General features: G+C 37.7%; 3 protein-coding genes across 5 annotated transcripts in view; 1 reads left to right on the forward strand and 2 right to left on the reverse strand.

The window, feature by feature from the left end:
• Nucleotides 1–1,591: 1,591 nt before the first annotated feature.
• Nucleotides 1,592–84,410, reverse strand: cpne5a (copine Va). 2 transcript variants are annotated; one of them, XM_079827321.1, is made up of 21 exons: nucleotides 83,928–84,378; nucleotides 67,200–67,240; nucleotides 65,605–65,651; nucleotides 59,921–60,024; nucleotides 58,771–58,810; nucleotides 57,772–57,786; nucleotides 57,539–57,615; nucleotides 40,834–40,897; nucleotides 34,620–34,723; nucleotides 34,253–34,357; nucleotides 28,900–28,941; nucleotides 28,540–28,615; nucleotides 27,264–27,317; nucleotides 24,379–24,440; nucleotides 18,409–18,455; nucleotides 18,111–18,292; nucleotides 17,076–17,203; nucleotides 14,167–14,269; nucleotides 5,899–5,956; nucleotides 5,294–5,367; nucleotides 1,592–4,523 (listed from the first exon to the last, which is right to left on the reverse strand). In XM_079827321.1, exons 1-21 carry the CDS (start codon nucleotides 84,035–84,037, stop codon nucleotides 4,335–4,337), a joined length of 1,722 nt encoding a protein of 573 aa, XP_079683447.1. In that variant the 5' UTR covers nucleotides 84,038–84,378; the 3' UTR covers nucleotides 1,592–4,334. The 2 variants fall into 2 exon arrangements, with proteins under 2 accessions (XP_079683447.1, XP_079683448.1); XM_079827322.1 differs by lacking the exon at nucleotides 57,772–57,786 and having other exon boundaries at nucleotides 83,928–84,410.
• A 33,339-nt stretch (nucleotides 84,411–117,749) lies between these two features.
• Nucleotides 117,750–118,786, forward strand: lhfpl5b (LHFPL tetraspan subfamily member 5b; the record flags this gene model as incomplete). Its single annotated transcript, XM_079826338.1, has 2 exons — nucleotides 117,750–118,167; nucleotides 118,539–118,786. The coding sequence occupies 2 exons, from the start codon at nucleotides 117,750–117,752 to the stop codon at nucleotides 118,784–118,786; spliced, it is 666 nt and encodes a 221-aa protein (XP_079682464.1).
• Nucleotides 118,787–120,752: 1,966 nt separating this feature from the next.
• Nucleotides 120,753–144,179, reverse strand: part of srpk1a (SRSF protein kinase 1a) — a 33,198-nt gene continuing 9,771 nt past the window's right edge. Inside the window, exons 4-16 of one of the 2 annotated variants that reach the window (XM_079827235.1) lie at nucleotides 137,794–137,902; nucleotides 137,609–137,696; nucleotides 137,360–137,447; nucleotides 136,985–137,091; nucleotides 132,064–132,229; nucleotides 131,823–131,848; nucleotides 130,118–130,340; nucleotides 129,606–129,953; nucleotides 129,214–129,314; nucleotides 127,651–127,758; nucleotides 127,459–127,528; nucleotides 124,378–124,470; nucleotides 120,753–122,541 (exon numbers count right to left, since the gene is read on the reverse strand). In XM_079827235.1, coding sequence (XP_079683361.1) covers nucleotides 122,357–122,541; nucleotides 124,378–124,470; nucleotides 127,459–127,528; nucleotides 127,651–127,758; nucleotides 129,214–129,314; nucleotides 129,606–129,953; nucleotides 130,118–130,340; nucleotides 131,823–131,848; nucleotides 132,064–132,229; nucleotides 136,985–137,091; nucleotides 137,360–137,447; nucleotides 137,609–137,696; nucleotides 137,794–137,902 — 1,712 coding nt within the window. In that variant the 3' untranslated portion in view covers nucleotides 120,753–122,356. Of the gene's footprint in view, nucleotides 122,542–124,377; nucleotides 124,471–124,990; nucleotides 125,084–127,458; nucleotides 127,529–127,650; nucleotides 127,759–129,213; nucleotides 129,315–129,605; nucleotides 129,954–130,117; nucleotides 130,341–131,822; nucleotides 131,849–132,063; nucleotides 132,230–136,984; nucleotides 137,092–137,359; nucleotides 137,448–137,608; nucleotides 137,697–137,793; nucleotides 137,903–144,179 lie in introns of both variants that reach the window. The other variant, XM_079827236.1, reaches the window with a different exon arrangement.

Consider the following 144,179-nt stretch of genomic DNA (forward strand, 5'->3'; position numbering starts at 1 on the left):
ATAGGAAAAGACATTGGCTACATTTAACCCAAAATCAAACCGTCCCAAAATGTGTATGTATTCCTGTGGTGTATGTATGCCCTATGTTATACATTTGCTATGGGAATGCTATTACAATTATTTAGTAATGTTAGGATCATTTCAAGTGCTTGTATCCAGACTTTCGTGTTACCCCAACCCAGGCATGCATTGTAATAAAATGATCCTCTGCTCATGCCTTAATTAATGGTGTCCAGTACATTGCCATAATTTACATTATCTTTTTTACCATACGTTGGTTTGATTCTGCAAAGAAGAACATGCTAATAAGAACTTTCTCCCCCTCAAAATTCACACCATCGTATCGGCTACTGGCTTATGATTAATTATATATATTTCCCTTTTGAGCTAATTTGCTACAAATGTTTGTGAAGGTTCCTGAGATTGATTATACTTGGGTGTTGGGTCCCCATATGAGCATATAAACGGCAGAATATGACTAGTTCATCTCTGCTCTGTCACTTTCATCATTGTGGATTGTTTTGTTTTAGAATGTCTCTCTCCCAGATGGTTTCGGATATACTTTGGATCTGTACTTCCAGAGAACATTGTCCAGATGTTTCTCTCTCTCTCTCTCTCTCTCTCTCTCTCTCACTGGCAAGTGTTTCCCAACAGAGAGAGAGAGAGAAAGCCATTGCTTTCGCTGGTTCTTCAGAGAAATTTGTGGGATTAATTTGGCATTAGAACTCAAAAGCGATACGGTGGTCTTTGAAGGGACCATCAATGGGTCTGTCAGAATTGTGAGTCTCCATCTCTCCTGGTAACATTGAAAAATAGCTTTTGATTTCAAAACGTTCCCCCTAATTACAGTACAGCTGAAAGACTCAAGAAGCAGGACGGCAATTTAGCGAATGCATTTTTGTTCGAGGGAGAAAACAAATAAACTCATAATCAGTGATACATCTCGTTCCTTCCTCCCTTCAATTCAGGTGATGCAGCTGATGTGTCAGAAGTGAATTTTATTAAATGCTGCAGGTGCTGTCGAGGAAGGGAAAACACCAGCCGGCCCCAGGGAGCCCACTGATAGGAAGGCGAGTTTTCTTCTTTGCTGCTGTTTGCAATGACAAAAAGACTGTGATTAACGGACAAGCCTGAATAATCTCCTGCGAGTTTACTTTTCTATTTGCATCAGGATGGCCCTTTGCAGTCAGTCAATCGCAGCCTAAACAGAATTGACCACACAAATGGCAATCATTAATCAAGTAAACACGAACAGAGGATAGCTTCTGCGGTATTAGCACAGCAAAACAAACAAACAGTATTTTTACCCTTTTAGGCGACAAAACTCTAAACACGTTGACCAGAGAGACTAGTGACTAATCGCTCAGAATGAATGTGACAAACCCAGAGGAACTAAAGCGAACAGACTTATGTAAATGCACACCTGTCTCTGGAGGGCCCAGTCGTGGCATCTAACATGAATTAATGAGAAAATCTCCCTGCTCTCCCATTAAAGGCTGCTTCGGTTTGTAATAGACTGTAACAGTTTGTAACACATGGATTATTCATGAAGAAGAAACTCATGCATACAAAAAAATCTCTCTCCGATCTTGAAAAATTGTTGTCATCGTTTTATTCTTTGTCATTTTTAAGGCAATCCATTACAAATTTCACACACCACGGGAATGACAACAGCAATGTTCTATGATCAGTTTGGAAATAGCTCACCATGCAAATCGACTGAGATAAAGAGAGGTAAAGAAGAAGAGAAAAAGAGAGAAGGAAAATGAATCCAGCAAGAACGAGATGCTTCATGCTCTGTATTCCGGTTATGAGACGAGCGGCAGAGCAACGGGCCAGTCCGTCACTGAACCCCGGCGGCCATTTTGGCACAATCATGCAAATCTCACAGAGGGAAAGTTAGCACTGGACAAGGGCCACATCTTTAGTACATTATTAACACTTTTTCATACTATTACCTCTTTGCGGTCATTTTTTGAGCTACTTCACTATGACTTACTGGCTTTATTATAGTGGGATAAAAAAAATAAAAAAAAATACAGTATTTGCTAAATTTACACCATGCCATAAAATTAACCCATTAACATTCTCTGGATAGTGTTTCAGGAAGCCTGTCATTTGTTTTTCAGATTTACAAGCCACCTAGCAGCAATGCATTCTTGAATATTAAATAGGATTTAAAAAAGGTTACATTTATGCTAGTATAAATTACAGGTTGACATCTGGAACACAGAATAAAAAAACACCAAATAAAAGAAAAACAATACACCTGTTAACACTCTCAAACAAACCCTTTCACCCAATGCTCCCTTTGTCAGACTTCATCTTCACCTCCTAATTGATTGATGGATCACTTCATTCTCAGTAACTAAAGGTGTGCTAATAACTCACGGTAAAAGAGAGGTGCATTTAAACACATTGTCTTATTGCCTGGGAGCAGATTTAGCAAAAGTAACAATCTCTGCAAAAGAACAATGCCATTATTGTTGTAAAAAGGATTTCTCATTTTGTAAACATCTACGCTCACTCACAAATTTGTAGTTTCAGGACCAATGGAAAAAAACTTCACAATCTACAATGCATGTACAATTGGAACGTATTAACAGATGCGTGCTCTAAAACCAAAACATTGTTACAACTTTGGACAAACAAGCAAAGATGTCAAGATTTACTGGACTAGAAGAAAACGTATGCAAAAGTGCGAGTAAGAGCAAGTATAAACAGCCCTGCTGTCCAAAAAAGAAAAGAAAAAATGTCTGTATTTACTGACACATTTGTCTGTGATGATGATTTTTTTTTAAGGTTACAAAATGACCCACTGACAAAAGAGGTTGTATGTTTTTTTTTTTTTTTCTAATGCTAAATAAGATCAAGTCTATATAGTTTATAGTAATACTTTCTGAGATTTAACTGAATGTTTTTTCAACATGAGCTTTCTTTGTAATAATCTACAAAAATAAAAAAAATCTGTTTATAATTTTTGCTTGCTAGCAACCATTAATGCAAACTTACTGTTTGTAAGGCAAGTTTATCAATTTAACTGTGTACGATGTTTATCTAATTATTACGCCGATGCTATAAATCATCCAAGGCTAGAACATGTAAACAAAGTGGCATTATGTTTGCACTGCGAGAAAAGCAACTTCAGCTTGCAATGTGTGTTTTTTTTTTAATCTATTGAAACCACTAAAATAATTCCGGTCATGGTGAAGAATTTAAAGGTTTTTTAAATTCCAGGGAGAATCCCAGAAATGAAAGGGCAAAGGTTTAGCGTGGCTGGATACGGGCAGCAGGTGAGTCAGTGCTATGAGAAAAACAGCAGATGTTGCCTCATCTCCAATCATCTTTAGCAGCGAGCGGCGAGGGATCTCTCATGTTTCCCCCCGATGGGTCGCATGCATCTGAAGAGCTGCTGTACAATATCAAGATATACCGGCTCCAGAGCATCAAGGAATTGGAGTGGCAAATTAAAAGGAATAGTAAATCTGGCGTTCTTGAGAGCTGAAATTTCAGTCTGTCTGTGACTTCTCTCTGATTCACATTTACAAATTTTACAGCATTAAGAAAATATTTGTGCTTTCTCTGACTTTTACACTGGATTTTTCCTAACTGACTATGTAAATACATTTAATACAGTGTCTTGATGCAATGTACAATTGTTTTTACCTGGATTTCATGCTTTAGAATAGAAAATTGTGTTTATCATATAGGTCTAAAAAGCTATAAATGGGAAATTGCTATGGGAAAGACTTTGCCCAAAACCCAGTGGAAAAATAAAATCACAATTACACAAACTATCAACAAATTCTACAAACAAATCAAACAATTCCACTACATAGATTGCCCATACAGGGTATACTATTTCAAACAATCACTTATAATTTCAATATATTTTTCTTCCTAGTGATGCTCTCCTCTGGTGGATATAAATTATATTTCCCTACTATAACACGCAGTCCTCACATGCTGACACACAAGCGTTTTTGTAGATGTTGAGAGGGTAAATAAGCAGAAAATTGTATTGCTTGCGCAGAGCATATATCTCCATGTATCCAGCACAGTCCGATCCAAACTATAAATCCATTCATAGCATTGACTAATTCGTGTAGAAATTATGGGGGAAACAAACTCGCAGACCAGTCAGAACCTGTTCAGTTCAAAGGCCAGAACACAGATATAGTTTTCAATTTCTCTAGTGTATGGGATCCAAAAACAGAGAATTGAAACCATCCGCTGTTCTAGACGCCTGAATTAGTCGTATTGGCTTTGAATGAGATCCAAATTGGAGGTGACATAACAAGCATGGCTGTTTTCTTTTGGCAGGCTGGGTAAACTCATATGGTGGGGGTTGGGCTGAGCCCAGGTGGGCTGTAGTCTGGTGGCGTCTGGTTGGGCTTGATGCCCCTTGACTTCATATATAAGATTAACTGCTCTGGAATCTCAGCCAGGACATCCTTGGCAAGTCGGGCCATACTCAAGACATGGTTTCCTGTCCGGTCCATATAGTCTCTGAATGGTACAAACTGCAGGCACAGACAAGATTAAAAAGAAGTTAGCTGTATGTGTTTATTTATTCCATGAATCATTTTTGTTTTGAAATTTCCATTAAAATGAAAACCTGGCTGTTTTACAAAACATACTCTGGAATCATTCATTATTTATAGGTTGTACACGGCTTGTTGTTTGTTATCTTGAGATATATATTTTTTTCATGTGTGTTGTCACAGTGTTCTCTAAATCTGAGATGGCTGTAAATGTAGGTCACCAAAAGTTATTCCATAAGAAACTTCCTCAAATAGTTATCGTATTACTTTGACACTGGTTAGGCTATATATACACACCACATACCATCCAGTAGTGATCCTGACTGAATAAATGTTTATGAATAAATCAGTTGAGTGAATGATTTAGTGGCTTAGTCATTGTTTTGTTCCTGAATTAATCAATGTTTTTGAACTGAATTAATGGTTTCAACAGCTATGGTTTCTGGACAGCAGCAGATCCTTTAAGTCCTATAAGTTGCGAGGTGGGTCCTCCGTGGATCGGACTTGTTTGTTCAGCATATCAATTTTTGTCCATTTTTCCTGCTTCTAACACATCAACTTTGAGGACAAAATGTTCATTTGCTGCCTAATATATCCCACCCACTAACAGGTGCCATGATGAAGAGATAATCAGTGTTATTCACTTTACCTGTCATAATGTTATGCCTGATCGGGGTACATATACACACACATATACATTTATATACAAACATAAATTCATAAATATACAAATACATAAAGATATGTACCTGTACAATATCCCTCTCTGCCAGTTTTCCTCTGGAGGATATTCTTACATCGTCGCCATCCAGTTCTACCATGGCTAAAAAGGGAGATCATCATGTTATCTTCCCTCCAGTCAGTAAAACTCAATCTTGAGCCTTTCGGCCCAGCATGACACCAGCATTTACCCCTTTGCTGGAACATTATGAAAGGCCATACACCAATACTTATAGCAGATGGTGGGACAGGCTAATTAAATTGAGCAGCTGTGAGATCTGTGAGTTGACATCTGCTTACCAGTCCGAAACCCTAAACCATCCCAATTAGGTGACTTTTCATCCAGAAACTCTACTTTATCTGAGAGCAAACTGTGAAGTTGCATTCATGTTTTAAACCTCCATGTGGGAATACAAATACTAGCTTTAATTTTGTGGAGTTAGGAAATGTTTAGAAAAATGCTGAGTACAAAACAAGCAATAAAGGGTTATGCAGTACATTTTCTTTTTATGTTTGCAGTACATACAAATATAATGAAAAATAAGAGTAAAGCAATATAGAGATAAAACTAAATATAAAACTAAAGATAAAGAATGAATCTTTCCAAAAGTGTGAGATTAGTTTAGTTTCTTACCATCAAACTCAGCCTGGCCAACTCCAACAATAATGATGGACATAGGAAGTTTTGCCGCCTGAGAAGAAGAGAAACAGAGAAGACAAATTCTACCTCATGATAAGCAGTTTACATGCTCTGATATGATGCTACAATACCTCTATGAAAAAATACTCAGATTAGCTGTAATAGTTGCAGAGTGTGTATGTGAAGTTTCAGCTCAAAATACCCGACAGATAGTTTTTTATAGCATGTTAAAATTGCCACTTTTTGGGGGTAAGGAAAACCCATTGACCGTAAAAAAAATATTATAGCTAACGCTCCAATCTCCTCCCGAAAATCCCACAAAAAGTCTGTTAGAGCATCAAATAACTTATTTAAATAAAACTTATTTAATAAACAAACACTTGAAATGAAATCATCTTGGTAAAAACTTCCTAAAATGACTGATGCCATCTTTGGGAAAAAATTATTTGAAGTGTAATTTGATTGTTTAATTTCTCTTGTCTTGCGTCCATTAGAAAACATGGAGGGGCGGGGTTTATGAGCTATACGGGGACCAACCACCTAGGGGCGATCGAGGCTCTTTGGATTCAGTTTTCAACACAAGTGTGACAGGCTTGGGAAAAACGTGCCGTTTTTGTGTCCCTTTAAATGCAAATGAGCTGGTGCTCCCAGCCCCCTTTCCAGAGGAGGGCGGAGCTTCAAGAGCTCATGCTCCAGTGTTCTCTCATGCACTGAAAATGTCAGAAACTGTCAATAAGCGGTGTCGGACAATAATGGAGAGACTCAAGAATAAGTGGCAACATGAAACAGGACATTTCTGAATGGTTAATTGATGAATCGATTAGCTTGTTCAGTCATGATAATCTATAAATCATCGCTCTAAAGTTTAGTTTAATTATGGTTATAACTTATGTTGTCATCTTGTTTTTATGACATGCTATTTAGCAATAAAGGTGAAAAGACGGATGCGACCTCCTGGACTCTGAGCCTGATTGTTTGAACGTGTATACTCTTCAGAAAGCATGTAACATTTTTTGAGCCGACTATGGTCTATGTGTCAGACTTTATCGATTTTCTACGGGATATTTCATTTGAAATTGAACTCAACCACGGTGTCCTCAGTGGCTCGGATGCCGGGAGTCTTTGGAGACCCTTATGTTCGTGGGTACATCCAACAACAGTTTTTTTTGGCTCTTCCTTACTGTAAAATAAGAGTAGGGGGAAATCTGAAACTGCGCGTTTGGAGAGATTGGTAATGATTTATGGGGATTATAAAAAAGTATTAGGTGTATTTTTACCATTATAGGCTGGTTGTTTACACTCACTGTGGACACACATCTATGTTAAAACCTTATAAAAGTGAATTTTGTAATAATTTGTTTATAATACAGCCATTCTAATATTTACAAAAAAACATTGACTTTAATATTTGTACTATTCTAATGAGAATCAGAAACTAGCAAAAAACATCATGGTTTCTGTCACGTGTATTTCTGTTTTGGTTTAGTTTTCTCTGTGTTCTGGGTCATTACCATATAACCAGCTTTAGCTTAACAACAATAAGGTTGAAACATTTTTTATACATTCAACACACAGCTTGTGGTAGCGATAACAAAAGATTAAATTTTTTTCAGTATATGTTGAGCCAGTCAGGTTTGAAAGGACGTTATGACTGTGTGATGGTTTGAAAACAATATTTCAAACCATTTTTTCTCATTCAGTGAGGTGAAAAGCTATGCATTATTCAGGCCCCCCTGGATCAACATTCCCTCTCCTGTGCTCGCTTTCCCTGTTCCTGATGATGCCTGACTGACAGGTCAAATCCCCTTTATCGGAGAGGTAAAGAGTGAGTCTATAGTGAGCAAGTTCAGAGGCAGCTTATGAGTGACAACGGATAACAAGAAAACCACAAGATATTCAGAGAAACAAAACTCACATTCTCCCTAAAGCGACTTCCCAGTGGTTTGAAATGAAAAGTAATTGCAGGTAATGCATTACACATGATCCCAGCAGAAACAGACTTAAAAAAAGAAAATACATCCAAGGTGGGAAACATGATTTCTATTAAATGAAATCTGAAGAGCTTATAATGAAATATACCTTTAATATACAGTATCAAATATATAACAAGAGAAATATGAAAGGCTCCTAAGGGTTTGGATTTTAAAAAGTACATTCCCAGGGGGCCCGTGAAAGCCTGTTGAGAGGAATGAATAATTTGTTGAATAAAGCTGGCTGGACACACAACCTCAGTCACACTGATAAGTTTGTTGGCTGTAATGGAGTTAGAATTGGAATTTCACCAGGGGCCACACACTAAAACACATCACACCAGATGAAAAAGAGCCACACACACAGAGCACAAATAAACCCCAACGGTGGGGCCTGGAGAGCTAGTCAAACTATTGAGTGATTTAGATCATTAATTACTACGATTCAGAGATCGATTTCTTCAGTAACCCTCAAGCTTCATGTGGGAAACCAAAAGATGGACTCAACAAATTGTGAGAATAATAAATACTAAAACAGAATCAGCTGATTGCTTATTTCAGAATTTCATACATAAATATAGAGGAAATAAATCAAACTAATAAATTATTTATGTTGATTTTCATGAAGCTGCCTTATATACACACATATTTTCCCGCTTGCTAATTGGAACATACCATTTTTGTAAAATTAACTCTTGTCTTACCATGATTAATACATAATACATATGATTATTAAGAACAAGAGTTCAAATAAATCGATAAATACAATAAATAGGACAGATAAAACCAACACATACATTTCCATAAATGGCTAAAATGAGCGCTCCCATTGGCGCTTCCTTTAAGGACATGCCCACTCAACTATAACAGGAAATTTAAAATAGCAAACCCCACGTGAATATTATAAAATGTGAATATTATAATATTATACAGTGGATTTCTGCCGCTTCAATAAAAACATATGAATATTATAAAAACAGTAAAGACGAAAAACAGAGATGGAAGACAAACTTTGGGTCTCTCCATCACATACACACACGCACACACACACACACACACACCAACAAATAAACTAATTGAAAAATATATAAACTGAATATATATTTATATATAACTCACTAGCCACTTTATTAGGTACACCTGTTCAACTTCTTGTTAGCACAAATATCTAATCAGCCAATCACACAGCAGCATCTCAATGCATTTAGGCATGTGGACAGTCAAGATGATCTGCTGAAGGTCAAACTGAGCATCAGAATTGGAAAGAAAGGTGATTTAAGTGACTTTGAACGTGGCGTGTATTTCTGAATCTACTAGGATTTTTACACACAACCATCTCTAATGCCGAGTTCAGACTGCACAATTTTCAAACTCGTCGGATCACTGCTCTTTTCACACTGCATGACTATCTGGGCCAGCATTCAGCTGCAGCCGTGTTCACACTGCATGCTAGATCGGCGACAGGGGGTTTCACACTGCATGACTGTACAAGAGGAAGAATCGCCGACAGCTCTGTCCCGTCCGCAAACTACATTTCACAAAAAAACACACGCAAGAATTGAGAAACACGTGCGTCAGACTGGAGTTCTCGCGCGAGACTGGAATTGTTATTCAAAAATAATAGACTGCAGTGCAGAAACTTGCGGTCCAAATTGTCTGTGCGCTGATTTGCAGAAAACAGGAGAAAAAGAAAAAAAAATTATGTAGGAGGAAATGGTTGGGGAGACAGGGAGAAATTATTGTGTTCTGCAAAGAGAGTTTGAGGTAAATAAATACATTTGCACCGTGCTGCTGTTATGGCTGGTCAAGCAAATGTTTGTGCTTTGTTTCTGTTTGATATAATTGTAGATACATCTATTATAATACTGATATTCTGGTCTTTAACTCCTCCCTGAACCTCCCGCTGCCCTGTATCTTGCTCTCTCATTGGCTGTCGGTCATCACAGATGTCATTTTCAGTCAGAACACATTTCACACAGCAGGAGTTTGAATCGCCGACGAGTCCAGATATTTAGCATGCCAAATATCTCATGGGCGTCGGCGACTCATCTGCGATTCTCTCTGATCGCATCTTTGATCATTCACACTGCGTGATTGTCACTCACGTACACAAGCACCGATTTGCCTATGATTTCGGGCATTTGTCAGTGATTTCGCAAAACCTGTCGGCGAGTCAAAAACGGGGCTAAAATCGGACAGTCTGAACTCGGCATAAGGTTTACAGAAAATGCTCTGAAAAAGAGAAAATATCCAGTTCTGTGGGCAAAAAATGCCTTGCTGATGCCAGAGTTCAGAGGAGAAGCTGATAGAAAGGCAAAAGTAAATCATTACAACCAAGGTCTAGAGAAGAGCATCTCTGAATGCACAACACGTTGAATCCTAAAGCAGATGGGCTACAGCAGAAGACACCCCGGGTGTCACTCCGGTCAGCAAAGAACAGGAAACGGAGGCACAGGCTCACCAAAATTGGACAATAGAAGATTGGAAAAATGTTGCCTGGTCTGATGACTCCTGATTTCTGCTGCGACGCTCAGATGGTGAGTCAGAAATTGAAAGCATGGATCCATCCAGCCTCATATCAACGGTTCAGGCTGCTGGTGTAATGGTGTGGGGGATATTTTCTTGCACACTTTGGACCCCTTAGTACCAACTGAGAATCGATAAAATGCCACAGCCAACCTGAGCATTGTTGCTGACCATGTCCATCCCTTTATGTGTACCCATCCTCTGATAGCTACTTCCAGCACGATAATATGTCATGTCGCAAAGCTCAAATACTGGTTTCTTGAACATGACAATGACTTCACTATATTCAAATATAGTGCCTCCACAGTCACCAGATCTCCATCCAATAGAGCGCCGTTGCTTTGAAATGTGGTGGAATGAGAGATTTGCATCATGGAATCTGCGCGATGCTGTCATGTCAATATAAACCAATATCTCTGAGGAATGTTTCCAGCACCTTGTTGAATCTATCCCATGAAGAATTAAGGAAGTTCTGAAGGCAAATTGGGTTCAACCCAGCACTAGCAAGGCGTACCTAATAAAGTGGCTGATGAGTGCATATACATACACACAAACAAACAACAAACATAAAAAATACAGGCAATAATTATTTTATCCACTTTGTGTTGTGATGGTATTGGTCCCAGGCTGTTTCTTGTCTACCAGTCCATCTCTGCCTGTATGCATTGTACAGACAGCAAACTGAGTGCTTGTTGCCAATGGGCAAGGATTATAAAAACATATTTATGGGGTTGGAAGTAGGTCAGTATTCCCGGAAATGCTCACGGGGGACAGAAGCGGTCATGTGTTGAAAGAAATAGAGCTGGGAAGATGAGTCTAAACAAACACATTTCACACACACTTCATGAATTCACTGCTCTATTTCCTGTAGGCCTTTCCTTTAAGCGCCTCTCTCGCAATCTCTCCTTTACTTGTTTCCGTTCCCTCTCCCACTGGTTTCTCCCCGTTTTCTTTGCTTTCTTTTACCAAATACCTCTCTCAGTCTTGAAATAAGAGCAGATTACTGTGAACTATGTGATGTGACACATTTACAGCTACCCTATAATAAACTCTGTGAATTGCAGTGTTTTCTTGTCTGCTGGGCCACATACCCTCTTGCCTGGCTTCAGTGTATTCTTAGATTTTCAGTGGCTGCTTGAACACGCTCACATCTGCTAGTATCAGTATCAGAGTCATTTAATAGATTAAATATTAATCTAAGATTTAATCTTTATTAAATATTAAATACAAAATTCTTACACATACACTGCAAACATGATTATTAAATATTGAAAAAATCCAGATATACAGTTTTTCTGAGATCATGTACTGTCTCCAAGTTTATTTTTCTTCTTTTTTCTTTATTTCAATTTCAGTTTCAAGCATACATTTAAAGGGGGGGGGGGGGGGGGGGACACTCAGTTTCAGTCAATCTCATGTCAATCTTGAGTGCCTATAGAGTAGTACTGCATCCTTCATATCTCCGAAAAGTCTTTAGTTTTATTATATTTATAAAAGAAAGATACGCTGTACAGAGTCTTTCCAGAAAAAGCAGAGCGGCTGGAGGCGTATCGTGTGGGGGCGGAGCTAAAGAATCACAAGTGTGCGCAGCTATTGCGTTGAGAGTTGAGAAGCTGTGACATCCTTAAATGTGGAAAAAACGTTATCCTAAATAAACCATGGAGATCAATCAGATTTAGCCATATATATGATCCAGAATAAGATCTAGAGGCTGAAATTGAACAGGAGAAGCAGCAACGACGACTACAGCAGGACGTCTCTATGGTATGTACTGTAAAACGTGTAACTTATAATGGTAACTTACCTGCTTATAGTGGCTTGTCGCGAGTTTTACAACATTTGCGTGTGTTTACTCATGGTTTATGAGGACATAATTTGATTTATGGACTATTGTATGCGATTTAATGTTAGCAGTAGCAAGCGGAACGGTTTTGCCAGTCAGACTAGTGCGTGTTTACATAGAAAAACAATGGCATAGTAGCGCATTTGAATGAACGAGTCAATAGCTAACAACACAAAGACATTTGAAGCAGTTTTACTCACGCCTGCTTCCAACCTTAATCGCTGGAACCGCTCCATCTTTCAGCGTTAGACGAGCTACAATTCCAGAGTTGAACTGGGCCTTGTTTATAAAACGATCGTCGCGGAAATGCGTTAATGATCCCATTAACGCTGGGTTCTTTGGGAAGCTGTACAGGGTTGTCTTGGGTTTCCCGGACAACCATCTTTGTTGACATTGTTGATTTTGTGACGTCCTATGACTGCCGCGCAGCCAGCTTCCCTAAAGCCGAGCACAGCGCTATAATGGGCGTGCATTTGCTCTCTCGCTCTAGTCTCGCACGAGACAAGGACATTCCGCCCCATCTGACGTCACATATACCCATACTCGAAAAAAACTTTCCGATACTTATGATAAACCGGAAGGAGTATTTTTGGCACAGAAATACTCCATCAAACGTCCAACTTTTTTTGGGGAAAATTTGCCCATGTTTAGCATGGGAATCCAAGTCTTTAACAGTGTAAAAATCTCAGTATGCATGAAACAGCATTTCACCCCCCCCCCCCCCCCTCTTTAACAAAGTTTAATTAAGTTCAACTTTTTTTAAAAACTATGCTAATTGGGACGAGAAAAATAAATATAATCAATATTTGAAAATGTGTTTTAATGTTTTAATGTAAAGTAAAATGTTTTATTTCATTTATATTGAATTTTTTTCTTTATTTTAAGGATGTTTAAAGATATTTACAGGAAACAAGGCAGAAATATTTATTAACAAAAACATTTTTACAGTGTGGCAGAGGGCATGTGTGTCTAAAATGGTTCATTCTTGTTAAAAAAAAAAGCTCCCATGATCTAAATCCTTGACCAAAGCAACCATTTAGTCTATGGGAATTAACCTACATCACTTTAGTTTCTCTCAGAAAATAGATATAAGAGACTAAAAAAATAGGCTATTCATTTAAATAATTTGATCTATGCTTCTCAAGTAAATGATGTATTTATTTATTTAAAGGATTGTTAGATATTTTTTACTTGAAAACAAGACCAATACTGATTACGAAAATGTTTTTACATGGTACCAGCGAGCATTTTGTTTCTATTCTTATAAATCATTGACAGAAAGTTACCATTCAGTTTACTGAATTAACCTACATTTCGCTTCAGCTACTCTCAGAATATATAAGAGGCCAAATTGCGTAAAGTGCAGAGAATCACAGAGTGAGAGAGTGCACATGAGAAACACTTCAAAGTGCTCATTTTTATCTAATCATTTGAAAAAAGGCCAACAGAAAAGAGCACACAAGTGGAATTCTCACAGCAGACTTCAATAAAAAAAATCACTTGAGGCATAGAAATGAATAACGCACGCTCGGTCATTCAGAGCGCATGAACCCATATCAGTCAGTGCAGAAATGTTACCGTGTAACCGAAGACAGATCCAAAGCATCAAGGGTAGAGGGTGAAGAAGAGACAGAGCAGCAGGCAAGATCTTAAAAGGAAGGTGTGGCTGTTCTAATAATGTGACTAAACAGTCGCAAATTCCCTTTAAATCCAGTCTGCTGGGTAACTATAGCAACGGTGACAGACGAATCCCATTAGGTGTGAAGACGACCTCTGGAAGACCCAAAACACACCTTACCTCTTCTTTGGCTTTGCCTGGGGGGGCTCTTGTGATGCAATGTTGCACCACAGTGTGATGATATAAACAGTTTTTGAAGAGAGAGAGAAAGAGAAAGAGAGAGAGTGAGGTCAAAGATAACTCACATTGACGATGGCTTCCTTAGTCTGAGCCATATCTGATATCACACCGTCTGTGATGATGAGAAGCACAAAGTACTGCGAGCCATCTTGAACAGCTGCGCCATACCTGTGTGCGCAGACACGCAGTCATATTTTCATATTAACAAATATATTAAAAATGCACAAAATGTTATTATCCAAATCACCCAAATGACCCATAAACCAAACATGAATATCTCTTCATGCTGGTTCAGTTGATTGACTGTGTTTTAACATTGCAGATGAATAATGAAAGAATGAGTATCCTTATTGAACACTTAGTATTCAGAGCTGAATCTCATGCATATATATATTTGCTCAGGGATGTCCCTGTGCTATTGACACAGCTCTTCTGCCTTCATCAAAATCCCATAATGCTCTTTGTGATGCAAAACACTTTAAAGAAGCTATGATAGGAGATCTGGCCTCTAGGAGTTCTGCACTTGGTCACAGCAAAACAAAGCAAACATTTGGGGGCTGTTAAATCATCTAGAAATATTGATTTAGATCAGGGATAGTCCTGTCCTAAAATTTAAATTTCGCTCAGAGTTGTGCGACGTCCTCTTGTCTCCTTCCCTGAGTACCGCTGCATTAGCAGGGATTATGCTTTTTTCGGCCAAGGTTGCAGGCTTGCTTTCAAGTGGCTTTGTCCTGAAAACATTGATTTGCTTGTTCAGGTGTGTTTGATTAGAGTTGAAGCTAAACTCTGCAGGACAGCGGCACTTCAAGACCGACATTTCCCATCCCTGATTTAGACAATAAGTATAATCATCTACAACAGTATTCAAGTATAGAAGCCTGTGTTTGTACAAAACAAAAAGCCATTCACAAAGACCACGTTTTTCCATTTCAATGCGCTACTTTTACATTGTTTATCTATGTAAACACGCACGAGATGGATGTGTATAACTGTCGCGCTCACATCTTTTGCAGTCCTGCACATGACAGTGTTCTAAAAACATTTAAAAAGGCGTTTTTTCCCCATTCCACTGCCCGTGTCTTTTGCGTTGAAAAACGCATTCTGTGTGAACGAGCCCTAAGGCCCTGTGTCCACCAAAAAGTTTCCACACGGCTGGCGTATTTTTCCAATTGTTTTCAATGGAAACCCAACTATCTGTGAAATGAGATACTAGTAACACTTCTGCGGATATTCCGTATCATATCAAGCAGAGTCCTGCACGGGTGCGGGTACCCGACGGGTGACCTGCAAATATTGCTGAAAGGGGTGAAAAACACCCTAACTGTGTCGGATACGGGTGCGGGTCGGGTCGGACAAGGGAGAAACACGGGTCTAAACACGGGTTTAAACACAGGTTTAAAACATCGCGCGCGCGATCTGCCTTAACTGCAGTCGTCGAGATGGATCCTGAGGAGTTGAAGAAAAGATAGCTGCAAATGTGGAACTTCATCGCTGAGGAAGCACGCAGATAACTGTGGTAACAAACCAAGCACAAGCAGTTTTTTAGAACAGTATTTTTCAAAAGGGGACAGAACTGAATGTGCCTCGTAGAGATGATAAGGACACATAACACAATGTTTGACAGCTTCGGCTGAAGTTGTCCTTGTGTTAATGGTCATGCAAGTTACTAACTTCTGTATGCTGGCAATAAACATTTTTGTAAGCGTGTCTATAATGTGATATGCTAAACTGATTTTATTTCGGGTGCGGGTCGGGTGTCGGTTCTATTTTAAGTGGGTCGGGTCCGGATTTTAATTAGTGCTGTTGTCGGAAAACGGGTCGGATGCGGTTTTAAGCACTGCGGGTACGGGCGGGTGCGGATTTACAAATTCGGACCCGTGCAGGACTCTGAAGCAAAGTGTCAACATCAACTGAAGAACAAAAAAAATACGCTGCACTGCCATAACGCTCGCAAGTGCTCACAGCTAGGTGTTTACAGCTGGTTAAAAATGCTTTGGTGGACACACTGCCTAAGTGTGACTTTTTTCTTGTAATTGCTACTTCTTGTAAGTTACTTTTTCCTCACAGTTGCAACTTTGTTTCTCATAATTGTGACTTTATATCTTACAATTCTGACTTTTTCCTCAGAGCTGTGAATTTTTTCTCAATTTGTGACTTTGTATTTCACAATTGTGACTGTTTCTCATAATTCTAACTTTATGTCGCCCATCTGTGACTTTTTCTCAATATTGCGATTTTATCACAGATGCAACTTTTTCTCAATTGCAACGATATCTCACATCTTCTGACTGTTTTCTCACAATTGTGAATATTTCTTTCGTATTTCTCACAATTGCGACTTTGTCACAATATGGTTTTATGGTTATTATGGTTCTTTTTTAAATGTTCATCTCACAATTATTTATTTATTTTTCTCCAAAAACTAGCTTTCATACATCAGCACCTGGGTCAGCCTGAAAATCAGTTAAGTGGGGTCCTGTTGTTCTGATATAAATGTCATAATTTCTGCCTATAAAGGTTTGGTTTGTCTGAAGCAAGGTGTCCTAGAACACCAGCTGAAGATTTGTTTTTCCAAAACTGAAGCATACACAAAATATAGTCGGTCACGATAAGGCTGTGTGTCCACCAAAGCGTTTTTAGCCAGCTGAAAACGCTAGGCACTCTGCTGAAAATGCCTTGCTATGGGCACTAGAGAGCATTTTTGTGACGCAGCGTTTTTTTTCAGTTGAGATGCTTTGCTTGCTACGGAATATCCCCGTAAGTGTTATTAGTACTTTCACAGTTTCTATATACAAATGTTGATACAATGTGAAGTATACGCTCCTGCTGTTTTAAAAACGCGGCGCTCCTATTGAAAACAATTGGAAAAATGCGCCAGCCGTGTGAAGAAAAACACTTTGGTGAACACACAGCCTAAATGACAACACAAAGACTTTGATATTAATAGCGTTGAGCGTTGTTGCATTTTTCTTACCTCGCTACATGGTTGATAATGGGAGCAAAATTGGTGGGGCCGTAAAGCTGGACAGTCTTCAGACTCTGGTGGTAAGCCTCCAGGATGCCCTCCATCCCATTGCAGTATGGGTTATCTACATTACCATTCTTCAAAGAGAGCATCAGAGATCAATCAACAACTATGCCTCTACTGTGATGGTCAAACCAGCAGATTAGAGTTATCATAACACTAACATTTCTCAAGATATTTGCAGTTATTCATTTGAATATGAATCTCTACAGTACAAAGTACTTGATGTTTATTAGGGTGTCTAGACACTATAATTTGCACTGCATCAGTGATTTCTCCTGCAAATGCACTGATTTCAATGGCAATGGTCCATCTCAAGGACAAGCAAGGGTTTGCAAAAGTATCATTCAACCAAAAACTGGTTATTTCACTTTCTGCATCCTCACATTCATATTCATCAAACACACCATCAAAACTTTCTCTAGTGTATCACCCTTAGGGATCTCAGAATCTCCTCAGTATTTTATGATTCATTAGATAATTATTCATGCTCTAAGGACGGTGATATTCATAGAATCAAGGAGTGAAGCAGCAAGAATAAAAATGAATAGTCATGATCCCAAGTTCCAGCACAAGGAAAGAGAGATGGGAAGGAGTAGCTGATGAAAAAAGAGAAAGAGTGAGCGAAAACTAATTAAGAGACTCAAAATACTCGATGAGATGAGGGTTTGGCACACACATCATGAATGCTTGGGTAACGTTAATGAGCAGGAGTGTCAAGAGAGCCTTATTTACACATTACACATAGATGTAACCAAGCATTACTAATTACAATATCATCAACATATGTGCAAACAACTAAATAAATGCTTAGACAACAACCCTAGACAAGTCGCACATCAAATTTCACAAACAGGATAAAGCAACGTTATTCAGAGTGTCTGAAAAACACAGCACGTATTTAGGATTCGAGCAGTGATGACTCTGGATATGTGCCAGCTAGCTGTGAAATACACATAATCTATCATATCTAGGAACAGGTACCAGGGGAAATTCATGGGAAACCCGGCCATCAGGAGGAAGTTTGGCTCCAAAGCCCAATGCAGGAAACATCTTATCGCTGTCATAGTCTTGAATGATCTCCCCCACAGCCTTCAAAGCCATGGCGTACGCGTTCATCTGATAGGGGTTCATGTAGTGCAGGGAGGTAGACTGTGAAGGGTTCCCTAGAGTTTAAAGAGATGGATCATAAATTAAGGTAAAATCTGATTCAGATATGCCAGCCAACAGAATGGAGAACAAACTCAAAACAGGAAACAATCAACACTGAAAAAAGTCTTACCATTGGAGGCAGTGAAATCAATGGCCACTGTGAAATGGATCTGAGTGCTAGAGAGAAAAAGAGAGAAAGAGAAACGGTAAGAATATCAAATGGAAGCATTTAAATCTGAGCCAACATTTTCACACAGAGAACCTGACGGTGAAGCTCAACAAAGGTGATGGATCCCAATTCCCCCCAAACCGTGGCACATAACATTTCCTGCTTCAAAACACTCCAATGTTTCCACTCCTACTGTTCGAGGGGCTGGTGCAATTACCATCTCCAGCCCTGCATTGTGCCGTCTCTCTCACCTGACAGGCAGACAGCCAACCTCCCGCTTACCAGACATTCCTCACAATCAACTCTGCCTGGTGGGCAGATCCAACATCTGTGTAATCCCACTTCTTTTCCCTCATTTTTCTAATTAGAGCAACAGTGAAACTGGTCTCAGAACAGCAGTCTACAAGCTTTCCACATACAAAACTAACAATCTCTCACAAATTCTGTTTCTATGTTGAAATCTGTATTGTCCCCTAGCAATTCTCTCTGCAGGACAAGCATCTGTAATCCAGAACTAAGCTGGAGTTCCCACTGATTTCAATACAGAAACAGACAGCTTGTCGATGTATATATTTATTATACATTTGTAGTTTTTCAGTTTCAGTTTTAGGGTGTGTGTTCACACTTGGCATGTTTGGTTCGATTAAAACGAACCATGGTGCGATTACTCTGCTAGTGTCATAAATCATACAGATCAAATGGCATGAAAGTAAAAAATAAAATGAACTCAAAAATATTTTACTGACAGTTTTAGTGTCAGTACTACATTAAACTACTATATATAATAATGCAATCTGGGAATATTTGTGGGTCCTCATAATGCAGAATGTCTTATGTTACCAGTAAAAATGAAATATTTTAAATATATCTAGTCAGTGACATAGTGCAAGCAAATAATTCTGTATTTTCAGCTTCAGAATTGTGAATATATTTATTGGTGTCACAATCGTCCTGTGTATTGAAGTCCAAGCCTATTAATTTCCACCCCAATGTAATACCAAATTTAGAATTTTAATCAACAGTACATTTTTTGTTAACCTTTTATCCAAATGCCTTGGAGTATCGTAATAATATAATATTGTGAGTTCAGTATTGTGATATGTATTGAATCGTGACATGAGGGTATCGTTACACCCCTAAATAATATTGTGATACAGTGCTATACAAATAAAAAGAAAAATCTATTATAGAACAAATTCTAACACTGGCATTTTTCTCTTTTGTTTCTTTCTTGTATTAGATCATTTTATTCCCTATAAACTAACAGAGCACTGAGCCCACAGAAAACAAATGGCAAATCTGAACACCTGCACAACAGAAACGATGATAGCAAGCAGCTTTTTCTGCTGCTGATGGGAGTACAACACTTGCACAGATAACCTCTGAAGCACCAAAAATATTATAATGAAATCTAATATCTGAATCTCATGGCACTCCTCATTCAGCATTAACTCTGCATGATTCTGCTGTGCTCTCAGTGCAAATGAAAAATGAGCTCTGGATGCGAATATAATGTTGGAAAACATGGAGTATGAGGTCAGTGAATATTTATGAAACATTTCCACACACACAAACAAATCATCCTCTGATGCAAGCTGGTAAAAGAAAGAAAAAATGTGGGGGTGGGGGGTTCATTTAAATGAATGTCCTGATCAGCAGGCGGCTGTTACAGCTGTCATTCATACACATGTCATTTCCTTAGAGCTGATTCATCAGTGATGGGTCATCTGAGAGTAATTATGTACTTTAAACATTCACTGTACGTCTGCAAACATGACCACACATCTGTTAATGAGTGATTCTGGCCAAACCACATTCATAGGTAACACAAGGGTATTGTGCTTATGCAAAGACATTGGGTAAGCATCAAAAAACTGCTTCCATTTTATCAGCCTTTGTTTTTTTTTTTCATTATTTAACTCAGCACAATATAAACAGGAATGCCGGGGGAGCAGCACAATGGTGATTAACAAGCACTGTTTATGCTCCTTTATCTTCATTTGTTGTTTTTTTTCCGTCCATCTCAGTTTTTTTTTTGTGTGTTTGTGTGTGTGTGTGTGTGTGTGTGTGTGATTATCACTGATGTCTCCAGGCACAAAGTCCCTTTGGTGGAGACGAAAAACCTTGCAGAGCTTTTGAAACAGAGCTTTCATATGAAGAACATTTATCTTAATGGTGGAATTCTGAATGTCATCTATAGGAATGAAAAAACAGCTAGAAAAGAATGATATAGAATGATGGGATTGTGCCTGTCACATTAGCAACAGAGAAGAGAGATGTATTTCACATTCATGATGAACTGACACTTTCAATCCAATAAATTCAAAAAAGGCTGACAATTATATATATATATATATATATATATATATATATATATATATATATATATATATATATATATATATATATATATATATATATATATATATATATATATATATATATATATATATATATATACATCTTGTTAATGTACAAAATGTGCAAGAACACAACACACAACTCTGCAATGCGGCAGTTTAATAATTCCTCGCTGTATGGTGAAGTTATGAATATCTTCTTGTGTCTTTAAAGCTGTATAATGCTCATGAGTTCTTTAATGACATTAGTGACACACAATGTCTCACTCTGGACCAGGATGAAGTGGAATCTGATGAGTTCAAGAGACCTCTAAACACATAATATCCTATAAAGAAAAGCACTTCACTCAGATTCACTAAACAAAATAAGAAATAAAAGCATCACATTTCCATGAAAAGGTACTTGCTATGGCTAGTTTCTTTCTACGGTATTTGCCATTGGACAACAAAGAAACTGAATAGAGAGCAAATGGAGACTTTAGCTTCTCAGGTTTTCCTCCATTCATGAAAATGGTATATTTAAATAATCTAAATGTGTTAATGTAAAGCAATGTTGTTATTTCATCACTTCGATCACATGGTAAAAGAGTGCATATGCACAGTGTGCGGAAGCTGTGCGCATACTTATGCCATAAATTGTTTATGAATTGTGTTGTAATCCAGATCATTTTTTCAATGGCATTGAAAAAGTAGTAGTACATAGTAGTAGGACCCCTTTGTCCAAACCACAAATTAAATATATGGTAAATTCGGCTTCTTTTCATGACCATAGCATGTTAAAAAAAATTACAAGAGTCTTTGTTTGCAGTTGAAGAAATATTTTTACCAATAAATACTGAGCTTAAGGCAATACATTACAGAGGTAACCATTGTTTTTTTCAGGTTCTGGTCAATTTTGAGATTTTGAAGCTATTTTATCTATTTATGTCTATAGATTTCAATTACAATACATATTTTTAAAGGATTTTTTCTCAGAAATCTCCACTTCAGTAGCACTTGAATGCCAAACTTTCCAGTGTATTCCTATATTTTTAAGGTTTTAGAGAAAGACAGTGAACGTGTATTTTTTTTCTTGCTGTTGACAATATTTTCTGATCTATGGTGTGATGAAAGGAGATATCCAAAACCCCCTCTGTAAAAACCTTTAACATAATATAACATTTAACAACCTATAACATTTCAGAAAACTTGTAATACAAAACAACTGTCTTAATGCACTGTTATAAATCAACTGGGGGAAGTATGGTGAGATCCTTTAATTGAAAGTTTTAACCTATTCCCTCTCGTCTTAAAATAAATTAGAATAATTAGTCTAGAAGAAAAAAAAACCTTCCTGCAGTCCTTTTCTTTAAAAAAAATATGATTAAACATTTAATAAGGTCCTTGGAAAGGGTTTTAAATTTTACATTAACTCTGAGAGCTACCTTTCTGACCTGCGCTAAATTAAAACCTCGCTCAAGACTCTTTCACTCATTCACAGAAGTTAAAAGAGAATCCATCGCAGTCTCTGAAGCAGGATATGTTGATTTAAGAACCAAAAGGGTTATATATATAGTCCTCCTAAAAAGGGGAAAGTGAATGAAACACGAAGCAATGGGAAATCCATACAAAGGTCTGCTTTCAGCATCAATATTAAAAGGTCAGAGTCTGATGGAGAAAAATAACAAAGGTGAAAACTTGACAGAAAGCAGTTTGAGTGTGGATAGAGTGATCTGACTCGGTCTGAACTGAACGTGGCACACAGGGTGATGTCAGAATGATATGGATTACTCTAGTGTGAAAGGTCAGCCACGTCTTTTGGATAGTCACAGATCATAGACAGTTTAAACACTCGCTTTCTTTCTGACTCCCTCACGCTTTGTTGTTTTTGATCTTAGAAACAAAGAAAAATATTTTATTTCCCCTTATTCCTTGTAAAAAAAAAATTAATGACTACTTCAGGGATGCCACAATTCTCAATATAATATTGAACCGTTCGGTACGGCATTCACGGTTTAATACGCGCTTGTGAATTGCGTTTTTTTTTTTCGGTTTTGTATTTAATTGATTATTTTTATTTCTCTCCGAATTGTCTCTGTTTGAGTGTGCCTGTGAGTCTACGCGCTGATATGAGCAAATTTCCAATCATATATATATATATATATATATATATATATATATATATATATATATATTATATATATATATTAGGGCTGTCAAAAGATTAATCGCGATTAATCTCATCCAAAATAAAAGTTTGTGTTTACATAATATATGTGTGTACTGTGTATAATTATTATTTATATATAAAAACACACACAAGCATGTATATATTTAAGAAAAATTTATTATATTTATATATAAAATTTTTATATATAAAATATTTATATTTATATATAATATAAATCATATAAATGTATATACAGTATATACATGCAAATATTTCTTAAATATATACATGAATGTGTTTGTATTTATATATACACATAATAATTATACAGAGTACACACAAATATATTATGTAAACACAAACTTTTATTTTGGATGTGATTAATCGCGATTAATCTTTTGACAGCCCTAATATATATATATATATATATATATATATATATATATATATATATATATATATATATATATATATATATATATATATATATATATATATATATATATATATATATATATACATAACGATATGAGCTCTCTTTCGCTGCTTATTGCGCTTCAATGTTTAAAATAATTTGTTTAAAAACACATGCAAACGATAAACTTTTGTGGCCACGCAGCAAAGCAACATCATGTGAGTGTAACCATGATATAGACAATAGTCCAAAATCTCTACTGGTAGACAAATGATTACTGGTTAATCATGTCTACCGGTATATCGGCCACGCCCCTATTAATATTAATTACGTTTTAATTTCTCTTAACCCCAATTTATTCAATTCATCACCAAACCGAACAGCCAGGATACATTATTAACTTTAAAAAACAACCAGATATATTAAAAAGCAGGATATATTAATATAAGTATATATGAAACCTTCGATTCGGACATGCCCTGATGCCTTCCTACCTCCAGATACTGCCTGTCAATGCAGCATTCTTCCAGTTTATGACGTGTCCTTTATGTCAGAGATAACAGACAAAGAGGGACAGCAGGTCATACTTCCTAATGCCAGAGATATCAATGGATCAGACCACAGTATAAGGTCAATGACCCTGAGATGTTTTCCGCAAAACTGGCATCCGAGCAGAAGGCCAGCCTTTCATCAGAGCAAACTGAAAAGGACCTGGCAACCCCTGAATACTGATTACAGTAACTACAACAATAGCCATGTTTGTTGTTCTAGTTTAGCATTTAAGGGGTTATTCGGGTCTTGTTTACTGGAACTCTTTCCCAAAGCTGTTTGACGCCATTACAATGATAACATCCTGGTGGCTTCAGCAAGACTTTGACCTTTACATCCACTGAGAATGTTTACAAAAATTACATGTTGTGATGCTGAGATTTCAGAAGCATTTTAGAACAGGCTAAATACAGTACATAAGCTTACATGAGGGTGAATGTGTGCATTTTCGCCCATACCCTGCTTTGATGTAGTCCAGGAACGTGTGCTCGGCCTCCACAGAGAATGAAAGCATTGTCACCTGGGTAATTGAGCAACAAAGAACAGACGGTTTACAACAGCATATGCGCACAAACCACATCTGCAACGAAACAATCCATCATAGCATTATGCAAAGACTCTCTTCTCTCAGCTGTCAGTGCCACACAGTCTTTTTCATTAGTAGTGTCATTAGACGACCAGAATCTTTCCATGTTGGGAGGAAGACAGGTGATGGACTATTCATTTAAGTTTTGATTATAATCTCAAAGACAATTCATGGCAGTCAATGCGGAGAGACTTTGTGGATCATCAATCACTGTTATACACCCGGACCGCTAATATTACTTCCTCACTGCTCTCCTTATCAAAGTTTGAAACAGAAAGCACTATCCAGTCAAGGGACTTGGATCTCAGATTGTCAAGTAATTCATCTGAATAATAACCAGACATACAGAGTCTTTGTGGAATACAGCTGAACAAATATATTCAGTGTTGTAAGAATGTAGTGAAATCAACGCAAAAAAAAGTGAAGTTGAAGTGCAAAAATGACTAAAATTGAAATGAAAATAATTTAAAGCTAAATGTAAATAATAAAAAATAAAATAAAAAGCAAATTTAAATTTTAGTTTAGGAAATATAAAAATAAACCTTAAAGGGGGGTCCTAATGCCGTTTCATGCATTCTGAATTATTTACACAGTTAAAGAGTTGGATGCTCATGCTAAACATGGCCAAAATATAAATAAATTAGTTAGACATATGACAGAGTATTTCTGTGACAAATACACACCTTCCGGATTCGAACAAGATTCGGAAAGTATGTATTACATAGGTATCGGCCATGTATTACATAAAAATGGGTGGAATTCATTGTATGGGTACTTCTCCTGGATGAGCGTGTGGAAAAGGGAGAGCGCGCCCATCGTTCGGGTTACAGGAGCCGTCGACAGCGTTTTGTTTTTAGACCACAAAATTACCAATGTCACTAAAAAGTGTGTTTCTGGTTGTGAGGGAACGATAACCTTGTTCAGCTTCCCAAATAGCCCATGGTTAAGGAAACACTGCATCAACTGCATCAAATGCCTGTGTTTTGTTGGCAATGGGCGCGTAAGTGCATATAATGTGATTCAATGTATAGTGAATAGAAAGTTATCCAGGGAGGGATAATGCCATGAATGTATTATGTGTGTTTGTCATAGGTGTGTGTGTGTGTCTCTTTAGCTCCGCCCACTGCACTCCTCCACAAGTTTGGCTGTTTTCGGAAAGAGATTCGGTACAGCTTATCTGTCTTTTATAAATCTAATAAAACTGAAAACTTGTTTGAGATATGAGGGATGCAATACTACTCTGTAGGACAGTACTCAAGATTAACATGAGATTGGCTGAAACTGTGTATGTGTTTGCACACTGAGGGCCCTATCTTGCACCCAGCGCAATTGACTTTGTACACCAACGCATGTGTCATTCCTATTTTGCACCCGCGCAAAGCGCGCTTTTCCCTCCACAGAAGCACGTCGCTAAACTAGTGAATGAACTTGCGCTACCTGGGCGGTTCAGCGCAAAAAAGGAGGCGTGTTCCGGCGCAAACAATCCCTGGTGCTATTTTGCTGTTCCATTAAACAATTGCGCCACTGACCAGAAAAAACCTAGTCTAAAGTCAGTGGCGCGTTGCGCATTGTTCATTATGCTATTTTAAGGGCGCATGCTTGACCATAATGTATAGCGTGCACAACGCGCATACACTTTGCTCATGTAATCTACACAGATGCAACAGTTTTTTTTTGCAAATCATAAATTGTTACACTAAAAAAATATTAACACATGAGATGACGGAAATCATTGTGGTGTGCCACGAAGATGTGAAAAAATAGGCATAAATCTAGCTTACAAATGATTCAGGCTAATTGTAATAATTAAGGATAAGACCTGTTTGCCCAATAGTGGCAAGACATATATGTATATAAGGGCATCTGACAAATTGGTTTGTCCGTCAAGAACCAGGAACAAAAATCGACTGAAAAACTGAAAAAACTGAAAGACTGAAAAAAAAGACTGTGAAATCACCTTTACCATAATGTAGCCTACAACATTACAACTTCACTTCTCTGTCTTTCACTGCTCTACAAGAACATCAGTCTCCTCGGCTGTGAACCGCTCCTGGCGTGCGCCTGGTAAATACGCCATAATAATAGCAATCCATAATGGAACTTGCGCACCTGCTTTTAAAGGGAATGTTGGATGACGCTCGGATTGGTTTATTCACGTTACGCCCAAACCACACCTATGAATAATGAAGCTACTTCAGACCAACCCATTTTAGATTTGCGCCGGGCGCAAGAGCCATTTATCCCGCCGGGAAAATAGCAACAGCGCCGAGACCCGCCCACAAAGTTACTTGCGCTTCGCGTTTTGACACTTGCGTTTCAGATCGTTAAAATAGGGCCCAGAACATGGGTTGCAGCTCTTAATTTTGAACTCTCAAAGTTCACCAGATTGATGAATTTAACTTCAAAATGTACAAAACGAAACACAGTAAAATAGCATATAAATAATACAAAAATAGCCCTGTTGCTAGAGACAGAAAATCATTTTCCTTAAAAATGAAAACGTATTTTCAGAGAACATATCTTGTTTTGTTTTGTTCTTGTTTTCCATCTGCAAACATTTGTTTTCTTGTTTTAGGCACAAACCTCACTAAACAATATCATAATTTAATTTAAGATATATTGAAAACAAATCGTATTATCTTATGCAGTATTGTTTTTAGGTAAATCTAACATGTTAAAATATTTGTAGCCTACTGAAAAACAAGATAAAAAAAAAAATGTTGAGCAGGATATTAGGATAGCAAATTCACTACTCACTGTGCCAGAGTTGATGTATCTTCTCTTTTTGAGTTTCTTTTTAGGATTCACCACCTGAAATGGAAAATTTAGAGATGACACATCATTTACAGGAAAAGTGTGAGCGTGACTGTGTGTGTGTGTGTGTGTGTGTGTGCCAGCCAGCTGTCCCTATGAGGCAAATGGATTAATAAACATACTAAATTATATATTTTTTAATGTAAAAATGCAGAAAGTGTTCTGTGATATGTAGGTTTAGTGTACGTTAGTGTTAGGGGATAGAATATACAGTTTGTACAATATAAAAACCATTACGCCTATGGAGAGTCCCCACAAAGATAGCCTAACCGTGTGTGTGTGTGTGTGTGTGTGTGTGTGTGTGTGTGTGTGTGTGTGTGTGTGTGTGTGTGTGTGTTTGAGTGAGAACGAGAGAGAGACAGAAAGACAGAGACAGAGAATGAGAAAATAAATGCAATTCTCATAAGACCTTTCTGTCCAAAAGGAAGAAAAGTTTGAGAGTACTGGTACTGAATAATTTTCAGGCTGCAAGTCATTTTTTGTTCCACTTACGTTCAAAGACACAACTGATATAAAATGGTTAGATGCTTTGACAAATCCAGTTCAGGTCAGTTACATGTACAACCTTGGCTAACAGTTTGGAAACCAGGACACAGTTGATGTGATTTGTATGGATTGGGGTTTAGCTGAACCGACACTGCAGCTTCTAGTGTTGTTTGTCCGACTCAATCCCCAGGAAACCTTCCAGATCCTTTCAGCACATCGCTGGGACTGTCACACTCCTGTAGAACATCTAACCACCCCCTCACCCCACCACTGGGCTAATGCTAGGGTGAATACATACACGCCACTTTAATACACACCCAACCCCCTCCTCCTCCTTTCTCACATACACAAATGCACGATAGCGTATATTGTTACAAAAGATTTCCATTTTATATAAATGCTATATAATATATCAGCATGTTAGAATGGTTTCTGAAGGATTATGTGACACTGAAGACCGGAGTAATATCCGATGAAAATTCAGCTTTGCATCACAAAATAAATTACATTAAAAGTATATATATATATAAAATATATATAACAAGGGGATGTTCCAACCAAGCGCAGTCTCCCCTATTTTGTTCAAAACTGATTCAGTGCAAAAAAGATACACACACACATTTTCTCTTCTTTTTCTGCCATCATCACTTGATGAATCTAGAATCCCCTCCTTTATTTCAACCCAATGGATCCTCTGTGGATTAATGGATCAGTCTCCAGTATCTAAACTCACCTCATACACGTTGAACTGACTCTGACCGCGAGAGAGGTCTCTGTAGCTGGTGGTGAACTCCCCGATAAAATCATGACTGAAGCACAAGGAAGAAAAAAGAGACTCTTACTGTCTGTGATGATGAAAATAGATGGATTTGAACTTATTTACGAGGGAGTGATCAGTATTTGTTACTGCCAGGCGTTTTAGAGCATGGTGACATGAATACTGCAGGAAGCTAGGAGGAAATTTTGTCCACTTTGTTCTCAAGGAAAAATCATAATAAAAAAAAAAGATGTGTCAGTGATGTGTCTTTGTGTGGGGCATAAGATCATATTACGTAAATGTGTAGTGTAAATAAACAAATATGTGCTTTTCTACCTGCCATCTCTGTCCCAGTCGTACACCTCCACTTTAATGGACCTGAAAGATTTAAAACAGAGCATTTAAAAACATGGTGTGGCGATTTGTCAGACACTGGAAAGAGAGCGGCAGCTGAAATAAAGGACGCTTTCTGATTAAACAGGGGCTGAGAGACTCAGTCTCACTGTCTTTTCATCTCCATGCTAAAACCAACCAATTACAGGCCATTATCCAGACAGTGCACTCGGAATTAAACAGCGGTCGGCAGGGAATGAACTCCCGGGTTGTGACACAGAGCAGCGCCTGGAGCATCACTTCACCTGACAGGACGCAGGCGAGTTTCATTCAAACATTAATTACATCTGAAGTTTTGAATAATTAGAACCTCATTCTGTTCAAAGCAAGTTAACGCGATCAATTACAGAGAGGCAGCGGAGATTTGTAGCCTCGTTAATAAAAATGGCTTTCGAGGGTAATAGCTCTAACAGCATTTGGCGCCGAAGCGTGGCACACACTTGTTATCATGAAACGCAGGGATGTGCTTGTATTTACTGTTGCAATGAAAATGAATGAACAAAAAACAGACACCGGTAAAGATTACACACAATTCAGCCAATCATTCTTCTCCCCCTGTTAAATAACCAGCATAATGTATGTAGTGTTATAAGGGATAGTTCAACCAAACATGAACATGTTGTCCATTTACTCACCCTCATATGACTTTTTCTTCTCTAGAAAACAAAAAAGATATTTTGAAGAATATTTCAGCTGTTTGTGTCCTTAAAATGACAGTCAGTTGGGTTCTTCTATATTTTGAAGAATGATATCATAAATGTTGACAGAATCTTCATTTGTGGGTGAACTAGCCCTTTAACTAGCTTAACCAGAAAGCCTCCCTTGGTCAAAAATCATCACGAGAAATACCATGCTGGTTGATGGAAATTCATTCCAGTCTATTCAGCAGACTTGTTTATTATTTTTTTCCCCCACATGATTATGCTACAAAAGGTTTTTTCATGATTATTTGTACTTGGTAAATCAGGAATTTTTCATAGTCGTAGGATGTAAAACGTGATTTTGTACGGTTGCTTGATTAGAATCATTGGCTGCTGTTTACTTTGCAAAGGTAGTAATGAATTCTCAGTGGCAAAAATGCATCATCTGAGTTGGAATGAGAGAATGGACCTAAACTCAGAGCACTGAGCCTCTATTGAGTATTTGCATGGATTACATGGGGAAACTCTCCATCTGTTGGTAAAGCAGACTGGTACAGCTCTGGAGTAGGAGAACAGATGTAGGCGATTCATCAGAGATCATATGGCACACATCCTGTCTATCAGTACTCAGATTCCCAGCAGACAGAAAACCAGATTCACAGACCTTCAACTAAACAGCAAAAGGTCTGGTTCAAATTGCAACTTATTCTAGACAAGGCTTTGATTTGCATATAAAGTGACCAACCACAATTTTGTTTTTATGCCTAATCTGAAATATAATTATTTTTCCCGACTCCAGTCTATTATTGTGGTATAATAATACAAATATATATTATATACAGTACTGATTTTTTTTCTTTTGAAAAATTATTATTTATTATTATTGTTATATTTCACAAAATAAGAAGCGACGAGAATATTTTTTGTGCGCAAAAAACCCTATATAACGACTTGTATAGTGATGACCGATTTCAAAACACCGCATCATGAAGCTTCGAAGCGTTATGAATCAGCGAGTCGAATCATGATTCGGATCGCGTGTCAAACCGCCAAACTGCTGAAATCACGTGACTTTGGCGATCCAAACCGCTGAATCGACTCACTGATTCATAACGCTTCGAAGCTTCATGATGCTGTGTTTTGAAATCGGTCATCACTATATAAGTCGTTATTTAGTTTTTTTTTGCACACAAAAACTATTCTCGTTGCTTCATACAGTTATTGTAGAACCACTGTAGTGAGACGGACTTTGTAACGATATCTTTAGTACTTTTTATGGTTCTTGAGAGTGTACAGTGCATTGTGCCAATGGAGGCCTTTCTGAGCCATCGGATTTCAACTAAAATATCTTCATTTGTGTTCCGAAGATGAACGGAGGTCTTACGGGTGTTGAACGACATGGGTAAGTAATTAATGACAGAATTTTCATGTTTGGGTGAACTAACCCTTTAAGCACCAAATCAGCATATTAGAATAATTTCTGTAGGATCATGTGACATTGACGACTGGAGTAATGCTGCTGAAAATTCAGCTTTGCCATCACAGGAATAAATTACATTTTTAAATGTATTCAAATAGAAAACAGTTATTTTAAATTGCAATAATATTTCACAATATCACTGCTATATTTAGCTGATCAAATAAATTCAGCCTTGGTGAACATAACAGACTTCTTTCAAAAACATATCTTACTGACCCCGAACTTTTGAACAGTAGTTTACAATATATTTTAATGTAATGGAAATATTCTTATAAATATTTTAAATACATTTGAAATATAGCAAGAATTTTTCTCTTATTGATTCAAACCAGAAAACACAAGAACAATATTGGAAAATGTAAACTAACCAGAATTTCTGCACACATTTATAGGACTTTCCACTATAAAACTACTTCGATAACTTTCTATCAGCCACTCAGAGGTGTCGAATATATACGGAAGCCCTGAGGTAATTTCCTCTGTAAAGTCTGAGATGTTTCCCTCAGGAGAGTGGCTGATTGACAGGGTTAAGTGCTGTTCCTGTCTCTCCCCAAGATCACAGACAGATGCAGATCAGTTATGACACTATGGGTAAATTATGGCTTCCCCTCATGTCAATCAAACCAAATTTCTCTCATTTGTTTAAGACCCCTGAAGGAGGCCCTGCCTTGCCCTGCTAACCTGATTTAATACAAGCATTTGTTTCAGAGAAAATAATAAGATATACATCCAGATGCACACTGATGGTCAGCATGACAGCATAGCTTTATGTGCTAAAAACAACTTCATATTAGCACAACCTGAGCTGATCATCAGTACAACAGCACTCTTTAACAATTAAATGAATCAAATGATGTAATAATTGCATACTTTCTGCCACATTATTGCTTAAAAGTCATTATTTTGCTATTCTGAAATATATTAGGATCTGCATAACATCTAAAAATTATTATGGACCTTTTTCTGTTGAAATATACCAACTGCAATATAAATACGCTCTCAACTGGCATCCTTACAACAGGTAATAATTAGCACAGTCCCACAACAGCTGGAGTTTCCCTTTCTTTTTTCTCTCTCTCTTTTGCTGTGTCTCTCTCACACACAAGGGATCAGAGGCCAGGTGGGGACTGGGCGGCAGGTGGTTCTGTTCCCTGTGTATTGACTATGACAGCTCTCAGACGACACACAGCTGCCAATGCGTCTACAAGCCTCACCTGGGCCATGAAAATGGACACACACTATAGGGATGGGCAACGACGGTCCTAAAGTGCCGGTGTTCCTGCAGACCCTGATTAAAAATAATAAAAACTCACCTGCCTGTAGCCTTAAGGCTGGGCCACACTAAAAGATTTTCAAAATGTGAGAGACCTCAAACATGATGATAAGAAATTATAGATTTAACCATTTTGTTCCTCTAGTGCCACAATGTGACCATGAAAAGCACACCACACACAAACAGATTCCATTTACAAACAACAAAGTCCACCCTGTGAGCCCAGGAAATCACACGAAATCTCTCGCATCAAACATGACTTTAAAGGGTTAGTTCATCCAAAAATGAAAATCATGATTTACTCACCCTCAAGCCATCCTAGGTGTATTTGACATTCTTCTTTCAGACGAACACAATCAGAGTTATATTAAAAAATATCCTGGCTCTTCCAAGCTTTATAATTGTAGTGAATGGCGGACCATTCATCCATAAGAAAAGTAATCCATACGGTTCCAGGGAGTTAATAAAGGCCTACTGAAGTGAAGCGAAAAATATCCATATTTAAAACTTTATAAACTAAAATAAATAGCTTCCAACTGATGGCCATACGCATCACTTTTTTGGGCTTCAAAATCAGGTCTGCCATTCACTCCCATAAAGCTTGGAAGAGCCTAGATATTTTTTAATATCACTCAGATTGTGTTCATCTGAAAGAAGAAGTCATAAACACCTAGGATGGCTTGAGGGTGAGTAAATCACGGGATAATTTTCATTTTTGGGTGAACGTGGGCTTTACATGTTACAGCGCGAACAGGAGGTGAGTCTTCCGTCAGCTCGCTTTTTGATTGGGTATTGTTTTGTTTCACGTGATAATCTCCAGAGCATGCATTTTGAATATTTACGATTCGAGACCGGGGCGACGCCCACGTTCTTCCGAGCCAATTCAGTCACTCTCAACACACATCACATCACATCACAGGAAAATCTGATAAGATAATCTGTAGAACCATCAAGATAGTCGGGACTTTACCTAGGATTGTAGGAAGGGGAGAAATTGGTCTTAAGGTGTGTTTGATTAGAGTGGGAGCTAAACTCTGCAAGACAATGGCACTCCAGGACTGACGTTGCCCATTCCTGGCCAACAAAATATCACTGAACACAACAAACTGTTTGACACACACTGGAAAGTACATAGGCCTATGTAGACCAACAAAGAAACAGTGTAGTGCAAACACACGAACAAATATCTGCTACACAGAAAGTGCAAAGCAAAAATAATGTGTCCTTGTAGAGCACATAAATCACAAAAGTGCAGCACCGTGAACAGGGCTGTCTGTGATCAAATAATGCTGATGCAATGAGTACCAGCAGTCTGGTCTATATGTGCGACTGAATCAAAGAGCACAGGGATGCGATCCCTCTCGACACGCACATAAACGGCGGCTTATTCAGTAACAACAGCTACATTTTCACAGGATTCACAACAATGTATGCACACAAATATTCTTATCCTCATTCTAATGTTAAACCCTCAATGCTAAAATGATTCTAAATAATGTAACTGCGTACCCACAGATAAATTATCATAATACACACAAACAGTTCTAAATCAGGCTCTTCCACATACTATACACCTTTACATAGTCTTAGGCTACACGTGATCGACTGCATATCAGAATGAACAATAACACAGTTTTGTTACTCTTAAAAAAAGACTTGCATAGTTACTTTTTATTCTTAGTTATTATATTACAAACATGCATAATATAATATAATTCATAATATAATACAATAATATTACAAAACAATTATCCTGCATTTTGAATTACTGTGTGAAAGCTTTTTCACACTGGTTTTACGTGCATGCACAGTTAGTAAATGAGACCTGTTAACACTGGTGACAGGTGCACAAGCATCCGTGCATATTGACATGCATGTCTGTTTGTGTATGTGTGAGCGCACCTGTCATAATCTCCATTGCAAAGCGCTCTGACAGGGATGGTGAACGGCTGCCAGACAGGGTTCAGTGTATTCTTTACCACTTCAGTTTTATGGCAAATAGTGAACCTAATTAACAAAACACAAAGATGTGAAATTCAAACAAAGCAGTATGCATTGTATGATTCTATTTTATTGCATATAGGCAGTTATATTATTGGCTAGAACCATTTTCAAAGACATTCCAAAGACCCAGACATATTTTCTTCACATGTCCGTTCACTTCATGAAAAGAAGACATGCACATTTCTCGTACACGCTTCCATGTCTGAGAGAGTGCTGCGAATCAATGAGAGAGAGAGAGAGAGAGAGAGAGAGACAGCTAACTCACGTTCCGTCCTCATTACTTCTGTAGAACACCATGAACGGGTCAGAGCGGCCAAAGAAGTCTTTCTTATCCAGCTTATTGGCACAGAACTGCATTGTTGCACAGTCCTGAGGAAAAGAAAGAAAGAATAAAAAATGAAAGAAAGAAAGAACATGAAGGGCAAAGAAGGAAAAATGGAAGGTAAAAGATTGAAAGAGTACAGGGAGCAGCTAAATGTAGTGAAATCAGAGGCTTTTTCTTGTGCAGCTTAGATGAATGACGTGGTTCTCTGGACCCTCAGGCGCAATTCCCCCCCACCATGTCTCTATAGGTCAGGAAGTATGTGTACATGCACATTTTATAAAGTCATGTGTTCCAGACACCTGTGTCTATCCTTCATTCACCTTATGTTTTTTGGTGGGAAAAGGTTTAAAGGTAAAATTACTTTTTTGCCTATTCTTTAAAATAATAAATAATTCACTAATGAACGATTCCTCCCATAAATACCACTGACTGAGGCTCAATATTTAGCACTCAGGAAATATTTCAAGCCATGTCAATACTGACATCCCCAATGACACCGTGATTGTAATTTTCTCAATTCAACAGACATCATTTTCTGTCTTTTTTCAATTTCTAGATCATAATGTTTTTGTTTACTGGAGTAGTTTTATGCTCATACCTCGATCACTCTACAATGATAATAATGCAAAGAAAAATATTATAATGAATATCAGCTATAATATGAAAATTGATGTCTCATAATTTTGGTCAGAACACAACTAAAACTATTAAACTATTGTTTTGAAATAAATCTGATATGAAATAAAATATAAATATATGAAAATCTTAAACTTAAACAAATTTGAAATTTGCCTGAGCAACTAACTGAAAGTGAGTTGAAAAACTAAAATAACAAAAAAATACATTAACGTTAGAATAAAAATATTTACAAAAAACTAAAATTTAAACAAAAATGTAAACTAAAAATTATAAAATAAAAGCTAATTTAAAATAATGATAAATATAACAATACTATATAAATAATACTAAAATAACACTTCACATGAATCAAGATATGAATTTAATTATTATTATTATGACGTAATGTTACAGTAATACATACAATTTCTTGGGATAAAAAAAGAAAAACTGGGCGAGGCCCTGAAATGGCTATTTTGTGCCCCAAATGGTTAATCTGTGCCTGCCATCAGCAAGCATCAATTCCATTTGAACCAATTAGCCGCTAAACACTATCTTGTGTTGAGAGTGCCATTCAGAGAATGATGAAATTGTAGACTGGAGTCAGTGAGGAGAGAGGAAGAGATTGAAGGAGAAGAACATTCAATCACATGACACTTCGTCCAGTGTGTAGTTGGTAAATTACACTCCAGTAACGACTGACATCATCATAAAGCTGCTTGGGCCAGAGGGCCGTCATTAGTCATAATGGTATGGTGTGAGGTCTAAATGATACAAAGTCATTAAATCTAATGGTAGTATGTACTGATTACTGAATAGCAAAGAGACTCTTCATGATCTTGTCGAGGGACTATTCACATCATATTTGATGGTAGAAAGAGCACTACCTTTTTATTAGTAGGCTACATTGCTCTAATTGTTTCTTGACTGAAACTAACCCACAGTGTGTGGAGGACTTTTCACATGATTAACGGGTCCATTTAAACCAAACATTCAAAATGATTATGATCCTATAAATAGGAACTTAGCAAGATCAATTCAAGCTGAAAACAATTCGAGAAGAGAAAAGCAAAATATCAACCTATGCTAGCTTTGAATCCAGCCTCTATGAATTGAGCAATCAAGCATGAGTGGCAGTTTTCTTTGAAATGCTTTCTTCAGCAACAGTAAACAACTTAAACGACAGCATAGTTAGTCAAATAAATGACAGACATTCAAAGCCCTTTACAACACAGCTAAAGCTGCCTGTCTTTAGCCACATTGTACTTCATAGATGTAACATTTCACTCATTATTTTGGGTTTGTAGGTTTTATCTAGTGTTTGAATGCGATTCTGCTATATGTAACTTCTTGGAAGGAGACAGACTTTTGAAGATATTTGCAAACCTCGTTCTCGCTATTAAGCAGAGGTTTTCTATCCACACGGTGCATTTCCTCATAGATGTTCTGTGCGTGTACCTGATCAAAACCCGGCCTTTCATAACATCCTGTAAAATCTTTTGATCTACCATGTGAAATATATATATAGATCAAGCAGATGTACCAATCTATTACCCTCACAGAGGGGAAAAGCTTTTTGAGCATTTCAAATGAGCTTGAGTGAGGCTGCGAGTGTGTGCAATAGATCGCTCAAATGAGCAGTCCTTTGTGTGTGTTTGAGCCTGTAGTCAACCCAACATAGCCATTTACAACCCGGAAAGGCTGTAATTTACTCTGTGCTATTTCAGCTATTTAATGAGTACTATCACCAGTGACAGAGTAAACTTTACTAGACAGAGAAACGAAACAGGAGCATTCCAGTGAGAAGACATGATAAAGAGATGGGAGGGATAGAGATAAAAAACCTTTCTGTCTTTTCCCTTACCTCCTGAATCTACAAAGCCATGGCATTGTTATATTTTACCTTAAGATGAAATAAAACTGTGGACTGCAAAATAATATCAATTCAATATTTTTTTCTATTGCATTATCTGTGCTGGCAATTCTAATGAATTCCGCAAACTCCTTCACTGTGAATCAAATTTGAATCCATCAAAAAGCAGATGCTGAATTAATATCCATCTTATTTGAAATAAAGCAATAATTCAAAATGTTCATGAAAATTAAATGGGTTTCGTGGAGGGGTGATTTGTCTAAGTCCCAACATCTAGCTACTGGTGTTCCTCAGGGCTCAATGCTTGGACCACTTCTCTTCTCCATCTACACTAGGATCTGTCATTCAGAAACATGGCTTTTCCTATCACTGCTATGCTGATGACACTCAACTCTACTTCTCATTTCAACCAGATGATCCTGTTCGTATTGCAGCCTGTCTGGCATTTCTGGCTGGATGAAAGACCACCACCTCAACTAAAAACTTGCTAGGACAGAACTGCTTTTGGTCTCAGCCAACCCATCACTTCATCACAACTTCTCCATTCAGCTGGGCTTGTCAACCATAACTCCTTCTAGGACAGCAGGAACCTTGGAGTTGTGATTGATAATCAGTTAAACTTCACTGATCATATTACTACAACGGCCCTGTCCTGCAAATTTGCATTATACAACAGATTAGACCCTTCCTATCAGAGCAGGCCACACAACTCTTGTTCTCTTCAGACTGGACTATAGTAATGCTCTCTTAGGCATGCACTATCAAACCTTTGCAACTGATCCAGAATGCAGCTGCGAGGGAGTTTTTCAACGAGCCCATATGTCAAACCTCTCTTCATCAGTTTGCACTGGCTGCCAATAGCCGCTCGCATTAAATTCTTGGCACTGGTGTTTGCCTACAAGACAACCACTGGCTGTGCTCCAATATACCTAAACTCGCTTCGTTCAGACTTATGCGCCCTTCAGAAGCTTGCGTTCTGCAAGTGAACGATGACTCGAGGTGCCATACCAAAGAGGCACAAAATCGCTCACAGACCTTATCCTGGTCTGTTCCCACCTGGTGGAACGACCTGCCAATCTCAATTCGAGCAGCTGAGTCTATAGCCATTTTCAAAAAACATCTAAAGAAACATATTTTCCAGCAGCACCTGACCAATTGACCTATCGGTAAGCCCCTCCCCTCATACGCAAATGAGCCAATAGCAGTTGAGTATCAGTTGCGCTGGGACCGGAACTCGGACATCTTTAGGTGTCAGCTCCATAGAGATGCATTGGAAAATCCGAAGCTCTCATCGGTTTGATGGTGTTTATGCTGCAAAAATGCTAAAACGTCGTGCCTGAGGTACTGTAATACTGATTCCAGGTATCCTGAGAGGATTTAGTGTTTGTCATACTCTCGTTAAGTTACGATTAAAGTCCCTGCTAACAAACAAATCGAAATTACTAACTGTTCTCACGTCATGTAACGTTAACACTGTAGGTCAAAAACACGAAGGTCTACATTTCAGTGCCTCTCCATATTAAACTGGTTATATGTAAATTAATTTAATTTTAGATGTTTAAGGTCTACATTATCTGTCCTACTAAGGAGGACTCCTATTTTGGTGGGTTTTATAGTCTCCGGGTAACGAAAGGAAGAGCTTGCACGCAGTTTATCGGAGTTGTTTTGCGGATACAAAGTTTACCAGTTATTAACTGCACCCTCGAAAAGGCATACGGTCTGTATATGTTTGTTTACTGTTAGTTGTTTGAGTGTTTTTGTGTAATTTGCTGTGTATGTTAATGATAATGCAACGGAGAGAGATAGTTTGTGAATGAGACATTAATGCGCACTTCTTATGCTTCGTTTGTTCAGCTCTTACGATGATTTTTTGGAGTGAATAACGATGCAATAAACTTGATAAACCATCAGTTAAGTTTGGCCATCATTCGGACGGGATATACGCAACAATCTGTGTCCAAAAACATCTTGGGATAAGGTTTTCACACTGACATTGTACATTGTAAGATATAGCAACTCCGTTTGTTTGTCCGAGTTAGCAACAGTAACTAAGGGGGGCGGGGCTTACCAATAGGTCAATTAAGACAAGCACTTACCTATTCTATTCGTTTTTCAAAAAAAGCCTCTTGTTGGTCTGATTTCTTAAATTGCTCTCTTCATTTGTAAGTCGCTTTGGATAAAAGTGTCTGCTAAATGATTAAATGTAAATGTAGTACAATTACTGGCTGGCCATTCATATGACAATGCACATCAAAAGAGCACTTTTTTTAAATTACTGATTTAAAATGTAATACATTTAATTAAAACATTAAAAGATTAATTAAATATTTTAGAAAATGTATCAAAATAAAATGTTATTACTAAAGAAAATATAAAAAAGATAAAAATTGTACAAATAATTTTACATAGTATTGTTTATTAGAATAAAATACAATTCTGCAGGAAAGTGTGATTACTAGTGAACCGGTCACTCACCGCACCCTTTTATTCGTCCATATGCATGTCTACAGAACCAGATTTCATCAAAAGCCTCTTAATTAGCATTTTATTGCTTATCATTTTTCCAAGCCATCACTCCCATTTATAAGAAGCCTCTTAACATACATCTAGTGCTTTTCACTGACACCATCTCGAACCCTTCAGTATCCAACAGCAATCAAGACTTGACGTCAGAACAAATTTAAAATGCATAAGCAGAATATTAGATTGGATGCATGATCGTCGAGTTCATTAGGCACAGACAATCAATGAAACAAGACATGCAGAGGAAGTGTCCAAAGTGCTTCAAAGAGCATTCCAAGAATCCATATGGATCCTTATTAAAGCATTCAAGCCTTTGAAGGGAACTTTAGAGACATTGTTGCTTTTTATTTAGACCAAGGAGGTCACAATATCCATATCTCACTTTGATTTAAGCAATCTTAAGAAACCCAGATTATTCACACTCAAGCTGTGACACCAGTTGCTGCAACATTCCAGTGTGTGTTCTTTCTTCCTTGAAAACCTTGATGCCAATTCCATGATCTTTTGGTTCAATAAAAGCTGATCTTAAAATACTAGCTGAAAGCATTCAGGAGAACAAGCGAAACAAGCACAGCCTTCACTGTGTACTAGATCAAATGCTCTTACAGTACCCATTGGGCAATGCTGCAATGGATCTTCGCTATACTGAATGCGCTGGAATTTTTCAACTGTTGTTCCATCAGCCTGTGTTCTGTTTTTTATTTAAGTAAATGGCCAATTTAAAAGGAGGTTAATAATTCATGTTAGAAATATTAAATAATGATGCTAACCTGTGACTACAAATACCATGGCTTGTGTTATTCCATTATTTATGCTTTTAAAGCATTTTGTCAGTATAATGGAAATAAAAGCATTAAAATATGTATTTGGTGCTCAATTGGTTTTTGAAGTTGCTTCCCTTTTGTCTGTGGAGATAACACATTGCAGTTCATTTCTCTGGAATAATGTATTTGTCTGCCAGGCAATGAACGGTCTGATCTGAAGAGTAAAACAGTCAGCTTTCTTATCAAACTGAATCATTTCAGTAAAGGTTTTCACTGCTGAAGAGTTACAATAATTTTGAAGAGAAAGGCAGTTAAAAAAAACAATTATTCAGAGCAAAACTATTCTGTGGAGGATAAAGTAAAACTGCTGACTTACCCGACAGTTTCCAAGTTCCTCTACAGTGAGAATAATGGTACCACAGTTCTTCCCAGGGATGCCACTGAAAGAATAACACATACAGTACTTAAGTGCAAACAGTTTTGTGTTATTGGGAATAGCAGGGCAGGAATCCTGCACTGTAAACATTTAATTACATGAATTGGTTTGAGTAGAGACAACTTAAATTAAACAAATTAGTCCAATCAAATTAACTTTTATGAGTATTTAGAATTTTCTTTTAATTTTGAGTTCACAAAACTGACTTATATTAAGTAATCTGAATTGTTTCATTGTTTTTAGTTTTATTAACTTTTTTTTTTCATTTAGACAAACTTATATTGAACTGAAACTGGGCTGGGATTTCTATTTCCCAGCATGCTTTGCCATGACACTCAAAAAGGAGAGTAAATGCTAACATATTTTTTTTGTGCAAGGTTAATGTAAAGTGGGAGATTTAGGGCCAGATTTACTAACAGCTTGTGCCAGCGCAAACCCACTTTTAGCTTAAAAAAACTACTATCACGATTTACTAAAGACACAGTCCAAAATGTGTGCCGAAAAGGAGTGGACAGGGTTATTTTTGCGGCTGACATTATTGCATATGCATTTGTAGGAGTTTCCCTTTCAGATGCAAAAATTATGGGAGGAGAGTATTTAAATAAATCCCACAAGGTGATTTACTAAGGTTTGAGCTTGTCATTTTACTTGTGTTTGCGTCATTATTTTCCGCCCAAAAAAGCACATCTTAAACCAGATGTTAACTGGTAGATTGTGTTGGTCATTATGGAAATGGTCCGGCTGCATCTGTGTTCTTAATTTACACGTCGTCAGTAGATCACGCGCATAACTTTACACTGCGCTTTTTTGGAATTGCGCTCTCATGGTAATTTGCCCTGTTTAGTAAATCTGGCCCTTAGTGTTTAATGTTTAGCCATGCATCTGTTTCTTTGTTTTTTCATGGTGACAGGTGGAGCATGAGCATGGTTTGAGAACAGATACTTATTCGGGTTTACAGTATGTAATAAAATACTGATAATATGACCTGATTCCCATCGGAGTTAAAGACATTTCAGGGCGGCACATGGCCACATGCCAGAACAGCAGCAGGAAATGTGATATTAGAGCTGAGAAGATATACTATGGAGCTGAAGATCATAGTTGTGTTGTGTGCCAAAAACTGGACATTTCAGTTCAGATTATTGTTTTGCCCTGAATGCGTCCTGCACAGTCAACAAACAGCAACCATCAAGTGTTCAAATAAATCTCTGCCCCAGGATATTTTTTTAGACGTTGTAAAGCTTAAATCTTTGGCTGATTCGCACCAGTTTATTTCTGTCAATCACTGAAGATTCTAATTTAGATGTCAACCGGTGCACAATCAAGTAAAACATTTTATGCTGCCCGCTATGTGTGCAAAGAAAATGCATCTTCTCCTGTCTACCTATAGGGTCACTGCAGACTAAATAAACAATGCATTAAAGTGCTCAGGTGCAGAAATGACCCTCAGTTCATTTGCAAATCTCCTTCATGCTTTGCATTACCATGCAAACTGTGTGAAACTTTTGTGAACTATGTGTAGGTTGTAATTAATAAACTTTAATTACGATTAATGATGTTTTGGAAAGAAGTCTCTTATGCTCACCAGACTCCATTTTTAAAATAAAAAATAAAGTAATATTGGGAATTATACTTACAATTTAAAATAATAGTTTCCTATTTTAACACATTTGAAAATGTAATTTATTCCTGTGATTCCAAAGTTGAATTTTCAGCATCATTACTCATTATGATATGCTGATTTGGTGATCAAGAAACATATTTTATTATAACAGCTGAAATTCTAATACATTGTTTAGGATTCTTTGATTAATAGAAGGTAAAAAGCATTTATTTGAAAGAAAAATATTTTGTAATATTATTTACTGTCACTCTTCAATGCATCCTTGCTGAACAAAAGTATTCATTTCAAAAAATCTTGCTGAGCACAAACTTTTGAACAGAAGTGTATTATATAATTACATAATATTATTAATTTTTCAACTAATGCATATTGTTGTTAAATAGTTTAAATGTATGGTAGAAAACAAATTCAGAATCTAAAGTTGAGAATTAAAAAGCAGGCCAGTTCAACTTGAGTCACTAAAAGGATGTCAAATAAGGAAACAATTTGTCCTCTGCTTTTACAGGAGACACTTCTTAAAAAAAAAAAAATTACACTGAATAATTCAAATACACAATGGATTTCAGGCCAGTTTTTCCATTAACCTTCTGAAGTTGCAGGATCACCAGAGTTGTTTTGAACTGCCTCAGTCTCACCTCCACATGTAGGTTGGGAAGGTCAGTGTTTGCTGCTGCTCATGTTTTTCCCTCAGGTATTAGAGATGACTTGTTAGATGAAGCCTATCGCCTGTTCAATTTGTTAAAAACTATTTCTTTGCTAAAGATAACACTGGTACGTTATTATGTGTTCTCCGGTGTCTTTTCTGTAATATCTAAACCAATTCTCCTTAAATCATTGACATTGTGGTAAGACATACAGCCAAACAGAATCTTTGATTCAATTATTGAACATGAACCAGAAACAAGTAGACAGGGTTAACTGATGGAGTTCAGCTCATTTTCTAAGGTCATACACCTATTAATGCTCTCAGAGTCAGGCTTCCAAACTTCCACAAAAAAAGACAGCTAACAACTGACAGCAATATTAAACTTGCTGCACTGTAGTTGCAAGATACATACATGAACAAATGTAACTGTAACAAGTGTAGCCATATTTTATAGCAACAAGCTGCTATATGTACAATGTTCAATGCGACAGGAGAGTAAAAATGATGAAACTGTTCGAAATATGGCATTGTTTCCTATCACAAACCCCACTGACTGGCTTTTAACACTGTGTGTTAGTTGTGCTCTGCAGAAGAGCAAAATCAATGGCACTCACGCCTCTCCCTGCTGCATTGCCAATTGATTAGCGTCTGATCATAGTCTGAACCCCTCGGTGCCTTTAGCCTGACATTGAACGCAGCACGCCGTTTTATTCGTATTAATGAAAACTCACCAGAGTTTAATTTTCCTTTCATCAAGTTTAAATTGAAAAAGTTATATACATTTTTTTTTTACTGCATACAGTATTGCCATTGAAGCAATGACCTGGAACAGATAATCCAAGCTGTTTAACACATGGGCATAAAATAAGATTTTTTACATTTCTCAGCCATTAAACTCAATGCAGAATCTAAAAATACAGACACTGTCAGTTCAGATCGACTTTTCTCACTACCATTCAAAAGTTTGGTAATATTGTGAAATATTATTACAATTTAAAATAACCATTTTCTATTTTCTAAATATGGTCTCTATATATTTTCAAATGTGATATATTCATGTGATGATCATTATTCCAGTCTTCATTGTCACATGATCCTTCAGAAATCATTCTAGTGTGCTGATTTGGTGCACAATAAACATTTCTTATTGTTATCCATGTTAAAAACAGTTGTTATGATGCTTAATATTTTTTTGTGTGAAAACAGTGATATATTTTTTCAAGGTTCTTTGATTAACAGAAAGATTATCTGAACAGCATTTATTGGAAATGGGAATCTTTTATAACATTAAGTTGTTGCTGTCACTTTTATTCAGCAAGGATGCTAAATACTTTGCAATAATATAATTCAGTATAAATTAAACACAAACTGCACACTGTAAACCCGAACGCTCAAAATAATTAATTGGTTTGAGTAGGGTAAACTTGAATTAAACAAATTAGTTCAATCAAATTAACTTTTGTGAGTGTATAGAACTTTATTTTTATTTTGAGTTCACAAAACTGACACATTTTAGTAATCTGAATTGTTTCATTGTTTTGAGCTGTATGAACTTGTTTCTTTGAATTTAGACAAACTTAAATGTAACTAACACTGGGCTGGAATTTCTATTTCCCAGCATGCTTTGCCACTTGAACATGACACTGAAAGGGAGAGTAAATGCTAAAATTAAGTGTTAGATGTTGCTGTTGTTAAGTGGGAGATTTAGTGTTTAATGTTTAGCTATACTAATTTAGAAGAGTTTCTGTTATGTTGGGTTTTTTGGGGGGGTTACCATCATGGTGACGAGTGGAGCATGAGCTTGGTATATTAAATGTTCTATATTGCTGTACACATTCAACAATTGCTATCCTATGCTAATACTATCAAAGTATTGTTTTAGCAATTAGCAAGTTAGCCATTATTGAATTAGCTAGTTAAATTTAACCAAGTTTCCACAACAAAAAATATGCAAGTTGATATTAGCCTACATGATCATTTTAAGTTAACCCTTAAAGACAGAGACAGCCGCCCTAAAAAAAAACTATCGTTCTAGAATATTTAATTACTTTTAACCCGCTAATCCAATCTGTATGCTGTAAAATGCACTGTAAAGAGGAGAATCTCAGCTTTTCAGATTAATTATTCAGAGGCTCCATGGTGAGCGTGGATGCGTCATCAAAATCTGCAGAATTGATTCGTCAAGGAAACGCATGTGGGTTGTTCCCCTGAGCCAATCACATGTTTCTCTGACACAACGTGAAAGTGGGTGTGTATTTGCGTGCATGAAAATAAACCAAAATAAACACACTCTCTCACATAGCACAGCACACAAAAGTCATTATATTTCTCTATTTGTATGTAGTTTGTGTTTTACACCGTTTCAGTGTTCTGCTGTTATATAACAATCCTTCTATTTATTTTACTCACTGAACTTTTTTGGACACATCTACATTGTCAGTAAATAAAATACTCCTGTTCTCACTCAAAAACGCCTAGAATAATATTACAATAAATGGCTATAATTGCTGAGAGATTGTTACACGTAGACAAAATGTCATATGGAAGTTTAAAACAACCAAGTCTAACTTTCTAAAGGAAAAAATCCAAACTTCATGAAGTTCTGTTTGAGTTCACAGTAAAAACACCACATTTTTGCTGCCGTTTTTCTTAAAATTCTATTAATTTAATCCATTCTCAGACTAAATAAATTTAAAATTTGGACTTCAAATGAGCTAGATGGAAACTTAATGTTCTCCTGTTTAAAATGATATATGACACTTGATGCTAACTGCTAGAATGGGTGAGAAAAACAAAGAAAAGTAGAGGCAAGTCAGGCGCCCCAAAAATAGGTCTTTAAGGGTTAAATGTATGAATATATAGCTTTCATTATACGAATACGAAATAAAAATCTGCCAGTTCTGCTTACTTAAACTTCTCATTTCGTAATTTAAAAATTTTGATGTAACTGATTGCTTCAAATGATTTGACTATGGGCAGATTTTGTTGGCATTCACAGCATTGCACCTTCCAAGGGAAAGCTCGATAATGTTGACATAAGCAATAACGATGATCTAGAGCGCACACCAGCATGAGGAAGGAGATCAAGGCATCTTTTGCACATAGCCGAGAGCTTGATATCAACTTTCTAACCTTTTACTGGGGCCAATGGAGATTCGGAGGATCAATGATACTGTCCCAAATCCGCCATTCAAAGCCAAATGACTTATAAGTCAACATCACACAGCCCGACCTGTTCGCTATGATCAAACAGTACTTTAACAAAGTATGCACACCAAATCCTGTCCTTAAGGAACAGGGGGAATATTTTTACATACTGATCACAGATGAAAGAAAGTTGGCTGTGAGAGAGGAGTTAGTTAGTATTATGCTGAATATTTTCGGTCTTTGTTGCACTCGGTGCAGCGTTTTCTTCAGCATGGCATCTGTAGCGGTTCAGTTTCTCATTTCAAATGGGCAGGCCTGATTTGATCAATTCATGTGAGAAGAGCAGGTGATTTATGGAGCTACTCATCAGCATAACAAATTGCTCGGTACTTGTGGCTTGTGAGGTATTTCTACGTTATATCAGAAGCCATTCATCAAATTGTTGACAAAGACTCCAGGGTTAACAATAAAGGTAGATTTCTCTATATACTCATCTTCTTAAGAGTCACAGAAAAATTGTACACTGTACCGAAGAACAAAATAAACTGCACTGTAATTAAACGTGATGTCCCATGATGTCTTAAACCTGCCAAAAGCCCTCTGGATAATCGAAAATGCTTAAATGTCATCTCACATGGCTAAGGAAGATGCATAGCAGGATTTAACGCTAGCCAGCACTGTCAGTCTATACAGCAGGAATTGAGATGTTTGCACATTTCATCATTAGGGTGAAGGATTATGTTGGTATTTAAGTAGACAGCAGGTTGACAGGTGAGAGAGGGGGAAAAAGGCAACAGAGGAACAATCAGGGCTGTAAGGAACACTGTCCCGGGCCCTGCGATGAGAGGCCAACTAAGATGGCAGGTGTTTCCCATGGGTCCACAAAAGGGTGCTAGGGAGTCTTTGAGATTTTAAAATTTAAGAGGGAAAAAAACTACTTTACAAAATGATAACAATTATTAATAATGCTGTTAAAAATAATACATAATAAATAATAATACAAAAATGTTCATTATAAGGTGTCCGTCATGACAAAAGAGTATCACCGGCTCAGATTTCCGGAGCCACCATTTTGGTGGAAAAGTGATAACAGAGAATGGTTATATGTAAATTAAAATGTTAAAATGTTTATTACGACTTTAAAGTTAATAGTGTATACATGATTAAAAACTGTGTAAAATATGCTCTATTTAGAACTGTATTTTGAACAGTATTCATCTCAATATGTGGTCCTGGTAAACCCCATGTTATGAGGACCAAATGTCCCAACAAGTATACAAATACCAGACTTTTTTTAACCTTGTTGGGACATTGTTTGGTCTTCTTAGTATATTCTTCTTAGTTGTTTGAAAGTGTTGTATTTAGGGGATAGAATATACAATTTGTACAGTATAAAAATCTTTATATCTTTGAGAATATGGAAAGTCCCCATAAAACATGGAAACCCAGCATGTGTGTGTGTGTGTGTGTGTGTGTGTGTGTGTGTGTGTGTGTGTGTGTGTGTGTGTGTGTGTGTGTGTGTGTGTGTGTGTGTGTGTGTGTGTGTGTGTGTGTGTGTGTGTGTGTGTGTGTGTGTGTGTGTGTGTGTGTGTGTGTGTGTGTGTGTGTGTGTGTGTGTGTGTGTGTGTGTGTGTGTGTGTGTGTGTGTGTGTGTGTGTGTGTGTGTGTGTGTGTGTGTGTGTGTGTGTGTGTGTGTGTGTGTGCGTGTAAGAATGATATTGATACAGCCCACTTAATACTAAATTTGACTTGGTCCCCGTATCCTATGCCATATGATTTTAAGCACTGAGTATCATTCTAAAAGAATATGTATTGAACATGAGAAAGAAAGTAGAATGAGAGAAAACGGAGAAAGACTCAAAAAAGATTAAAGATGAAATATTCATGTGTTTCCGAGTATGTGAGCACGTATGTAACTAGAGTACCTGAAATAAACAGCCCTGTTTGGGAGCGATAAGCTGTGTATTCACAGACCATTGAGCTGTTAGGAATATTTACATTCATCTGTCTAACAAAGAGATTAAGTGAATAAGTTTATCCAGACTCATTTCATGTGAAACTAAGACAAACAGAGCGGAGGGTGAGATATGATGGATCGCTGATTCACTGCGCAGAGCGAGTCGCAGTCAAGCTGCATTACATAAATCTCCAGAACTCCACAAGGGGTTGGAATGAGATTATAATTTATATCCAATTGCTTTTCATACTTAGACAGACAAACCTTAATCCTTAAATTCACCCGGATTTGAATTAAGATTGGTGCACCGTTCTCCACCACTTGTGGAGTTTAGTGTTTCAACAGCCTCAAAAGACTGAACACAGCAACAGTGAATATTATGACAGCCGAAGAAACCTGCAAAATGGCTTTAACCAAACCAAATCAAATAAAATGACGCACATTATTCGCAAGTGGCTGCATAATCCGTAATTTAAAGGAAACCTCCTGGCTAACCGATCATTGCTTTATCATAATGAAGACTCATTATCAACATCCAGAGCTACTTAAGTAGTTAAACAAGCTTCAAGTGAATAATTATTCTTTATTGTGCGAGAATGCACGCACACCTACAATTCAATGTTATTCATAAAACCATCAATTCAACATAATGGAGTACAGGATCTACCTCAGCTAAACATAAGCCATTCATCAAGCAGAAGAGAAGAGGATGTTTGTTACAGACCTGAAATTGTGCTGACTATGGGTCTCTGACTTTCCTTGAATGAGATATTCTTCAGAGAGTCATTTTTGTGTCATAGCTGATGCATTTCTTCTTCCTAGCACTGCTATCTGACTGTGCATAGGGATTAATAGCGTTCATATCTATAATTCTGTTTGCTTTTGTCCTTATGGCTATAGGCTACCGCCTATAGGGGAGTCTGTTTAACAATCTAGCACCGTAAGAGTGTTACTCCTACTGTAGTAAAAAAACAAGAGTCAGTCCTTCTAGAGATCACAGAGATGGCAGTGTGCCTTTGCACTCATGAGACTTAGATTTATCCTGCCCTCACGTTGACCACTAAGTGAACAAATCAGCTATTGTCAAAATGACAACGGGAAGAATATCCATGAGGTAAAATATGTTTCCGGAACTGGAGGCATTTTACATGGTCTGTCTGCGATTTAAATACTCTGCCGAGAGCAATCATTGTATACATTATGATAACAATTCCCTTTCATAAATGCCCTATAGCCTAGAGTGCTGCTCTAGATGGAATGGAAAATGCATTTCCTGTCCTGAGCTCGCTGAATGTGACAGAATGGCTTAAAATTTCATTTTGTGATGGGGACGCACTGAAAAAAAAACATCCTTCAGTGTGAATGTTTGTGTATTTGCATAATATGGAGCGCCTTAGACCTTTACGGATTCCTGTGCTGAATGTGTGAACTCCAATTTAATTCATCCAAGGTGATGGATTAACACTAGATTTCCTATTCAATATGACTGTTTAGATGGGACAAGTTTTTTTTTTAATCATACATATTTTTTGCAGTTTTGCTGACCTGCTGATGCCACTTCATGTACTATGACTCTGACGTACTGTGTTAAGATTTGTGATATGAATGTGTTGTAATATACACTCACCAAAAGAATTATTTGGAACACCTGTTCAATTTCTCATTAATGCAATTATCTAATCAACCAATCACATGGCAATTGCTTCAATGCATTTAGGGGTGTGGTCCTGGTCAAGACAATCTCCTGAACTCCAAACTGAATGTCAGAATGGGAAAGAAAGGTGATTTAAGCAATTTTGAGCGTGGCATGGTTGTTGGTGCCAGACGGGCCAGTCTGAGTATTTCACAATCTGCTCAGTTACTGGGATTTTCACGCACAACCATTTCTAGCGTTTACAAAGAATGGTGTGAAAAGGGAAAAACATCCAGTATGCGGCAGTCCTGTGGGCGAAAATGCCTTGTTGATGCTAGAGGTCAGAGGAGAATGGGCCGACTGATTCAAGCTGATAGAAGAGCAAATTTGACTGAAATAACCACTCGTTACAACCGAGGTATGCAGCAAAGCATTTGTAACGCCACAACACGCACAACCTTGAGGCGGATGGGCTACAACAGCAGAAGACCCCACCCGGTACCACTCATCTCCACTACAAATACGAAAAAGAGGCTACAATTTGCACGAGCTCACCAAAATTGGACAGTTGAAGACTGGAAAAATGTTGCCTGGTCTGATGAGTCTCGATTTCTGTTGAGACATTCAGATGGTAGAGTCAGAATTTGGCGTAAACAGAATGAGAACATGGATCCATCATGCCTTGTTACCACTGTGCAGGCTGGTGGTGGTGGTGTAATGGTGTGGGGGATGTTTTCTTGGCACACTTTAGGCCCCTTAGCGCCAATTGGGTATCGTTTAAATGCCACGGCCTACCTGAGCATTGTTTCTGACTATGTCCATCCCTTTATGACCACCATGTACCCATCCTCTGATGGCTACTTCCAACAGGATAATGCACCATGTCACAAAGCTCGAATCATTTCAAACTGGTTTCTTGAACATGACAATGAGTTCACTGTAATAAAATGGCCCCCACAGTCACCAGATCTCAACCCAATAGAGCATCTTTGGGATGTGGTGGAATGGGAGCTTCGTGCCCTGGATGTGCATCCCACAAATCTCCATCAACTGCATGCTATCCTATCAATATGGGCCAACATTTCTAAAGAACTTTTCAGCCCCTTGTTGAATCAATGCCACGTAGAATTAAGGCAGTTCTGAAGGCTAAAGGGGGTAATTTATATATATATTATTTTTAAATAATTACTATTAAAGAATTTTTTTAAAATCTATGAATATTAAACTAAATATTGATTATATAATATTATGTATGATATTGATACACTATAGCCGCTTTTCCACCACTGGGCCGAACGGTTCTCATTATGTAACCATTCTATTCCAGGCCAGCTGGTACGGTTCTGGTTTCATTTTACACTGTGGGGCTTGGTAACACAATGGTTTACTGATGAAATGAGATGTAAATAACGACTGCATTGTGGAGGCTGATAAGATATTTATTTTAATTTTATTATTAATTTGTGTTTACGTCGCTCAAATAGAGCGCTCAGCCAGCTACAGAGAAACTGGTAGCCTGGCAACTGAAAAAAGAAACAAATCATGAGTGGCAACGTCACTTCACAGATTCTACCAGCGCGGTTTAGCACGGTTAGACAACTGTGCCAAGAATTTCGGGATGAGAACAGTTTGTAATCGCTCAAGTGGAAAAGCAACTGAAACCGTTCCTTACTATTTTAAGAACCGTTCGGCCGACAGTGGAAAAGCGGCTAATATTGCCAAAAGAATTGGGACACCCCTCCAAATTATTGAATTCAGGTGTTCCAATCACTTCCATGGCCACAGGTGTATAAAATCAAGCACCTATGCATTCAGACTGCTTCTACAAACATTTGTGAAAGAATGGGTCGCTCTCAGGAGCTCAGTGAATTCAAGCGTGGTACTGTGATAGGTTGCCACCTGTGCAATAAGTCCATTTGTGAAATTTCCTCACTATTAAATTTTCTACTGTTAGTGGTATCATAAAGTGGAAGCAATTGGGAACAACAGCAACTCAGCCATGAAGTGGTAGGCCACGTAAAAAATCACAGATAGGGGTCAGCGCATGCTGAGGTGCACAGTGCACAGAAGTCGCCAACTTTCTGCAGAGTCAATAGCTACAGACCTCCAAACTTTGTGTGGCCTTCAGATTAGCTCAAGAACAGTGTGTAGAGAGCTTCATGGAATGGGTTTCCATAGCCGAGCAGCTGCATCCAAGCCTTACATCATCAAGTGCAATGCAAAGCATTGGGTGCAGTGGTGTATTGATTATATAATATTATATATGACATTGATATATATATAATGATTATACTGTACAACATGTCTATAATAGCTACTTAGTTTGATGAAAGGTCAGTTTCATAATATGTATATGACTAAATCAACCTTTCTCCAATGAAAGTAGACTGTAATAGTCAGTAGTAGGATCAGGTAGAAATAGCTCCAGTGTATCAGAGCTGCATCACAACACATTTTTGCAGTTAGTTTATCTTCAGGGGTGAGGGGGGGATGGGTGTTTGGGGCTGTGCCGTCATCGAGGGCAAAAGTTAGTTGCTGTTTTTTTGACTTGCTACCATTTAAATGTGAAATACTTTTTTCTTCAGTAAAAAGCTCAAACAGCCTGCAGTCAGAAACACATGGCTGTGTTGTCCCACCAGAGTATCGACTCTGAGGCCTAGATAAGACTCACTGGCCCATATTTCTCTCTCTCTCTCTCTCTTTTCCCCCAGCCCCCTCCCTCTCTATTTGTCAATGCAGCTCAGCAAATCCAGAATCAAAGCATACAAGTCCTGTTTAACGCTGATATAAAGCATAGGCCCAATCCATCAGCATGACATAATAACCCAATGCCACGGGCCAGAAGCATCATGCCCATTCAAACTGAATGGGCACAAAAATCCAAATGTCAAAGCTGCCCTTTTCTATACAATGAAAATGCAAAATAAGCAGAAATAAGAAATGTATTTTTTTCCTTTGGTCTAATCAAATGCACCAAGTAAGCTGTAACTGCTACTGATGCTCCCTGAAAAAAATAATCATATATAATATACATACATTCTTTGTTGTTCAAAGATAAATGGCCTTACTTTGGGGTCAATCTGATTAAATCTCCACCACTAAAGGAGAACGATTTACAGGTGCTTTTAAGGCACAGATGGGCTAAATGTACTGTATTCAATAAGGTTTATGTTACCTCCCTTCCTATATCGCCTATATGAACACGATCTGAAGTGTAGACAGCTCTAATTGAATCTAAAGCTGGGCTATGAGTTGTGTTCTTTCAGCACACAGCCAGTGAAGGGAGATGATGAATTTAACATTGCTAAAATTCAAATCCAATCAGACTAGTTTTGCAGTTTGTCTTAAAGCAGTTCAGCTCGCAGCTAAATTCTCCATACTCTCTTTTTATTGCCAAACAATTCTCTGTATTCAGCTGCCAAGTCTGTAGTCTCTGTGATTTATTTATTTCAACACAACGGATGGATACATTTCAAGAGGTGACTGCATCTATATCAGCAGCACAGAATAGATAGAGTGAACGCTATAGTCTGTTTCCTGCAATAGATACACAAAGACAGCTCTAAGGCTATGGGGAATTAGAGAAGAGTGGAAAGAGGACGATATTAGAGAGTTTGTCAGTGTGTAATAAAGACGACAGGCTGTTCAAAAGCAGGTCATCCTATGCTCAGGCATTTCCCCACAATTTTTTGATTCTTCAATTGCACACACTGATTACAAAGTTATTTTTCTTCAGTTACTCTTTCCGTCTGTTATACAGTCAAATAAAGTTTGCATTAACACAAAACCAAAGTCAATTGCTGTATTCCAATTCACCGACTTGTACTATGCACCGCATAGCATTTTTGTCAAGTTTTTGTAAAGAATCTAGTCAATTATTCTTCCTACCGCATTGGAGAGAAAAGTAGCAGCATTTTGATCTGCCAGCTGTGGGCATTTTTAATGCAGAGAACTCTCCTACTATTTTTGCATAATAATGCATATAAAAGGCCTAGCATATATTTAATGGCCCAGTTTATTTATAAACGTTGACAATATGAAGCTTTACCTAAACCTCTCTCTTGCAAAAAGGTCACTCATCGCAATGGGTTGTGGACAATATTAGCCATTAGTGTGTGCATCGATCTATTTATTTCAACATGTCATAGGTGGGGTGGGTGTAGTTGTTAATAAAAAAATATTTTTGCTAAATGGAAATATGACAAATGGTGGTAAAAAGTCCACACATTGCATTTAAATGAACACACATTTTGATTGGTAACACGACACTGTCATTATTTTTACGCCAGCTAGAGAGCGCATGACTTTAAAACATAAATAAACGTCACAATAAGGTGCTTGAAAAATGACCCATAGAGTCTGTTTTTTTTGGAGGACAGTCTGATTTATTTGATATCTACTGTATATTTCAAATATCTATTTATATTTGCCATTTTTCATTAATATTTTTTAAAGGCTAACAACTGTATCATTTTCAGATTAACTGCAATATTTGTGTGCCTCATGTCATGTGTACAGTGGCATTAATGGCATTAACAGCTTTATATTTATAATTTTAAGTAATCAAATCAATATTTGGTGTGCTTTTCACTGGACTTTTACTCAATTAATATGCAGATGGAACTTTTGGAAAACTAAAATGAATATTTTCTACTGACACACTAAAGCAGTAAATAAAAATAAATATCTCAAGGCAAATATTTTTGTGAAACATCCAGACTTTTGCATAGTATGTCAGTGACACTACAGACAGCAGGTGTTGATTACAGTACCGTTCATTCCATCCAATATGAAATGCTGTCATACTTTGTTTGTGAGTCCTGAACATTTAAGACAGTCACTTTAGTGTGGAAACCAGTTGCTACTCTGACAACTAACAGAATTCTGTACAGACACAACCTTATTTAGCGCTCTAAAACAGAACTGACAAGCATTTCTGCTGCTGTGTGGATGCAGTCTCTCTCTCTGTTCCAGCCCTCACTCTTCCCTGTCTGACTCCATCTAGTTCAACATCATCTGGGAAAACTGTACAGAGATCTGGGGCTCAAATTCCCCCCTAAAGCTCTTAAACTCCCAGAGATTTTGAGCAGAACAGCTCATCATCACTGGGCAATCTCTTCTTCACATCCAAATTTCACCAATCGCACCCTCCTTTCTGCACAGATAATGCCCCATAAATGAAAGCAATTCAGACGCCTCAGTCCAGCATGAGATTGGGTGGGTGGTTCAGGTTGATCAATAGGGTCTGTTCCACTCACAGCACTCAATCACGTACTGTATATAAAGGCGGACTAAACCCTGCAATCATTACATCTAGCTCCAAAACTAAAGCTTGTATTCTCTTTGCATTCTGTACAAGCAGCCAGCATAGATTAAAAAATTATGGAGGGAAGATGTGTCTGCACTTTTATGTGCCAAGGGTAGGTTTTTATTTTTGCTATATGAAGGTTAGATTATGCCCTCGCACTTATGTTTTCTATATTTCAAAAACATTTTAATTTTTTGTATCAATTTTACATTTGCTTAACATTTAAATATTGTTGTAAAATAAGAATAATCAGAACACTATGAATGATTATTTTCTAATATTTCTAATATATATATATATATATATATATATATATATATATATATACATACATACATACACACACACACATACATACACACTTTAGTTTACTCAAATAATGAGATTGTTTGAGGTGACATATTAAAAAATAAAGAAAAATCAATGAAATATTTTTTAAATCTATCTGTGAAAGTCAAATTATGCAAAAAGTTTGAAAGTGTAATGTAATTTCAAATGCCAAAAGTGTTTTTTTTTTTTTTTCTAAAATGCCAGTGGCAGCAGTTGAAGAAACCTCCACCTCTAAAGGTTGTCTGCCAAATTCTTTAGGAGTAAATGCAGCATGGAAGTCTGGTTGTGTTCCATTAGCGTTTGCAATCTGCACCGACAAGCCTAATCTGCTACAGTGACATAAAACACAGATGGTGAGGGATAGATGGGAGTATCCATCATCATTCCGCAGCTATAATGCTCTGAACTACACCAGAACACCAGGCTACGGCCCATTTCAGCAAGATCTAAACAGGAAAACAGTTTAAGCCGATCAAGTGGAGTGCATGATAGCTGCTTGGCCAAAGTCAAAACACACAAGGCTCAAGGTTTACATCACGCTAGAGCCTCCTCATGACATACCCTCCATGCCAGAGTCTCCAGTCGTCATGGCCGCTGCATCTAAAACTACTAAGGCATTTCCTAGGCGTTTGAGAATGGCTTCTAGTTTGGTGGACCCACCACTGATGTCGGTATTATAGTGTTGTCAAAGTTTTTAAACAAGCTCAACATATATGTCTGTGAATGGCTGCAATGATCAACACTTCAAAAACATGCTGTAAATAGACGTCTTTGATGCTCTTCACTGAGCGCTTACACAGAAACACACAGGAGCATTTGAAAGCAGCCGTCTATCAGCAGATCTGTCTATAAGTGGATATATTAGGGATCTGCTGAAAGATGCCTGCTTTCAAACACTCTTGTGTATATCCGTGTAAGTGCTCAGTGAAGAAGAGCATCAAGGATGTCTATTTACAACATGTTTTTGGAGCGTTGATCATCGTAGCCAATCACAGATATACTGAGCGTGTGAACACGATGGCCAATCAGAGGAATCTGTTCAACAGGGCTCAAAATGCTAGAGGGAAATGCAGGTATCGTCACATTTTTCAAATTTCATTACCAACTTGGTACCAAAGTCTGTACTTTTAACAACACTATGGTGTGAACAGCTGGCATCTCAATGGTCCCAACATCGTCCTCAAGCTCAGCATACCCAAATTCAGTGGTCCTGAGTCTAGGAGTCTCAAAGGTCCTTCCACCATTAGCTGTGCTTCCTGTGATGGCTACAGCCATCTTGTGTGTGGGCCATTCCCACTTCGTACTCCTCCTGAGGCGGTGGCATCGGCTCTTGAACTCTCTGTCCATGATGACACGACCAGGGAGATCCTCCCTGTACTTCCTGTCTGCCCTGATAGGACCACATAGGTCAATCTGGAACACTGTGTCTGCCCAGTTATGGCAACGGTGGCCATTATTGAACACCCTGACTGTTTCGTCTTGACCAGAGAGGTCATTCTAACTTCCTAAGTCATTTGAAGACTCTGCTTGCCTTACAACATACCGCACATTACTCCTGCCCTGCTATGGCCACGGAGGCCATTACTCAACTCTCTGCCATTTTGACACGGTCCTAGAAGGCAACCCTAGCCATATGTACTCTTTGTCCCAGTTCCGCCTGATCTGCCCTGGATGTCTTCAGCTCCACCGTGGTGGTCAACCCCAAACTTTGAACAGTAGTGTATATGCAATTTTTTATGTAATTTCATAGTATACGTGGCTCAAAAACACCAATGTAATTCCCCTTTTTACAGTGTAGATACCGTAGACAGGCAGCCAATAGGAATTAAGGCGATCTATTTAAGAACAGAAGTCAATTCTTTGTTTCCTGTGCCTAGTAATCTGTCTGAGAGGGTTTCAGGCACAATCGTTGAGCCCATAGAGCTTCTCTAACTTTGAATACATCCTGATCTGATTGAGGAGGTAGGCATGGCTCATAGAACAGTGCATTAGCTTCTTACCCCAGAGGCTTTTTCAGATGACTGCCTGGTGAACCCACTATCTCACCCAGAGTGCAGAAGGTCTGACCTAGGAAGTCCTACAGAAGGGCGGCCCGAACAAAAGATGGCCCAGAGGAGGTGGGATTGGCAAGCAGGAAATAAAGGAGAGAGAGAGAGAGCAGAACGAGTCAGGGTGGTACTGGGTATAAATGAGTTGTACCGGTAAAGAGAAAGAGTGCAAGGCAGAGACGTACGTTCAAATCGGAGGGCTTCCAGGAGGGAGGTGAGGCCGCAAATATATCAATAACAACAGAGCATATCATGTAACAGAAAAGACAAAAAAAAAAAAAATACAAACGAATTGAAGAAGTCAGGCCGAAGAGGATAGGAGAGAAAAAACGAGAGTTAGAGTATAGTGAGAAAGGATCTTGGAGAAGAGAGAAAGGGAAAACACCCACGATGATCACAGATTACAGATCAAAATAAAAAAAGAGTGATAAAACCGAATCATGAATCTGAATTTCACTTAAAATTAACGGACGCACAAGCACAAAAACAATCGGTTGGTTCTATACAAAACCATTATTTCATAAACTGCCCTCAGTTGTTTACTGTCTGCATAGTTTTGGTACAGGTTTTATATTTATGAAACTCAAGCAATTATTTAAAAAGGCCCAAAAACGTACAACCTATTATTTTATAATACTATATACATTTTATAATAATAATAATATAATTTCATAATTCATTATACTTCTCATTAATTGCTCAAATAGTGAATTTGATTGTGAATTACATTATAATAAGTCTAATTTACATAGAAAGAAAGCTTGTTTCTGCTAAAAAGAATGACTGAATAAAAAGTGGTGCAAGCGTTTAGTGAATTCGTCCCTGAATCCATTATTTTAGCTTGCCTTTTATCAGTTTAATTGGGAACAAATTGTGGTTTCTATTTATGCAGAATACAGTGCCATATTGTACTATTATGAGCCAAAGTGAGTTTTATTAGAGACCCAGAGAGAGAACGTTCCTTCTTCAGTTTTGCACAGCTTTGATGACACAAAATATGACATAATTTTCAATCATTTTAGATTGCATAAAACCAACCGCAGAATGAAGTAGCATGCATGTCAAAATATGAGTGCAATCGCCAATGAACACAAGGAACTTTTATATACATCCAAGCAAACACACATGCACATACATACAGTATATACACAAAATAACACTTAAAATTGCTGCTATATACTCACGTGTTTGGCCAGATCAGGACTTTTGGAGTCAATGTCATATCTGAAATCCAAGAGAACAGCTTCAGTCAGTATTATTAGATGATAGCATGGCCCATTTTCTCTTGTTGTTCAATCATCCTTGCATTATTTGATCTAAAATAGACTTATAATAATTATAATATTTTGATTTCTTATATTTTCAATGTCTCAAAGTCTGCATAAAATGACAATTCACCTCTGTTTTTTTTTTTAAATGCATGTTACAGATCTTATTGTGAACAATAAATCTGAGCATGCAATTATTATAATTTTTTAATTGACCTTGTATAATGTTTAATTAAAATGGCCCTTCCAGCGAAAAAAAAACAACATATTTCTCTCAAGACTTATCCAACCATTTGGTCCGCCTCTGCAAGCTCACGTTCATCAAGTGCAATGCCCCACATCTCAAAATGTTATCAAGAATCACTGCATAGAACCAAGTCCTAGTCTTTTTATTTTATAATAATTTTTCACACTCGGATGTACATCACCATATATATTGTTGCTAGTTCCATTGCATTGTGACAAATCAAAACTTGAATTTGCATCTGGAGAAGAAATTATACGTTTCAACCTAAATCGGATCACCGTTAGGCTGCATTTAAATTCTTGCCGCTGTTAAAATGTGAGTGGAAGCACTGTTCTGGGGCACAGCTGGTTGGCTCTGTGAATATTTGCATTGGTATAAGCGAGAGTTGGTATAAACGTGGAAGGTTTCTTGCTGACGGCACACTGAACTCTCCAATTAAGTGCAGCCTGCACTGCAGCAGCCCCTTTTCAACACAGCAGAACCCATTTAAGGTGGTGAATGAGAGTGAGATGGACAGTTGGGTGCAGGGAAGGGAGGACCGCATTGTAAATCATCTGGGATCCCACGCCACACATTTGCTTTTGAACCGCTGCGTAAAGATTGAGGATAAAACTCATCTGAAATATTTATCACCCTTTCACTGATCCAGCCCCTTACACATGACAGTCAAGAGAGAGGCAGCATCAATAATTACAGAGGAAGACGCATTGCGAGAGGGAGAGACAAACAGACAGAGCAAGAGCAGAAAGCCCGGAGTGGGACAGCCCATCGGAGAGTAAGGCAGATTTCTGTGTGTCAGCATCAAAGGGAATAACTCACATGTCAAAGCGAAGATTCTGCTTCTCCTCAAAGAAATAGTCCAGGATGTACTTTCTCACAAAGTCTGGGTTCAGGGTGTTGTCAATGACTTCGGTTCTCCCAAACTACACAAAAAGAGAGAGAGAGAGAACAGCTACATGGGAATGAAAAGGTTGTCACCGTTCAGCCACAGACATCTCTGTCCAGTCCATTAACTGGTCTGTTCTTGTGACTCTGCAGCCACAGGAAAAACTAGAAGAGGTGATATTTTGAGAGGTGAAGTATCCAAGCTCCTAATGAACAACAGGAAACCCTGCTCAGAATCAGTAATGTGCATGTCTGTGTGGCGCGCGCGTGTGTGTGTGTGTGTGTGTGTGTGTGTACATGTTATTCTATCCCGGTGGGGACTGCAACCTAAATAAACAGACTCATGGGGACTCATGTCACTGTGGGGACCTAAATTGGGCTTTCCATGAGGAAACAAGCTTATAAATCATACAGAATGAGTTTTTTTTTAAATGTCAAAATGCAGAAAGTTTTCTGTGATGGGTAGGTTTATTGTGAGGGGATAGAATATACAGTTTGTAAACTTTGTACAGTACAAAAACCATTAAGTCTATGGAAAGTCCCCACAAAGATAGTAAACCAGACGTGTGTGTGCGTGTGTGTGTGTGTGTGTGTGTGTGTGTGAGAGAGTGTGTGTGCAAATGAAGACTACACAAGTAATAAATATTCACGAATATAAATGAGTTGAAGGCTCTGAGCTCATGCATGGGATACAACTTTAATGATAGTCTATGCGTCCACCTGAACAAATGCAGTACTTCAACTGTGATTTCTATGTTAATGTACAAATAACAGTTTTCTCTGTGCTATATCTGAATTACTGTGCAACCATAAGCATTCCCATTACTGGAATTCCTCCACAACTTTCATTTTTGAAAACAACATTCAGAGGCAATAAATACATTAAGGCAGTTCTAAGATAGCGTTCTATGTGTGTCGTGTGTACTCCAGTACACATTGGAGCGCCACCTCAGGCTGAATAACTCAACCTCTGCCAAAAGTGTTCTGCATGTGTTCAGCGATTACAATATAAATCTTACAAAATGTTTATCATAAACTGCCGCTAAGAACCAGAATCTGCCCTATTTATATTTACGGTCAGGAGCCACTACAGATTGATTCACTAATGATAAAAGTGCCTCTTCTTCTTCTACTCTGCAAGGATGTGTCCATTGTATGTTTTATGTAAGAAACGTAAGAGGGTTAGAGAGGGTGGGTGAACGTTTCAGAATCTAATGCCAGTGTAAAGGAAATGGAGGAAGGAAAAGGAAACAAGAAGGAAGGAAATGCAATTAAAGCATTTAAGAAAAAAGGAAGAAATGAAGGAAAGAATTTATGTTATTTTTGTATTATTTAGTATTATATACACTGCCCGGACAAAAAAAGTCACTGTTAGTATTTGTTTATTTGCTTATATGTTTGGCAACAGTTCTTCTAACCCTAATTGATGGAGTGTGTAGCTTGTCATTTCTTAAAAAAAATGGTCATGTTCCAGGATGACAATGTCAAGATGCATCAGGCTCAAATTGTGAAAGAATAGTTGGGAGGAAGCATGAAGAATCATTTTCACAAATGAATTGGCACAAGAGGCGCATACATTTTGGTATTTGACCATATATCAATATCAACTTTGACAATGCAGTGGTCAGAGAAGAGAAGAGAAGAGAAGAGAAGAGAAGAGAAGAGAAGAGAAGAGAAGAGAAGAGAAGAGAAGAGAAGAGAAGAGAAGAGAAGAGAAGAGAAGAGAAGAGAAGAGAAGAGAAGAGAAGAGAAGAGAAGAGAAGAGAAGAGAAGAGAAGAGAAGAGAAGAGAAGAGAAGAGAAGAGAAGAGAAGAGAAGAGAAGAGAAGAGAAGAGAAGAGAAGAGAAGAGAAGAGAAGAGAAGACTGTCATCTTTGTACTGTATTCTTGAAGGCTGCTCTGCAGTCGGTTCCCTCAGCTAATTGTGTTTCCCATGAATAATTAAACAAGATGAGGCAGATGAGAAATGCATAAATAAATGAATCACCAGAAGGGTGTTACAACACCCTGGCGGTGCAGAAATGAAGGAGACAGCTTATCAGGGATAAGGGAATGATAAGGTGATTTAAAGTGATTCAAACATACAGTAAAGACCACAGTGCTCTTGTTAATGATAAAGAAAAACACTGCATCACAACAGTGACTTTCTAACAAACATGCAGAGCAATATATGGTTAGTACCTGAGGCATGTCTGTCTGATGTTCTCTGCTGTAGTTTAGATATGCATAAACTCTAGAATTAAAAGATAATTTCCAAAACACATAGCCTGAACCACAAATAACTCCTAAATCTGTAAAAAAAAAAAAAAAAAAAAAAAAAAAAAAAAAATTGGTTGAATTTCTATTTCAAGGCCATAAACATAATGACTGAATATTCCCAAGCAAGACTCTAAGATAGCAGAGCACAGAGTCATTAGCATTCACAGCATAATGCTTTGCGTACTGCTAATACGACCTCACAGTCTAGCTTTACTTTATCATTTCACCAGCTGCTATAAATCATTCTGTTGACCTGCTGCAATATAGAGCCATAAAGCCTTTTTATGTTTGTCATATGGTGCATTACTCTATTCTGCAAGTATTGCATTGGTTTCTAACATCCTTTTGGGCAAAACCAAGAAATCATAAATGTTTTTGGAGAGAAATCCCATCGGAGAGAGGAGATGCAAAGAAAAACATTTAACTTAAAACTTCAAACTGCTTTTGGAAAAGCTTAGAGTGTTAGAGACGACGCCAAGACAGTGAAAAGGGGGTGAAACATGTTGTTCTACAAGTACTACTGTGTACTAGTAGTACTACTGTGTAAAACATTCAGATATTATGGATAAAACACAATATTGTCTGATATGGGGCAGCTGACTTTTGTAAATTGTTAACCTCACAATAGCAGTGATGCGACAAGAAGATGAAGTCACAAGTGGGTGAAATCACGAAAGATGCCAAAAATTAAGGTTAATAATTATGATGCACAGAATCATAATATTTCCTTGTAGTGACGGCAAAAATAATAATTTCCATATCTGACTCCGAGTATTCCATATGTTATGTCAGTCGGGATGTTAAATAAAGCTTACAACGTGTCAGCGGGAAACCTATGGCTCATATATTACTCTCTCATGCAGTTACGATGCAGTGTTTTGACTGAACCACTTCTACTATGAGAACACATTTTTACAATTTTCTGGGTCTTAAAAGAGGCTGCGTTTGTGATACATTTCCTTCTTTCTTTCATGCAAAACACTCGCTCTGTCTAAATGCGTTTCTGTCCCCTGTCACACATGCGCATTTCATTAAGCCGACAGAAAGCAGGTTAATGCGTTCACATGCCGCGCAAAATGGGGTAAGAGGTAAAAAACTACCTGTTCCGACCAGTTTATGCTTATACAGTTTATGACCTTACTCCGATAAAAGAAAACGGGTTACCGCGTTTACATGACCATGTGCGTTGTCGGCTTATTAAGCATAATCGGCTTAAGAACGTGTATGTAAACGCACTCAGTGATGAAAAACAGTTCAAGCTCTAAGTGAAAATAAATCATCATGGGGTCTGATTTTCAACAGTCAATAATATTTGAAGGGAAAACATATCTGTAAGCTTAGAAAGTGGGATTTAAGATATTTGGGATTTCTCTGAATGTTGTTTCAAATATAATATAATTTCAAATATTCAAATAATTTCAAATATTACAATTTGTGGAGGAATTCCAGTGAGGATTTGATATTTGACACCGTCAGATTGATATTTCCTTGGTCTTGGGCAAGGTTTACGAATAGGCTCTCAATTGGCTCTCAATTAGAGCATGCTGGAGTTCCTTTTTTCACCACAGATTTACATTGGAAGGGGAGGACTCAGGTATTTATGACGCTTAGTATCACAAAACACGCCTGCCGAAGCCATATGCTAAATTTGAATATAGCTCGAGCATTTAATGCAGCAGACAACATAATACTTATAGTTACTTATAATATATAGACTTATAATAATCATTATAGTTATCATTCTTGATGTGAATAGGCCTTTAGGCCTTAAGCTTTCAGATTTGTTTTATAAATATTTACAACTGCAAATCATGTTAAACTTTCTTTTTTTATTGGAATGCCACTCAGAAAATATCTCTATTAGTTGGAATTTTTGTTTAGTCAAGCCAAAGACATTGATGCGCTTTTTCGCTTGTCCATCATTCCGTGCGATCATGGACAGCTCATATATGGGAAGCAAGAAACTGAGTGTGTGGTAGTTGGAGCATATCATTCATGTTTAACGCCATATTCAGCTTTTTTTATTTTAAAAGAGTGCGTGTCTACTTCAGTCAGGAGGAAACTCCAGAAAGGATGATATCCCTGACAGAACCTTTATATTGTATGTATGTATGTATATATATATATATATATATATATACACACATATATATGAGCATATTATAATTTAATAGTACTAATAATTTATTGAAAACTGATGTCTTTTATCAAATTAAATATTTAAATAAAGCAATAAGCCATGTTTTACTACATTAAAGGGGATTTTGCACATAAAAACACTCTTAATCATGGTAAAATCACTGTAATGCTTATAACTGAGTTACTTATTATTGTATAAAGAATGAAATATAAAAAAAGAAAAAAGTTAAAAGAAAGTGGGGTACAGTAGTCAAACTGTGGACACAATCACTCAGTCAAAGTAAGGCGCTTACGCTGTGTTAGTAACAAAGAGAGAGACACACATACTCCCAAATCTCCTGCTGAGACAGAGAAACACACAAAGAAAACTCCATCCTTATCAATCCCTTACAGCTTGACTGCCTCTTTTCCACAGCCGTTGGTATTATACCCAAACAAGAGGCATCTTACATGGGCAGAGGCAGTGGAGAAAGAGTCTACGCAGCTAATCGGAGTTAGCAACCTGCTCAGTATTATGTAAGCTGTCGTCTTTCATCATATGAGAAAGGTGTTCCATCAAAACCCGCTGTGAAGGAGGAGGATCGACACCAGTACGGTTTTATTTTGGGTCAAAAAGTTGTTACAGGTCCTCATGCGCACATCGTGACATTTAAGAACACTTTGACGCATTCACATCGGCCTTGACAACACTTGCTGGAACAACTGTCACCTGCTAATAAGGGATTTAATTAAAAGGGTCTCTGTAACACAAACCAAGACTTGCAAAAGCGTACCGCAATGCGATTTTTCATATTCAAGGTCTCTTTTGCTAGCTCAGTGATGGATATGATAGCCTGAGGATGTCCGATTTTCAGCTGATTGTAATGACCTGCCAAATCCAAGGGCCGGGTTCTCTCAACACAATTTAAGTGTGAAAAATCACGTTCAGTGAGCTGGGAAGCATTACAAATGCACTGGCCTGTAACTTTAGGGCCAGATTGACTTTAATGCTAATCGCTAACGGAAAGTGTACAATCATCTTAACAGCCAATCACTCAGGGCCAAAGGGACAGATTCATGAATATTCAACAGGAGAATCAATGGGCAGTGATGGGCACCAGAGGGCTGTGGAGAGAGTGAAGGGGGCGGAGAGATAGAGAGGATATGCAGAGATGATTAGGGGAAATAAGGGAGTCTCTGTCAGAGCTGATTGTAGGTTTGTTCCCGAACGTGGACACTTACCTCACGCCACTGCTTAGACTCCACTCCCTGAGTGTACAGAACACACACTGAGAAGATGAGAAAGAGAGAAAAAAAGAGAGAGAAATCAGCATCCATTTCATTTTTAAGAAAAAGCTTTTAGGTTACAGTCACAGTAGATGCATCTCTGAAAAACATCTAGAAGCTCATGATTAAAACAAACATTTTTGAATCTTATCAACACATTTACCTAAACTAATACTGATTTAATGCTACAAGGTACACTATATTGCCAAAAGTTTTGGGACGCCTGCCTTTACATGCACATGAAATTTAATGACATCCCATTCTTAATCCATAGAGTTTAATATGGAGTTGGCCCACCCTTTGCAGCTATAACAGCTTTCGACAAGGTTTAGGAGAATGTTTATGGGAATTTTTGACCATTCTTCTAGAAGCACATTTGTGAGGTCAGGCACTGATGTTGGATGAGAAGGCCTGACTTGCTTGATTTTATACACCTGTGGCAAAGCCTGAATTCAATGATTTGGAGGGGTGTCCCAATACATTTGGCAATATAGTGTACAGACCCATGGAAAAGAAACGTCGCAAATGAGATCTCTTTTTTAATGTCTTCTTCCAATATTGGGTTTACAGTATGTCATTTTTAAAATTGATACTCTGTACAATGTAATCTTGTGGTTCTATTTTTCATTTCAGATTAAGAAAATATTATATGAAAAATATTAAGACAAAGTAAATTTTTAACCCTCAAGTTCTGTTGTGATTGAAGTTTGATCATTAAACAAAATAACATAAGCCTCAAATGTCTTCCATGAAAAACTGAAAGAATATTATTCTAATTTGGGTTCTCAGACACTCCAGAATTCCAAAACATTAATAAAAATGCAATTATTGATGTTATTTTTACTGGGGTCAAACAGACCATACATACTATATTAGATGATAATCCAATTTTCTCAAAAAAAAAAAAAAACTTGCTTTGCAATTCAATAGAAGGTTAAAGAGTCAACATCTACCGTCTGGTCAAGGACATACAGTTTGAAGGAAAAACAAACAAAGTAATTTTCAAAATTATTATTTTTACACACACAGCATCATGGAACATGAAACTTAACTGAGAATTCTAATAATTTAATAGTTTAACATCAAGTTTCATTGATGAAAAAGCAACCTCCAAGAAATAAAAGCTATTCTTGCAAGGATTAGAATAAAAAAGGAGGCCAGACTATTTGACCTATTGCTCTCTATTTCATAATCTCATGTCTTCAGCGAGAGATTTACTGTACACAAGTCCCCATGACTCATGCAGCATTTGTATTCAGAGGGCCGAGTTCATACTCTGCATATATTAAGCACTTCTGCATTTTTGTTGATAGTTAAGAAAAGCTGTCACATTGTGATGCAAATTCTATGCATGTGTTTTAGGCAACTTGGAGAAATAGCAGAGTAGACAAATTGCAGGCAAAGTGTGGAGAGCGGAAGTCAAAGAGGTGTGTGGAAGAGACCGAACCTAAAAACATGTGAAGCCTAGGGACGAGATTGTATATAAAAAAAAGAGAGATTTTAGGTTCAAAAACAAATACTTCAGCGATGAAAAAAAGAGAAATACTTACAAGGATCAGACTTGGAGAAAGTGTCTCGATCTAACAGGTTTCTGGGGAAACAGGAGAGAAAAACAGTCAATTAAGGGCTAATAAACTAGGTCACTTCGGTCAAACAGTTCAGTCGTAAAATTAATAAAAGGCCTCACAAATAAACCAGATGGAGCTCTCATTTACATGTCATTTCAGAATCCATTAATTCCCTTCCATTAGCAGCCACAAAACATCTCTTGACATGAGATTTTGTCTGTCACTGTGTCTTTTGAAGCAAGTTACACTTACACCATGCCCATATATGAAAGAAAGACGACATTTCACTTTTTTTAATACATTCACATTGTTCTCCAGTCACTCCAAAAATTCTATGGTTGGCTACAGCAACATTAGCAGACTAACACAAATGGAAGGATCTCTCAATGCTTCATAAAGCATATTCACATACACTCACCTAAAGGATTATTAGGAACACCATACTAATACTGTGTTTGACCCCCTTTCGCCTTCAGAACTGCCTTAATTCTACGTGGCATCGATTCAACAAGGTGCTGAAAGCATTCTTTAGAAATGTTGGCCCATATTGATAGGATAGCATCTTGCAGTTGATGGAGATTTGTGGGATGCACATCCAGGGCATGAAGGTCCCGTTCCACCACATTCCAAAAGATGCTCTATTGGGTTGAGATCTGGTGACTGTGGGGGCCATTTTAGTACAGTGAACTCATTGTCATGTTCAAGAAACCAATTTGAAATGATTCGAGCTTTGTGACATGGTGCATTATCCTGCTGGAAGTAGCCATCAGAGGATGGGTACATGGTGGTCATAAAGGGATGGACATGGTCAGAAACAATGCTCAGGTAGGCCGTGGCATTTAAACGATGCCCAATTGGCACTAAGGGGCCTAAAGTGTGCCAAGAAAACATCCCCCACACCATTACACCACCACCACCAGCCTGCACAGTGGTAAAAAGGCATGATGGATCCATGTTTTCACTCTGTTTACGCCAAATTCTGACTCTACCATCTGAATGTCTCAACAGAAATCGAGACTTATCAGACCAGGCAACATTTTTCCAGTCTTCAACTGTCCAATTTTGGTGAGCTTGTGCAAATTGTAGCCTCTTTTTCCTATTTTTAGTGGAGATGAGTGGTACCCGGTGGGGTCTTCTGCTGTTGTAGCCCATCTGCCTCAAGGTTGTGGGTGTTGTGGCTTCACAAATGCTTTGCTTGATTTTTTATTGGGTTCTTGTGTACAAAAGCATGAATCAGGTTTTATATAAACAAGCTAATGATTTGGACTTGGTTTTCTTAGTTTTGTGGTTGGGCCTTTCTATGGGAATAATATAAAAGGCACAACTTAGATTCCAGGTAGGTATTCCATCAAAAACTAGAAATTCAGTGTGATCATCTCCAGTGTATCCTTGTATCTTGTTAAAAAGTGAGCCCATTGGAGACGATCTTTGGCAGCTGCTAATTTAACAGTCTGCTAAATGACAAGTTGTGATTAAAAACAGAAAGACGCTATCTTTATATTTGTTAAATGATAACACAAAAATCAAGCAAAAAATATGCTCAAAAACTGAATCTTTTGCAGAATGTAAAAACTCTACATTCCATTCAGCTCTTGGCATCTGATCTAATTCTAAACTGGATCTCTGAATCAGAGCTGATTGAATCAGAGAGTAATTCTGGCACACAGGTTCAATAGACTCTGAGAGCCTGAAATCGCTATTATAGATCACTTACATAACTATACACACACGTAATTGATTGTTAATAAAAACAATAAAAAAAACACTGGTTTGATTCGACAGTCTTGAAAAATATATAATTTCTGTCACAATATCACTGTCAGAGAAATTAACTAAATTTGATATGTGGCTGTACGATGGCAGTTTGAAAATGAAAGTGTTCTCTAATACAGATGAGTGTCAGCTACACGTTAATGCGCGCTGTCGTATCAAACCTTTAACAGACAGAGACAGAAGAAAAAACAATGTCTCTTCAGCAAATGAAAACCTTTTAAATTAGTCTCTCAATCCTTCACCAGTGGAATTTAGAGCCTTGAGAAACCAAAACCAAAAGGGGTTCATTTATATGGAGAGCCAGACGCGAATTAATGCGAAAACCAATAATTTAACTGCACCCAAGCAGTGTTGTAGAAAAACAGGATAAACTCACATTGAGAAAAAAAACTATTGAACTTGGTCATGTGAAATAATGTATGTATTATTTTTCTGTTCTCTCTGTATTTTAAAGAGATCTGTATTAAATTATATTACATTATACAGTTTTGAAAACCATTGAAAAGCTGAAAAGCTGCAGTACTAAGAGAAAATCAATAATATTCTAGGCTTAGCGTGCTATCGTTAAAAAACTGTTGAAATAAAGGCTTCTGGAAAGCCATTATAGTCTGCTGAAATGGGCTTAACAGTCTGAACATATAGAAGCTCTGACAGATCTGTGATGTTCAAACACAGACCATAAGTTCAAATTAACTCCTTTGGGCTTTGAGGCACAACTAACAGGAATCCTAGAACAGTAGTTTAAGTGTCTGAGGCTTGTGAGAAAGTTTTAAATTTAGCTATAAAGGACAGGACATTAATCATATATTTACACATAAATCATTCATCAATGCCTTGCTTGTCATAAAATGTTAGTGAAGCTACTAAAGAGACTAAAATCTTAGTCTTAAAGGTATAGTTCGCCCAAAATGTATGTGTACATTCTGTCATCATTTACTCACCCTCATGTTGTTCTAAACCACTTTGTTCTGTGGAATGCAAAAGATGATTTTCTTCAAAATATTTTTATTTAATTTACCAATAAATGTGCATAACTCACATTCATGTAAATAAATAAAAACATAATTTAATTACACAAAATTAAATTAAAGCACACAAAAATAAATAAATATAAAATAAATATATAATGAATAAAATAAAATAAAAATAATTAATACAAAATAATAACATTTAAACATTTAAAATAAAAAACAATGAAATAAAACAAAACATAAATGACAAAAGAAAATGTAAAAAATAATGAAAATTACAAATTAAATTACTCAAAATTATTAGGTCTTTTATATATTTATATATATATATATATATATATATATATATTTATATATATATATATATATATATATACATATATATATATATATATATATACATATATATATATATATATATATATATATATATTTATATATATATATATATATATATATATACATATATATATATATATATATATATACATATATATATATATATATTATATATATATATATATATATATATATATATATATATATATATATATATATATATATATATATATATATATATATATATATATATATATATATATATATATATATATTTTTTTTTTTTTATTTTTTTTCCGAACTCAGAACAGATGTTTAGATCTGCATGGCCAAATAGACTTGTAATTGTAGTGTAGTGTTCTTTGTTGATGTTTTGACTGATTGAAAGGTGATATTAGCACCACAGATCAGTTCTTTCTCTTTGCCAAGGAAGTGGTCTGACACTATTGGACTTGTGATCCAATCTCCATCTCACCCCCGCTCTCCCAGAACCAGTGGCACTGTAATTGGCACCCTCAAGCGGGAGAAGCTATTTCAGCCAAAGGGGATCGAAATAGATTATAAATTCCTCAGCCAATGAATCCTCACTGGTTCAAAGAAGCAAAAAAAAAGCTCAAGTTGCTATATGGTTAAGGGGGGCAAAGAGAAATTTCAGAGTTCATCTCAGCCAAAAGCCACAGACCCGGAGGTGGAGAAGAGGAAAGGATCATGTCGCTCATGTCGTCTGGAATGAAAACTCTTGTAGTTTGGCCATCCTGGCAGGGGTATTACCACCATGACAGACTCTCAGGTCAATGGAGTGTGCTTATCATCATGGCTATTTGATGAACTCTGAACAATGCTCAGGGCAGGACTGAGTACGAACAACACTAGGCAAAACATTTCCCATGAGTCAAAAGAAAAGATGGCTTGCAGGGCATAATTTAACGTCCTAGGGCTCCATCTAACTGCCACCTAAAGGCACACAGGGCACTGGCAATCAACCAGTACGTTATTAGAATGTCTCTCAGAGGTCCTGGGCCACTTCTAAGACCTAAGAATTCCTGTTATAGTGTTTCATTAAATGTAATGTGATCTACAATCCCTCTGTCTTTTCCTCAAGAAGTAATTACAGAAGAACAGGAGTGTCAGCATTTTTCCAGCTCGTCAACAACGAGAATGAAACACTGTAATTAAATCCTGGCAAGCGCAGTTCACAAACCAGGCATAAATCTACGCAAAAACCTCTGGTGAAGTCAGAAACCACAGGGCCAATGATCTCGTTTTGCATGTCTCCCGCTCAATAGCTTGTAAATGCAGCACTTAATCACCGTTATACAGCACATCCTGATCTATGGTGCTCATTTCAGTTGAATTACCTCTTAATAGGATAAACATGTAAACATTAAAAAAGTCATGGCTAAAGTGATGGTGATGTGTGATTAAGTAATTGGGTTAATACATTAGTAATATATTCATCAATAAATGCAGCCTTGGTGAGCATAAGATATTCTTTCAAAAACATTAGTTGAACATTAGTATATATACAGTATATAAAACAAAAACCACACTTGTGTTAAAAATCTGCTCAATTCTACAATTATTTTCCAATAACTGGCCGACATCAAAATTCTCCACAATTTTGTCTACAAACTTAAAACACTAAAATGTTTATGTTGTGATGTTTAAGTGAATTGAGACACCACATAATTATATTGAAATATATAATGTATGGATAAGTATTCACTGGGAGATAAATTATTGATGAGAAAATTGAGAACGGTCAGCTAAATCATTCCCACATTCCCTTAAAATTAGTTAAAGGCCTCAATATATAAAATGTCATCATCAGCCTAGTCTCAGACTAAAATGCATGTTTGAGCTGTTTTAAATGAAAGCAATTTGCACTGACATATCTTAAAATATGTCAATGCCATTTAGTTTATAAAAGTTACTTAAATACTTAAACTAAGGCCTAATCCTGGATTAATCTAAGCCCTGTCTGTGAAACCTTTATATTAATTAAATTAATAACAATTGATTAACAATATGGTCCAAATATTTTGTGCATCCCTAAACACTTATTTTGCACCATGGATTATATGAGAGTAATTAGTGTTATGTATGCCAATTTTGATTTTTGATTTTCTTTCACAAAGGGGTAGAGGAATGCAGATTAAAATGACCAGAGAAATTGTTATCAGAATTTTAATAAGTCAAGTCAAGTCAACTTTATTTATATAGCGCTTTTAACAATGTAGATTGTTTCAAAGCAGCTTTACAGCTTTACATTTTTTAAACAGGAAAATAATGCAGCATCATTTTATTCAGCTGTATAGCCATTCTGGAAAAAACGCTGATGTCATCAATTCATTTCAATTATCATACAGTGACAGTGTGGGCTTTAGATCAATAATTAGATCAGTAATTTAGTTTAAATGGTTAATTTAGTTTATTAATTAGATTTATTTCGATGTTTAGTTGAAAAATTTAGTGTCCCCAACTGAGCATGCCAAGCCAGAGGCAACAGTGGCAAGGAAACCAAAACCCCATTAGTTGATAAGTGATGCCCAAAGCCAAAAACTGACCTCCAGGCCAGTTTTGTTTGCTACGCTAAATAGTGTTTGCTGGCGGTCCACCTGTCAGTGCAGTCTAGGGCAGCCCTCGACTAAAGATTTTTCTAGTCGACTAGTAGTTGTTCATTTAAGCCATTAGTCGATTAATCACGCGTTTATATTAATAAGCCTTTAATTGCCTATATATACACTGCCCGGCCAAAAAATATATATAAATAATAAATTGGCAAATGCTTAAAGGAGCTGTATGTAGGACTGTGGCCAAAACTGGTACTGCAATCACTTTCAAATTACTGTTGAGCGGTGTATCCCCTCTCCCCCTCCCCTGACTCGAGGCTGCCAGATAGGCTGCAGGATCCAGCAGGAACGTAGGCTGCTACACGGCGCTTTCAATGGCAAGTGACGAGTCGTACACAGTAAGTTTTTTTTTCTTTCTGTTAATTATGTTTATGCTTCAAGAGCGATGTTTTATGAAGTAATTATGAATCGCAAAAATGTACTAATGGCGATTAGCCAAATATAATCGTAAATATGAACGCTCGTATGTGACAGTACATTCCCACATGAAAAAATACTATAGTATATTATAGTAAAATTACAGCAAAGCTAAATAACATTAGCAATGGTCATACAGGTCAACTTTAAGCATGTTTTGTCCACTATATATGCGAAGAACGAATAAGGAATAATTTTTACCGAGGTAACGTTAGCTACTGTCTCAAATACGTTTTCACATTGCCATAATAGGCGTGCTAATGTTGTTTTCCTCAGCGTCCCAGCATAATGACAGAGAAACGGGCTCTGATAATGCATTACTAATGTTAGCAATGACGACTCGCCGTTTTTATTTACCAAACAATTCCTTAACGTTACCTTTTCAATTCAATGACCCACCTCCTCCATCTGCGCTAACCTAACGTTAATTTGCACGAACATGCATAACTTTGTTCGACTGTCATGAATATTTGAAATGTCCATTTACAATAAGTACAAGTTAGCCAAACATAGATGAACCTTACCTGTCCAGGAGAAAATTAGCAACGTTGGCATCAGTCTTCAAATTATTCTCCGTTTTCAGCCGTCTCCATCTTTCAAAGGCATCTCCTATACAAATCCTTGTTTTATTTCCGACACTGTCACAACGTTTTTCTGATTCATAACGAGGCCGTTTAGGTTTCGTAAAGTTAGACATTGTTTATCCAAAAAGTTTGTAGCTGCAGCTGTGGTAACTAGAGCAGAGCTGGCAACCCGAATGCAGAAACACTACTGACTTCGTGATTGGTAGATAGGTGGAGGGTGGCGCTTCAGGCCAAAACACAACATGACAACATCAACATCAGTTGAGGGCTGCAACTTCACTTTTAAAATGACAATATCTTGGCCGGACAACTGTTGTCAATGATATAAGTATTTGAAATTAACATGATTTCTTAATGTCTAGTGACATATCAGGGCCATTTTATGATTAATTGAAATACATTTCTTACATACAGTTCCTTTAAGAGTCAATGGTTGGATCATTATTGCACTAAAGTCTTTGGAATGTGCTGGACGAGACTTGACAGAGTGCTTGACTCTTGCATTGTCAATACATGACGCACCTCTGGATGAAAATAAATGCTGTGATGTTATCTCCATCAAGAGGTGCATCAATTTTTGGTCCAGATCTTGTATTGACGATGCAAGAGTCCAGCACTCTAAAGTCTCCTCCAGCACATCCCAAAGACTTCCAATGATTTTAAGGTCTGGAAAAATTAATGTGTGAAAATTATTCTTCATGCTCCCTCCCGACTATTCTTTCACAATTTGAGCCTGATGTATCTTGACATTGTCATCCTGGAATATGGCCATGATGTCTCTTCCTACATGGTTGTTTAAGAAATGAAAAGCTGCACAATTCATCAATTAGAATTGGAAGAACTGTTGCCAAACATTTTAATAATTTATTGAATGTTTTCTGTTTTCGGCTGCAGAGATTAAGTCGACGATACTGACTCGTCATCTCTGCAGTGGACACGCCTAAATGCACATTTCATATGGATAACATATCCTGAGAATATTTGTTTTCCACTTGAATTGGTTCATTTAAAAGTAGACATTTCAATCTTTGTATAGATAGGCTATATTTCTCATGTCTGTGAAGCAAGTACACACTGTTACGTGCTCAAGTTCACTGAAACCGAGATGGCAGATCAAGCGCATCCTGACTGTTTTCATTATTTGACAAAAGCACAGCGTTTATAAAAGGCCTTTTATAGTTTGCATTACTCCTGTATGACCATATGAGTATGTCTGTATGAGTGTTTGAAGTTAAATGCAAGTGATTGCGCCGGCGCCTGTATGTCGTGCAGTAAGCACATTCTCCACACAAACGCAGATATGCTTTTAATACTAGCGCACATTTATCTATACAATAACATTAATGCGAGCAGACTTGTAAAGTTGCTACTACTTACATGTTTCAAGTGATAAGCCATATGAGGTTGATGAATGATGGGCGAATGTTTGGATTTCCTGCCGTTAACGTTATCTGTCCATGTGACTAAACGACTAATACAATTTTGGTTGGACTAACGGTTAGTCAACTATTAGGGGGCAGCCCTATAATGCAGTCATGAAGATGTCAGCGAAAATGAAAAGTAATTTCAATCAAGTAGTTTTGAAGCAAGCAACTACATATTAATTAAAGAACACAAGAAAATAAATGGGGTCAGCTCATGTTGACTCTTCTGCGACAATTTTACAGTAAAAAAATTGATTAAGGAATAAGAACTCCTCCAATACAACTACTAGTGATGTAAAATATCAATGCTGATATTTAGTACATCTCATTCGGGCAGTTCTTGTTTTGGAGTTCAAAACTGCAATGTCAATCGATGTGTTTTCATTTCAATTAGGGAGCAGCCGCACTCAACTGAATAAGCCCAATAAAGATCAAGGCAACACTTGATTTCGACAGTCCACTTTACTAACAGTCTACTAGTCTAAGAGTTGGTTGACGTGTAGGTGCAATGTCTAAAGTGGACCATTGAAATAAAGTGTAACCAAGATCCGAGAAGAACAGCAAGTGTAGACAAGCCTTTTGTCATTCCTAGTATCTTTGTCACATCACACAAGAGAATTCTGGGTTTGTGAGACAGCCGTTTGGAGCTCTTTGATTCAACACCATCCTCTGTCAAAACGCAGGCATTCCAACACTCGCTCTCTAACACATTTATACGCATACTAAATCAGCCAGCTCAATTAACAACTGGCCAAGCTCTCACCCAGCCCATCCATCCGTTCAGCAGCTGTTTTTTTTCCCCCCTCAACCATCTGTTAGACTATTCACCATATTAAGCGCTTCCCTCTGTGACATGCAGAGGTCAGACACGCAGTCCCTCCTCCTAACAACTGTTATCTACCAACCTATGATTTTATTTTAATCACATATTGGACATATCACATGGCTTGTTTATTCTTAAAGGTTCGTAATGACTGACTCGGTGCATCGGTTTGTTCCTCTAGATGTCAATTATGCCAATCAAACCTACAGACAAAAATCACAACAAAAACAGGACAAAAAGATGTGAATAGAGATTGGAGGAAAATAATACATAAACTAGGACATGCACACAATCACTTCTGCAGTAGATTACAGTGCGAGTACATAATGACTGTAAATCTCTGAGCCTCATTTAGCCTCTCACGTCTTTTGGCATTGATTCTGCCTCTTTATTACAAGCAGAAGACCTCACCATCTATTCATCCTCCCCATCATCATCATCAGCGGTCACTCGAAGCGAGTATGACTCTCCTCTCAATTGGGTTGTCTACCTGTGGGCCTTCAGATGGCTGAAGATTCGTGATCCACATGCATTGGTGCAGTGTGGGGAGGGGAAGTAGTGATCGTTGATGGTGGTTGAGCCTTTTTGTCTTTCTCGCTTTGCCTTTGCAGCACGGCAGAGTTCTAGTTCATGAGTGCAGCGCCTTTCTGAATGAGCTCCTGTCCAGTACAATGTGTTCCCAGTTGCTCGATGTGATGTGGCCTTGATATTGTCCTTGTAATGTTTCTTTTGCCTGCCAGTGGCTTGATTACCTTCCTTCAGCTAGGAGTACAGGTTGGGTACATTTTACCTGTTTTGGGAGATTGGTATATTGGACATGCGGATGATATGACCTGTCCCTTTTAAGTTGGTACTGCATTATTATAGTGGTGATGCTGTTCATGTTGGCTTCCTCCAAGAAGCTGGTGTTGGTGTGTCTGCCCTCCCAGCTGATCCTCAGAATGTTTTGTAAAGGTCCTTGCACACAGAGTCCGAAATTCTCGGTCAAACTTTTCGCACCTTAAAAAAATAAATACGACCTCACGGTGTGTCAATCACATTTACACACTGCCTCCGAAACTTTTGTCCGTCATAAAAAAATTCAGATCGGGTTAAATTTTCTGCGTTTTTCTGCGTGTTTTGACAATTCGGAGCCACTGTACAAACGAATGCCCAAAGTCCAGAATGGCGTCTGACAAGTTGGTCCGCTTCGTCTCGCAGCACAAAGCCTTGTATAACAAACAAAGTTTTAATATGTGGCTCCAATATCGTTAGCAAAGCATCAAACTGAGCCACTGACATCCTGAAGTAAACTTTGAATTGCTCAGGGTAATCCAGCAGCTCCCAGGAACTTTCTTTCCTCTCTACACAATCTCAGGATTGGATGGATCCAATATTTCCTCTTTCTTTTTCTCTTTTTAAGAATAGAGAGGACAACAAAATCATCCTCACTGCTTGAAGACATTTTGTATCATTTTGCTAATTTTTCCGCAACAGGTTAATTAATATGCATCGGACTCAGTGTGCAAGGTTTCTGTGTGTGATGAATTTTTAGGATGACAAATACGAAAAAGCGCATACAAAATTTTTGGACTCTGCGTGCAAGGACCTTAAGGATCTTTGGTGGTATTGTTCCATGGCTCTCAGGTGCCTGCTGTATTTGGTCCATGACTTGGCTCCCATACAGCAGGGTGGGAAGGACAAAGGCTCTGAAGACCAGGAGTTTTGTTTGGGCTGTTAGTTCACGGACTTCGAAGACTCTTTTCCTGAGTCTGGCGTAGGCTCCACTGGCACAACTAAGGCGATGGTTGACTTCAGAGTCTATGTCAGCTTTTGAGGAAAGAAGGCTGCCGATGTAGGGGAAGTGGTCCACGTTTTCAAGAGTGGTGTCGTCTACTTTTATGGTGGACTGGGTAGCTGGCTGGTTGGGTGGAGATTGATATAGGACCTGGGTCTTCTTCTTTATGGGTCTTCACCCTAAGGCATTAAGGATGCCCAGGAGGTCTTCCTCAGAGTGTGCTGCTTTTATGTTATCGTCCGCGTACTTAAGCTCCTTGATGGGGGTTTAGTTGACTTTGCTCTTTGCCTTGAACCTGTGAAGGTTGAAGAGTCCCCTGTGACAGCTCTTGACCAATGAGGTAGAGTGTGGCAGCAATGAAGATGGCAAACAGGGTGGGTGCAAATTATCCATCCCTGTTTGACCCCTGTTTCCATTTCCACCAAGAAAGTCTTGAAATCTGAACCGCCTTTGCTGAGCACTGTGACTGACATGCCGTCATGTAGAAGCCTTAGTATTCTGATATACTTATCATCCATTCATCTTACTACATTTCTTTCTCTCCGTCTCACTTTGGAGTTACTTGCTTCTTCACCAGGTCAGGATCATGTAGCATCTGCAAAATCAAACCTGATTGTTTTTAATTTGGGTAGCAGAGTGTTTAAAACTATGAAGACATGTTGAAACAGGATACGTAGGAAGACATAAATGTCTGTTCTAATATTCACAGCTCTGGGACTTAAGGTACTATTCCAGCATATACCAGATGAGGAAATCCAGCAATAAAAGGCACTGGAGCTGAACGGATAGCAAAAGAACAATAACGGCTTACAATACACCACGGCTCCATTTGGAATCAAGTCACACGCTGAGAAGTGAGCTGAACCCCAACCGTAAATCATCTCCAGGTTTGCAAATACCCACCAGACAGAGCCCTTCTCAGCAGCAGTGCGGTGCAGAGTGAATGTAGATGTATTCCATGATCTGGTTCCTCACCTGCAAGGTCAACTAAGAGGAGGACGTGGATCTGCAGTGAAACTGAAGCTTGCCAACAATTCTAACTTTATTCCTTCACTTTTTCAATATAAAGCACTACTCACGGAGCTACTTGTGAAGGATACAGTAACAACAGGGACGCATGGTTTTTGGCAAGGACATCCATTTCCCAGCAGCAATAATTAAATTTAGAATTCAATGTTTAGGTAAATGTTAAAGAAACTTCTGTGCTTTTAAAGAGCCATTTCAAATATCTTTAAGAGCATAATGCAGAGGTATCCAGAAAGTTCTAGTTAGTTAAACTGCATAATTCAAACAAGTAGATCCTTCCTCATGAAAGAGACACAATTCCAAGTCCAGGCACTCGCATTGATTTTAATATTAAAAAGCCTTTTTTTGCAGGGTTACATATTTAAAAACACCAACGGGATCAGGGTCAAACAATAGAGAACAGGAAGAGGAAGGATGCACTTATAATTGTTTGTATTTTGCATCCCTTCTGGAGCACCCATTACATTTTTTGAGTACCAGACACACTCTTGGACAATATTTTTCTTATTAGTTCAATTGCATGTTTGTTATTTAAATCATTATCAGCATTTCACAAAGTGAAAGGGTTAGTATTTTATTCAAAAACTGAATCAGCGAGTCGATTCTGCGGTTTGGATCGCCAAAGTCACGCGATCCGAATCATAATTCGACTCCCTGATTCATAACGCTTTGAAGCTTCATGATGCTTTGTTTTGAAATCGGTCTTCACTATATAAGTCGTTATTTAGGTTTTTTTTGCGAACAAAAACTTATTCTCGTCGCTTTATAAAGACGTTGTTACAAGTCCATCTCACTACAGTAGAACCACTGTAGTGAGATGGACTTTGTAACGACGTCTTTAGTACCTTTTATGGGTCTTGAGAGTGTAAAGTGCATTGTGCCATTGGAGGCCTTTCTGAGCCATCTCATTTCAACTAAAATATCTTCATTTGTGTTCCGAAGATGAACGGAGGTCTTACGGGTGTCGAACGACATGAGGGTAAGTAATTAATGACAGAATTTTCATTTCTGGGTGAACTAACCCTTTAAGACTAGGGAGAAAGAGCAAAGAGAAACACGACACAAACATTACAATGAGGCTCAATGTTATTTTCCCAAATGTATGTGGTTCAACATTACCCTCTAGTTTCAGGGGTGGTGTATTAACTGCACATTTTGTCAGATTTGAGTTAGGAAATTTAAATTCAGGTCTCTTAGACTACGATCTGTCCTGACAGATGTGTTTGGTGATGATCAACTGTGATGAGATTCATAGAAAATGGAGTGTGAAATTGATTTTAAATCAATCAAAAAATACCTGAAAAGCACTTTCTTGGATCCAGTGTTGCTGTAGTTACTGTGTTTTGTCTTTGCAGTATTGTCATGTGCATTTAACTGAAAAGAAAAGTTAATGCAGCTTAGTGCCAGTCCAGTCTGGATCCTTGTTTATTCAGTTGTAAGCAAATTCAACAACTATGCAGTGTACTTAAAGAGTTAGTTCAACCAAAAATGAAAATAATGTAATTTATTACTCACCCTCATGCCGTTCCCCACCCGTAAGACCTCATCTTCGGAACACAAATTAAGATATTTTTGTTGAAATCCGATGGCTCAGTGAGGCCTGCATAAATTAATGTACTAAAAACATATTTAAATCGGTTCATGTGAGTACAGTGGTTCAATATTTATATTATAAAGCGACGAGAATATTTTTGGTGCGCCAAAAAAAACGAAATAACGACTTATATAGTGATGGCCGATTTCAAAACACTGATTCATGAAGCTTCGGGGTGTTATGAATCAGCGCATCGAATCAGCGGTTCAGAGCGACAAAGTCACGTGATTTCAGCAGTTTGGCGGTTTGACACGGGATGACATGACATTTGACATGATTCAATGCGCTGATTTATAACGCTCCGAGGCGTCATTTTTTGGCAAACCAAAAATATTCTCGTTGCTTTATAATATTAATATTGAACCACTGTACTCACATGAACTGATTTAAATATGTTTTTAGTACATTAATGGATCTTGAGAGAGGAAATGTCATTGCTGACTATGCAGGCCTCACTGAGCCATCGGATTTCAACAAAAATATCTTAACTTGCATTCCGAAGATTAACGAAGGTCTAACGGGTGTGGAACGGCATTAGGATGAATAATAAAGGACATTATTTTCATTTTTGGGTGAACTAACCCTTTAAATCTAGACTACTAGCAAAGTATCGCCTAAATGTTATTTTTTATTCCATCAAACAGGTTCTAAAATATACGCTACTGTTCAAAAGTCTGGGGACTGTAAGATTTTTAAATGTTGAATTTAATTTTAAATTTTAATTTTTAAATTTATTTGATTAAAGTCACAGTAAAACATAAATATCGGATTTTCCTTTTGAATACTTTAAAATGTAATTTATTCCTGTAAAGGCAAAGCTAAATTCCATTACTCCAGTCTTCAGTGTCCCATGATCCTTCAAAAATAATGTTAATATGCTGATTTAGTGCAAATAATAATAGATCATATTTCTTATTATTAATCAAAACTTTTTTATTATCTACCTTTTTGTTCATATTTCTAGTCATTCAAATGCCCAAGACCTATCCAAATACAGAGTATATCCAAGTATATCCAAATACTTTTCTTGCCACTTGACTATACCAAAACACAAACCATTTGGAAACCCAAAACCCAATTAGTGCTAGACAACAGGATCAATCGCATATCTCACACCCACAGCTTTTTGTGATAAGGGTTATCACAGCGTCTCTGGATTGTCGGGCCAAACTTTCTGCACTCCAATAACATCAGCAGGTTATGAGGGATTCTGGAGGGGGAAGTGAAGCGTTTCAATTCCATGCCTGCCACAATCCACTGATAATCAGCCCAAACTAAATCAATTACAAAGAACAAACGCAGGTGATGATTTCCACCACCGCCTCACAGAGTCTCATCACCAACCTGGAGAGAATGTTCTGCGCTGACAGAGAGGGCCATAACGGTTCAGGGCCAATAGATTTCTTTATTCATTGATTCAATCTCAGAAGCAGTGAGGTGGCAAAAAATCTAATTCAATTAAAATAATAACAATAACATAAAAATCAATAACTTGATCGCATATTTGATAACACTAATGGTTTTTTTTTTATCTGTGTTTGAATTGATGCAGTTATGTGGGGGTGCAGAAGCGATAAGTGTATAGAAAATCCTATAAAGGAATGCTAATGCAATTTCATAATTAGAAATGGGAACCAATCCTAATCAAATCAAACAAGAATCCTCTAAAAATTCTCTTAGAATCAGATGAGATCATACTGTAAACTGAAATTCCTATTTTAGGCTTAATCAGTGTTTTTTATTCATTAGAATCTTATTTGAACCCATAAGGATTGTATATGTAATAAAAATCCCCATATAATCGAAAATGCATGCATTAGTATTCTTTGATGAATCCCCCTTTTTAGTAGGAAGGAGAAATAATGAAGAGAGGGGTAGAAAAAAAATCAATAATATGCTCTTCTATGCATGCCCGACACTTAAGGCCCTTGTCAAATACATATCTCAAGTTCAAATTAAAATGCAATTAATCACTAAAGTCAATCTAAAAAAGGAATTTATATCTGGTTCATTAAAAACAGTTGAGATCACATTTAGCTAATGTGATGACGTATTGGTCTTTAACAGAGAAATTTATTCAGCTAACAATCAAACCGAATTAAACCCATAATCAGTATTCCTTCTTTCTTATTGCAGACAGCATGCAATATTAACTTGCAGCTGAGAAGTTGGCGAGTTTTATGGTTATTAGCTACGTGCACAGGAAATTGCTCTCATTAAATCGATGGTTTGACTGTCAAGTTGGGAAATTCAGTAAAATCATTTTGTCTAAATTAGACTGGAGCGTGTATAATTGACTATAAGCGACTATTAAAGGCATAGCAGATGTCGAGTACGCCAGCCGTATCCATTACTCCTCAAGATGATTGAAAACCCAAACCAATAGCCCACCTATCACTCTGAGCAATGAGCCGGCTGTGGTCCTGGCTGAAATTCATTTTCACCACATCAGAACCTGTTTTTCCAGTAGCAGCATTTCAGTATCAAGACCAACCTCTGCTCTTAAAGTAATGACGATGTTATAAGCATCAAGAAAAGAAACAAAAATGTTCACCCAAAGAAATTGCGTTACATGCAACATATAACCCCCTCTCTGCTGTTTTGAATGCTGTATTCCTTGACATGAGGACACTGGGTGGGGTTTTATGCTCCTTCTCATGAATATTCACTGTTTGCTTCAGCACTACAGGGCTATGATTTGGCGAGTGACATATTTCGAAAGCCAACAAAGAAAAACTGAAGATATACCAACAAGCAGTTCTTGTAATACAACTACATACACAAGCATGTGACATTTATTATGATGGAAAGCGCAGATATAGGGGTGCCTGTGGGGACTTGATGTTCAGAGCATCTGACAACTTATGGCATCTCTGTATGGAGGCAATTGAGCTGCAACGTTAAGTGCTTTGGGCAAGTATATACACAACTCACTGGATATATTCGATATTTACACACATATCAATATTGTAGAGCCAGAAATCTCCAATCATAATGATTGCATGTGAACTGCTACTTCTAAAACTATTTTTTTTTTTATAAATAATTCAACAAAACAAGGGTTGAACAGCATAATGCCAAAGGAGAACATTTCTTGAAATGCTTCATTTTCTCAGTTAAAAGGAACCAATGTAAAGAAACATCAAGAACCAACCAGTCAAGACTACTAGTACAAGTAAACTTGTTTTTTTTATACAAGAAAATTATTTTCTGAACCTAAAAAAACCCTTTAAGAACTTTTCTTTAGTCCAACGCCTGACATTATGGGGTCGATATGAACTATAAACGCCCTTAAATTAAAGTGACTTCAACTTGAGTGAGCGAGTGTAATATTGATTCTATTTCATACCTGCACGAGACGGTGATCTCCACTTTGGTGGCGGGAATATTCCCCGTGATGGGGTCGAACTCGGTAACTGAGGCCGTGTCCTCCAGTTTATCCATAACGTCCCCTTCCATTGGTGTGCGGGACAAGAGGACGCTCTCTACTTCAAACAGTTTAGCAGTTCGTGGTGCTGCAGTGCTTCCTAAAATCTCACAGCTCCAACGAGTCGCGGGCACGCGCAGGACCGCAGCAGGGTGACAGAAAATCAGCGTCTGTGCTGGTCGCGCGCTGGAGAGCGCGGATGTCCTGTGATGAGCTTTATAACAAGATATCAGCAATGTTACAAGAAAAAAAGAGGACTACACAACGGGGTTTGTTCGCTAAATGAAAAACTCAAAAGAAGAGTGCAAGTGCGCGCCTGCTCTGACAGCGTTGAGATCTCTGTCCGTACTGTGTGGAGTGGAAAGTAAAAGAGTAGAACTCCACCCCTCGCGCATTCTTTCACATATCCGTGGCTTTGCGCTCGCTCGGCGCAGCATCACGTTATTGATCCACAGCTACGGCTCATTACTGCCTGAGCTATATCTCACGGCGGTTAACTTCTGAAATGCTACCATCAAACCATTCTGTAAAACAACGAGGGCAAACTACATTAAAAACCTGTTAGTTGGTTAACTGCAATTTAGCTACCTTAACATAGACTACGAGAAAAAAAATGCATAGGGCCTATTCTTTCTAAAGAGACGTCATTTGACTGTAAAATATTTTAAATCAACTCACAAACTTACTTTAACAAAGAGATACTTTCGCAGTAAAATGTTTTTATAAGAAAAAATATTACTTTGTAATAGGCCTACAATATATGGAGAGTGCCCTGCCAAAATTGCCTGCACTCACAATTTAATTGAATAATTAATTAGGGATTATTCAATTGTTCAATTAAATTACATAAGGATTATTAAATTCAATTTGATGGAATTTTTAATTAAATTGCGTAAAATTGCCACTAATATGAGTATTCCCTTTAATGCAGTGTGTAATATAGCTGTTTGTGAATACATGTAAAAGATCTGAGTTGTAAAGTCGAAAGTGCACGATGAATAAAGTTATTGTCTCCCAAAAGAAAGAATCGACTCTGAAACGCTTAAATGAGTCGTTTTTGGTTCGACAGTTCTACGTCACTAGAAATGATCCATAATGCCTGCCTATGGTGTACATTGTCTGTCCACGAACAACTTGTCCCCAAACACATAATTTTACTGACGACAAACCTCGTTGTTCAACGCACAAAACGCTTGCTCGTGAAAGATGGGTTAGTACTCGGTTTAATTGGACCAGCTTGCTCCTCAGAATTACAACCTGTAAGTATGATTCATTATTGATGTATATATTTTCTACCGGGTGTTCAAAATATGTAGTTTTGTGTTTTATACTGTGTAAGTTTCCGGCTAACTCTCTTATCTTACTGAAATACTACTGCAAATCAGCTGTGGGCCACTATTACCTAAAACTGTGTCCATCAATGCACATTGTCGTTCTTACTACTTTGAGTAAAGATAAAGGATGGAGCAAGATTTGTTTTGCCAACTTTAACGTTACATCAGTCATTCACGTTAGTGATTGGCTAACATGCACCGTTATTGATACAGTAAATGGTAAAATCAACGCCATCATTACGGTCTTTACAGTGTGTACAATCGCATGGAGCTGAAGTTTATGGCCGTTTGTTTCCGTACGTTGTGCGGTTCAATCACAACAGACTGAGCCATCTGACCGATAAGAGCAGAGTAGCTTGCGTAAAAGAGGAATTTAGAGAGACTAATTCATCTATCTAGTCGTTTGAGAATCATTGAACAATGTGGTGATATGTAATGTATATTATGAGTGAGTTATGAAAGAGTTTCTTGACCTTCGATGCATGTAAATCTGTTGTAGGAGACCTCCAAAACAAAATCAGGAGCATTTAAAATAGCATAATGTACTCGTTTATTAAATTGTGAACCGTGAAATACACAGACAAAATGCTATCCCATAATACTTCCTATAATCCCATAATAACTACAATAAACATACAGTAAGCTATGTTACAAATAAATAATTACCAAAGATTTAACAAAGAAATGTTAAAAGTTGTTTTTCCTATGGCATCTTTTGTTTATAGGACAACATTTCAAACTTATAACTGATTCTGAAAATATGTGGTTTGTTATCAGCAAATATGTCCAAAGAGCTAGAATAATTATCACATAAAAACCCATTCACGTGTAGTGGGAGATAAGAATTTGAGTTTGAGCTGATAAAAAGCACAGCGTGAGATGGCCCACCTAGAGTTCTTCATGCTGCAAACTGCATTTCAGCACCACATCATTGGACAGCTCCACAATCCCTTTCCCCACAGTCCAGCAGTAACACTAATGTAACACTAATTGCAACAACAAAAATTGACTTGTAAAGACATATTCCCACCATAGGCACTCAGAGTCGATGTTAATCACTTTGTCAGATTTAATTACAGCTGCTGTTGTCAACTCTGGACCAATGGTGGTGACCCATTTCAGCGATTTTCTCCACACACCTTAATTCCTCCAAGCCACCCAGTGGGTAATTATGGGTGTTACTAGTGGAGAGCTGAGGTGACAGCGTGTGCCCTGCATTCTGACAGGACAGCATGCTGGAACACTATACAGTCCCACTGTCACAGACATTCAGGCTTCAGCGGGGGGCTGACTGACACAATGATGTTTCACTGGTTTTGTTCATTGAGGCTTTGAAGCTAGGATGGAATGTGTGTGAAAGTGAAAATAGAAACACTATAAAGAGAGAATGGAGAGAATATAAGACAGAATGAGAACCCTCTTACACTCTTGAATTACTCTGCTGCTCAGAATGTGTATTTCCTATCAAATGCATCTGTTATTGTTCCTCTTGAAAACGGAGAGACACTTCATTCAGAGTCTTTCCCCTTGGTTTGGATTCAATTCCACAGAGGACTCCACAGATTGACATCCAGGCCTGCCTTTTAGTCACACACACTGGTGGATCAGACACAGATGCCTCTTTTCTAACAGCCTCCATTAAATTTCCGTCTCCAAAAATCACTCACCAAAATAAATCAGAAACCAAATGGAAAACAAGGCGCTGTCGCTGAAACAGCCATTGCTATGCAATTTCATGGCTTCATGCATGGTGGAAACCATAAGTCAAGTGGCTTCACTGAACATGACAACATTTATCCGCAAGCCAACCCGCCTGGACACAAAGTTATGGGAGAGTGTGTCTGTGCTTTCCCAAGCTGAAAACTCTTGAAGTATCTGTCTATATAGCCAAAGCAGGATATCCCTTCCATATCTATGCAACCCGATACATATGATTTCATCCATCACATCCTTAAGAAATACCAGCCGCATATTCTTTAGCTTTGACCTCGGGTCATGGAATTCAGCGCAAGGTATGTGTTTTTAGTAATACAGCCAGTGGTATAGTTAAAGTGACAAGTACAAGGCTACATTTATGTTCATTCTAATTTGAAAAAAAAAAAATCTTTACAGTTGAATGCGCAATACAATGGAAGTAGTGACATCTTTCTTTTGAACTGTAACATGCATCGAATTAATTGTGGGGGGACTGAATTTAAGCAGATGAAATGATTGGAGAAGTCTAGGATACGTTTTGATTAAACAGTACAAGGACAAAAAAAACTAAACATTCCTGGATTAATTGTTTACAATAAGATCAATTACATGCATTTACAAAATAGTACTTTACATACAATTTCTTCTGTGGTTATACTAGTAGAAAATAGCCTGTGAGTAAAAACTGTAATTTCAGCTGATAATGGCGGGTCATTGCACATATATCCAGAACAGCTTAAGTGTTTTGTTTTCAGCAGTTCATCTGTCTGTTATTTTGCCACAAGCTGATGAAAGCAGCTGTAAGAACGCGGTCTATCTCCCCTGCACAGATGATTCCCTCTCTGGATTCCTTCTGGGTTCGGCCACATATTGCTTCAGTTCAATGAGGTGCAGTCTGTCACCACTGCCTCAACGGATTAACAACAGGTTATTTGTTGGTAGTCAAACGGAACTCTGTCCTGTTGGCAGGAGTCTGTTTAAAGCCTGGGACACTCCAAGCCAACGTCAAATAAACTAGCGCCGACGAAAGCTGACTATATGAGCAGGTATCAATAGTCTATTTTCGTTATTAAAAAAAGGAAACCAAAACTAGGGCTGCAGATATATACACTATGTTGCCAAAAGGATTGGAACACCCCTATAAATCATTGAATTCAGGTATTCACTTCCATGGCCACAGATGTATAAAATCAAGCACCAAGGCATGCAGACGCTTCTACAAACATTTGTGAAAGAATGGGTCACTCTCAGGAGCTCAGTGAATTCAAGCGTGGTACTGTGATAGATTGCCACCTGTACAATAAGTCCATTTGTGAAATTTTCTCACTACTAAATATTCCACGGTCAATTGTTAGTGGTATTATAACAAAGTAGAAGCAATTGGGAACAACAGCAACTCAGCCATGAAGTGTTAGGCCACGTAAAAATCACAGAGCGGAGTCAGCGCATGCTGAGGCGCACAGTGTGCAGAAGTCGCCAACTTCTTGTCGAGTCAATAGCTACAGACCTCAAAAAACTTCATGTGACCTTCAGATTAACTTCATGGAATGGGTTTCCATGGTCGAGCAGCTGCATCCAAGCCTTGCATCACCAAGTGCAATGCAAAACGTCGGATGCAGTGGTGTTAAAGCACGCCGCCACTGGACTCTAGAGCAGTGGAGACGTGTTCTCTGGAGTGACGAATCACGCTTCTCTGTCTGGCAATCTGATGGACGAGTTTTGGATTGGCGGTTTCCAGTAGAATGATACTTGCTTGACTGCATTGTGCCAAGTGTAAAGTTTAGTGGAGGGGTGGGATTATATTTATGTTGGGTTGTTTTTTGGGGGTTGGGCTTGTCCCCTTAATTCCAGTGAAGGAACTCTTAATGCTCCAGCATACCGAGACATTTTGGACAATTTCATGCTCCCAACTTTGTGGGAACATTTTGGGGATGGCCCTTTCTGTATCAACATGACTGTGCACCAGTGCACGAAGCAAGGTCTATAAAGACATGGATGAGCGAGTTTGGTGTCGAGGAACTTGACTGGCCTGCACAGAGTCCTGACCTCAACCTGATAGAACACCTTTGGGATGAATTAGAGCGGAGACTGCAAGCCAGGCCTTCTCATCAAACATCAGTGCCTGACCTCACAAATGCTCTTCTAGAAGAATGGTCAAAAATCCCATAAATACACTTCTAAACCTTGTGGAATGACTTCCCAGAAGAGTTGAAGCAGTTATAGCTGCAAAGGGTGGGCTAACTCCATATTATACCCTACGGATTAAGAATGGGATGTCATTAAAGTTAATGTGCATATAAAAATAGGCGTCCCAAAACTTTTGGCAATATAGTGTACAAACCATAAACACCATTTTGATTATAAATCGCCCAGATCATTTTCTTCATTCCAGTCAGCTCATGTTATGAAAATATTTGTGCATTCGAATGCTCAGGTTAGATGACATAAAATTATAAAAGCCTTCTGTCTGTACCGTCTTTACATCTTTGCTTGCTTTCATCGCTTTTGCTTTTATTCTTAGGCACTGCTCATTCGCTAAGCTGAACAGCCAATCAGGGTTCTCTCTCTCAACGATGGCCCGACGCTGATTCAACATGCTGAATCGGCCTAAAAAATAAAATAAAAACGGTGTGCGAGTAGAGTCAATGGTGCGGAACAAACAGAAAAAACTAAGTTGTCCGATGCTCAAAAAAAGCCTGTATTTATGTGTTATATCTACTCTAAAGCTTTTGACAAATGTATTTTCATTTGAGAGAGACAGACCTATGAAGAAGCTATAAATTCATTGTTTCAGCAACAACACAATATCAGAGAGTTTGTTTTCAGTGAAAATTGGACTACAAAAAGTCTTCAAACTGCAATGTGACTTTTGCTTGAAACGTAAGGAAAAGTAGGCATAGTGTTAAAGAACAGAACGGTCTATGAAAGCATTTAGACGGCTTTAAAGATCACTTATTGTCCAGCTGTCACCCTGTGTAGGGATCTAAAATAGTTCAATACAAAAGAGAGAGAGCTAGTTCTATCACAGACATCACAGATATGGTGACAAATGCCATAGTAACAGGTAGGTTTGGGGGTCAGATGATTTGTTCTGTGATGGGAGGGCTGTCAGCTTTTAAGTTATTAAAGTCATTTTTCCATAGTAATTGTTCACTTCCAGACAAAATAAATCCATGAGCACAACAAGCTCACTTATGAGGATAGTTCACCCAAAAGTAACAACTCTGTCATCATTTACTCACCCTTATGTCATTCCAAATATACAAGACTCTTCTGTGGAACGTAAAGAGAGATAATTGAATAAATTAGGTAAATTCAATACAATGACAGTAAATTGTGACTCACTTTCGCACATAATAAAGTACACAAGCGTGTCAGCAAAACTTACATGTGGCTTGATGTTCATTTTCCAAGTGCGCCAATCAGTTTTGGAGAAACAACCCAAAATTTAAGCAATTTACTAGTAAAATTGTAGTAGACAGCAACCTGGATTTCTTACTCTAGTCCAGGTGGTGGAAATGTTCACCTGCTGTGCCTTCTGGCATTTAAATGTACATAAAAATGTGCAAATGAGTACAACATTTTACATTTTTAAGTGAATTATTCCTTTAAATTTAAATCTGTGAGATAAACAAAAACACACCTAACACAAAAAGAGGTTCTTGAACTTTACCATGCACCTCCCCACCTGAAGTTGTTGAGTATATTTGCAGGAGCAATCTCTCTTGAACAGTTCTCCATAAGAAAACCTTTGGAAATGACCTTTGATAACAAAAGAACAAGTCAAAGCAGTGAAAATGAAAAAGAGAGGGCTGTCAAAATAATATCTGGGCTCTGCAGAGATGATTGCCCTTTGTACTTGGGAAAACCTAAACAAACATGGTTAGAAGCCGAGTAACACTTTTTCTTCAAAGCAGTTTCTTGCATTTTTGCATAGGTTTTTCTCCAAACATCTGTAATCTCTGTCAATGTAATAGATACATGTAGAAGATGCATCAGAGCTGTTCGTTTAATTGAAAAATAATCGCAATTACCATCATGACATGCTGCGATAAACTAATCAGGAGTTAGATCTCTACTCTCGAAGCGGCAAATGCTTCTTCTTACAACATTATTTTTGCAGCATTAAGTATTAGAACCAATTCAAGTTATGTTGAGCACTTGAACGGAATGGCCAATCAGAAGCATTTACATTACGTGCACATAATGAAATCCACTCAATACCGTCAGTCGAGCGGGTGTATCCCATTAAATATGGAAAAAGCTTGGGTGATATTAAGATTCATGTAGCCACTTTTAAGTCTGAAAGATACTGTGGAGTTGACAAGCCTTCTATAGAACACTGTGTTCTTTGGTCACAAAAGTTCAAGGTGTTAAGAGGGTTCAAGGTGTCAGAGAGTGCAGCAATTCTTCACTCGTAGCACCGGAAAAGAATATCACGCCATAATGACCCAATTCCAACCTCTTCTCTCAGAGTACATATACATATTCATGAACTCGCTAATCAGAGACCAACCATATGCATGCACGAAAGAGGAGACGTTAATGATTACCAGCCGGCTCAAAGAGCGCTGAGTGCTTATTAAATCTTAGGTGCAAAATAAAGAGATGCATGTGTATGACAATGACATAGTGCTAGTGTTTTATACCTGGAGAAGTCCTGGGAAACACCAAGGAAAGACATCACAAAGCACAACACTGTAAACAGCATTTTTAGGCACATTTCATACACAATGGTAATTCAAAGTGCTTTACATAAAATAATACTCAATTCCTAACAACCCGATCACTAAGCTTGAATGGAAGAAATCAAAAGTCAGGTTTGTGATTTTACACTAGAGCTACACCCCGGTGTCTTTTCACTCCTACGGAGGTGGGTTCTTCTATGCGACGCCTGCCTCTAATGGATCCCAGCGCCCCTCACCAGAGTGCTTAACCTATGCTGTCTGCCTGTGATGGTTTTCAGCGTTGTCTTCTTCACTCCTAAAAGAGTGCTTAAACCCTATACACCCGTTGATAGACAAATGTATATTTACACCACCTTGTAACCTCCGCCCCGGTGTCTTTTCACTTTAAATACACTATTGATGTAACAGCAATAAAATATCGAATAAAGACATCAAAGATTCAAAAAATACTGTGGAAATGCCACATTTAAAAAATAAAATAAAAATCACAAATAAATCACATTTTTCTTAACACTAAAGTAAAATGTTAGGTGAGATTTCAAGGCAACCAAGAAGAATTATATTCAGCACTTACTGTCGGTTCCATGAGGTGTCAAACACACACAAACCGACAGACATTCACAAAATCATTACTTGTTTCCCATTCATTGCCAGCTGACATTCTACATCAGATATGTCATTTGCTCCGAAAAAGGGCAATGGCAGGAAATAGGAAGGCGCATTGGAAGCTTTAAAAATTTTACCGGTTTCTTCGAAAGCCTTGTGTGAACTCCTACGCAGAGTCAGAAATGTCAGATGTTCCCTCATGTAAACAAACAACCAACCGCCAAAGATGCACACTGTGCCTTACACAAACTGTGGCCTTATTCCAATCTTTCTAATCAAGCATTTAGTCAGTAATAATAGAATTGCATTCTAATGTTTTGTATTTTATGTTTTGGAATTACAAAAGCCCAAATGAACTGTTGAGACATTTAATTCCTAGTTCTTCTACAAACCTGCTGCTGTCATCAACGCACTGAGCTGCTGTGATAGAGGAATTATCCCACATACAACAGCGGATGCTAATCCTGTTACTCTTGGATACCAACCGATGCTAATGTGGTTTGATGTAAACACAGCGGCAACTTCTTTCCACAAAATACATCTGAAAAGATTTATGAAAGGAATACCAAGCAATATAAAAGACAATATTTTGTTATTGATTTACAAAAGGAAGATTTTTTGGATCACTAAAAGATTATGAATTTTAGAGAGTCATGTGTGGAACAACAAAATAATCCTGTAAATTTTATTCAGTTTAAGGCCGGGGGGAATTGATAATTCAGTGAGAGAGGCTGGGGGAGTTTCTTATCAAAGCTGTATAGGAATGTTTGGATTTAGAAACCAAAACACATAAGAGCAAACAAGGGCTGGTTGTAACGCACATAGTTTAAAAGCTCCACCGGTAACACTTTAGAATAATGGTCCATCATTAATAGGTAACTATGCAGGAAGTAATGCAGGACTAATGAGTAGTGACACTTCAGCTACTACTATTAACTAATATAGAAACAAGCTTAACTAATCAGTAAGTAATTTCAAATTTAGGACTAAGATGCTTGCTTATTAGGTAATCAATAATTACTGAATGGGATTGGCATCACTAAGAACTAATAGGTAACTTTGACAAATGATAAAGAATTACTAATTCATTACTAATCACAACATTAATGTGTCTGAGATGTGAGAAATTGTCTTTTTTTTTACTCTCAATGTGGTCATAAAATGCATCACTAATTACTCAAGTGTTACAGTGGGGAGATCAAGTATTTGATACACTGCCGATTTTGCAGGTTTGCCCACTTACAAAGCAAGTAGAAGTCTGTAATTTTTATCATAGGTACTCTTCAACTGTGAGTGACGGAATCTAAAACAAAAATCCAGTAAATCACATTGTATGATTTTTAAGTAATTCATTTTATTATTATTATTATCATTATTATAGAAAAGCAGAACTTTATATTATATTATATTATTTAATATTTGGTACAGAAACCTTTGTTTGCAATTACAGAGATCATAGGTTTCCTGTAGTTCTTGACCAAGTTTGCACACACTGCAGCAGGGATTTTGGCTTACTCCTCCATAAAGACCTTCTCCAGATCCTTCAGGTTTCGGGGCTGTCGCTGGGCAATACAGACTTTCAGCTCCCTCCAAAGATTTTCTATTGGGTTCAGGTCTCAGGTCCAGGACCTTGAGATGCTTCTTACGGAGCCACTCCTTAGTTGCCCTGGCTGTGTGTTTCGGGTCGTTGTCATGCTGGAACACCCAGCCACGACCCATCTTCAATGCTCTTACTGAGGAAAGGAGGTTGTTGGCCAAGATCTTGCGATACATGGCCCCAGCCATCCTCCCCTCAATACCGTGCAGTTGTCCTGTCCCCTTTGCAGAAAAGCATCCCCAAAGAATGATGTTTCCACCTCCATGCTTCACGGTTGGGATGGTGTTCTTGGGGTTGTACTCATCGTTCTTCTTCCTCCAAACACGAGTGGAGTTTAGACCAAAAAGCTCTATTTTTGTCTCATCAGACCACATGACCTTCTCCCATTCCTCCTCTGGATCATCCAGATGGTCATTGGCAAACTTCAGATGGGCCTGGACATGCGCTGGCTTGAGCAGGGGGACCTTGCGTGCGCTGCAGGATTTTAATACATGATGGCGTAGTGTGTTACTAATGGTTTTCTTTGAGACTGTGGTCCCAGCTCTCTTCAGGTCATTGACCAGGTCCTGCTGTGTAGTTCTGGGCTGATCCCTCACCTTCCTAATGATCATTGATGTAGAGGGCTGCATTGGGATTGAGTCCCGCCGGGTCCCGCGGGACCCAACGTAAATCTCGCGGGAGCGGGCGGTTTGAATTTTGCTGCGGGCGGGAATGGGCGGCTAAAAAAAACACTGCGGGAATCGGCGGGATAGGGAGGTTGCCTAACGACATGATGGAGAAGATGTCAATAGATGATGTAGAAAAGAACCTCAAACGAGGTATTTACAGCACAAAAGCTAAGCAAGGAAAGTCTGACATTTGGAGAAGTTTCTCAATTGTTTTGGTAGGCAAAGTCATGCGGTATAACGTTATATGTATCCACATATTGCGCAGCTGGCAAATACATACTTGATCATACCTCACCAAAAACGCTCAGCACTCCCTGCAGGTCAAGTTGACTGTTTGGTGTTTTTGACAAACAATACATAGAAGTTTAGTGAGTGGAAATGGATTGTTTCTAAATGTCCGTTTGCTATTTTGTGTTCGCATTACGTTCTGTTGAAGCATGTTTTCTCAGGTTTCCTTTCAGTCGGTCACGTTCGACCATAATTGGGATCTGTTTTTTGTTTCTCAATCTGGTTTTCTGTTTTCTGTTTTGCAAAGCAGTCTACTTTTATGTGCAAAGTTTTTGATAAAAACGAAATTATATTTGAATGTATTTGTCTTTTTTTTTTTTTTACATGCAGGCCAGGGAAACAAAACAAACAACCCCATGAATCTCTTTAATAATATCAATACAAATACGTGTTTTTTTTCCCCTGCGGGACGGGAGAAGACACAAAATCAATGCATCTCTATTATTGTGCGGGAATAAATTCTCGGAGTTTTGCGGGTGCGGGCGGGAGTGGACATACATATTGCGGGAGCGGGCGGGAGTGTAACACATACGTTGCGGGAGCGGGCGGTAATGGTCAGAAATTCGGCGGGTGCGGGCGGGTGCGGGATGAAGAAAACAGTCCCGCGCAGGGCTCTACATTGATGCCCCACGAGGTGAGATCTTGCATGGTGCCCCAGACCGAGGGAGATTGACCGTCATCTTGAACTTCTTTATTTTTCTAATAATTGCGCCAACAGTTGTTGCCTTCTCACCAAGCTGCTTTCCTATTGTCCTGTAGCCCATCCCAGCCTTGTGCAGGTCTACAATTTTATCCCTGATGTCCTTACACAGCTCTCTGGTCTTGGCCATTGTGGAGAGGTTGGAGTCTGTTGATTGAGTGTGTGGACAGGTGTCTTTTATACAGGTAACGAGTTCAAACAGGTGCAGTTAATACAGGTAATGAGTGGAGAACAGGAAGGCTTCTTAAAGAAAAACTAACAGGTCTGTGAGAGCTGGAATTCTTACTAGTTAGTAGGTGATCAAATAATTATGTCATGCAATAAAATACAAATTAATTATTTAAAAATCATACAATGTGATTTTCTGGATTTTTGTTTTAGATTCCATCTCTCACAGTTGAAGTGTACCTATGATAAAAATTACAGACTTCTACATGCTTTGTAAGTAGGAAGACCGGCAAAATCGGCAGTGTATCAAATACTTGTTCTCCCCACTGTACCTGGTCACTATGCAGGAACCACTAGTGATCTGGACCATTATTTTAAAGTGTAAAAAGTTTTTAAAATAATGGTCCAGATCATTAGTAGTTCTTGAAGATTGTCCTTCTTTACTCTGAGTAAAGTCATAACATGCATCAGTAATTACTCAATTACCTAGTCACTCTTCAAGGACTACTAGAGATCTGGACCATTATTTTAAAGTGAAAACCCATCTTTTTTCTATATTAGTTAGCAGTAGTAGCTGAAGTGTTAATGTAGTACCACTCATTAGTCCTGCATTACTTCCTGCATAGTTACCTATTAATGACGGACCATTATTCTAAAGTGTTACCACTCCACCTATCATTTGCATGACGGATTTCATTTGTTTACTCATTGCCAGTGTCCAGAGTTACGTAATTTAATTACAAAATAAATGTAACTGTAATCCATTACAGTTACTGAGAAAAAAATATGTAATTAAATTAAAGTCACTTGAAATGTTATCGATCACAAAGGGGGTTACATCTGAATATTTTCTGTAAAAAGCTAGAATATGTTGAATAATATATTAATTTGTTGCTTTGCCTGTTTTTGATGTCCACGATGTCTCCTGCCATTTAAAGGGATGCTATTCTGATGCTTTTGATTGTCTCTCTTGATTTGAATTTGCAGCCCTATTGCCAATCCACCACATTGCCGCTGAGAGCTTTAGGCTACAACCTTGTCTGAGAGTTGCCAACATGGCGAGTGATAAGAATGCTTTCCATTGCTGGACATTTTAAAAATAATTTCATCCAGAAATTAGAAAAGGCAGAAAAATATAACAGTTCAGTGCAAAATATGTTTGCCAACTATTAAAGTGCTATCGACATCGAAGGTTTAAATGTCGGAAGGTTTAAAAACATGTTTTTTACTACAGTATAATGATCTAGAATGGTGCGTTTTCTCTTAAATATAACTATATCTGTTTTTTTAGAAGTTAACCCTGCCTGGTTTAACGTCTAAAATCAGGCAGGGATCTAATGTTTGAAAATTAACAGTTGAAAACGTTTGTTAGAAATGTAGAAAAGTAATCGGTTACATTACTATAATAAATTGAAATAGTTACACTACTTATTCCATTTTAAATAGGGTTGCTTGTAATCTGTAACCTATTGCATTTCCAAAGTAACCTTCCTATTGCTATATCTTTGCTATATCAATACTGCATAGAAAAATTGTGCAAAAACATTCTGAAACATCTGGGATTTGTAAGGTGTTTTTGAAAAAAGCACCTTGTGCTCAGTAAGGCTGCATTTTTTTGATAAAAAATACAGTAATATAGTAAAATATTATTACAATTTAAAATAACTTTTTTATGTTAAAATGTTATTTATTCCTGTAATGGCAAAGCTGAATTTTCAGCATAATTACTCAGTCTACAGTCTTCAGTGTCACATGATCCTTCAGAAATCATTCTAATATGCTGATTTGATGCTCAAAAAAACAAATTGTGGAAGCAGTGATATATTTTTACTTTGAAAATACTATGAAACTTGCATTTACACAAACCTGGTCTCTTGTACACATCACAAACATGTTTATGAATATCTACGATGAAAACTCTAGCTATTGGTAATACTGTGAGATGCATTAAACTACATCAGCACACATTGTTCCTTCTGAGGGATGAATTACACTTTGCTTATAATAGACATAAAGGTCAGATAAAAATATACACACTTATCACTCAAGCCTCGATGACAGTGTGGACGAGGATGTGAGATCTGATATCAAGAGAGCACAATTTCATAAAAACCTCAGACACAGTCCCAGGCCATATATTTGTACAACCTCACTGCATACAAGCACTGTACATCCATGCATGTGCCTATCGGGACATCATTAGAGGAAACAACAAGTGTGTGTGTGTGTGTGTGTGCATAGACCTCACAGAGGTGTGAACTAAAGAGTTCAACTCACAAAGCTCTGCTAACTTCAGATCGAGTGGCGAGTAGCTATGACCCCGGGGAAGTTGAGCAGCTCCAAAAACTCCAGTAGGGAAGATAAAACAGGAATTTCTCTAGTTCACCGTCTGTATCATCTTCACTGCAACCATAAAGAATCAAAATCGGTTAAACTGCATCCGTCATTGCCAACTGCTTCGCTTTACCCCCCCCCCCAAGGAAATTCACAACAGTGATCAATGGCATCCGGGTAGCGGGTCAGGTCTATAACAGGCATTAGCTGAATATGATAGATGAATCTGAAGATGAAAGTACCGTTTCACTGCTCTTATTATGGTGTGTGTGGGGGGGGGCTATGTATGATTCTTGTCCATTCTCCAGCTCAAATCGATGCCATCACAGACATTACTCATTTTCTGACCTTACAAGCTGCTCTGCTGACAGGGCACAAATAATAAAAAGCCCTACAGGGAATTGACCACTAAATAACGACTCATCTTGACATCAATATCCGAACCGAACATGTATCTTAATCTGTGGTCCATACAATGGAAAATACATGGGTGTTTCAGCAAAGGGTAATGACAGAGGTAAATAGGCAGCTGCAGAATGTTGTTTCTGAAAAAATGTTTTCCACTGTTGCATTGCAGTCGACAATAACTCACGTTAAACAAACTCACACATTAATCATAATGTACACAGTGCAAAGATGCCCTCTGGTGTGGCACAGAAATCAAAATAACATTATAAGTGTCAGTGTAAAGGATGTAACAGAGTTAAAAGTTGTTGACTGTCTCTCCCGTTATCATGCAGATAACTGAAACAAATAGAGTGCGGTAAAATGCGGCACCCTGTTAATCTGGCAAACTGCATTGTCTGACTAGAAATGGCCTATCATATACAGCTGATGCACATGAGAAAAATGAGGTGAAATTTATGTAAATTCATCCAACTCTTAAATTATATATTTTTTTAAAGAAATCAATACTTTTATTCAGCAAGTGTAAAGACTGTTACACTGTAACAAAATATTGCTATTTCAGATAAATGCTGGATGTATTCATCAAAACTCCTAAGAAAAAAATGTATCATGATTTTCACAAAAAATATGCATCAGCACAATAGTCTTCAACATTGATAGGCCATGTTTTATTAACTAAATCAGCATATTAGAATGATTTCCGAAGGATCATGTGACACTGAAGACTGAAGTTATACTGAAAATTCAGCATTGCATCACAGAAATTACATATTAAAATATATTCAAATAGAAAAGTGTTATTTTAAATTGAAATTAAGTTTCACAACATTTCTGTTTTTACTGCATTTTTGATTAAATAAATACGGAAAAGTCTCATAAGAGACTTCTTTCAAAAACATTTTAAAAATCCGACTTTTGAACTATCGACGGTAACGGTGAATTGCTGGTGAATTGCCAAGATATAAAACACTGTCCTTTCTTTTGGCTAAAGATTAGACATGAATTATTCAATGAAGCATTTTAGCTTAAATGGTATCTGTTGGGTAAAGCGTGCCAGGTCCTTCAGGTTAGTGAGCTTTGTATCCAAATGCAGGAATGGTTTCAAATATTAAATTTAGAATATAAAATCTTTTCGGGCTGTTTTATGAAAATATGAATAATGTTCAGCAAAATAAGACTTGGGAATGGAATAGTGCATTTAGTATATATATTTTTTCTCATTTATGTTCATTACATAGATTTAACATAGACTTTTATCCAGAGTGGCTTACAAATGATAAATAATAGTGGTCAAAGCAAGTAAAAGTAAAGCATGTCATATTTTTACTTGCAATAAAATTGTTACCATACACAATGACTCAATTTACCTCTTGATGTGACACAGCTTACCCTCTTTTTTTTGAGAAGTCATATTTCTATGCTGGCCCTGAGTTATAGCTCCTTTCATTTCAGTTGAGAGCTGACTACTTAAAAAGTAAAAAGTGGCACAGCTTATATACACATTCAATAGCACTACGCTGTCTAAAATGATTGATTGTAAAAGTATTACACGGATTTATCACATAGTTAAGTATTTTCATGAAAAACAATATCAGCTTCAAGTGTTGCATGAATTGCCCCAAAAACTGTAATTTCATGTGGCTGGGAATGGCTGTGCCATTAATACAAGAAACATCAGGGATAATTACCAAAGACTGCAAGAAACATCAGGGATAATTACCAAAGACTGCACATTTCACATTTCACATTTGAACTTGTCTTGGGTCATTAGCATTCATGGACTGATATGCTGATGACTGACACTCAGCAAGAAGATGCACAGATGGATCCTGCTGGTCAGCACAATCTTCTGTGGAAGCCTTAGAAACAGCTTAATGACCAATTCCTTATAACTCAATCACTTCAGTCCAAACACATACTAACCCTCAATTAACTATTAAGGGACACAGTTGCCTAATTCTCTCATCTCTACCAATTAACAGTATACATTTGTATAATGTACATGTAAACATTTATAATAAATAGAACAGAGAATGCTGATTTCTGGAGCAACATGTGACATTATTCTCTTCTTAGTTAGCAGGGTCATGCTGTCTGTGTTGTTCAAATGAATACATGACTGTGAGTGGTATGAACTAAGCAATCCTAAACATTTTTATAAAATTGTATGTGGCATAGGTCCCAGTATGGCACAGGGCAGCAGTACAGCAGGTGAAGAGCATACAGCATTTGAAAATGACAGTGCCCTGCACTGCCAGGACAAAGACCTCCACTTAATACCCATTAGCAATTATGCTAAATTGCTCCATTCACCACATAAACAGTTGTCGATGAAAAAGATGGGATGCTGTTTTCCAATGACCTTCTGTAGAGGAGGTGAGGGAAGTCCAGGCACCAAGCCCAAACTCAAACAAAGCCATTAACAAAGAGTGTATACACATGCCATGAAATAAACAAACACTAATGGATAGACAAACCCTATTAACTTCTCTCATTTTCTCTATTAAAGGATTAGTTAACTTCAAAATGAAACTTTCCTGATAATTTACTCACCCCCATGCCACCCAAGATATCAATGTCTTTCTTTCTTCAGTGGAAAAGAAATTAAGTTTTTTGAGATAAACATTTCAGGATTTTTCTCCATATAACGGACTTCAATGGTAATGTAAATAAGTATTTTGGGTGGTGTTTCATGTTCTTGGTTTATCGTGTTCACTGACATGTTCTTAGTTTGCCATGTTCACTGTCTTGTTTCTTAGTTTGCTTTGTTCACTGCCATGCACTTCCTGGTCTTGTCATGTGATTCCCATGCCCTCATGTGTTGTGTTGTGTCATGTCATTGGTTCATTGTTTGGTTTATTGTTCACAGGTGTCCCTTGTCTTGTCATCAGTCTCAGTTTATTTAAGCCCTCATGTTTGTCATGGCCCTTGTCTTGTATTGTTCATGTAAACTGCTGTTCACCGCATGGTCTGGTCTGGTCTGGTCTGGTCTGGTCTGGTCTGGTCTGGTCTGGTCTGGTCTGGTCTGGTCTGGTCTGGTCTGGTCTGGTCTGGTCTGGTCAGGTCAGGTCATTGTTTAGTTTATTCATGGTTAAGAGTTTTGTTAATGAGTCAAGTAAAGTCTATGTTTATGGAATTTCTGTTAACATTTTGGAGTAAATAAAGACTGCACTTGGGTTCAGCAACCTTGCCTACAGTGGAAGATGCTACAGGCAACCAAATTGTTGAAGGTCCAAATCAATGCAGTTTCAAAAGGCTTCAGAGGCTCTGCACGATCCCAGCTGAGGAATAGGGCCTTATCTAGTGAAACCATTGGCCATTTTCTAACAAAAACACAAAAATGTATATACTTTTTAACCTAAATTGCTCCTCTTGCATTGCTTTGCGACACCACGGATTGCGCAATCCCATCGGAAAGGTCACGCTAGACGTAGGCAGAAGTACCGCCCCCCGTGTTTACAAAGTGCTCGTGCAAAGACTTGACACGCTCGCCGTTGCACTTTTGTTTGAAACAACAGAGGGTGACTCGTAATTGTTCTATAAACCATCAGGAAACAGCGGTGAGAAGTAATGTACACAGGTGACTATTTATTTTAGTACACTTCACCAAAAACCACACTACAAAAGAATCGTGTAAAACTCCTTGATATTATTACTTGTGACAATAGAACAAAATGTATGTGCACATGTATGCATGTATAAAACTAAATTAATGATCTAATTTCTAAATTTCACTAAACATTTTCAATTCGTTTCGTAAACTTTTTTTTTTCTTAAACATGGATCTTTTATTTTCAATAAAAGGGCTCATTTTGTAAATATAAGCAACTAATTTGTAGTGCAAACTGGGTGGCGTTGTGATGAGACGTCAACGTCATGCTCTGCTAGATTCGCCTAAAACTCATGCATCTTCGGATGGGGAGCTGTGCGGAAAGCTACAAAAAAATGCACTGCACACCACCACGCAAAACAGGGTCTCGTGCACTCAACGCGCACTACCATCCACTCAGCGATGACATCCTTTTTGCCACGCACACCTTTGCACTTGTGCGGACGTGGAGAGTCTAAACCAGGATTTATACAAACATCCTTTAGCAAAAAAAGGTAAAACAATAAGCCGGATGATTTTTAAGGTTTTTTTTTTGTAAAGGGCGTTTGTATTTGTATCTTCGCACGTTCGCTTGGGGCGGTACTTCCGCCTACGTCTAGCGTGACCTTTCTGACGTGATTGTGCAATCCGGGTCACGTCGCACAGCAGCTCGACAAGAGCAGTGTAGGTTAAAAAGTAAATAAATGGTTTTTTTTTTTTTCTTGAAAATGACTGGTTTGGCTAGTTAAGACCCTATTCCTCAGCTGGGATCGTGCAGAGCCTCTGAAGCCCTTTGAAACTGTATTGATTTGGCCCTTCAACCCGTTGGTTGCAATTGAAGTCCATTATGTGAAAAATCCTGGAATGTTTTCCTCAAAAAACGTAATTTCTTTTCAACTGAAGAAAGACACAAACATATTGGATGAGATGGGGGTGAGTAAACTATCAGGAAATTTTCATTTTATAGTGAACTAATCCTTTAAGCAATACAAATGGAAGAAAAAGAAAAACGAATGCATAACATAACATAACATGAAATATTAGTGATGTACTTTTGTTTGCTACAATGGCTAACTAAGGATGTTATCACTTGAAAGTTTTGGTTTGATTAAAACAAACTCTGGTGTCAGGGCTCCAGACTAACTTTTTTCACTTGGAGCCCAGTGGCCCCCTACTGAAAATTTTAGGGGCACAACCAGAAATTTTAGGGGCGCACACCATAAATCAACATGCTAACCAAATCTACTAATTTCCACTGTATTACTAATAGGGATCGGTATCGTTAAGGTTTTAATGGTATTACTACTCTTACCGATACTGCTTATCGATCCGGTACTTTAACAGTATTCTTACCGGTTCTTTTTATTATACTTTTTTTTTTTTTATAAAAAAAAAAAAACATAATTAAGAACATAATTAACATGGCTTGAAAAAGTAAAATATATATAGCAAAAGAAACCGCAAAGTTTGAACAAAAATATAAAACATCTATTTGTAAATGGACCAGTGTGCAGGCATTCGGAAGGTCTGCTAACATTAATATTACAGTAAAGAACAAACCTACAAAGAAATCTAATAAAGTAATGAAATGTAAAATAACACTGCATAGTTTTCACTGTATAAATTGATAGATTAATGCTTATAAAAGCTAAAGTTATTAATTCAAGAGATGTGAATCTTTTCTATTTGCCTTTAATTGTTCGATTCGAATTAATGGCTCAATCGTCAGCAGGTTTATTAGACGCTGCCCCTTTAAGACCGATCGAATGTAGAACTAATAATATCATATTCTCCTATTTCTCCAAACTATTTACGCCCATTTAAGATATAAACTGTTAAAATAACTACTCTCCAATCCGGTCAATTTGACACCGGCTATTTGTTGTTTATTTGATGGTTTAGACGCGCACACGAAGCCTAAAATATTAAGTGCAAGTCGGTCCATTTCGCAGCACACACACATAAGCTGCCTTGAAGTTGGAAACAGCGTCTCTTGCGCGGATTATACTGCATTTAATAGCTATTTATTATCACACACATCCCGCAGTTTAGCAACAGTAGAGACCGCAGTTTACAACAATCACTGAATCTGACGTTTAGGTTTAGGGAGAAATGACAGCGCAGCTGTGAAGGGAAGGATGTCGCGCTCGACGGAACACGGCTATAGGAATAGTTTTACCTCATATCATCTTTTTATAATTCTTGGAAGCCAAAATCGAAAATAAAATTAGATTAATATCACAGCACATCCCTAAAGTTTAAGCAGACTAAACTTCTGTGTAGTTCTCTTGGCCATCCTCACTCATTAAGCTGACTGTGGTGTTGTGTTCGCTGCAGCTCCACGTGAGAGAGCTCGCTCGCTTTCTCTCTCTCTCTCTCTTCTGGATTGCGAATGGCAAAAATGCATCACGGACAAATGATTTAATATTATCTCATATAGAAACGGCTGGCAAAGATAGAATTTGCCAGACATAACGTCTATCAATTATAATTAGTAAGTGTATTTTCTTAATTTATCCAGTACCAACAGCAGGCAAATTTACTGGTCGCACATGTGCGACTGGATGTAAAATTCAGTCGCACACTCTCAAATTTTAGTCGCAAAATGCGACCATTTAGTCGCACTCTGGAGCCCTGGGTGTAATTGTTCTGTTAGTGTGGTTCATTTGAATAAGTGTGAAACGCTGCCATCCGAACCTTGGTGCGCACCAAACAAGTGGGCCGAGACCTCTGAAAAGGTGGGTCTCAGTCCCGCGTCCAAATGAACTCTGGTGCGTTTTGACTGAAATATGAACGCATTGACCAAAAACAATCTAAAACATGATGTGATGTCACAAGTTACGACCCTAAAAAGCACAATGTTGCCCATTACAGTTTAGTACAGGCATCAAAACTTTGTGTAACTGAGGAATTCCTGACACTGTTTTGACTCCTTTACACATTTTACAAGCTCTTTGTAAATTCTAAACTGGTAAACATACCATCATATGTACGGACATACAGATTTAGCCCAGCACACAGCATTTTTTTTTTTGGATGTTCGGTATGTTCTGTTGAAAAATATACAGCATAAAGCCTTTTTTTTTTTTTGGTATCTTTTAGGTTCTTTGTTCAAAATAACAGTTGTGAACGCTAAGCGAACCAAGACAAAGTGTATAATTTTCTTTTTTTGGTCCGGACCAAAAGAACCAAGAAAACCCTAAGTCCTGCTAACCTTAATCCCTGTATCCCTCCAAGCAAAATGTATCATCTTAAAAACCTGCAGAGCAAAGATTTCAGAATTTCCTGGTGTGGGTTTGATGAAGAGAGGCGTTAACGTAGGTCCGCTCACCTGCAAGGTGAGAGAAAATGTCTGGCGCTGGGCACGGCTTTGAGGTCACAATGCTGCAATCACACCACAGAGACCTGAAACATGGGGTCAAAGGTCAGAAGAGATGATGAGAGGCAACATATTGTTGATCTGAGGGAGGAACAAATTCCCTTGAAAAAAATCACTGTTGCAGCCTTTGATGTGATCAAAAGCAAAATGACAAAAAAAGTCATAAAAAATCGGTTGTCTGTCTTTCTTTTTGGCAACTTCTGAGTAAGGAGGAGCCATAAATAGTAAATATAGTGGCCCCAAAAAGTATTTGGACATAAGTACTTAAGAATTTATGAATGTTACTGCATTATATACAAGCTGTATTTATTTACCATGAAATCTAGCACAAACACATTTCAAACAAAACATTTCACATTTTATATCAACAATATATATATTGTTCATAAAGTATTTGAACACTAGTGATATTAAAACATCATCTTAAAATAACTAAAATGGCAAGGAAAAGTGGTTACTTTTCTTGTAATTCGTTAGCAGATACCATTTGGATTGATATTCATACATTTTTACGTGTGACTTAAGTGTCCACATGTTTTTTTTTTTTAGACTCACTGTATATCCATTGGGCCTGACTCCATATCTTCAAACTTCACAGTAACAGACTGGAAGTGCTCAAACTGATTAGGAGGTCTGTAAATGTGACTGGTTGTACAATTATATTACAATAAGAAAACCAAGGTTGTGCCTCTATATGAAGTAAACACTGCCTAACTGGGATGGATGTACACAGGTCAATTTCACAAAGGGCAATCTCAAATTTACTGATAAAATTGAATTATGTTTACCATGTGTCAAATATGATGCATGACATTATTACAGTCCCAATCAAAAACCAATAAAACGTTTCCTTTACTACAAAAGTTAGTGTAAAATGAAATAACGTTTGCAATGAAGATTAAAGCTAGTCTTAAATTCAATAAGAGTCACTGGCCTCAGGTTTTTTTTTTTTTTTTTTTTTTTTTTTTTGCATTAGTGCCGTCACTGAGCTAGGCTACTTCATATTCCAAAATTATTAACAGCCCTCACTACAAAGACAGAAGTGCTTTTGCCTTCTATCATTTGCAAGTCTAGTATGTATTAATATTGTGAATTAGCTTTTATTTTTATATATGATATTTTTTATTTGAATTTTAGTTGAATTGTATTGCTTTTGTAATTTTTGCTTTATTTTTATTTCAGTTTTAGCAATGATTAGTAATTTATTTTTTAAATGTTCAATTAGTTGCCTAACTTTGGCAATTAACTTTTTTAAATCCGGCATCAGGAGGAGGCAGCAAGACATGCCAAAGCCGTTGCACAAGTGCAGCAAGGACAGTGGACCAATTGGGAGGGCATAGAACAAAAGGAAGATCAGCTAGAAGGATCTGTGGGAGATGGAGGCAGGAAGGATCAGTTTCCTTCTCAGAGCTACATACAATGTCCTCTCATCTCCAAAAAACCTCCAGCAGTGGGTAGGAGAAGATCCATTTTGCCCCTATATGCTAATTCCTAGCTTCCCTCAGACATATCCTCACCAAGGCGTTAGGTTTGCTACGATAGTCGGTGTTGCTGGTGTTACCGGGGTTCAGGCAGGTTCAGTTAAAGAACAGACACTACAAATAAAAACTGAACGTGTCTGCTTAATAAAGCATGAGCCGAATGAGAGTCACCACACAGACCAGCAGCAGGAGTCAGATTTCATTTATCACATGAGCGAGGAGCTGACCGACAAGATGACAGCGGAAGATTTGCGAAATGTTTAAGTGAGTTTGTCATTGTTCTGTTTTGTTGTTGTGTTTTTCATTAAGAACAATAGGCCAATGAACCCACCATTCAAGTAACCCACCCCCGAATTAGCATTAATTCTAACCCGAAAGTAAAATGCGCTCAGCCGCACTTTCATTAATTCACGGTCGCACGGTGCATGCGCATTTGCGTCTGCACTGTCATTTACGGCCGCACGGTCATTCACGGTGGGTGTCCACTGGCGCATTTTCAGTAAGACTCGGGAGGCCAGATGATATACGATAAAAGTATTACCAGCAAGTATTATAATTAGAGGTTCTTTGGCGTAGGCCCCGTCCGTAGCTCTCGTCTTGACGGTAATGGACTCTGCATTTCCTGCCTGAAGATGTAGGCAGGGGCGCAGCCGACCCCCTGGGAAGTATAGACGGGGACCATCCTGGTGGTGGTGGGGAGGAAGGAGGTAAATGTTGGCGTCAGCATCTGAGAACTCAGACGTGTGAGTACCGATCTTTTATACTCTGAGAATTAGAACATAATTGGTTAGGTCTGGATGTAATGAGTGACGTGACATTGAATCTTCCTGGCAGAACATGCGCTAGAGCTTCATTTCAATCCTATGGAAGCTTAATTTTCATAGGAATTCATTGAAATCACTCGCTTTGCTCCGCACCGTTATGAATGCCCGAGCAGCCATACGCATTTTACTTTCGGTTTAGAATTAGCGATTTAAAAGCCCCAGTCGGTGATGCCGGTATCACCGGTGTTGTCACACGTGAATGAATCAGTGGGAATTTTTCCTCACCGTAACATCACCGGGATCTCACAACATTTTTAAATAGGCGCTATCTTTACAAATAAACCACAGATTTGAGCTTTAAACAACTACATTCTCGACTGAAGAACTCTTAAAACTACATTTCGTGACACAATAACAGTATTATTTTTCAATTTCGTGGCCGCACACAACCACTATGAAAAGCGCAAAAGGACGCGCGTCAATTTCGCTTCAAACGCTTGCTTTTTACACGTATCCATCTCGTTTTGGACGCGCGAATGCATTCAAAGTTCAAGCGTCAAACTAGACGCGAATTTGACGCTCTATTCACGTTTGGTGTGAATGCAGCATTAGTGTTAGTGTTTTGCATATCTATGGCAACAAGACTTTTATAACGTTGTGAAACACTTAAATGTTTCCCTTACCTAAGAGAACCGTTTAAGAGATTATATGCAACACCCTTAAATTATTCTCTTAGGTAAGGGGAACTCGCCCCTTAAGTATCATACTTGAGGGAAAAACTTAAGGTGCTATATGCAACCGGGCGCTGACCTAGTACTCCTAGTAGAACTGGTCCGATACCTTGCAGATTGTCTATTTCATCGAGCTGACAGTACCCTGGGAGGATGCCACTTAGGAGGCAAATGAGAGGAAGAGGCTACGGTATGCAGAGATGGCAAACCATGCTCATCAGCAGGGCTGGAAAGTTTCAGTCCGCCCTGTGGAGGTTGGCAGCCGGGGCTTTGTGGCAACTACGATCAAGCTGCTTAAGAACTTGGAAATCCATGGCCACACCCTGTGCCAGACCATCAGAGAAGTATCAAATACTGCAGAATACTGTAGTCGATGGCTGTGTTAAGGAGGAAAGACCCCAACTGAGCCCCAAGATGATAGGGACCCACACAGAATGTGCCTCAAAGCACGTTCTCCTAGGTAACAGTGGTTAAATTGGGATTTATTATTTGGGAGGGCTCTCCCTAGGGGGGTCCGGGGATATGCTCCCCTGTGATTTTTTTGTGTGAAAAATAAATCATTAAATGGCACTTTCTGGAGAGTCTTGAGCAAAGAAATGGAGAAATTGAGTGTGAAAAACTGCAAGGTTAAGAGCATATACTTTGCATTGTTGTAGTATCAACAGGTATAAGGACATTTATCATTTACATTACTGTTAATCAGTCATCACTTGATTACACATTGTATTACCTTGTTATGATATAGTGACCCATACAATGTGCCAAACATAATGTGCCACATGAAGAGACAGTGCAACATACTGTATGACAGTAGCAACAGCTGAGAATATTTGGGTCTGTGGTGACCAGGTCCACCTCACACAAACTTCCTTCTCCCACTCTCTCTCTTTACTACTACTACAACACACACACACACACACACACACACACACACACACACACACACACACACACACACAAGGCAAACAAACACACACATAGTCTAACCAGGACTCAACATAAACTCTTCAAAGCTGCCAGCTTGGCAACCAAGTATGTAGTTTTGATTTCTGGCTCCAGTGGTTGCCTCATTACAAACTGCCTATTATTAAGATATAGAAATGATGATAACACTGGTTAGTTTTACAATCAACATTTGAATTTATTTGTGTTTTACCTTTATAGTTTAATTTTGATTTTACATTTCATACACATTCTTAAAAAAAATCTATAACTCATAACTCATCTATAACTTCATTACTTCCCATAATGTCTGGTATGCAAACACCTCAGTATTAGTCTGCCTTTTCTTACAGGCCAGGTGCTTTGCAGATCTCCTCCTTGCTACCCACTTTCTAACCAATTTAGTGGGGTCCCAGGATGCTAATGGAGGGCCGACAATGTTAACAAACATTAGAGAGGACACATTTTCAATTCTCAGCAGGGAACGTAAAGGTGTAACAATTGCGTTCATTTCAGAAAATCCTCTCTCACATTCTGCACTGCTTACAGCAACTGTTTCAACAGCATGTCTGAGTGTTAGAAGTGGTGTAGTCATGGATCAACTGGGGTCACTTTTGAAATCCCTAAAGCTTGCCTTCATGCCAGTAAAGCCAATGTTCCCCATACATTTGAGGTAAAGGAGAGGGCCAAGTTGTTTTGTTAAGAATGTTCGCCTCTTGAAACAAGGACCCTTTTTCCTCTGTTCCCATTCTTTCCTCCTTGCTGGTTTTCAAAGCTTCATAAAACTTTTCTGGCTCTATGACTCTCTGGCTTCTGTCACTGTGCAATTCTATGCCATTGAACAACCCTTCCATCACTGCGTCACATGCTTTCTTATTGAAATGACCACTCTCAGGTCCTCTACTCAATGAACTAAAAACCTTGATCTGCCTCAAGCCCAGATACATACTCCTCTCAGTGGAGTTCCTCTCAAGATCTTTACTTGAAGCTGTGAGATGATTGTATAGCGCTGCACACATTGTCCAAACAGCATTAACTGTACGGAATGATGACGCCACCCACCTTATCCCCAAGACTCTATCCTTCTCAGACAACTGCCTACTGCATTTACAGCAGTCTCAAGTTCTCTTATATTCTTTGGTGATTGGTTATACAAGCAGTAAAGCTTGTCTAGAAATGATGAGAAGTGATTGGTTTCGGTACAATGTTTTACTGCGTCTGACACTGACAACTCTAATCTATGGTTTAATCAGTGCCAACCAATGAGGCCAGGGAACTGACTTTTGAGTTTTGCGAACACGCCATTCTTTCTGCCTAACATGACGGTAGCTCCATCTGAGCAGAAACCCACCATGCATTCTTTTAGAAATGCTTCATCAAAACCATGTTTCTGAAGACAGTTAGTAGGTCGGCTGTAATCCCATCTAAAGTGGTGCTCTCTTGCTCAAGCAAATCTAAAAATAAGGTCAATGTATCCGAATTATGGACAGATGTTCTGAGGTACACAATCACTGTTAGCTTTGGTCGACTTTGTTTGATGCTGGCCAACAATGCCTGTCTCATCTCACTGGATATGAAATTAATGATCTCAGTACATGTGACATTTGAATGAAGAACACGGGCTACATTCACACCGTTTTTCATCTGCAAGTCAATGAGTTTGGATGGTCGGTGTAAGGCCGTAACCATAGTACCAACATGAAATAAAATAGAGTAAAAAACGTATAATTTGATTCCTGGAGGCACCCAAATCTGTTCCACACAATGCTTCATATAAGAGTTCCTCGGGAAACCTCGGTGGTTCCTCAAAGAACCACCCCTTTTGAAATAGAGGATGCCTAGAGGATCTACAGATGGTTCCGCCAATGTGGCAAAGTCCTCCAGGATCCTTTCATTTTGACATAGATAGGCTGTACATTACATACTGTACAATACTGTTCCAATCCAACAAAAGGCATTATTTTGTGGAAGGAGGAACATGGAAATGCTATAGGTATCTAATTAAATGAAATTACTTGGTTAGGGCGATGTTGTGAACTTTAACATTTTAGTGAAGTTTAGTAAATAACAACTGTTCAAACTGTTCTCTCACTGTGGATAAAAACTGAATTAAAACTAATGAGCTTTCTTACTGCTTCTATGCACATTTGCCACTGAAACTCAAAGAAAGGAGTACCAAAGCTATTTCATTTGTGGTTATGAGTAAACATTTAATTAAGATTTATGCTTATTAGTTTGCCACTTTTAGAACCATAAATGTAATTAAAAGAGGTGAGATCTGAACTATTTTTAAATGCCTGTCTCTGGGAAATTGTGTAACATTATTTACATTTGACTATTTTTTTACACTGTGCATAAAAAAGTAAATAAGTGAATTTGAACAACACACCAGATGGCAGACATGTCGGACAATTCCTCAATCCTCATTCATTATCCAGCATTCACAAACACTAATCAAATATTCCATATTCCGCGTGTGTGTGTGTGTTAGATAAACAAGCGGAAGGAAGTAAACAAGATCAATCATGTTGCATATATGCAAAATTCCAGGGATCATAATTCATCAAATAGCCTACCTTACCAGCACACTGCTGTGTCTGAGTAAGATATTCCATTCATTACTTCACATGTCAGGTTTGGCCAATAAATGACATTCAATAAGTCAATGGACCACGTTGATAAAAATGCTAATTCACCTGCCGCAGATAACCTGCGTGAAAATCGTATACTGTAAAAGGTGAAAATGTGTTACGTTACACATGCACGACCACACACTGCAACATTTACAGCACCACAATATAGACTGTGCCTGGTTTGCAAGTTTTAGTTCAGGCCTGTAAAGCTCAAAATATGCTACAGAACATCATTACATTGCATACATACACTGCTGTGAACACACATCCTCATTGAATTCTCTGCTGGTGTGTTTTGATGATGCTGTGTGTGCATGGGGAAAACTCATCTGGCGTATTTATTGCTGCTGTGTAATTTTATTTATAGGGCATAGCCTACAATGTGTTCTGATGGGAGGCAGCCATCTGGTGGTGAAGCTCTTCATTGCATACTAAATAATAGCACTTGGTAAATGATAGGCCTACAAAAAAGTAGCCTACTACAGTATGTTTAGCGTTGGCAGATGCTTTTCTTTAAAACTCCAATATAATGGCTTGACTAGCATTGATTCTTACCTGTGTAGGTAGGGATGTTTCTTATTGAACCAGGAACATTTGTGCTGGTTTATTCACAGCCGTGAAACCGGAGTTGCTACATGCTATTTCTTTGCTACGGAGTGGTTCAGTTTGTAGAATGACGATATTGAATTTGTGAATAATGTGGTTATTATTACACGTAGAAGAGATTTTCACATTTTGTTCTACAGCATGAATTAAACGCCAACAGATGTGATTTTTTTATGGGTGTGGATTTTAAAGCTGCAGTCCATCCGTAACTTTTTGCGCTCTAGCGGTTAATAAACAGAACTGCATGCGTCTTGCAGAAGAACATTGCAGCCGGCGCTACTTCTCTCTGTTTATGTCTATGGCGAGTCAAGCAGGGACTGTGCTCTTCCGCGGCGGTTCCTACCAGACCGGTCTGAAATATTCCCAATATAAACACTTATTATAAGTGTGCCATAGTGATTCATGGTAAGACAAAAACACGGTTTGGAAAATGTATTCATGTTGTACATTCTCATTATATCATGTTTGTAAATCTTGAACACAAAAAAAGTTACGGACAGCAGCTTTAAGTAAGCTGCTAATAGTGTAAATACAAAAGCTGTATGATGTAGTTTTGTTAACAATATTATCACATTTATGATTGTGTAACAGAACGTGAAAGCCTAAAAGCTACAATGAAAGACATTTGGTATAGGATTTACTTTTAAACAAATTTCACTCAGAAATTGCTTGAACATTTAAAAAAGCAAGCAACACACTGAAATAACCTGTAGTCTTTTTAATACAAACATGAAAGGCATGGACTATATTTTTTAAAAAATATCATCACTGAGCAATAACAGACAGAAACGCATACTTTACAGAGGCCTGAAATAGAAGAAATTCATCAAGGAATGATGCTGTAAAATGTGGCTTTGGCATTATGAAAGATTTTGTTGCAAAATTCAGGCAAAAGCTTACAGTATAACAAGGTCTTCAAAGCTTTTTTAGCTATTAATATCTTAAGATCTTTTTGTGCACTATTAAATATACTGCCGCTAAACAGATGTTGCATTGTTATTGCAGCATTGTGCAATGCTCAAGGGTTCTGTTTACATATCAGGCTCGCAGTGCCTTTGATAATTTTGTAATTTTTGACCTACAAAGCAAAGGCTTCACATCACGCCCGAGAGGAACACAAACATCAGAGTGCAGGCTTTGTTGTTGACTGTCTTGTCTATGAGAAAAAATCCCTTCTGAGCTGCAAATTCCTGACAGAGATACATTTATTGTTTGTTTATTATATCCTACTAAAACCTCATTAGCAATTATCTCTCTCTCTCTCTCTCTCTCTTATTCTTTCTTTCATATTGTCCTGGTGGACATTGTTGTTATTAAACTTATACAACTTTTTTTTTTAAAGCAACACAAAATAAAAGAAGTGTTTTCTTCCTCCTAAAAGTCTATTCACTTTACTATCCAATTTATGCCGCATTATATGAACTTGTGTTCAAAAGTTTGGGGTGAGTAATATACTGTATATAAATATACAGTGAGGAAAATAAGTATTTGAACACCCTGCTATTTTGCAAGTTCTCCCACTAAGAAATCATGGAGGGGTCTGAAATTGTCATCGTAGGTGAGAGACATAATCAGTAGGTCCACTGTGAGAGACAAAATAAAAAATAAAAAAAAACAGAAATCACAATGTATGATTTTTTAACTATTTATTTGTATGATACAGCTGCAAATAAGTATTTGAACACCTGAGAAAATCAATGTTAATATTTGGTACAGTAGCCTTTGTTTGCAATTACAGAGGTCAAACGTTTCCTGTAGTTTTTCACCAGGTTTGCACACACTGCAGGAGGGATTTTGGCCCACTCCTCCACACAGATCTTCTCTAGATCAGTCAGGTTTCTGGCCTGTCGCTGAGAAACACAGAGTTTGAGCTCACTCCAAAGATTCTCTATTGGGTTTAGTTCAGGAGACTGGCTAGGCCAAGCCAGAACCTTGATATGCTTCTTACAGAGACACTCCTTGGTTATCCTGGCTGTGTGCTTCGGGTCATTGTCATGTTGGTAGACCCAGCCTCGACCCATCTTCAATGCTCTAACTGAGGGAAGGAGGTTGTTCCCCAAAATCTCGCAATACATGGCCCCGGTCATCCTCTCCTTAATACAGTGCAGTTGCCCTGTCCCATGTGCAGCACCCCCAAAGCATGATGTTACCACCACCATGCTTCACAGTAGGGATGGTGTTCTTGGGATGGTCCTCATCATTCTTCTTCCTCCAAACACGTTTAGTGGAATTATGACCAAAAAGTTATATTTTGGTGTCATCTGACCACATGACTTTCTCCCATGACTCCTCTGGATCATCCAAATGGTCATTGGCAAACTTAAGACGGGCCTGGACATGTGCTGGTTTAAGCAGGGGAACCTTCCGTGCCATGCATGATTTCAAACCATGACGTCTACCAACATTAACCTTGGAAACGGTGGTGCCAGCTCTTTTCAGGTCATTGACCAGCTCCTCCCGTGTAGTTCTGGGCTGATTTCTCACCTTTCTTAGGATCATTTAGACCCCACAAGGTGAGATCTTGCATGGAGCCCCAGTCAGAGGGAGATTGACAGTCATATTTAGCTTCTTCCATTTTCTAATGATTGCTCCAACAGTGGACCTTTTTTCACCAAGCTGCTTGGCAATTTCCCCGTATCCCTTTCCAGCCTTGTGGAGGTGTACAATTTTGTCTCTAGTGTCTTTGGACAGCTCTTTGGTCTTGGCCATGTTAGTAGTTGGATTCTTACTGATTGTATGGGGTGGACAGGTGTCTTTATGCAGCTAACGACCTCAAACAGGTGCATCTAATTTAGGATAATAAATGGAGTGGAGGTGGACATTTTAAAGGCAGACTAACAGGTCTTTGAGGGTCAGAATTCTAGCTGATAGACAGGTGTTCAAATACTTATTTGCAGCTGTATCATACAAATAAATAGTTAAAAAATCATACATTGTGATTTCTGGATTTTTTTTTTATAGATTATGTCTCTCACAGTGGACATGCACCTACGATGACAATTTCAGACCCCTCCATGATTTCTAAGTGGGATAACTTGCAAAATAGCAGGGTGTTCAAATACTTATTTTCCTCACTGTATATATTTTTAATTAATACATTATTTAGCAAGGACACATTAAATTGATCCAAAGTGACAGTAAAGACTGCATGTATGATGATATATGTGTTCTTTTGAACTTTATATTCATCAAAGAATCCTTAAAAAAATAATAAGAAGCACAATTGTTTTCAACATTGATAATAATAAGCCATGTTTTTTTTTTTTTACCAAATCATATTAGAATGATTTTCGAAGGATCATGTGACACTGAAGACTGGAGTACTTCAGCTTTGCCATCACAGGAATAATCACTGGCTTTTTTTTATTTTTTTATATTGTTGTCTGAGGTCAACTTATGACGTTTGTGTGTTTTTTAAATTCAGAAACATCATTATGAATAAGTAATTGGCTATTTTCTGCCTTGGTTTTGAGGCTCTCTGAAAAACGCTCGGTTTTGATGGGCGTGTCGCACTGAAGACTAGGAAGTAAACACCCACGGCTAGGATTGGATAAGATTTGCATATTTAATGAGCTTCTGCTCCCCTGTCAGTGACAGAGTGTGACAAACGGCAACTGGAATGAATCGCCCAGCCCACAGCCAGGGCTCGCAAAATGTCTTTATCAAACAAACACAATGATTCCTCTCTCATCCACCTGCGATTGATTGGAATGTTATTTCTGTATCATTTCGCCCAATCATCAGTGAATATAACCGCGAACCGTCCACACAGGCTGGCCGGTGATAGCCCGTCTGAAAAACACATAACCCCGGGGCTTTGCGAGCTGGCGTTACAAGTCCGAGTCTGATCACGATTGAACCAATAACACCTTCTCCAACCTGTGACAGCGTGCTGAGGTGTGTAATCAATAGATATCAAACGATCTGTAACAATGCAATACTAACACATATAAAAAAACATGTTTTACTCACATAAGTGTGTTGCACCGTTCCTGTCGGATCCAATATAGAAGGCACAGCATTGTGTTTTAATCTCAATATGTCTGCAAATCCAGTCTCGACCTCTATCTTGTTTACAATCGATTCCGCATCGTTTAGCTCCACGGTGAGCGGGTTTGAGGCGGTGCTTCTGCGTCCTAATACGTCAATGGTCGACATATTGTGAGAGCTCTCGTTTTCTGGGCCTGGTGTCTATAAAAGCTTTTCTTTGACTAACTAGGACGTTTTCAGCTCTGAAACTTACAGGATATTCTTATATCACGATGAACTTTTATATACCAAAGGCTCAAAGGAAAGTTGATTTCTCAATTCATCACCCCTTTAAAATAGAAAACAGTTGTTTTAAATTGAAAGAATATTTCACAATATTACGTTTTTTTGCACTTTCTCCGAGACATCTTACCCATTTAGCATGGTTTTCTCCCTGCTGTCCGCCACCCTATCAGTAGAGTAACCTAAGTGTGTGAGGTCCCCTTAAACGTTTGGCCATGTAATGGATTTTAATGGTTAAATCATCTTAACAGGTTGATAATAAGGCCATTAGGGATGGGATTGACAACAAGGGCCACTTAGCACAGAGATATCAATAAAAGAGCCCTCAACGTGATGCTTATAATTGGTGTCAAGGATCCCCTCATACAGACACTGAACAAACTGACTACATCATTCCTGCATTTAAAAAAAGAACATTTTCTGAGTAAAACTTTGTTTTATGATAAAGTTGTCCATCTGCCAGACACAAAGTTGTGTTGCGTTGATTTGGGAAGGGGTGTTGAGTGCAGCATTTTACAAAAGATAAAGAGTTCATGTTGGGCCTAGAACAAAATAGCTGTTCTTTCACTGTGAAGCAACAAACATATCTGATTACAGCATCTAAGAGAACAGGTTATTGTCGTCACCTTATTCCTCGACTGAATTTACCATGAATAATTTAAAAATTGACACCTTTGTTGGCAACAACGTTGTTTCTGACACTATTTTGCTGGCGACGGTCTCAACAGTCTTTGGACTAATAGGCTACAGTATGATAGGAGCTGTTAGTGTTATTCTGAATTAGATTCTCATCTGGTTTTGTTCTTGAAAAAATATCTACAGATTTCTAACCTCGGTAGATAAACGTAAATCGATATAATAATGGCGAATGAGAAGATGCTTCCAGCCCAAGAGGCTGCCAAAATCTACCACACCAATTATGTGAGAAATGCCAGAGCCATCGGCGTCATGTGGGCTGTTTTCACCATATTCTTCGCCATCATTACTGTGGTGGTCTTCATTCAGCCCTATTGGATTGGTGACAGTGTTAACACCCCGCAGGCTGGATACTTTGGGCTTTTTCACTACTGTATTGGCAACCCCATCACCTCCGAATTGGTCTGCAAAGGAAGCGTGTTTGATTTTGCCTCGATCCCCTCTGGGGCTTTCAGGACTGCTATGTTTTTTGTAGGCACCTCAATGCTCCTTATCGTAGGAACCATTGTGTGCTTGGGTCTTTTCTTCTTCTGCAACTCTGCGAGTGTGTACAAGATATGCGCATGGATGCAAACATCTTCAGGTGGGCTAAATGTTTAACATTTGGAAATACAGTAATGCTGCTTTAAAAAAAAACAGAGAAAGCAGAAAAGATTAAATAATGTTTATTAATAGATGTATTTAGGGTAGATGCCATATTTGTTTTTGGTGAATGAACACTAGGAAATGATGTGTACTGTCTTAAAGGGACAGTTAAGTTAGCCCAAAAATGAAAATTCTGTTATCATTTATCTGTATTTAGCCCAACTGAATCCCTCACAACGTCATTTTAAGTAGCCTAGTGAAAAATTAAATATTGCCTTAATTAATTGGAACACAATTTTTCTATAAAAAGTAGGCCTATAAATGGAGAAGTTAGATCATTTTTTTTAACCTTTGCACTTGATGTTGTAGCTGTGTTGATGGTGATGGGTTGTATGATTTATCCGGACGGGTGGGATGCTCCGGAGGTAAGGCGAATGTGTGGCGAACGAACGGGAAAGTACACGCTGGGAAACTGCACCATTCGATGGGCTTATATTCTAGGCATTATCAGCATCCTGGACTCAGGGTTACTGGCACTGCTTGCTTTCACTCTAGGCAACCGGCAAGACAGTCTGCTGCCAGATGACTTTGAGGTGGAGGGAGCAAACAACGGATGAGGTAAGAGAAGTAATGATTAATCATTAAGGAATTGATTTTGAGATGAATTACACTTAGTAAATGAATTATTTAGACATGACATGAAGTTACATTTGAGATGAGCTGGAGAGACTGCCACTTGAAAACTACCACTAGATTTTTTTTTTTTATAAAATATAATTATTATTATTATTATTATTATATATTACATGTTATATACATTGTATTATGAAGTATCTACCCTATACTAAACATTTATTCACGGCTGTATTCAGGATGCAACCTGCAGAAATGCAATACAAAATGCACAATTTTAGTGATGATTTTGTTTCCATTTGTTTGTAGGTAAAAACCTAAACCCAACAGGAGATCTGAACTGCAGTGGACATGGAACTGGACATTTGTACTTAAGCAAAACAAAATCATAAAATCTTCTAAACATGAAGGGAAACCGTTCCAATTAAATTCAAATGTATGTATATATAGCACCTTAACTGACATTTTTGGGGCATAAAAATGACATTTCCACTTAAAATTGTTATTCAATTTTTGTATATATCTTGAATACTTTGGTCTTAAATTTGTTACTTAAGTTAGGTCTTTTTTTAAAGGAGACACTTGGCAGATTATTGTAGAAGTGAAATAAACAAAGAAAGTGAAACAAAACAAGTTATAGTAGTTTAAGTTTATGAAAATGTAAAAAATATAATTATAATATTTTTTATTTTATATAAACTATATATTTTACAAAACATGTTTTACTCTAAAACTGCAAGAAAATCAAAGCCATAAATCTGAACAAGTACTTTTGAACAACATCTGTTCATATTTAAAAAAAATAAAAATAAATAAATAAAGGCTTTCAGTAAGATTTTGTGTGGGTGCATTTCCATATGGTTTGAGTGATCTGAACCATATATTTCCAGAATTTTCATACAATTTATAATGTAGACATCATATTCAGAAGTAATATGGGCAGTTTGACAGTATTTGATTTGAATTCAACCTCTAACAAACACAGGCCTACAAAGATACATGGAAAGAACACGGATGTTTGTGCTCGCCGTATCATCACAAATGGAGAATATTATTACTTTTTTTTATATTTAAAACATTTTCAGACCATTTTTCTCAACAAAAATAAATAAATAAATAGAATGGTTGTTGTCATTTGAAGTCTTGGCATGAAACGGTCTACCAATATTTCATGATTTTTCTTGGCATCACTATTTCAAAATAAAGGTAATTAATAAATTACTGTTCCTGTCATTTGTATTACACATCAGACACCGTCAAATATGAAAACTAGAGATTGTAAGAGTTCGAATTATATAGTTAGTTAATATTACTTTAAATTTAGACTAAGATATTGTTTTAAATGTAGGCTATAATGGCAAACATCCCCCAAGTTTTGAAAAAAAAAAAAAAAAAAACCTTTTAACCCTTAAAGGGTTAGTTCTCCCAAAAATGAAAATAATGTCATTTATTACTCACCCTTATGCCGTTCCACACCCGTAAGACCTCCGTTCATTTTCGGAACACAAATGAAGATATTTTTGTTGAAATCCGAAGGCTCAGTGAGGCCTCCATAGGCAGCAATGAAATTTACGCTCTCAGGATCCATTAATGTACTAAAAACATATTTAAATCAGTTAATGTGAGTAGGCTACAGTGGTTCAATATTAATATTATAAAGCGACCAGAATATTTTTGGTGCGCCAAAAAAACTAAGTAACGACCTATATAGTGATAATCGATTTCAAAACATGCTTCATTAAGCTTCGCCTATCGAATCAGCAAATCGATTCAGCGGTTCGGATTCGGATCGCGTGTAAAACCGCCAAACTGCTGAAATCACGTGACTTTGGCGCTCCACTGAATCGATACGTTGATTCGATATGCTTCCAAGCTTTGGAACGGCATGAGGGTAAGTAATAAATTGCATTAATTTAAAAGGTTTCTAATTTTTTTTTTTCTTTTCAACATGTACAAAATGTATAATGAATCCATCTTCCAAACTGTGTTTTTGTCTTATCCTGAATCACTGCGGTATGCATGTTTACATTTGGACTATTTTATACCTAGCGGGATGACAACCGCTGCGGAGTAGTCCAGTACCTTCATAACTTGTCATAGACATAAACAGAGAAGTTTTCCCGGTTACCATGTTCTCCCGCAAGACGCATGCAGTTGTATAAACGCTAGATCGCCGAAAAGGTACAAAGTGTACCTTTAATAAAACGACACATTATAGCTATAGCTGTAAATATGATCACAACAAATAAAAAATAGATTTTCCCCCCAGTATTTAGAAAGCACAATGAAAAGGTTAACAAATAAAATAGTAAATCAAGAACAATTTTCATTAACCCCCAGCAACCCAGAATGAATATTAAATGGTCTAAAAATGAAATCAAACCAAGCATGTGCATTTGTTTTCCAGCACGTTTCCTTTAACTCCTTTTTTATTGTTTTGCACAATAAATATCCATCAAAAAGGTTGGTGAGAATTACATTGACAAGTAACCTGCTTTTTATAGCATTTATATCACCTCCATTTTATAGCATTTAAATTTTTTTGAGAACAGCAACACAGACAAACAGATGCACCCATCTTCCAAATGCTTTATTAAAACACTTCTATCCAGCTAAATAATCTTAGCTTAGATGCAATAGTAGGATTTTCTTTTAAAAACTGTACATGGCTGTAATATACAGATCAAGGCAAACTCTTTGGTACACATATATACAGACACACACACGCATGCACATGCGCGCACACATAAAACACATACGTACAACACACACTCAGACAATAAATGTTTCTTCTTTTTTTCCCCCACAAATATAATTTTTTGGTGGCCCTTGACAGTTACTCACTTTGTGTGGAAGCTTCTTGTATACAAAATGAACTGATCAGGAGTGAGAAGACTTCAGCTCTTAAAAATCTAATCTGAGACAGACAAGATCAAAACCTACTGAACTAATAACCACACACAAAAGACACTTGTATAGCCAAGAGAGAAACACAGAGGTGTGGCGAGTCGACGCTGAACAGGACATCTTAATTTATACTCTACAGTCAAAAAGGTAAACCAAACAATTCCCTTTCCAGATATCAACTTTTTTTTTTCACAACAAGTAACAAAATTATCTCTTGTGCATCACACTGCAGTCTGAGCCGTCAGCACTCGAGGAGTGGACCGCATCTCAGGTTAGTACTGAGAAAGAAAGAAAAAAAGACCCCCATCTTAATATTTTAACGACTTCTGAAAATACCCCAGGTACCTAAACAGGCATTTCCCAGGTTTACAGTTCATCCTTTGCCAAAATAAGAGGGAAGGTAGAAAGATCACAGCAGGTGTGACCCTCACACAAAACCTCTCCACTCTGAAAATTCAAGAAACCGGCTAGAAAAAAAAAACAGACAGGTTAACTATTCCTCTGGCGAACCAAGCAAAAGAAATCACTCAGATTAACCGAAGAAAAATAACTATGCCGATATGCTCTATAAACTGGAAAGTGATCTGTTGCAGTCTCTTGAGTTTAGGGAGATTGCCTGAAGTATGTGCAGTGACGTCAAGTGGCCACTAGAGGGCAAGCCAAGGGTGTCGCAGACAGTCGGCAGCAGTGGCTCTTTTCTCTGGCAGGAGCTCCAGCATAGGAAGCAGGAAATCAGCGAAGGTCTCGGCCTCCTCACGAGGCCACTCGTATTTATCCATCAGAACGTCCAGCAAACCCCACGGCTTCAGCTTAGTGATGTGCTTCAGGTCACCTACAGAAAGCACACAATTAACAGTCCAGGCTTCCCATTCCATGCAATCCACCCCCCTATCTATTTTTTTTTTTTGCAAAAAAATAAATAAATAATAACACTTGCAACATTTGCCATTAATAACATGCCACATAAAGCCACAAAACATCAAATCATTTTAAATTGACAATGTTAAGCATTTCAACAAAAAAGAACAGGAGTGTGCATTAAACTCAAACTTATGATTTCATGCTGTCAGTTAAAAGCACCTAAATCCAAAAAAGGACACATTAAATTGATCAAAAGTGATTGTTTCAAAAGTTTTTTTTAATTTAAAATGTTCTTTTGAGCTTTTTATTCATCCATAAATCTTGAAAATCAGGAAATGTATAACGGTTTCCAAAATATTTAATCAAAAATATGTTCATCATTGATAAGAAATATTAGCATGATTCCGAAGGATCGTGTGACATGGAATGAATCAGCATTACCACCAAAATAATAAATTATATTTTTATAAATATATTAAAATAAAAATCATTTATTTTAAATTGTAATATTTCACAGTATTACTGATTTTATTGTATTTTTAATCAAATAAATGCAGCCTTGGTGAGCATAAGAGACTTTGTTGGAAAAAAAAAAAACGTATATGTATTGTATATGTATAGTGCTCTGGAATCGATTAATCGCATCCAAAATAAAAGTTTGTGTTTACATAATATGTGTGTGTGTACTGTGTATAATATTTTTTTTAATATACACACACGATAATTATATAAAATATATAATTATACAAAGTCTCCTATTTATATATTTTATATATAAATATAAATTTTTTTCTTAAATATATACATGCATGTGTGTGCATGGGCGGTGCTAGGGAGGCTAGCAGGTGCTTCAGCACCCCCAATAAAGACCAAAGCACGCCCATAGCACCCCCAAACATTTTTGCTGGAATTATATACAGGCTGTATTCTAATTAATACATAAGTAAATCATTTAAAACAACAAAAACAGTGTAGCTACCATTGATGTGACACGTCATGTTACATATGTTATGCATGCTTGATGAGACTGTCACGCTCTATAATGTAGCATTTATTTTCTGAAAAAAATGGAGCGCATCCTTCTTCCAAGTAAGCAATCTCGTGATTCTAATTTAGTTCCTAGTTAAAACGAGAACATAAACTCATCTCAGCCAGAGGTTGAGAACGGTTCAGATGTTGATTCAGGAGTCTGACACGGAGCAGGCTAATCAATACACCAAGAGCGAAGGCTTTGGATGTTCAACACATCATTGATGCATTTTCCGTCACATTGTCCTGATTTGAGACTGTAAATAGTAACTGATTATTTCCCCGGTGCTATGGGTGCTTTTTAATAGCATATTGTCCTTGACTGAATTTTTGTTCAATGAATAGGCCTATGCAAAATCGTACAAGAATATTTGATTGAATAATGAATTTTGTGCTTGTTCAATTTAATCAAATTAAAACTTAAATTGTGATAAATAAAAAAATTGAATGTTAAAAATTTTGTGGCCAAGTTTGCCCATATTTATGAATAATATTTATAAATATATAATTGCGCCGCTCCCCGTCAATGATCTAGCGCCACCCTTGTTGGTGTATTATATATATAAATACTTATACAAAGTACACACATATATTATGTAAACAAACTTTTATTTTGGATCAATCGATCGATTGCTCAGCACTAATATATAAATTATTCACTGAGCCCAAACCTCTGAACAGTAGCATACATACTCATTTTAATTTACAATGTAATTTGATCATCTGAAGTGAGAGCATCATGACTAGATATAAAAGTTATTCATCATAACCGTGTTACCTTTCTTGCTGAAAAACTCCTTGGAATATTTTCCGGTCAATACGAGTTTGCGTGGGACGGCCCCCAGCAGTTCAATGATCAAAGCAATGTGGTCTACCATCACACACACACAGAGTGTGTCGAGCAGGGAGGGGGTGGTGAGGTGGAGGGGAGGACGAAACAATGGACAACTTGATCAGACAGTGTTAATACAGTCATTCACCCATCCTGAGAGAAGGGAGACAAGAGGGAAGGCAAGGAGACACAGCTATGTCCTGACAGCAGAGCGGTCACACAGTGAATAACTTTCAGATTAAAGATTGTAAGAAGAATTGGACTTGTGTGAAGCAGAGGTCTGTTTTTGAGCTTCGGCTGCCTCTGGTAGAGCTTCAAGCAAAGTCATGCTACACTTCTGCGGCTTTGAAGCTACAACAGTTTGTCTATTGTGCTGAGGGCCGACTTCTCAGAAGAGCCTCCTTGAGAACAACATTTGAAAAAGTATGCTTTTAGCCAAATCCCCCTCCGAAAACTAGGTGTGACACAAGGCTGCGCTGTCAATGGAGCTGCTGAAATCTCCTCTCTTCCCTTCAAAACTCTCTCTCAGGGCAGGGCTCTACCTGTCTGACAGGCGTACCTTTCCGGCTGAAAAATTCCTGTGAAAATTTCCCGCTTAGAGCATAGTGACGGGGGATATACCCCAAAAGCTCAATAATCAGAGCAAGGTGGTCTGAGAGAGAGGGAGAGAGAGACAGAGAGAGAGAGGGAAAACAGAGAGAGAACATGAACATGGAATGGGGACAAGCAGCAAGAACATGGACAGGATCCAAAAAAGAAAAGGACAAACTCAAGGCAAATGACAGTGGGTCACAATGACAGATTACAATCTAAATAGGGTGTCTAACATCAGAGTCTCCAATTAGCATATAAATGTTTGTTTGACATTTTGGCGTCAAATAATTTTAGATAATGACCACTAAATAAAGAGACACTGTTCATAAAGGGAATTTTAAATATTAAAAATCAGATTAATACAGATAAGCCAATAACTATTTACATGTTAAGCTAAATAGATATAGATAAAGTTATTATTCAAATGGTATATTATGACTATATTATGAGATTTGCTTAAGGTTACATTTAAGTATTATTATTGTTTTTAAAGATTAACTTTAAGTGAGCATCAGATAATGGTTCCTTGATAAATGCTCATCAGGTTCATCTAAATGTAAAAATAGGGGAAATATGTATGCACAATAAAAAAAAAAAAAACGTATTATTAGAGACAATCTATATATCGGTAATTGGACAATATTATATATAAATCCAATGCGAGACTAGTCATCTAAAAGAAAATCATAAAATAAAAAAAAGTCCGAAACATGGCCATCATAACTCTAAAGAGACAAATGATTACAGTAATAGCCACAGAGTAGGGCTGCTCGGTAATCATGTGATTATTTTAGTCAATACTCAGATCATGATTATTTATAATTACTCATTGACTTTCCAAACATTATGCATTTTTTACTTTTTGCTGTTGTTAAATTTGTATTTTTAACAGTGGACTTCCTTGAATTTTAAACATTTACATTTACACATTTGGCAAAAGCTTTTATCCAAAGCGACTTACATTGCATTCAAGGTACACATTTACATTTGGTCAGTTATTGCTTTCCCTGGGAATCAAACCCATGACCTTGACGTTGCTAGTGCCACGCTCTATTGTTTAAGCTACAATTTAAATGAAAAAAATAAATACATTTAAAAATAATAAAGGGGAAAGGGGGGGGTTGCTGACAAAAAGAGAGTATCATTGGGAAACAGAATGCAACATAATCGCTTCATCTTAATCATCTTGTTTTCATAATCAGTTTTAGAACCAAAATAAATGATAATTCAAAACAAATTTGGATTAATTCAGCTCTACCACTGAAGTATGATTAAGTGTCTCTCCTCTAGTGTACATAAACAGAACTAGAATGAGCAACGGATGAAACGGTTACTGAAAAAAAACATGACATAACTATTAGTCTATGTTCTCTAAGAGAGGCGCTTTAAACAGGAAGTAGTTCAAAGTGTGATCTTATTCTGCACACTTGATATTTAGGAAAATTACATCAGCTGATTTGAGTGCAACGTGGTCAACCACAAGAGTAAAAAGTTCAAAACACAAAGCATGTTTTCTAGTATCTGGCTGTCTCTCCAGTTTGACTTCTTGTCTGACCAGATAATGCTAAATACCTTGCAGATATACTAATACAGCAAGTAAACCCCAATACACAATTAACAATCAAATGCTGTAGCCCTTATACTTGCCAAGTCTCATTAAATGACTCACTTTTGCAATCAACCTGAAATGTCACTTGATCAGAATGAAAGTAGTAGCGCATCTTGTTACTTATATGTATTATACTTGAAGCAGAACATATTGTGGCACAATACATGCAAATTCTGATCATGACTAACATAACTGCCAAGGTGTGTTTAGTGCAAACACAATTAGATGACGGATGACAGAATGCCCTAGAAACGGCTAACTAAGCTTGACTGATAATGGTAATAAATTAGGTTAAGTGCACAAATTATTCCCACACTCAAACCATTTCTATGGCATGCAAAATATGCATCTTTTTGCCTTAGTTTAGTAACAGTATCAACTAAGAATAGAAGATCAGGAGGAGCAAAGAAACATGGGTCAATAAAAGAGACAGAAGTTGTGGGCGAAAGGTGGAGGAGGAAGAAGAAGTGAATATAAAGAGGAAGTTTAAAGAGGAGTTTGTTTTCATGCATTTTAACAGCAGGCTCTGATTGTTAGCAGGGAAATAACCACAGGACTACAGCCCTTAAAGCACTGTAATGTCAATACAGCTTAGTAAAGAAGAAAACAACAGAAAATAAATTATTAGGTATTGTGAGAAATTGACTTTCAGTATATTGCCAGTCATATTAAAACTGAAATCATCAGGCATGTCTCTTATTGTAGGCATGTACATGTATTTATTGTACAATTATTACTGTACAACTTTCCTTAATAAATGCAAGTCACTTTTTTTGATAATATTTCATATAGAAAATCATGAAAGTAAAGAAGCAGTGCATTACCTTCATCTCTGGAGTAATCTTCACCAGAGTGAGGCTCAAACAAATAATCACCAGTGGCCAATTCAAATGCCTGAAAAGAGAGAAAAACAATCCAACGTCCAAATCAGAATTTTCAAAGTGGTTTACCTTTGCCCAACAGGGTATCTGATGATGTATGTAAATAACGCTGATTATCACTGTGCAGTTTCTCACCATGCAGGCCGTGCTCCATACGTCAGCAGGTGTGCTGTACCCGGATCCTAGCAGGACCTCCAGGGAGCGGTACTGTCGGGTCTGAATGTCTTCAGTAAAGTGCTTGTGCTGAAGGACAGAAAAGTTATTTGTGTTTGTGGGCATTTTTATTAATTTTAGTGACATTTTTGACACAATCCCTTGTTGATTTCTGACCCGGCACAACAGTTACAAAATAAATCAAATTAGAAATTAGTTATTGATTGCATTTGAAGCAGTATGTTTTACATCCAATCAAATTAATGATGTTAAATAAATCAGACAATGCATCGGCTATTTAGTGGCTATCCCTGTGGTTCAGACTAATCTTGAGATAAAATCCAGTCATCTTAGGGTATGTCATGACAATGATGTACTAAAAACAGACGACAAAGTTGTCAAAACGATCCCCGTTCACACAGATCTACGAAAATGATTAAAAAGGCTGTATTATGCATGCCAAGCCAGTAGTCACTTTGTCAAGAAACACCTCACGAACATGTAATATGCATGCGCATGACGTCACCGTTTTCACAAATTCATGGTTTTTGTTGTTTACGAGGAGACGGTAAAGGCATTGTTTTCAAAACCTTGCACTTTGAAACCCATTTTCATTAGCTTGCATTTTCAGGTCCCAAAAACGCTGTTGTTGCGTAAAAGTACGGCCCAAAACGCATAAAAAAGTTTTCCGTTTTCAGTTGAAAGTGGTGTTGCGTAAACATACCCTAAAGCTTGGTACATACTCCGCAAGAACAAAGAAATTAGTTAGTTTTCTCGAGGTGGCAAGAACAAGAACAAAGTTCGTTATGGCCAGGGCATTCCATACTTCACAAGAAAAGCAGGTGCCGAACTTCTAGGGAGTCCGCAGAGGCCCCGTCCACTGCAGCACACGTTTACATTTCTGACCAATCACACAATAGTTCCACAAGAAAAAAGTTCTGCTCAGATGATGTGTCAAGAACGAGCTGCGAGAACTCCCAAACCAGGGCTGCGAGAACAAAATTACGTCATTTTGTTCTCGCACCCCTGGGAGCGAGATCTTTTTTTCTCTGTTCTTGCGTAGTATGTAGTGGCCTTAAGTCTGTGACTGAGACCAAATGCTAATTCATTAATTAATTTAATTAATTAGCATTTGACTAATTAAGACCAAATGTATAAATGTGGCTGAGACGGAGACAAGACCAAGACCATCAAAAAATGGTCTCGAGACCAAGACACAACTAAACAAACTGCCGTCCAAAATGTTGGAGCTGGTAAGATGTATTCAGAAAGAAGTCTCTTATATTCACCAAGGCTACCATTATTTTATGAAAAAATACAGTAAAAACTATAATATTGTGAATATTACTACAATTTAAAAATAAAAAAATTTTAACATCACATTATTAATTTATTCTTTTTAAAAACAACCCCGTACTAATACCAAATGATAGCATACATTTCATAATTTGAGATTTTATATTTATATATTGTACATAAATTGCACATTGTGTATATCTGCGTTTTTACTCATAAATTATTTGATCTAATTATTTAGAGCCTTACCACCCAGCAGGCGTTGCCAAGGTCAGCAATCTTGACCTTGATCTGGTCAGCGTTGAGTGGATCCAGTGGATTGACCAATAGGCTTCCAGCTGACAACTTATCTGAAAGAGAAGAAAGAGCCAATCAAAAAACAGCCATTTGTGGTCATTGTGACTCATCAAAAATTCTCAGTTTGTGTTTACCTGACAATAATATCATTGAGAGTTTGGAACAACATGAGGGCAAGTAAATAATGACAATTTTCATATTCTGAGTGAACTATCCCTTTAAATTTGAATAAAAAAGTTAAAGTAAAAAGGAACATCTAAAGAAAAAAAAAAAAAAGTAAAAACAAGATATTGTCTGAAAATCCTCACTAATATACTAGAACATCCATAGAAAAACCCACTGACCATTCTTTAGCTTATCCTTGTTCTGTTCCCTGGCTCTGGTTCTAGTCTTTTGTTCATCTTGCTCCCCAGGTGGAAACTCTGCCTCCTCCAGCAGCTCTCGGCCTGAGGTGCCGTTACTGTAGCTGGCCTGGTCCAGTTCCGGGGACTCTGCCCCATTACAGTACTCATACATGCTTTGAACTGTGTCCTCTGGGCCTGTGTTTGCATTATGGTGGTCCTCCTGTAGCAGTTGGCCATGCCGCTGGTCTCCTAGATCGTCCTCCTCAGGTTGTGTTTGACTGGAGTGCATGCAGCCGTTACAATTGAGCTCAAGTGACACATCAGATGTTAGTCTCTCTCTGGTCTCCACTATTATGAGAGATGCAGAGAAATAGAAACATAATTGAGATGTGCTAATGGCAGCTGATTTTTACTTTTCAAGTCACAAAAAAGGCTATTATAATATACAACTATGTATTTAGTATTGTTAATATTATGTACTATAACAAAACTACATACAAACAGAAACTAACTTATTGTGTTCTCAGTAGCAATGTCCTGCAGTGATGCCTGTCTGAGTGGGGCACAGGAGGGCGATTTGGGGGATTCTGGGTCATCCTCCTCTCCATCCTCCTCTCTACATTCAGGTCCAATCTCCATCTCCTCTAAGTCCATAATGCACTTCTCCAGGAGCTCCGCTTGGCGCTTCTGCTTCTTCTTTAGCTTCTTTTTCTTGTTTTTCGACATCTTCGGTGCCTGAGAAAAAAGTGGGTAATCATGTTAATGCTAAAAAGGAAATGCATCTTAACTGAAACACTCAAGTGGCCTGTTGCATGAAGATTTAGAGCAGGTTTAGAGTTGATAAAACCATGCAAACCCAAATGGTTTAGATCAGGTTCAGCGGGCTCACAATGCTCAATATAAAAGTTCTCGGTCAACTAGAGATGTTCGCTTAGTTTTTCCCTAATCGACACCTTAAGTTTGTTAACCGTTCATTAACCGACAAGATTATGTTAAATTAGAATTAAATTAGAATAAATAAGAGTCCAATAAAAGGAACAAATTAGTAAAAAATTGTTTTACATGCTCAAAAAAAAAAGCATAAACAATAGAACATGAGGATTCATCATCACATCACGCACCTGAAGCGCTTGTGAATGGAGAAAATTACATATATAAGGGATAAATACGTGAAATATTTCACTTAATTAACAGATTAACAAAAGGAAAGAAAAAACTGTGCGATAAGTGGTATATGCAGAGTTTCGGTTAATTTTTGTGACGTGCTCCAAAATGACTATAAATGATGGAGATGTTTCCACTGTTATAAGGAAACAATTCAAGTGATCACACAGACGCCTCACGCACACACACACACACAACATATCAATTCTAGCATTACGGGACATTGCAGCCAGTTAAGTATTCGAATAGGTGGTCTACGTGAGCCCAATGCCAGTTTCTATTTCAGTTTTGCTTTAAATGAATTCGTTTTTGGCTTGACATTTATATAGTTACTTCATTCTGTTCTGAATACAGTTAAGGATTTGTTGTGGAGTGAGGGGAACTACAATAGCCTATAGCTGTCTTTATAGTGTTTAAACAGTTTGTAAACTTTTCGGTTTATTTCTGAATGTAATAATATAATGCAACTTGCCTGCTTTTATACTCTCAAAAACAATTTTTTCCTAAAATTTTACGCATGTAGCATATTTTTAAACCATCTAACAAACCGTTTAAAATATCTTGAAAAGTTACTTTATTATAAACTGCTTTAATATGGAGCAAGAGATACAGTTAATCCTGTGACAGCAAAGCTGAATGCTCAAGGCTCCAGAGTCATATGATCCTTCAGAAAAATCATGTCTAATATGATGACTCGGTGCAAAAGAAACATTTCTTTTTATCATCACCAATGTTGCAAATAGTTGAGTGGTGTAATATTTTTTGTGGAAAATGTAATTTTTTTTATGAATAGATTTTTCAAAAGAACAGTATTTATTTGAAATCGAAATCTTTTGTAACATTATAAATGTCTTTATTGTCACGGTGGCAAGACATTGAGTTGTAAATAGCACAGAACATTCCTGAAATTGGGAACAGCAGCTCAATATTTTCTAACTTCAGGGAACTACAGAAAAAGTGAGACCGACTTAATAGGTTTCTCTTTGGGACATATTAAAATTACTCTTTGAAATGAAATGTACAGCGTGAAAATGCAAAAGAAGGATCCCATACCTGTTTAGGTGCTGGGGCAGTGCTCACTGGAAGACAAAGATCAACACAAGACATTGTAACACTGACAGCTTACAAAGCAAACCAATCGTCATTTTAAGAACAGCATTTAAAGCTGTGTTAAAGAGAGTAATACCTAAAACCAAACGGGGAAAAGTTGACAATCATTTGAAATGGACAGTAGCTGTGTAAGAAGTGTGCTTCAATGTCGGTGTGTGTGCGCGTGTAAGCAAAGGTGTCATACCTGCTGACCCAGATGGAGGGGGAGCGCCTGCTTTCTGCCACTCAGTGGCCTCTGCAGCCAACCGCCTGATATATAACTCATCCACACTCATTAGAATGTTCTCTGGTTTAACGTCTGTGTGGATGATTTGACACTTGGTGTGCAGGTAATCCAGACCTTGAAGAACCTGAGAGATTTCAAAAATACAGAGACTCTTTCAAACAACCATAAAAATATATATTACATTTTTTGGTAACATTTTTCAATAAGGTTCATTAGTTAACATGAACTAATAATTAACTACACTTATAAAGCGTTTGTTAATCTTTGCTAATGTTAATTTCAACATTTACTAATACTTTATTAAAATATTGTGAACTAAAATGAACAAACCATGGACAGCTGTATTTATATTAACTAACGTTAACAAATACAGTAACAAATGTAGTACTCATGGTTAGTTCATGTTAGTTAATACATTAACTAGTGTTAACTAATGAAACTTTATTGTAAAGTGTTTCCCATTTTTTACTATTATTATTGCTTATTCACAGCTCTCTACAACAGATGATTCTAGTTGCTTCTGATTTTATCGAGAAACATTACAATTCAAAAGTTTGGGTCGTAAGACTTTTTAAAGTAGTCTCTTATGCTCATCAAGGCTGCATTTATTTATTTGAAAATACAATAAAAAACAAGAACACTGAAATGTTAAACAAGAACACTTTAAAATATAGCTGCAAGCAGCAATACCGGGGCCAAGCGCAAAGAAGAAGACAAGACATGCCAAAATGGCTGGCAGTGTCAGATCAACTGGAGCAATGAGCAATTAATCACGTTTTAAGATGATTTTAGGCAAAAGGCTGAAAAATGCATTGTAGTCTGAGAGTGTCATACCAACTGCAACAATTAACAATTATACAGTTTAAGAAGATTAGGCAAAATGGCTGAAATATCATTTATAGAGTCACTGATAATATAAGTTAATGGTTTATCACTTTTGACCAATAGGTGGCACAGTTACGAAATTGATGTGGTGTAGTCAGAATAAGGGAACAATGACACATGCAAAGTTTGATGCCAATATGTCAAAGCATTGCAGAGATACAGCCTCAAGAGTCATTTTGGCATCATGGCTCAACTTCGTCACTGCGGTTTACAAAAACGGTTTCATCTATTGATGCAAAATCCCTAACTTTTTGTTGACATAGTCTGAAGATGATACAATTCGATTTTGGTGGAAATTGGATAAACGGTCTAGGATGAGTTTGAAAAAGTAGGTTTTGATCAAATAAGAACATTGAGGACAGGATGTTTGACCAAATATGGCAAAATTAGTATCTATGTTCTCGGCATGAGCCAATAAATGTATTATGACCAGTTTCATTAAACTAGGCTAATTTAATCAAAAGTTATTAGCATGTTTGTAAATTTTGTTATAACCTCTGACCACAAGGTGGCACTGCCCCAAAACTTTTTGAGTACCTTCAAAGCATGGTGCGGAAGACCCATACCAAGTTTCGTAACGATAGACTAATGCGTTTGTAAAATATAGTATTTTAGCACATAATTCAAAATGGCCGAGAGCCAAAATGGCCGATATGGTAAAATTGAATATCAGACAACTCTGAATACCGTCCTGAATCTAACGAGACAACTTTTATGATTTTTGGACAAACAGTTCAAAAGTTATAAGCAAAAATAGCCATTTTTTGTATCTCCGGACCAGTAGGTGGCGCTGCGCCGAAACGCTGCAAGTTGCCTCAAGTCATGCTTGTGATGACATATACCAAGTTTGGATTGAACACGATAAAGCATTGTGGAGATATAGCCTTATGAGTGTTTTTGCAACCGCTACGTAAAATTTGTGTGCACGTTTATCAAAAACGATTTGACGAATCAACTTGATTTGCAAGATTTTTTGTCAGCATGGTCTGAAGATGATCTGGTTCAATTTTCGTGCAAATCGGACAAACCGTCTAGGACGAGTTCGCAAAAGTAGGTTTTTTGGAAAATTAAATATGGCGGGGAAATTATCATGACCGAAAATGACGTCATAGGATGCAATTGAATCGGCATGAGCCAATGAATGTATTATGACCAGTTTCATTATACTAAGCTAATTAAATCAAAAGTTATTAGCATTTTTGTCAAGTTTGTTATAACTTTTGACCACAAGGTGGCACTGCCCCAAAACTTTTTGAGTACCTTCAGGGCATGGAGTGGAAGTCACATACCGAGTTTAGTAACAATACACTAATGCATTTGTAAAATATAGCATTTTAGCACATAATTCAAAATGGCCGACAGCCAAAATGGCCGATATGGTAAAATTGAATATCAGACGACTCGGCATGCCGTCCTGAATCTAACGAGACCACTTTTATGATTTTTGGACAAACGGTTCAAAAGTTATAAGCAAAAACAGCCATTTTTTGTATCTCCGGACCAGTAGGTGGCGCTGCGCCGAAACACTGCATGTTGCCTCAAGTCATGCTTGTGATGACATGTACCAAGTTTGGTTTGAATACGATAAAGCGTTGCGGAGATATTGCCTTAAGTGTGTTTTTGCAACCGCTACGTAAAATTTGTTTGCGCGTTTATCGCAAATGATTTGACGAATCAACTTGATTTGCAAGATTTTTTGTCAGCATGGTCTGAAGATGATCTGGTTCAATTTTCGTGCAAATCGGATGAACCGTCTAGGACGAGTTCGTAAAAGTAGGTTTTTCGAAAAATTCAAAATGGCGGGAAAATTTTTATGACGGAAAATGACGTCATAGGGTGCAATCGAATCGTCTTGAGCAAAGGAATCAGAGGAAAAAAGAATTTTGTTTCTAGCCCTTATGGTTCAAAAGTTATTAGCATAAACATGAGTCACATTTTGGACTGATGGTGGCGCTAGAGGGATTGAGTTTCAGACTCCAAATTTGCTACGGTGACATTTCAGACTGTCCTCTATTAGTGTGCCAAGTTTCACAACTTTTTACCATACGGTTCTATGGGCTGCCATAGACTTCGTGGCGGAAGAAGAAGAAGAAGATGAATAATAATAATAAGAACGGGAACGGTTTCAATAGGTGCCTTCGCACCTTCGGTGCTTGGCCCCTAATTACTATTTAAAATAACTGTTTTCTATGACGTTCAATATATTATAAAATGTATTTTATTCCTGTGATGGCAAAGCTGAATTTTCAACAGCCATTACTCCAGTCTTCAGTGTCATATAAATCAAGGTAATATGCTGGTTTGGTGCTCAAGAAACATATTATTATATTATTATTATTATTATTATTATTATTATTATTATTATTATTATTATCAATGTTGAAAACAGCTTTGCTGCTTAATATTTTTGAGGAAACTGATACATTTTTTCGGGATTTTTTAATCGGGATTTATTAATTTTAGTTTTTTTAAATTATTGTATAAATGTATTTATCATCTAACGCCTGAACCGTTGAGTAAATTTGTGGAGAGACTGAGAAGCAGTAGAGTTACGAGAAGTAATACATACCATGATTGTAAAATTCCATACTGCAAGACTAGTTTTGGTCAGACAGCTTTTTCTGTTAGAAGCTCTTAGCTCTGGAATTTATTGCCACCTGATATTAAAACTATTCCTGATTTTAAAATGTTTTCTTCCAGACTTAAGACTTGGTTAAAGATAAATCAGAATTGTACTCACTTATAATATTGTGAAGGTATTGTGTATGTTTGGAAGTTATAGAGTATTATTGTTTGAGTTTTATTAATGTATGAATCGGTTTTTAGATACTTTTTTGTATTTATTGTTTTTGATTGATAAAGGCCCTTCTAGGGACAAGTGTTGCAAATTAGCCTTTGGCTATATACACTGTGATACAGACATCAGATTGTTTAGTCAAAATGATCTATGTTGGTGGTATCTGTCCCTATCAAATAAATTATTAAATAAAAAATAAAAAAAATGTGAAAGCAAGTTCAAAAGAACAGCATTAATTAGATTTTCGTAATATTATTAAAAAAATGTAACGCCACTCTGATCAATTTAATGCATCCTTGCTGAATAAAAGTACTAATTTCTGTTGTTTTTTTTTATCTTACTGACCACAAACTTTTGAAGAGTACAGTACATTATCCTTTACTTAATCCAAAAAAATATGTGATGCAGAAACTCAACATTTTCATTAAAACTGCATGCTGCGTGAATAGTAATAATTCATCTGTAACCAAAGTTCGAAATTAACACCCATCAACCCAGCAAATGCAGGTGAAAATCCACTGTGGCAGGTAATGCAAATCAATACACTAGCCAATTTGGCTGGTTATGATTATTAAATTATGTTCTATTACTAAAGGAGCCTCAAACATTAGCAAAACAATGTGTAAAGAGTCGCACAAAGAGAGAACAACTCATTTCAAATTCAAACACATTGTTTTCTATAACTGTATGCACACCGGCAGCATCCAACTATGACTCCACCTGTTCAAATGCAACAGCACAGCGTCACTCATATAGTTTTCCATTAATATACAATGATTTAGGACAAATATATGCAAGTACTGACTTTGCCCTAGAAGATTGTGTATTGTGCATTTTTCATGAAAAGATCTGTGGTTTGAATAAATATGCTTCCTATAGAGAAATAATAGGCTATAGATCACACTTTGCACTGTTTTTCAAATACCTTAATTCAAGCTCATTGACGCCACTTTGTTCATTCTTGAAAAGTGAACTTTTGCCTGTATTGTGATTAGATGCACTGTTTTGGACTGCCGCCTTGAACTTCAGCTTAAGTACAGAATGACGTGACCGGTGTGCGGTGTGTGGCTGGTGAGTGAAAAAGTTAATTTCAAACCTTGTCTGTAACTGATCCACTAAATCCAGGACAGCAGCTAAATTAGTCAGCCCGTAATTATGTGAACAATGATCCGATTGTGCGATGGTGTGCTGTGTTACCTGTCGAATGATGCTCTTGACACAAGGCAGAGGTAAGCCTTGATAGTTGGACTTGATAATCCATTTAAGCAAGTGGTGCCCTAGAACTTCGAACACCATGCAGACATCTGAAAAGTCAAGTGAAGGTCCAACACTTTTGAAACAGAACCTTGTTGGTGGGAATAAATGTGAATAAAAGTTCTAACTGAAGGATCTCAGAAGAGCTTCTCTTGGTGTAATTTCTAACAGTTTCAAAGTCAGCATTCACAAGTGCCCTTGTAAAAGAATTTGGGGTATCTTAAAATAGCATGAGACACCTGCTTGAAGACTTCTTGACCCATTTCTCTCTCCCTTACACACACTCACGCACACACCATTCTTCATATTCAAGGATACGAGTCCCATTGACTCCTGAGATCTTGAAGTCATCCAGTAGCTGCACAACCATCTCTCTGTTTGGATCATCAGGGTCTGTATTTCTGACCTAAAACAATTTATATATATATATATATATATAAATATAAAAATAAAAGCAAAAACATTTTTTAAGGCTATAATTTTTCTATATTTTCATCTTCATTGTTTCTTTTTCTATTTTCTTAAATGATTATTTAAAGCATTTCAGTGGTTTATCGGGATACTTACAGATCGGAGTAGCTTTATTTCATCCAGAGCCGTTTCAGTGTAATGCTCTGCACTCTTTACCACCTTCATTGCAACAAACCGCTTTCCTCTGAGAAGGAAGAGAGGAAAAGAAAAAAAGTATCATGCATATGAAATTTCAGCACATTAGAATGTATCTTATGTCTTCAAAATGACAAAGCTCTTACTGGATATCCCAGGCCAGCCACACAGTGGAGAAATGTCCCCATCCCAGCTTCCGGATCACATGGTATTTACCATTGAATAGGTCCCCTATTTTCACATGGTGATAGCCTCCTAACCAAAGAAGAAGAAAAGTAATCCTTCAGCTGGTATTCAGAAAGCTCATCGATAGTCCTTTAAGCTGCGTTCACACTGCCAGCAACACACAGCAAAACGACATGATCCCATTTGTTTTAATGAAGAGCTGGCGATTTCCCACAACATAAGCGTCAGTGATAGGGCTGTCACGATTATGAAATTTGGCTGACGATTAATTGTCCAATAAATAATTGCGATTATGACGATTAATTGTCTGTTTTAGGGCTTTGGCGATTAATTGCCTGTTTTAGGGCTTTGTCGATTAATTGTCATACAAATTGTTGTGATTATTTAATTGAATCCCTTGTAAGTTGTCACTTGCAATAACACATTAATACACTTAAAACCTTTAAATATTAAAGTAATTTAATCAATGAAAAATATGTATCTTTCAGAAATGTGTACATTTAAAGAAACAATGTAAATGTATATGAAAGTATAAATAATAGAAACAATCACCATAAAGTTACCATAACACATAAAGGACTGTCAATATCTCATTCCAAACTAAAGTAAAATATAAATATATTTTACAACTTTGAAAATTCTGTAAATAACAGAAACAATGAATCACAAATATAAACTATGACCATAACAGAACAGGCCATAAAAATCAAATTCTGAAATAAAAACAATCATGCTCCTTAATGGCTTGGTAGATTACGGGAAAGAAACACTAGCATGTTGACTTTTTCTGGTTTAAGACAGCATCTAACTGGGGTGACAATGTTGCCAGCTGTACTGAACATTCTTTCAGAAGCAGTACTTGTTGCACATATGCACATGTAGGCTACTTTCTCGCCAACTTGGAAATTAAAGGAAACCTATGTATGACACGCCAATTCGTTATGCCATTTTGGAGTGCTATCAAGACGCATAATCGCTTTTTAACGTGTTTATCAACGCCGTTTCATTCTATCCCCCTACACTGCCCCTACCCATCACACACACACACACACACACACACACACACACACACACACACACACACTTAAACCTAAGCCCCTAAACCTACCCATCACAAGAAACATTCTGCACTTTTACATTTTCAAAAAAAAAACATAATTTAGTATGTTTATAAATCCATTTACATTCACGCGGAATCACACGGCGTAGACATACACGCGGAGATGATGGTTCGTTTCGGCGTACACATACAAGCGGAATCACACTGCGTAGACATACACGTGGAGATTATGGTTTGTTTCGGCGTACACATACACGCGGAATCACACTGCGTAGACATACACGTGGAGATTATGGTTTGTTTCGGCGTACACATACACGCGGAATCACACAGCGTAGACATACACGCGGATAGCTCAAAATGCGTACAGATAACACGCCATTTGGCTTTAGAAAGTTAAGCAAAGCCATGATGTCATGTTGATTGGCGTTGTCGTTTTCGGCTTTGAAACTAAATCCATCTTTGTTGAATAACTGGGCTGCTCTAACTCAGGATGGAGAAATCAACAGGGCAATATAATTTGAACGTAATGCTCAGCGTAATGAATTCAGAGGGAGACCGGTAGAAGTAGAGTGCTGCAGGTACGTCGTTCATGAACGAATGATTCTTAATATGACTCGGGACTACCGAGTTGTCTCAGAGAGTGATCCGTTCATTTTGTTGGCCGCGCGTGTGCGCAAAATCCCATAGGTTCTGTACATGAAACAGAAAATGTTAGTTCATCCCTCGAGTTCGGGTTGAGTCTTTCGTTCTTCCTGTCAGTCCTATAGTAGACTATGCTGTCAGAACCGGAAAGAGAAATTATTAGTTCATCTTTCGAGGTTCGCATTCCGCGGGGTCCGAGTCTTTCGTTCTTCCTGTTATGCTGAAATGACTCAAATTTATTTTATTTTTTTCATTTTGCTGAACGAGATTCAAAGATCCGAGTCTGTAAAATGATCCGAACTTCCCGCTACTAACTACAGGGCCCCCTTGTGTCTTCTAATAGTGGGCAATAATAACGATCACCTGTAATGACCGCGATTAGACCAATTAATCGCGATCAAACGATTATTTTTATAATCGTGACAGGTCTAGTCAGTGACCATTGGCTACAGGATGTAGACGTGTCCAGATGATAGTATAGTGTATCGCTGACGCCTTTGACGATATCCAGACAATAATTGGCTCGTTTTCCCATTAATGTATTAAATCATCATCATTATTATTATTAGGCTAGTATTATCATCAAATTAATATTAGGGCCTTGTTTTTAAAATGACTACAAAACTACATCCCACATCCAAATTTAATTGCAAGGTGATCTATTCACAAATTTTCAAGAGTGCTTGAAATATTCCATATATATTTAGTATTAAAATGTTGTTTTTAGCAGAAAGAAAACTGATTCGTTGTCTACAACATGGAATAGCATCTGTGAATGTATTTTATCAATATTACTAGGCAACTAGTAGTGGGAATGCCCACAGGCGATATTCAGCGACCAAGTTGCTGGCAGTTGAATGCAGCTTCGGAGCAGAGTTTGATTGTCATTTTGTTAGGGATTGATTTTGAGCAATCCAATTACAGCATGCTTAGACCAAAAACTAGAACCTGACCAGAGTATTGGCATTGTAATATAAGTAAAGTTAATAAAGTCATCACTTGTGTTTTGAATAAGGATGCAGCGATTAACCGTTTTCTCGATTAACCGTGCTTAAAAACGCCACGGTTAATTAACTGTAAAGGCTCTGCTACACCGGGTGTTTCTTTGGCACAGAACGGAACTGTTGCAACTTGCACAAAATGAAAACAATGTTGCACCAGCTTAAAGTGCCATGCTTATCAGAGTCACGGAGGCTACTGTATACACTGGATTAACTGTGGCAGAGGGACCAACCAGCAAAGATTTTCTTTTCTTTCCACCAAAGAAACGCCTGAAGTCGGCAGTCTATAGCTGAGCCCTCAGCGCGAGGTTTTGTTTTAAAGCGACCGTTATTCCAGAACGTATCATTTCCATGCCGACGCATCATGCAGTCACAATACAGATAAGTCTCTGCGTTTATTTAGTTTTTCCTTTGTTATTCAAAATATTTACAAACTTGTTAGCTATATCATGAATTGAGATATATTCCGATTGTCAAATATGTGGAAGTGAATGTGTTGTCGTTTAAACACCTTTATAATGATCATGTTAGATGCGATGAGTTTGCAATTCAGAGGATCTGGTTTCATCACGTTAATTCATCAGTTTTCCCCGAAATACATAGAAGTGGCCAGTAAACATGGGAGAAGAACTTGAAACTTTGTTTCTTGCACAATGTGTATCTGATATGAATAAAACTTGTATTCAAATTATAATTGAAAGCATTATTATTGCAGCTTCCATAGACATCAGTGTATAGAATTTAGGGCTGGGCGATACGGCTGAAAACTGTATCACGATATAAGGGTTTCATATCGGTCGATATCGATAATTATTGATATGTTTTACGACCTATTTAAAATAAGAACCAGGAGAAAAATATTTTACATTTAAACATTTTTATTTTAAACTTAACCTTCCTCTGAATATAATCCCCTCAGTTATAAAGGCAGAAATCTCAACACAACCATGGAAAACACTCAAATAATTAAAATATAAACAAGTCTAAAATTTCAATTATCTCTTAACATTAAGGTGCAGTGCCTCCATTATTTCTTTGTAACTGTTACCGTTTAGATGCCTTGTCATAAAGCACTTATGCAGAGTACCTCTCATGTAGTTTCAAAGGCTGAATCCGAAATCGCCCCCTATACCCTACATAGGTCACTATTTGAAGGGACAGCCATTTGTAGTGGTGTCCGAAACCATGAGTGTACTCATTCTTTCCCACTTTGCACCGCAATAACGAGTGTGCAGCCGATGTACACACAGTGGCTCTCCGAATTTGCTCACTCGTTTTCATTCACTCCTTCAAGTGAACTGTATCAGTGGACTAAAGTAGCGAATAGTGATTGAGGGTTTAGGGGGCGATTTCGGATTCAACCAAAATCAAGAATAGCACAACGGCGAGCGTGTCGAGTATAAACACGTCCCCCAAACGAATGAGGCGCGCGGGCGCTGTCAGCGGAGGCTGTTTGTGGTATTACCAGCCTAGGTGGGGACGACAGTCTTGCAGACGACTTTGGTTGTTTACGACATTGTTTACTGTCTGAAGAATGAATCCAACGCGAGACAACGATATGGCGCAACCAGACATGATACAGTTACATGATTGCCTGTTAGCCTGTCACTCCCAACGTTGCTTAGTTACCAGAGTGAGTGCCTTTGTTCATGCAACCAAACTTGCTTCGCAACCTCTGGTTTCTTTCTGACTAAGAAAAAAAATTATTGAACGTTTTATTTATTTATTTATTTATTTATTTATTTATTATTGAACGTAGAAGGCAGATTCGCGGCCTTCTAGACAGACAAGCTGTGCTGAGAGAGCGGCGAACGGCGCTTGAAACATCACGCGCCGATGCGCACAAGTCAGTGGATACTAACATTTTGACTCCGACCTCGTCTACTCCGCGTGTTTCTCTGCACAGGACCCAAGCACCCAGGACGCGATCATCATCCCTGGCTTCGTTCACTCCGGCACCGACACAGCGCCATGGACCCTGGGTGTTTCCACAGCGGAAGACGCGAGCCAGGACCAGAGCGAGGACCTCTCCGCCCCTCCCGGTCTTCGAGATCTCCACCCGGAACCGCTTCTCCCCTCTTCGCGAGACGGAACGCGACGCTGTGGTCATCGGTACTTCCATCGTCCGGCATGTCCACGCTACCTCAGGTAAAGGCAAGGTTATCACTCACTGCTTTCCTGGTGCTCGAGTTCTCGATGTCGCTGCGCAGGTTCCCGAGATCCTGAACGGTGACGAGCGCATCGGAGCTGTCGTGCTGCACGCGGGGACGAACGACACCAGGCTGCGGCAGACGGAGGTTCTGAAGAAGGACTACAGGAGCCTGATCGAGACGGTGCGCAGAACATCGCCTGAAGCAACGATCATCGTGTCTGGACCGCTTCCCACGTACCGACTAGGACATGAAAAGTTCAGTAGATTATTTGCTCTAAATGAATGGTTAATGTCATGGTGTAATGAACAGAAGCTGCTCTTTGTAAATAATTGGAATCTGTTTTGGGAGCGACCTAGGCTCTTCCGTCCTGATGGCCTTCACCCCAGCAGAATCGGAGCGGCTCTTCTGTCGGACAACATCTCCAGAGCGCTGCACACCGCCATCATATGACTAGTAAGTCAAAGTCCACATAACAGTATTTGCTGTCCTAACTTAATTGACATAAGTACCAATGTAGAACATTATATAGAAACTGTGTCTATTCCTCGTTTAGTGAGGTCAAACATTAAATCTACTGTAGGATCTAGGAAAAATCTAATTGTGATTAAACCAGAAAATCTCAATATTAGTGAACAAAACCAATTTTGTACTAACTTAATTGACATAAGTACCAATGTAGAACATTATATAGAAACTGTGTCTATTCCTCGTTTAGTGAGGTCAAACATTAAATCTACTGTAGGATCTAGGAAAAATCTAATTGTGATTAAACCAGAAAATCGCAATATTAGTGAACAAAAACAATTTCTAAAACTAGGTCTTCTAAACATTAGATCGCTCACACCTAAGGCGGTTATTGTAAATGAAATGGTCACAGATAATAGTTTCGATGTACTTTGCCTTACTGAAACCTGGCTTAAGCCAAATGATTATTTCGGTCTTAATGAGTCTACTCCGCCAGGATACGGTTATAAGCATGAGCCCCGTCTGATTGGTCGTGGCGGCGGTGTTGCAACAATCTATAGAGATATTCTAAATGTTACCCAGAAAACAGGTCACAGGTTTAATTCATTTGAAGTACTAGTGCTAAATGTTACGCTATTAGATGTAAGAAAGAAATCTGTATTATCTCTAGCCTTAGCTACTGTATATAGACCTCCAGGGCCCTATGCTGATTTCCTAAAAGAGTTTGCAGACTTTCTCTCAGATCTATTGGTCAACGTCGATAAAGCATTAATTGTTGGAGATTTTAACATACACGTAGATAACACAAATGACGCGTTAGGGGCTGCGTTTACAGATCTATTAAACTCCTTTGGGGTTAAGCAAAACGTCACTGGTCCCACTCATCGTCTTAATCACACACTAGATTTAATTATATCACATGGAACCAACCCAACCGATATAGATATTATACCACAAAGTGATGATGTCACTGACCATTACATGGTAACTTGCATACTGCGTACTGCTGAAATCTGTCATGT

The sequence above is a fragment of the Gobio gobio genome, assembly GCF_949357685.1.
Source record: "Gobio gobio genome assembly, chromosome: 10".
NCBI classification, from domain to species: domain Eukaryota; kingdom Metazoa; phylum Chordata; class Actinopteri; order Cypriniformes; family Gobionidae; genus Gobio; species Gobio gobio.

Bases quoted from the DNA above. Each gene is read 5' to 3' on its own strand.
- cpne5a (XM_079827321.1), bottom strand. From the start codon at position 84,037: ATGGAAGGGGACGTTATGGATAAACTGGAGGACACGGCCTCAGTTACC. The intron at 5,957-14,166 runs GTGAGTTATCTT...TCTTCTTCTCAG, and splicing joins CTAAGGAAGCCATCGTCAAT to GCGGCAAAACTTCCTATGTC. The intron at 5,368-5,898 runs GTAAGAAACTAA...CTCCCTTTTTAG, and splicing joins TGGCCAGGCTGAGTTTGATG to CCATGGTAGAACTGGATGGC.